This window comes from Lepidochelys kempii, chromosome 15, assembly GCF_965140285.1.
Source record: "Lepidochelys kempii isolate rLepKem1 chromosome 15, rLepKem1.hap1, whole genome shotgun sequence".
Lineage (NCBI taxonomy): Eukaryota > Metazoa > Chordata > Testudines > Cheloniidae > Lepidochelys > Lepidochelys kempii.
Genome location: NC_136394.1, coordinates 20,104,760 through 20,248,938, shown reverse-complemented (window position 1 = coordinate 20,248,938; position 144,179 = coordinate 20,104,760). Strand labels below are relative to the sequence as shown.

Genomic DNA, 144,179 nt, shown 5'->3' with positions numbered 1-144,179 from the left:
TGTGCAGGAGGGCCCGTGGCAATTAGTTGGTTGAGCAGATTTTTTCACCCGATTCATTTTCTTTCAGCTTGTTTTATGCATTTCAGCTTGAAACACAATATTTAACTAAATTAGAAGTGCCAGGTCCGCGCCACACACAGAAGCTTTCTATCCAAGCCAGTCTCCCTGGAAGAGAGCATGGCTTGGAAAGCGGAAAAGGCAGCCAGGTTATTACGTGGCTCGAAGCAGCTGTGAGCAATGTGCAGAAAATTTGGGATGCACTGAGGCTGAAGGTAATTGATATGTTCAAGTGGTGCTGGGTGCCAAGGGGAGGACACGGTGGATTAAATCGCCTTTGCCTTTATGGTAACTGACTTGTTTTCATAATTTCTCCTCCTGTTAAGGTTCTTGGCCTCTAACGAAAGGGACAATGTCAAGGCTGGTAGGCTCAGAAATTGGCTGACCTTTTTAACCTTTGCATAAAGTTCTTTGTTCATGTTTCTTCCCTCTCCCCACTCTGAGACCTCCGTGAAACCCTTTAAAGGAGAATTATTTAAGGTGGAGAGGCTCTACATTAAATACCTGACTCTGTTAATTACCTAAAAAAAAAAATTAATAAAGACACATCTGAATGTTCCGCACATTCTGAGGAACACTTCATGTTTCCCTAGCTGCGACTGGTTCTGGTGTCACTCTCAGGGAGGGCTGTCACTCGACTGTGTCTGAGTCTATCAGGTGCAGTGCTTGTTCCTACCATGAAGAATCCTGCTGGTGTCACAGACCCAAATCTTCAATAATATCTAGGTGCCTAACTCCTATTGGTTTCAATGGGGGTTAGGTACCTAAATACCTTTGAGAAGCTGGGCCACAGTGCTTACTATCAGGAGCAAACCCTCTGAGAATTGTGGTTACCATTGGCAAGTGGTTCAGGGTCGTGCTTACCACGGCACATAGTCCCGCTGGACACAATGTTTACCACTACAAACAGTCCCAGTTTGGCCTAGTGGATAGAGCACTGGCTGGAATTTGGATTACCAAGGTTCTGTTCTCAGCTCTGCAACTGGCCTGCAGGGTGACCTTGAGAAAGTCATGTCATCATATTTCATGCCTCAGTTTCACCAGCTGTAAAATGGGGAAGCTACTAAGCTGCTTTGTAAAGTGCTTTGAGATCTATTGATGAAAAGCTCTAGATAGAAGCTAGGTAGTCTTATCATTTGCTGTAAGCCCCACAACTGGTAACATTTGCAGGGTCAGTCCCTATACTAGCAGGTTAGACTTTCCGCTGGAAAGTCCTAATCAGCAAAGAAATGCAGTAGAGAGGCTTTTGCTCTTTTTAAATAATGAAAGGGATCAGTTCTGGTACAAAAACATTTTAGTGCAAAGCTTTTAAGGGGTAGTTATAGTAAAATTAAAATGCTGACAGATGGCAGACTTATGCCCATTTAGACCTAAATAAAGGCTTCATTAATTAAAATAAAAGTGCCCATCACATCAATATTCTGCAGCTGGATACCTTTGTCCTGGGATTGGATTTTTCATCATGGAATCCTAGACCATCCCTGACGGTGTTTGTCCAACCTGTTCTTAAAATCTTCCAGTAGGGGGATTCCACAACCTCCCTTGGAAGTCTATTCAAATGCTTAACTATTCTTACAGTTTGATAGATTTTCCTAATATCTAACCCTAATCCCCCTGGCTGCAGATTTAGCCCATTATTTCTTGTTGTACCTTCATGGACATGGAGAACAATTGAGATTTGGTTTGTTTTTGTAACCTTTTCTCATAGGTCAGGTTTTCTAAACCATTTGTCATTTTTGTTGCTCTCCTCTGGACTCCAGTTTATCCACATCTACCCCAGAGTGTGGCACCCAGGACTGGACACAGCGCTCCAGCTGAGGCCTCACCAGTGCGAAGCAGAGCGTGACATTTACCTCCTGTGCCTCACGTCCAACACTCCATCTCCAGACTATTTGCCTATTTTGCAACTGCATCAAATTTTTGACTCATTCAAGCGATCACCCACTCTATAACCCCAGATCCTTTTCGGCAGTGCTACCAGCTCACCATTTTGTAGCCATGCGTTTGTTTTTTCCTTCCCAAAGGTCATACTTTGCATGTGTCTTTACTGAATTGTATTAATCAAGACACCTGCAAAGTACCCCAGAGAAAGATATTGACAAAGAGCTGTACTCTGATCTACTCTGAAGCTGCTTTACAGGAGTGACACTACACGGCTGTGCAGTAAATCTCTGGGCAAAAAGCTGGCTTTATGGAGCTCCCAAATCTCAGAGTGACCTCAAGCACCACTTTAAAATTGCTTTAAACATCGCCACAACTGCAACAGTGACCACATCAAGTAGCTCAATTAGCCTTCTATTTCTGTTCATGGAAGGCTCTGCTCTTAAATCTGATCTGGTCCCAGCACAGTCATTTCCAGCAGCCGTAGCTCAGACTGCAGCACTTAACACCCTATTAAACTGCACACACCTGCCGTCTTGCTTCCCTCTCATCACTGCTGCCACTCTGGTGAGCTGATCTTTGCTGTCATGCTCCAGGATGCGGCTAGTACTCTCGGTGGAATTATATGCCCTCTCAGTCACACACAAAATGTCAAACGGAGAGGATACATGGCCTTCTAGTCTAAAAAACAGATGGCCGGGCAGTATAAAAACCAAACAACTCACGGCTCCGATGTCAGGAACTGCTTGGTGTGTGCCTGGCCATGATGATCCAGGGTGAATTATAAAGCTACCCTGTGCTTGAAGGAGAAGAGAAGCCATTTAATTGGTGCCGTTATTGGTAATATTATAATCCCAGCTGAGCGTAGGGATCAGTTACGTGGTTCGCTATACAGACACATAAGAGACCATCCCAGCCCCAAATAACTTACAAGATGGACTTAGGGTATGAAGTAAAAATTTATTATTGCTAGCGGGTGAACTGAGACCCAGAGAGATTAAGTGATTTGCCCAAGGTCACACGAGGAGGTTGTAACAGAGGGGAGAATTGAACCCAGATCCCCTAACAGCTGGTGCTGTAAGTCTCAGTGGAACAGCCTTAGAGCTTTCCAGTGGCGTCCACCTTGCTTCACACGCTGTCATTTAGAAAGTGTAAATCAGAAATGTTCTGCACCTCCCAGTATATGGCGTCGAGCCATTTCCTGTGCTGAGTGGCAAGCTGGTCACTGTAAGAGGAGAAAGGGCATTTACCTGCTGTCCTGTTTATCTGGTACAGTGACTGCTTGTCAAAAATCACGCTTATGTCCTTCCTTCCCACCCACACAGGGTCCTTGAGGATTAGGGGTAGACTTTTGAAAAGTAACTAGTGAGCTAGGGTGCTTCAAATTTGGGGGGCCTCAGTTTGTGCACCTTCAAGGGGCCTAATTTTCAGCAAGTGATGGGCATCCAACCAAAAATGGATGCACCCCAAATCACTGGCCACTTTTGAAAATCTTGGGCAAACTACCTGTGTGCAAAATATAAACGTCCAGTATACACAGTCTGGGTCTCATGTGATATTTGTATAGCCTGCAGGCTTAATAAGTAAATAACTGGACTCCAAATGCCGTACAAATTCAGATCTTTTTAGTTTGAAGTTTTTATCTGTGACTCAAAGCCTGTAACTGAGTTAAAATGTAGATTTCTAGCCAGTAGGATGTGGATGCTTTAATGGAAGTGTGGATGGGAGGGTGACAGTGAGAGAAGTAACTCAGAGAAATAAAATATATAGTCCATTAATGGTTTTACCCATGGGATAAATATATTTTCCCTTAGTTCTTTCAATGAGATCCTGTTTATCTTGATTGCCTGGTGCAGATTTCTTACCAGGTTGGCTGCATCACTGGAGTGTATCACTGTAGTGGTAATGAAGTGAAAGTAACAAGCCCAGGGGAAGCCAAGCAACTCAAGCTGCCGCCTTCAATGTGATCCAAGATCACTTTTGTGCTCATTGATAGCCTTGGATGGTGGCTGGAGTAGGGACTGGGAAGAGATTTAAAATAAAGACAAGTTGTGGTATGATTTGCTGTGTCATGTTCTGGAGTGCAGGAGGAATAATAATAGAGTTGTGGTCCTTTAAAATTCTTTCTGCCTTGCAGGGTGAGTTCCTGTAAAGGAAAGACCATCCCTACCTGCAGGACAGGAGCAGTTTTAATGTGTCATGATTCTACTTATCGTGACAGAGTGCAGAGGGATCAGATCCCAAAACATGACAAAATTCTCCACTTCAATCCCTGAAGTGCCTCTCTATCGCACACATCACAACTGTCCTACACAGAGAACGTCTGCTACTATACGGGAGAATGGTGTCTGAGAAATGGCCCCCAAAGAGTCATCAGAGATCCGCAGTGAACAGTCCCCCCTTGTGGCAGATGGGGTTTTAGGGGAGGTCTACATTTGAAATACTGCATCGGCACAGCTGCACAGATGCAGTGGTGTTGCCGTAGCTCTTGAATGAAGACGCTCTATGCTGATGGGAGAGAGCTCTCTGAGTGGCATAGTTAATCCACCTCCCCGAGAGGCAGTAGCTCTGTCGATGGGGGAAGCTTTCCCTCCAAAATCGCGCTGTCTACACCAGGGATAAGGTCGGTATAACTACATCGCTCAGGGGGGTGGATTTTTCACACTCTTGAGCAATGTAGTTATCCCGATGTAAGTCAGTAGTGTAAACCAGGCTGCAGGGACACATGGGGGTTTCATTCCTGACTATCCTGGCTATTAGCCATCGATGGATCTATTATCCATGGACTTATCTAATTCATTTTTTTAATGCAATTATACTTTCGGCCTCCACAACATCCCCTGGCACTGAGTTCCATAGGTTGACTGTGTGTCATGTGAAGAGTGTAGCTTCCCTTTAAATGTTTAGCCAGTCTTTATTTAACAGAAATAAGGTTGGCAAAATTATGTCAAGTCGTTAGAAGTTGGTACACTCATATAGCCTGATACCTCCGACCCTACTCTGGTTACTAATGAATGACTTAGGAAGGGCAAAGAAGAAATGACTGTGAATTGGAACACAGGTTGGGCAAACTGCTGGATTTTACAATATGACTGTTACACAGGCATCTAAACAGGACAGTGCTCAAACTGGCTTTTACTTGCATGAGTGCCTGCCCTCCTCTATGCCTAAACCACACGTAACATGGAGCTCTGCTCCTTTCGATGAGCACTGTTGTTGGGCTATTACTGTATCATTTCTCTTGTATAGATAGTACTTTATATGAAATGTTCCTCTAAAGCATAATCCGATTTCAGCAACCCTTCTGTTTGTTGTTTTAGTGAATAATTTAAATGGTCTCTCTTCTGAGTTAGCTGCAGTCAGTCACTTTGGTTTATGGGCTACTCAAGCATCTGAATAGAGATTTCCTATCTGGTCTGATTTTCAATCTCCGCTCTAATGGTGCTTTCAACAACACTCCTACCACGGCCCGGTTGCAATTGCTGTTGAGAAAATTTTTGTTCCTTCTGACCATTAGCCTAAACTGTTCCTTTAACTGTTTAAACTTGTCCTGGCCGCCCTCCCAGAAGCCAGCATGAAAAAAAGTGATGTACCGTTTAAGATTATTTAAAGGTAGCGGTAAAAATAAACTAACAAAGCTTTTCCTCAGCCCCTTCTGTTCTCCTGCATCCCAGATAACATGTTTTGTCTTTCAAATTCCCCGTTGGACACAATACTGAACACCGCCTCCTCTGAAAAAAGAAAAGGAGTACTTGTGGCACCTTAGAGACTAACAAATGTATTTGAGCATAAGCTTTCGTGAGCTACAGCTCACTTCATCTGCTGAATTGGAATTAATTTGCAAACTGGATACAATTAACTTCGGCTTGAATAGAGACTGGGAGTGGATGGGTTATTACACAAAGTAAAATTATTTCCCCATGTTTATTCCCCTTCTTCCACCCCTCTCCCCCCCCCCCCCCCGCCCGCTGTTCCTCAGACGTTCTTGTCAACTGCTGGAAATGGCCCACCTTGATTATCACTACAAAAGGTTTTTCCCCCCCCCCCCCGCTCTCCTGCTAGTGATAGCTCATCTTACCTGATCACTCTCATTACAGTCTGTATGGTAACACCCATTGTTTTATGTTCTCTGTGTATATAAATCTCCCCACTGTATTTTCCACTGAATGCATCCGATGAAGTGAGCTGTACCTCATGAAAGCTTATGCTCAAATAAATTTGTTAGTCTCTCAGGTGCCACAAGTCCTTTTCTTTTTGCGGATACAGACTAACACGGCTGCTACTCTGAAACCGCCTCCTCTGAGGGGTTACTGATTCTGCAGGCAGGCAACCCGGGTGGTCTTTTCTACCTTTAAAGTCACCGGCAGCAGCTTCTGTGATGCTCTTGTCTTGAATCAAATATCAGAGCGAAACAGATGCATGCAACGCGGCCAAGCTTGAAACTGCTTTCATATATTCTGAAGTATCTATCCTATTAGAAAGCTTAAAAGAGGGCCATCTTTGGGGCAGAAGGTATGATAATGTGATGAATTTCAAATCAGACCTCCCCAGGGCTCTATTATTTTCCAAACTGATTTTCATTTGAAGAAGTACAGTGGGGGAAAAAGTATAAAGTTTATATAGAAGATTTGACAGCAACAAGTACTCCAACTTGTTACTACCTGTAGAGCAGACCCCCAGGGGCAATGTGGCTAAATATCCAGAGGAGACAGGTTTAGCTCACTTAGAATTGCAGCTGTCCTGCAGAACATAAGTGGTTTGATACTTCAAGGTGTGTATTTAAGGATCAGTGGAATAACATATGGCCTAGTGCATCCTCACAGCTGGGTTTCATGCAGGGTTAAAACAGAGCAGCCTGTACATTTTTAACTAGTCATGGGAAACCCTGCAGAAGCATCCAAAGGTTCAAAAGCATCCAAATCTCTTGGGTCCAAAAATTTCATGAGAACAGGCTCTCTCCTAAGATTTCCATCAATCTCTCATGAGATTTCAATGGGAACCAGCAGAAAAGTGTCTCTCTTGGTATTTCAGTATTTCCTCCACGAAACACCAAGATACGGGCACGGGATTGGTGGGAGATAACCAGAAAAGAAAGAGTTCATGAAGTGCTCTTGATTCTCAAGGAAAGTTTGGTTTGGTCTGGGATGAAAGTTTGAGGGTTTCTTGTTTATCTGGGCGGGTGCAGCCATCCCTTTTATTAACCATCTTCCCCCCAAATATGGACTAGACTTGAACTGCTGGAGCTTTCTGACCCAGCCTGGCAAACACTCACCGCAGCCAGGGTTCTTCCCTCCCCTCTCCCAAAATGTGGCTGTGAGTCGCATGTAACACCCCCATTGTTGTCACTCTGCTGCTGGTTGCAGTGGACGTCGCGGAAGTCATGCTCAGTGAGGAGTGGGGTGTGTGCCAGGGACCATGTCTTCCCATATGCACCTATTGCAGTGACAGAATTCTGCTGTTCTGAGCCTAGGGTGACCAGATAGCAAGTGTGGAAAATCAGGATGGAGGTGGGGTGTAATAAGTGCCTATATAAGAAAAAGCCCTGAATATCGGGACTGTCCCTATAAAATTGGGACATCTGGTCACCCTATCTGAGCCCCATCTTCCCACGCCTGACTGGAGTTTTGAAGATTCCTGTGTTATAAATGTGAAACAGCACCAGTCACAGACACCTGCCCCATCCAGGGCTATACCCTTTATTATTGGGTGTATTCAGCGCCCTATTGACCGAGGCTCTGCACAAACCCAGAGTCAGAGAAAGCCTCTGCCATGAAGAGCTTACAGGCCAACTAGATACGAAAGAAAGGCCCAGAGAGGGAAATGACTTGCCCAGGGTGACTCAACAAGCCAGTGGCACAGCTGGGAATAGAACCCAGGTGTCCTGGTCCAATGCCCCAACCAGTGGATTGTGCTCCTGGGAAAGGAATGTGGCAAAAGCCCCTGCTAGAAGGGTGGGTGCGAGAGGGGCTGAGTGCAGAGTAGAACCAGTGATAAATCCCCTCACTCCCCCATTGTGTTCTAAGGTTATTAGCCACGTCTGTACCACCCAGGTCTGTTCTTCTCATTTGGATTTATAAATTCTGCTTCCTAATAGCACAGAGATGCTCTCCAGGCAGAGCACTTCAAGGTGATTATTGCTTGGCACTCAGGCGGCTAGAATCACTTGGTGTTTGATCTCTCTTCTTACCTGAGGCATGCTATAATCTCCTGAATCACGCCTGCTGCATCTGATTGCTTCGGCACCTCCGATGTGACTGGGCAGAGCCCTCATCAAATTCTGCCGCTCCCTTCAGCTGTGTTTTGCTCCTTGCTCCCTCTGCTGCCTTTGGCGACGTGTTCCCTAATTGCAGCCACCCTTTATGCAAAGTACATGGGGCGAGAGGGCGATTTGCTCTGTACATTTCTTTTAAAGCTCAGCCTTTCCTCTGCGCGGGGCGAGCTAAGGAAACGTTTGTGTGGGGTGAATAAACCAATACGCTCTACTGTGCATCCCAGTTAAACCACCTTCCCAGGCCGGCTCCTGGCAGCGCGTCGCCCGTCTTCCCTTGCCCTGCTTGATTAGGGCGAGCCAGAGCCGTATGGCCCCCATTGTTTGAGAAGTTCTAAATGGCCACTAGTTGAAGGAGCAGAAGCCAACAGTCTCACACGTTAAATTGCCAGTAAGAATAAACCCCACTGCACCAGACAGCTTATCACTTTCCTACCTGGAGCCAACCAAATCACGAGGGGCCAGGAGGATGGATGGCAATGCAAATTCCCCTCTGATTTGGGTGCTATTATCCCCTCTTTACAGATGGGGAACCGAGGCACAGAGAGAGTGAGTGATTTGCCCAAAGACACACAGGAGTGGCAGAGCAGGGAGTTGAACCCAGGTCTCCAGTTAGTCCCTTGACCACTTGACCATCCTTCCTTTCCGGCTTGCTCCTCAGGCAGCACAGCTATGCTCTGGAAGGTGCCAAGCCAGCCATTAACAATGAGAGATGGGGCAACCCAGGAGCCTCCTCTCCAACAGCACCTGTCCCCTGGATTTTGTTAGATTGGATGTGACGGAATCCCGATCTAAAATGCCCTTGGTTTAGATTTTATAAACCCCAAATCCAATTGCCTGAGGTTTGGCAGGAGCCAGGACCAGAGTCCTATATCCCATATCAAGTGGAATTAGTGGCAGAAAGTTGGAAGTTTAAAACCATGTTCCTCAAGTAAAGCTAACTCTAAAAAAGTGTTCAGTTGTACTCTGATTATACACAGAGAGGTGTTCGATCTAAAACACCCCTTTGGACATCTTTCTGTTGTAATCCCCAGAAAAAAAGATTGGTTTATGTAACAGACTAGACACGAATTAAAAAAATACGAATAGATTTTATTTCTGTAGCATGCCAACAGATCTGAGCCATCCCATGATTGCCATGGAGTGTGATAGGCTGTCACTCCGAGGACACACGAGTAAACAGGGAACTTTTTCCATTAAGCAAGGATAGTTTACAATAGCTCTCTTAATGGAGCAATGTTATTTTGCTGTGTATACCTGGGCATCATTACAAACAGCAAGATTTACTAGTGGCTGAAAGCCAGGAGGTTCATGGGCAATTTGTTTCCATAGTGCTATTGCATATGTTTGTTCTTGGGAAATGAAAAACATTCAGGATGCTTTTTTTGCAGTCTGACCTGATACCATTATGTCTCTGTTGCTGCTCCCACTTCTAACACAGTCCTGCTGGTTAACATCAAAGGAGATGGGAAGCATCATTAACACTGAATCTCAAGAAGTAATTAAGTATCCATAGTTGCACCACAAATTACGCCACCATTTATTTTTGGTACATCTGATGTGCAATGGCATTGTCCTTTGAACATTTATATGTTTTTGTTTTCCCTTTTAGTGAATCAAGGTAAATATGGACTAAGAGAAAAATTCTACTCTCAGGACTGTGCACTGGCTGTTTCCAGCACCAATATCTTCCTTTTCCAACAGAAGCAAGAGCTGCTTGACTTCAATGGGAGTTCTGAGTATGTAGGGGAGAGCAATTCACACCATCAAAATCTGTGTGTCGCTCTGAGAAAGGAATTTTGCCCTTCAACAATAGATTTCATGGTAAACACTTGCATTATTAAATACCACTCTCTCTCACCACAGGTATCAAGTAGAAAGAATTGATCGAGTGGCTTGAATGTACCTTGTTTTGTTAAGAATGTACAGAGAAGGATACAAAGAAGGAGACACTGGTAAATACAGGTTGCCTGTTTCTGACACAGTGATGTTGCTTTTCTAGAGATAACTCTGGTTCTAATGTTAATGGACTAAAGGAGGAAACTGACAATCTCAACAAGCTGTCCTCACTTAGAGATTCACCCATCACTAGCACCCTGTTCCATTGAGACATGTAATATTATTGTGGCATTGTTTGTTAAATACTGTCAAGCCATGGCTTCTCATAGCACAGTGGATCTAAAATAGGCAAGGGATGGACTGTTCATTTATAATTTAGACAGTGAGTGACCTTTTGGCAAATCAGAAAGGGGAATGCTGTGGACAAGAAAGCAAAGACTTCAAATCTGAAGAATCCTTCCACTGTACTTCATTGAACTGAAGGATCACCCACTGGACCCACTCTTTGAATTGTGGTTGTGACTGCTGCAGTAGGACATCAGGGTGAGGTCTGTTTGTTAGTCATCCTTGATGAATGGGATGCGTTTCATCATGGTAAGTTTTACTGACCTCACAAAGTAGAATCCCAGAAGTGTTTGAGCCCTGTCTTTGGAGAAGTTGCCAGTCAAGATGTCATATGTTGAAAGAAAGAACTGATCCCTAATTTTTCTGGCAGACTGTGCTAAGATACCATCAGCAAAGGAATAGGGAGCCTTTCTCTTTGGAGTCATCAGTTTGAATCCAGACAAGTCCACAGTGAGTGGCTCTCCTGTGTGGAATGTGGTGGAAGGTCTCAGTCTAGTTCCCACATCACTGGTGTCCTCCCCACAGACACCACCCATTTCTATTTTTTTAATGTCTTTTCTTTTTCCTTGACCCTGGTCATCAGTCTCTGCAGCGACCTAGGGTTGGCTGGGCAAGGGGAATGAATGGTCCTCATAGAATCATAGAATATCAGGGTTGGAAGGGACCTCAGGAGGTCATCTAGTCCAACCCCCTGCTCAAAAGCAGGACCCATACCCAATTAAATCATCCCAGCCAGGGCTTTGTCAAGCCTGACCTTAAAAACTTCTAAGGAAGGAGATTCCACCACCTCCCTAGGCAACACATTCCAGTGTTTCACCACCCTCCTAGTGAAAAAGTTTTTCCTAATATCCAACCTAAATCTCCCCCACTGCAGCTTGAGACCATTACTCCTTGTCCTGTCCTCTTCCACCACTGAGAATAGTCTAGAACCATCCTCTCTGGAACTACCTCTCAGGTAGTTGAAAGCAGCTATCAAATCCCCCCTCATTCTTCTCTTCTGCAGACTAAACAATCCCAGTTCCCTCAGCCTCTCCTCATAACTTATGTGTTCCAGACCCCTAATCATTCTTGTTGCCCTTCGCTGGACTCTCTCCAATTTATCCACATCCTTCTTGTAGTGTGGGGCCCAAAACTGGACACAGTACTCCAGATGAGACCTCACCAATGTTGAATAGAGGGGGACGATCACGTCCCTCAATCTGCTCGCTATGCCCCTACTTATACATCCCAAAATGCCATTGGCCTTCTTGGCAACAAGGACACACTGCTGACTCATATCCAGCTTCTCGTCCACTGTCACCCCTAGGTCCTTTTCCGCAGAACTGCTGCCTAGCCATTCGGTCCCTAGTCTGTAGCTGTGCATTGGGTTCTTCCGTCCTAAGTGCAGGACTCTGCACTTATCCTTATTGAACCTCATCAGATTTCTTTTGGGCCAATCCTCCAATTTGTCTAGGTCCCTCTGTATCCTATCCCTGCCCTCCAGCGTATCTACCACTCCTCCCAGTTTAGTATCATCCGCAAATTTGCTGAGAGTGCAATCCACACCATCCTCCAGATCATTTATGAAGATATTGAACAAAACCGGCCCCAGGACCGACCCTTGGGGCACTCCACTTGACACCGGCTGCCAACTAGACATGGAGCCATTGATCACTACCTGTTGAGCCCGACAATCTAGCCAACTTTCTACCCACCTTATAGTGCATTCATCCAGCCCATACTTCCTTAACTTGCTGACAAGGATACTGTGGGAGACCGTGTCAAAAGCTTTGCTAAAGTCAAGATACAATACATCCACTGCTTTCCCTTCATCCACAGAACCAGTAATCTCATCATAGAAGGCAATTAGATTAGTCAGGCATGACCTTCCCTTGGTGAATCCATGCTGACTGTTCCTGATCACTTTCATCTCATGTAAGTGCTTCAGGATTGATTCTTTGAGGACCTGCTCCATGATTTTTCCGGGGACTGAAGTGAGGCTGACTGGCCTGTAGTTCCCAGGATTCTCCTTCTTCCCTTTTTTAAAGATTGGCACGACATTAGCCTTTTTCCAGGCATCCGGGACTTCCCCCGTTCGCCACGAGTTTTCAAAGATAATGGCCAATGGCTCTGCAATCACAGCCGCCAGTTCCTTTAGCACTCTTGGATGCAACTCATCCGGCCCCATGGACTTGTGCACGTCCAGTTTTTCTAAATAGTCCCTAACCACCTCTTTCTCCACAGAGGGCTGGCCATCTATTCCCTATGTTGTGATGCCCAGCACAGCAGTCTGGGAGCTGACCTTGTTCGTGAAGACAGAGGCAAAAAAAGCATTGAGTACATTAGCTTTTTCCACATCCTCCGTCACTAGGTTGCCTCCCTCATTCATTAAGGGGCCCACACTTTCCTTGGCTTTCTTCTTGTTGCCAACATACCTGAAGAAACCCTTCTTGTTACTCTTAACATCTCTCGCTAGCTGCAGCTCCAGGTGCGATTTGGCCCTCCTAATTTCTTTCCTACATGCCCGAGCAATATTTTTATACTCTTCCCTGGTCATATGTCCAACCTTCCACTTCTTGTAAGCTTCTTTTTTATGCTTAAGATCTGCTAGGATTTCACCGTTAAGCCAAGCTGGTTGCCTGCCATACTTACTATTCTTTCGACACATCGGGATGGTCTGTCCCTGTAACCTCAACAGGGATTCCTTGAAATACAGCCAGCTCTCCTGGACTCCTTTCCCCTTCAAGTTAGTCCCCCAGGGGATCCTACCCATCCATTCCCTGAGGGAGTCGAAGTCTGCTTTCCTGAAGTCCAGGGTCCGTATCCTGCTGCTTACCTTTCTTCCCTGTGTCAGGATCCTGAACTCAACCAACTCATGGTCACTGCCTCCCAGATTCCCATCCACTTTTGCTTCCCCTACTAATTCTTCCCGGTTTGTGAGCAGCAGGTCAAGAAAAGCTCCCCCCCTTGGCTCCTCTAGCACTTGCACCAGGAAATTGTCCCCTATGCTTTCCAAAAACTTCCTGGATTGTCTATGCACCGCTGTACTGCTCTCCCAGCAGATATCAGGAAAATTAAAGTCACCCATGAGAACCAGGGCATGCGATCTAGTAGCTTCCGCGAGCTGCTGGAAGAAAGCCTCATCCACCTCATCCCCCTGGTCCAGTGGTCTATAGCAGACTCCCACCACTACATCACTCTTGTTGCTCACACTTCTAAACTTAATCCAGAGACACTCAGGTTTTTCTGCAGTATCGTACCGGAGCTCTGAGCAGTCATACTGCTCCCTTACATACAGTGCTACTCCCCCACCTTTTCTGCCCTGTCCTGTCCTCTTACTCAGTGGTGTTCCTCTAGGCCATGGATGAAGCCTACAATGTCACCACTGGATCTGTAAAGAAGATTTAAGTCTTCAAGGCTTTCAATCCAATATCTTTCACAAAGAGCACAAAGAGTGAGGTGGAGGCCAGGTGACCAGCTTGCCTGGGAGTGAGACAAAGGATGGAGGAAGGGCAACTGGGCATGACTGAGAGTGGGCTGCTGGAAGCTGGTCAGTCTCCTGGTTTGGGACTCCAGGGGAGAGCTCTGGGCTCTGGGTCTCCCCAAGATGGAGTTTTCTATAACTTCCTACTTTCCGTGCTAACAAGAACTATTCTATGCTGTGTTCCAGATTATGCTGGCTGGGAATCACTGCTGAGTGAGGAAACTGGGGGTGCATGGCCCCTTTGGGATGTGTGTGTGAGGCTTCTCTAGGTGTCCCATCCAGGTGGACTCACAGTGGGGAGCTCATGGTGCGAACAGGGTATTGAACACTCCGAGATCAGACCCGGGAGGTGCTGAAGCCAAGGAGGGTTGTCCCTGTGAGAATGTGCCCTGAGGGGTGTCACACTGCCAGAGGGTCCTGTCTGAACTTCATTCAGAGCAGTTCCAGAGCCTCAAGCCTGTTATGTGACATGGGGGACATTACATAGGTGATGTCATCAAACCATGCTCTTCAGTTCACTAGTGGGCCGTAGTCTGCTGATGGACACACATTACTAAAATGATTGTCAGCATCACAATGTAGCACAGCACAGTGCCGATAGTTACTTTGGCTGCTGTCTTTCTAGGCACGGCACGTCATAAGAACATAAGAACAGCCATACTGGATCAGACCAAAGGTCCATCTAGACCAGTATCCTGTCTTCCGATGGTGGCCAATGCCAGGTACCCACAGAACAGGTAATCATCTAGTGATTCATTCCGTCGCCCATTCCCAGCTTCTGACAAACAGAAGCTAGAGACACAATCCCTGACCATTCTGGCTAATATCCATTGATGGACCTATCCTCCATGAACTTATCTAGTTATTTTTTGAACCCTGTTATAGTCTTGGCCTTCATAACATCATCTGGCAAGGAGTTCCACAGGTTGACTGTGCATTGTGTGAAAAAATACTTCCTTTTGTTTGTTTTAAATCTGCTGTCTATTAATTTCATTTGGTGACCCCTAGTTCTTGTGTTATGAGAAGGAGTAAATAACACTTCCTTATTTACTTTCTCCACACCGGTCATGATTTTATAAACCTCTATCATATCCCCCCTTAGTCGTCTCTTTTCCAAGTTGAAAAGTCCCAGTCTTATTAATCAATCTTCATTTGTTGTCCTCTTGACTGACAGAAAAACAAACACTTATTAAAGTACTCTAATAGCAGGTCTACAGTTATGTGATATCCCCAAGCTAAGGAAGACCAAATTATACATAAATGGTTTTCAAACCAATTTCTTCTGCTCAGAAGAATCCACCAAATGTTAGAGGGTTGTTTTATTTTTTAAAGTAAATGAGTATGTTCTACCTCTGTTTAATTAACCTCTGGGCTCCTTTTTGTTGCTTACACAAGGTAGGCTTGCAGCTGGCACATGAAGTGATGTTGATGCTGTATAAAGCAAAGGGATTGAGGAGGGACGATTGTGGTGGAGAAGAGATGATTGTGCTGTGGAAATATTTACTTTAATATGTCATTATGGTCAGTTCTCCTGCCCAGCTGCTGATTGTGAGATGCTGATGGAGGATATATGTAGTGTGCATGCAGCAGAGAGAATCTTGAAAAAACACACCTCTTCTCTTCCGCTTTTCTTTGCCATCCTTTATACCCTGAGCCCTGTTTTAGAAGCAGTGAGTGATGTAGCAAGCAGGCAGAGATCTTTATTGAGCATGTGCAGAGGCCAGTGTTACATCCTGAGAGGGCTGGGTGCATCTGGCAGCAACTTCCCCAGCCTGCACTCCTCAGTCGCAACAGACTAGATCACTTCTGGCACCCAAGCCTCTTTCTCCAGCCCGACCTACCCTCTAGCTAGTTGGTTTTATTTTACTTGCTCTGTTGTCTCCTTGTCTATTAGCTGGTGGGGGCACTTTAAGAGGAGTAAGGGCAGAACATTGGGGTTTGCAACAAACTGCATCTTTTAGTGATGCTCTTTATTAGTCACTCTATAGCAGGAAATTGGAATTGCAATCCGACTGTATAGCAAGATACGGTTTTTCTGTTTGTTCATCTCATGTTAATTCAATGCAGTGGGGCTTTGGGGGCATCCTTGAAGCTGAATGAAAAGACTGAGCAAATTCAGTATGCAAATTGCTGAAAGATTGCATTGGGCTGCCTTTCTACCCATTGATAGCACTGTGCCTAAGCCAAGCTGTGGGAACTTCTCTAATTACCAGTAAAGTTTTGATTTGCTTCTCCTTCCCAGACAGGTTCTAAACCTGTCATTATGTCACTGGTTCTGCATTATCACGTGGCTGAGAAACATTTTCCTCAGTGGAAATGTGGAAAGAAAACACATTTATTGGCAAGAGTTAAGATCACAGATAACTGAAGCTCATCTTCCCAGCTACACCAGAACTTACTTAAAAAAGGCACCTGATCCATGCAGACAGCTGCCTGCTTCTCATCTTGGGTGCTTTGAATGCTGAATTTCTATTTCTTTAGTACCAATAGTTCTAGCCACTCCGAAGGCCGAGGTTGATCAATCTTAAAAAGTCAAATGGCAAAAGTGGAACACCACAAATTAGGTCATGAGGTTCTGTATCTTCCACTGAAGCACTTGGCTTTGTCCACTCTTGGAGACAGGACACCAGATGGGACTGGACCATTGGTCTGTTCAGGTATCATAAATTTCCATGTTCCTGAGTGAGAAGGTAGAAAATGGATATTTCTTGACCTGTCAGCATGCCAGAATCCTCGGGGGTGTAACAAGGCAGAAGAAGTCGTAGAGCATCTATTGGCAAGAAATACTCTCTTTTAAAAGCAAAGAGTATTTTCCATATAGCAGAGTAATTGTGAAATTAAATTGTCTGAATGTTGTTGTACATACTAAATATGCTGAATACACTGAGAGGAAAATCTGCATATGGCATATATAGTTGGAAGATAAGGAGAACATTTCAAATTTATATTCAGAAACTTGAGTGCACAAAGATGCAAATATTTTAGGTATGTGTTTTTTGAATTTGAATGCACATATAAAGAAAACAAATATGTTGCCAGTTTCCAACTGCTTACAGTGTCAGCCAGTTCAGGCATGTACTAACTTGTAAGTCAGTTTTACTAGTGCTTGTTGCTTTGCATACAAGTTTTGTGCTAAATGAGATTCTGTTTCACTGGCACCATAATGAAGAGCTATTTGCCGTACCTGTCATATCCCCTATTTCATACTTACAGTTGATTGTGGTTATCTTTATTTTTTTGTTGTTGTGAAAAGCAAATGTTTCAGATAAATGTCTGAAAATGCTGTTTTAATTGAGCCATTCGTTTGCAACAAGTGAAGAATAAAGAATACATATTGCATAAGACACTTTAAAAGCTGACATCTGTCTGTCTGAAAGGAATTGTATAAAAAAGAAAAGGTATGAATGGCAGGAAAATCATTCCTAGCAGTGAACTGCTCATATGAGAAGAATATGAAGCCTAGATATTTTGTTTACTGAAAAGTAAATGTTGGAAGAAAACCCACAATTTTGCTTGTTCTAACTGTGATCTTCATGTTTTTCAACACTACTTACTGCTGTTCTCTGAAAGTGACAGATCCATGCAATCTGCCTTGTCCCATTGTGCATAGCTTCCAAACACCTCTGGAATTGAGCAACACCTCCATAACTTATCACTGATGTCTGTGGGGCTGCTCATGTGTTGAGCTGCTCGAATCACTGATTCTTTAGATTGGGAGCAATCAAAAAAAAAATCTGTTCTTCTTTCCAAAGCTAAGCTGACTTTTCCCCCATTTTTTTTCTCCCAAGACAAAACAAAACAAAACAAAATAATTTTGGATCAAAAAACAACTGAAATTAAATGAAAAAAACAAACCCAAACAATTTTTTGCCTGGATTTCATTGTGGTGTAGGTTTTGATCCCAAATGATTGATGAGGTATTTATTTATTTATTGGTTTTAATTTTTCAGGGGTTTCCCCTTTTAAAAAATAAAAATAAATGAAACATTTTAAAACAAAAAGATTCCTTTCAAAATGGTTGAAATGCTCTCTTTTAACTTTTTTTGAGAGAAAAATCCATTTTTTTTTTTGGCTGAAACTATTTGGCAAATTTGACCTGAATTTGCAAACAGTTTTCATGCCCCCCAAAATGCAAATTTACTATTTGCCATGAAAATTGTGTGCAGCTTTATGTATATGCTCAAAGTTAAGCATGTGCTTTGTAAGCGTTCGCAGAATTGGGGATAGTTAGTTTCCCTCACAGTGGTTTCTGCCTTGCTGATCAAAGAGCATTGTACTCAGACTATGTCCAATATCACAGTAAAATTAACCGGTTCAGAAAATCCCTCCAAGCTTTTTGTCCATGCTGGTATCAGTCTTTTGATTAATGTTGCGTAAAAAATCTGCCACCCATTGGTGAACGTTCTCTTTTCTTTTCGCTAAATGTGTTGACAACTTAGTTGGGATTTATTCTGAGCTGCTGAAGGGAGTAGACTATGTACCTACTTGTACAATGTAACAAATTACTTAGATTGTAAATTCTTAATGTCCAGAGCCATCTTTGTGTATTGTGTTTGTACAGCGCCTAGCGCAATGAGATCCTGGTCCAAGACTGGGACTCCTACATGTTATTATTCGCAAAGCACATAATAAATTAATAATAATAATAATTAATAATATCTGGGGGTAATGGCGAAGTGTAACAATCATCCAAGAATGCAAAAGTCATAGGTTGGGATTTTCCGTGGCGTTTGGCCACCTCACTCCCTTAGGGATTCCCAGGCAGAGCTCTTATGATGATTGTGAATGGATTTGGCTTGGCTTCAGCTCCCTCCTCAATGGAGCTTACAGATCCTGATATGGGGCTTGATCCTGAAACAATGACACTGGGGGGATTTCAGTGGCACTGCATGTGTGTTTGAAGTGCAGCAGGTGTTTAAGTGCTTCACTGAATCAGGTCCTGGGGTTTGGCTTTGCTGGTGACTCAAAAATAGAGCTGGTCAAAAACAGGGTGGAAATGTTTGCAAAAAAAATTGTTCCCTTTTTTTGTCTCTCCTCAAGCAACTTCACTCAACGCCAACCTCGGCCTGAGCTTCTTCCCAAGCATGGTGGTTCATAGGATTTCCCCCAGGACTTCAAATGTCCAAATTCTCTCTGGACCCACCTGCCAAGTTGCCTCAGCTGTAATCACCCCGAAAAATGGATATACAATTTTAGCACCTGAAGCGAGAGTGCTGCAGCAGATGAATCCAATAGGGTTCTTCGCATCTGAATACCTGTGACAATGAGGTTTAAAGAGAAAAATACTCTTGAGAAGCAGACAGTCTGTTATTACTACTAATAAAAGACCTACAATTTCGGGTGAAGAAGGTGCAGTGTATAGATGCATAGCCCCCGGTGCAGGGCAGGGAGCAGATTATGACCCTAGGGGTATGTCTGCTCATGAGCAGGAAAGTAAAATTTTCAGCTGTTAGACATACTCACGCTAGCTCTGATCAACTAGCATGTGGTGCAAGTACGTCTTCTCAGGCTGGAATTTACACCTTCTTCCAGCTCTAGTATAGACCTACCCTGAAAATCACAGTCTGGTTCCTGCTTCCCATTCTGTGCCGGCTTTGTCTGCCAAGGCCTCCACCTATTTCCAATTCCTGCCTGCCAAGTCCTATCCCAGAGGCGGAGTAGAAGCCCAGTAACAGCTGCCTCCTTCTATGCAGACTTCAGTGCTGCAGGTTGTCTAGTGCTGGGGCATAAGGGATGTACTGCCCTGTACATGTGTAACCCACACACCTCCTTGGGTGTGGTGTTCTGTCCCATCTAGTGGCAACAAGACCACTTAAAGAGAGAGAGTTAAATGAGTCTGCTTTACAGCCTTAGCTAAGAGCCCGTTACAGAGCGTGAAGATGAGTTTGGAGAATCATTTGAAATCTGCAAGGTCATTTATCAGCCTTCTTCTGCCTCCCACCCTGTTCATTAGCTATGCCCACCCAGAAACCACTGGCTTGTATGCTCTCAGATGTCAAGGGCGCCCCTCAGCATGGAGTGTGGATGAAACCAAACTCCAGTGTTGTCTTTTAAGGGACAAATTGGGGGACATTTGCTCATGGTGTTGAGCAAGCACTCGCCCAGCTGACTTCAGTGGGCCTACTCAGTAACTAGGGCTTCACATTCTGTCTCTATTTAAACAAACTAATTTGAAATGAGTCTTGTCTAGTCCAAGCCTCTTGTCCCCAGCTGTGATCAATAACTGATGCTTCAGAAGAAGAAGGGACAGGAGATTCCTCTGTGAAGGTAATCAGCTTGGGCCTGGAATCGTGAGGTCTAAGTCTCCTTATAACACTGCATCAAAAATCATCCCTGGAGTAACTCTCTTGACTTCAGGGGTGCTATCACACGAAAGAAACTTGGACCATCATAGCTTCTGAGGGCCATCAAATGAGTCATTCCTTTTTAAAAATCATCCATTCTATGGGCCAAATGAATCTCTGGTGCAGCCTACTGCAGCTGCATAAGCAATGTAAAGAAAGAGGGGTTTGGAAGTCATTGGCTTAGAATCCAGCAGCCGGCATCCACTTGAAAGGAGGCTGGCTGCTTTTACTGATATACAGCTGTGATTTCATCTTTGCTATATTGAAACTTTCCATATAAATATGAAAGTATGTGATTACAGTATTTGTATAACACAAGCATACAAAAAATGGCTGTGGGGATAGTATTGTAGTGCCATAGGCAGGTTTAATATATTTTAGATTTGTTACAAATTGGTACGTTACATATAATATCAGAAGGAAGAGCCTAAGGCAATTAGAATACATCTGAGGCAGGGACCCCGCTGCCAACCCATATAAAGCACCACCGGCTCTGACAGACGTTATCAAGGTTTAATCCTGAGGGTGCTGCTGGAAGGGCTGGTGGAGGAGGACATGCTTGCAGTTAAAGCACAGAGCTAGGAGACAGGAGAAACCCTAGCCCCATTGAAGTCCATTGCAAAACTCCCATAGTCTTCAATGGAGTCACTATTTCCCTCCTTGGGAAAAATACCACATTCTGTGCTGTTGGACCCATTGCGTCCCCCTCCCTCTTTGTGCCTCAGTTTCCTCAGGGACAAAATGAGGGAAACGACACCTATCCCATTAACGTTCATGAGCTCCTCACATGGGGGAAAGTGGTGTAGAAATGCAGCGTATCTAGCTGCTCAATTGCACAGAGGAAGTGCTTATACTGCCCCCATCACCACAGGGATGTATTATTACCCGCACTTTACAGGGGAACTGAGATACAGAGAGACCTCAGCTCTGTTTTTCCAGGGTGGGTGCTGAGCACCTGCAGCTCCCCTGGACTTCAGCTGGAGCTCTGGGTACTCAGCACCTCTGAAAATCAGGCCTTTCAGGTATGTCCACACTGTGATAAAAGACCAGCACATCCGTTCACTGGGACTTGAGCTGTAGGACTATAAAAACGCAGTGCAGAGCTCAGGGTCAGGTTGGTACCCGGGCTCTGAGACCCCCGCAAAGGGGGAGGGTCCCTGAGCCCAAATGTCTGCACTTCAGTGTTACCGTCTGAGCCGAGTCAGCTGACGTGGGTCAGCCACAGGTATGTTATTGCAGTGTAGACATTCCCTGCGTGACTTGTCCAGGGTTACACAGGAAACCTGGGGCAGAGCCCAGGATCATCCTCCTTCTACAGCATCCAAGTGCTACAGGCTGGATTTTGCAAGCCTGATGTATGTTAGCAAGCACTTATGCTGCGAGTAGGCTTCCTGATGTCTATGGGACTGCTCATATCCTCAAGGTAAGGAGGACAGAATCTGACAGTGTGTTACCATCGCTGGAAGCGCTAGCGTGGTGTGTCATTACTGTACACTTCTCCAGTGTTGTCTTTTTGCATTTTGTCCCTTCAAAGGATCATTTGGATCTGCCCAGAGTCATGTCAACTGCCAAGTGAAGTGACTCCTAATAAGAAGAGATTCTGAAGCTACTTAGCAGGAAATTACTGTACATGAGGTTGCTAAGCAATGTCAATGTCCGTGAACACTCGAGATAATGCTTCTGCAATTTGGAAACAGGGGAGGGGCTGAAAGGGGGTTCTTTGGTGGCTTTTTAATTTTGCATGGAGTTGTGACTTCTGGATCCAAGCAAACAATATGCTTTCTATAATCATGTCTATTGCTAAAATTATTGGCTTTGAGAAGCATAGCTATCCCCAGAGATCAACAGAAAGGAAGAGCTGAGACAGGAGAAGGGCAGCAGGAGGCAAGAAGGAAGGAAAGGATATGGAGTAAAAGGAAGGAGGAGGAGGAAAGAATGATTCAAAGAGAATAACACAAGGAAGAGACATATGGTACCAGATAAAAATGAAAAGGCGCCGAAAGAGAGACAGTGGGGAAAGGAGAACCATAATGTAGTAAAAAAGATTTAGGCAAGTTTCCAAAATAATAATTAGAGGAATGTGAAATGGAGACATTAGAATACAGAACAGGCTAGAACCTAATGCACCATAGATTTGTCTTTATTTAGAAATCTATTGAAGCTAATGGCATAAAGACTGAGGGTTGGGACTTTGTTTTAGCAAGGAAAGCCCTTGAAACTCCTAGACTCCTGGCAACCATGGGTCTGAATCCTAACAGGGTCAACTGAGCCCTGCACCCTTCTGAGGTAGATATAGTGGGCTAGATCCTCAGCTGGTGTAAATCAGCATAGCTCCATTGACTTCGATGAGCAGGCCCAGTGAGTTCGGTGTAGTTCACTAGTGGGGAGGGATGCTAGCACTCCAGAGATTCAGTATATTGACATGGAAATTAAATACCCCATGGCATTTTTTTTTACCCTCTTGATCAAGATTCCCTCTCTCCATCTCCACAGCACTGCGCTGGTCCCAGCTGCTAGCTGCTGCCCTTCTCCCCCAGAAGTGGCTGCATTTCAGTGATCCCTCTATGCATCAAAGGTATCATATTGATATACACCATTGTTTTGTCCCTGCAGCATTCCATCCTGAACCGGCAGAATCTGGAGATCTCAGGGTGAACAGTACCATCTATCCCTTTAAGAGTAAGGCAGGCTCCCAGGGAAAATGCATTGCAGAAGCTGTAAAATCCTGCCACTGTTTACTGGGACAATCCATTTGTCACAATGAAACCAAAGCCAATCTGAGATGGACTGCACACACAGACTCTGCTACTCTCTGGGGGTGATGCAGAGTTGAGAGGTTGGACCGAGGTGCGGTGCATGTTGAAACAACAGCAAAGTGCAGCGCTCCAGTTCAGACTTAGTAAACTGTAGACTCTCTGTGTTCAGACCTAGTAACTTGTCTCTGGGTCAGAAATTAAAAACTGACTTCATTGGTTTAGAGGCTTTGAAAGACTGGGAGCTTTGCTAGCATGATCCAGTCGGTGTATGTGATAAAGCATCTTTCATGGTATTTGATTATTATTATTATTGATGTATTCTAAATATTCCCATGGGAATCTGCTTTCTGCTAAGTTAGAGAGCTGGAGTTTGTGGGCCTGACGTCCATGAAAAAGCTTCCAGTGACTTCAATAGGAAGAGGAGCAGACACTTTGTTGGCCTATTATTTAGTGCCCTTTTTTCGTCATGTCAGGTGAAATTTCACCCCCCTGGGCAGACAGTCTGCCGAACGCTTATGCAGACTTTAAGTAGGAGAGCAGGGGTATAGACCTTGGCCCACAGTTGGGTTGAACAAACTGCAGTAAAGAGAACCACATGGGCCTAGAAGGTAGAGAATATGGGGGCTGTGACACCCGCAAGCTCATCCACTAACCAAGAACTGAAATCTCACCAGTGTCCCCTTCAGCCAGAAATGGGGCCTGCAGCCCTGTAGAAATGCTGAGCTATTTAACAGGGAGAGGAACCAAAGCATAAGGAGATGCTACCTACTTAACAGTGCTTGGGCCATAACCCTGGTGCTGCCTCCATGGTCTATGTCCTTGGATGAGAAATGAAAATGGATGGAAAAGTACAGGGAGGCCGCTCCAGCGAGCAGGAAACTTTCCATTTACATCGGCGGGCTTTGGCTCAGGCTGTATATTTTGGATGCCTGATGGTTTTGTAACTGTTCCTCTCGCTAAAGAAGGGAAGTCCTGAACAGGGAGGGATGTGTGCAGCCGTTCGCAGCACTGCAGCAGTTCAGAGCATTGTCTGTGGGTTGTCAGCGCTCAGGGCCCTGATACTGAAGAGTGGAAAAGAAAGCAGATCCGAGGCCGAGAGTGATGCTGAAAAGACTCTTTAAGAGTTTAGCCTGGAGCAAGTATCTCCTGCCCTGCAAGAATTTAAATTATTAAAATTAATTTGTACATGTGCATCAGAAATATGGATGGTTCATTTTGTCTAGAGAGAGAAAACAGAAGCTGTTAAATCTAAGTGAGAGGCCATCCCATGTTCTGATTTAAGTTACTCTCCCTCTGGGAGAGTCAAATCCTGTTCTTCTTTCCTCACCTCTGCACCCCAGACAGGCATACCCGCTGTAAACAGCTGGCTTTGGAAATGAACCACTGGGATGTTTGAAAGGTACTGAACGGATCTTCCTTTTCTAGCAGGCTCTTTCCTTTGTATATTAATCTTTTCAGCTGTAGATCCCAAAGGAAGGTCAGTACCATTCTCCTCCTTTTTACAGATGGGAAACTGAGGCACAGCAGGAAAGTGACTTGCCCAAGGTAACCCACCAGGCCAGTAGCAGAGCCAGGGCTGGAATGTGGGTGGCCTGACTGTCAGCATGATACCCTCACTGCTGGACTATGCCATCTCCCAAGAAATTATATGATCGCTTTTATCTGATAGGTAACAAGGCAACTCATTATTTACTAATAAGTACAAACTCCATGATCAGGGCTGTAGATGACATAAAAATGAGACCTTGCATATCCAGCATTGAACATTTTTCTATCTTGGTCTCTCACTGTCTCTGGGCAGAAACAGGGATAAATACAGGTTTTATATGGTGCTTCTCTAATCCACCCCCTTTCCTCCATGGAATCTTTTCTCTGCACAATACCCAGTGGGACAAATGCCCCAAACAGATTTAATAATTTTATTAAGATGATGTTGAAGTAAAAAGAAAATGGTACAGAGTTTAAGCATAGAAGTTTCTGGTTATCAGGGAATAAGGTACAGATTATCAAGGGGTGCGAACTTCGGTTTAGGAATGGGTGGCGCAAGGAATACATCATCTGCAATCTCCCCGTTTGGGGGTAAAAGTTTAACGGGTCAAAGTACAGACATTGAGATATGGGGATATGTTGTCCATATAATGGCTATGTTCAGGTGTGGAGTATAATGAGTGGGTATGATGATGAGGATGGATTTACCCTCATTTCGTGGGATTTAATGTTCGGTGAGTTTATGGTTCCAGTTCATATGGTCCAATGGAAAAAGTCTCTCAGTCCCTTTCCCATAGTGGATGCACGAGGTCGTACCGGCTCACACCTCCTGGTACTGTCAGTGGCCGGTGATGTGTTCGATGTAGATGTCCCTGGACCATCGGATGGCGTCCGAGACCATGAGGCGCCGCATGAGCCATGCGTAGCGTTGACCCATCCCACAGGTCCGCAGCACATGCTCGTTGCAGGGGTCCCAAGCGCCCAGGGCTCCGACGATCAGGGCATCCATCTGCACCTCGTAGCCCTTCGCTCTCAGGATGTCGGTCAGAGGGGTGTATTTTCCCAGCTTACGAGCTCAGGCTTTGCGGAAGGCCGGGGTCCTGTTCTCAAAGGAGACCGTGATGTCGACAAGGATGATCTTTTTCTGGGCCTCATCGGTGACTACCACGTCAGGTTGCAACTGGCTGTCAGTACCAGGAATGGCGCAGTTCACAGTGACCTCCCCAGGCGCAATGCGATGGCTTTCACCAGGCGGTTCTGGACGGCGTTGTGGCGCAGCTGCCAGGCTCTGGAGTGGGGCTTGCAGCTGCACAGGACGTGGGACAGGGTCTCGTTGGAGTAGCCGCACTTCTTGCAACGCTTGTCTCGGTTCCCGCGGCAGACGGCTCCGTTGAGCGGCACACAGTTGAGCTGGGCACGGTGGATGACCCGCCAGTTGGCAAAACGGGTGAAGCCGCCCCCGGCGAGGAAGTGGTTGCTGGTGTCCCACTTGCTGGTCAGTTCGAAGGCTTTACCCTGGTCCGGTTTACGCTTCAGGGTTTCCATGTACAGTGAGTGGATGGCTGCCTTCAGGGTCCTCTCCAGCAGGCCCCTGGCACTCGGGGTGACGATGGTGTTGTCGTTGGTCCTGATCTGCGGCACTAGGACTCCCAGCTCCTGGCACTCCTCGCTCCGCTCCCAGCGGCAGCCAATGCGCTTCCCCAGGCTTATCATTATTACTACTGTAAGCAGAGTCAGAATGAGCTCTACCCTGACATCTAGTGGTCAGCTGTGGGAAAGGACTTCAGGGGCTGATCTCGTTTACATGGGCACACCCACCCTGCCTAGCATGATGGACGGCTTACCCAGATGGTCACTTTGGCTGCTGTGGGATCTCCAGTTTCTTTGTTATTGGGGCAAGAGTAATAAAGGCTTGTTATCCTTGTTATGTGAATCAAGGACAGTAGAACTGTACTTGGCATTTTATGATGGAGGGACTCGCCCTCAACTAAGTAGCCTTTGCTAGGCAAGGGACATGGGTTCCAAAACCCAGTAAATTGAGAGAAGTTAGCAATGGGTATGTGTACTTTGCAGTGTTGGTCCCTTCTGAAGGCCTGAAATGTTACCTTGATCTCTTCACTCTGTAATAACGGAGCTAATTTTGGTTCTATTAGGAGTCTTGTTGCATGCGGCAGAGCTGAAATCACTGATACCTGGGTTTAAGCAGCAGGTCTGCTTTGGGCTAATGGTGCACCAGCACCGAGGCTCCCCTACTAGCAGCTTGCGATCACTGAAGAGCTGAGATCACTGAGAGCTGAGATCACTGAGAGCTGTGTTAAGTTGGGGGGGGCTGAAGACAAGTTGGTGAGTAGACAGCAGGGTGGCTAGCACAGAGAGTGACTCCGAGTGGATAGGCAGGTGGCTGGTGGAGGGGACAGCTAGCGGAGAGGCGCAGAGCGGATAGCAGGGCAGCTGGGGGGGAAGACTGCAGCAGAAGCCCCTTGAGAGCTGTGGCACTCAGCCGTCGACCCGAGCAGCAGAGCATGTAAGATGCCCCCGCCACCTCCCTCCACTTCCACCCAGGCTGGGAGGTAAACTCTGCAGATGAACTTCTGAACTCTGGGCTGCTGCACTGACCAAGGACAGAGGGGGAGGGGGACTATTGGGTTGCTGAACTTAAGACCCTGAGGGGAAAAGGACACTGCCAAACTTACTGGGGGGGTGGGTCTTTTGCTCATGGTTGGTGCTATGAATCCTGTTTGTGGTGTTTCCCCAGCATAATGCTGCATTGTTTCCCTCCTTTATTAAAAGGCTTTTGCTACTCTCAGACTCTGTGCTTGCAAGAGGGGAAGTATTGCCTCCTAGAGGCGCCTGGGGGGGGAGGGGGGGTATGTAATTGTCACTGGGTGGGGGCTTGAGCCGGTTTTGCATTGTGTTATTGAAAGGGAACCCCTAGATACTGAACCTGGCCCTTGTTGCCGCCACCTCTGAGGGGCAGAAGGGTTACACTACACCAGAACATCGTGGGGCCCCACTTGCGCTAGGTGCTGCCCAAACCCCCAGGAAGACTCAGCTCCTGCTCCAAAGATCTCTCCCTCTGTAGAGACAAGACAGGCCAAGGAAGGGGTGTTAGTCTCAGTCCACAAAGGGTGCATGGAGGCATGCGGAGATGAAAACCCCGGGGGCCCAGTCCCCTGAAGCCAAGGGCAAGACCACTGCAGCGGGCCCTGGATCCCACGACGGGCCCAAGGTCACGCAGGAAGCGGGTGGGCACCAGGACCTGAGCTGGGATCTCCTCAGCCCCTAACCCCCAGCCAAGCGCAGCTTGATCCCCCCCCCCCCCCCGGAGTGCAGGGAAGTTGCTGGGGGAGTTTCTCTTCGGAGCCCGGCTGCCGGCTCAAGGGCCTGCGGGTAGCACCTTCGGGGGCAGGCGGGTTGCCTTGGTCGCCGGCAGAATCCGCCGCCTCCTTGCTCAGGTGCGCTGCAGTTATCTGGTGGGCGCAGCGTGTGCCAGTCGGCGAGACTTGGGGGTACGGAGGACAGACGTGACCCCGCCAAGGGGCTACTTCCAAGGGTAGCAGAGTGGGTCCCCCCACCCCCCTCCGCTCCGTCGGACTTTGCTCCCCGGGCCGGGGTTGCCCTCCGCGGTTTGTGTCCTCACCCCGGCCCGGCCCGGGGGGCCCTCGAGTGCCGCTGCGGGCCTGTCCCGCGCCGCCCCGCGGGCGGAGCCCCCCGCCCCCCCCGCCCCTCCCGCAATGCCCCGGCGCCCCGCCCCTTCCCCGGGAGCGGCTCCGCCCCCCGCTCCCTGCGAGGCTGGCGGGCTGGGGCCGCGGCCAGAGGCGGCCGGGCTGCGGGGCGGAGCGGCGGCGGCGGCGGCGGGCGTGTGGCCGCGGCGCTGCCCCGGGGAGGGAGGCGCGGAGCCGAGCCGAGCCGGCGTTGAACCGCGGGTCCGGCTGCAGCGCGGGGGAAGCGCCCGCCCGCCCGGGCTGGAGGGCGGCGGCGGGAGCCCGGAAAGTTGGAGCCCGGGGAGGAGGAGGCGGCGGCGGCGGCGGCGGCTGCTGCGCGCTCGGATGCCGCCCGCCGCCTCGCTGCCCCCGCCGATCGCCGGAGCCCGGCGTCGCCTCCTGCCCGGGGAGCGGCGGGCGGCGCGGGACCAGGAGGGATGCGGCTGTGGCCCGCGGCCGCCAGGCAGAGCGCGGCTCCCCGGGAAATGCTGCTGACCATCGCCGTCTGGCTGGCTTGGCAGGAAGCCTCCGCGGCGCCCACCCCGACGGCCGATGACCTGAACCTGGGCGTTGTGAGTGGCGTCCACACGGGGTCCCCCTTCCCGTTGCCCCCGTCGCGCAGCGTGGGCATCCCTCCCTCCTCTCCCAAAGCCCGGCTCCTTCTCAAAGGCTGCAAGGGGGAAGAGGAGGGATTGTCCTGCCGGGGGGCTGGGGTGGTCCAGTGCGGGGTTAAAAAGCCTCTTGGGGAATAGGCTGCTTGTTTCTTGGAGCACCCATTGTACCGTGGAGCGTAGACTCGCCTCTTTCCCGGGAGGAAGGAGCCTGGTGCTGGGGAGGGACCCTGGTTAGCTTGGGGCCGGAGGAGCAGCGTTTCTTTGTGTCCGTCCCCCGTCCCCCCCCGAAGGGCTCACCATGGCTGTTGGAGGTTGGGGATCATGGTGCAGCTTGCCAACCGAGCTCCTTTGCTGCCTCTCCCCTCAGAAGCTGCAAAGGAAGCTGGATTCCTTCCCCCACCCCCTGCAAGTTTTAGGTCTGGAAGCTGAAATCAATCACTTGTTTCCAGTTTCTGCGCCCCACCGATATATTGGTCCATTAATATTAGTAGCCTGCACGGAATTTTGAAAGCAAGGTATGACTAAGATTGACATTGGACTCTCCGGCTCTGCAAGGAGAGACTGTTCTGGTTTGGGATTAAAATACGTAAATAAACTCCAGCCACCAAATAATAATCCTGAAAATATGTATTCCGACTAGGAAAATCCCCGAGTAAGCTGAATCTCTGTAGAGACTGGTCATGCTTCTCAGTGGGTCCTACTACACGTCAGATCCAAATAGTTGAAATGCTCTATCAAAATACATGCTGGTTTTTGCAGCCATGCTTCCTGTGCTATGATCTATCCCAGGGACTTGCTCTGTTTCAGCGATAAAGCTATGAACCGAAAGCTCTTTCGTGGCAGGCTGGGAACTGTCCCTGCTAGATCACTGTGCTGGCACTTCTGTGGCAACTTAACATGTTAACCTCTGAGAGCGAAATTTTTCTCTTGCAGAAATAAAAGTTTATTGTGCAAGATGCTAGCTTTGGCTCTGTAAAAGAAAGCACATCTCAAAGAACGAAAAAAGCCACGTGGCTGGATTCGTTCCAGGTTGGTGTTAGCAAAGTTAGGACTTAGGTCAGGATTCAGTGATAGATCCTGGAATTGGATCGTACCCTCCAGCTTTAGGAAATTCAGTGACTGTCTTGTCGAGATGCTGCCTCACCCTTGCGGCCAGGAGGGAGCCAGGGGAACCTTTCAGCAAAACATTATTTCACAAGGGTGGTTTAAACAAAATTGTATACCAGGAACTTCATGATCATTGTTATTTGCTGTAAAGCCAGGTGTTGTGATGGAATCACAATCCAGGCATTACTGGTGACTGCTTCTGAGCACCTGAGCTCGGACAAGAGCCACCCGGAAAGCATGTGTGAATAATAAGTGCTCCTGCACAATCATTGTGTATTAACTCTCACCTCTACCCAAGTGCTAAAGCTGAACTGAATATTTCATGTAAATGGCAGATGGGTGGGCGCACTGCGTCCAAAGAAAGCGTCCCATGTTCTGTAGACTAGTCAACCTGATTTCCCCCCCCCCCCGCTACCGTATGTGCCACATGGAGCTCTTATGAGTTAAACATTGTGAGAGAGAGCTGCTACACTTAATATGGCTTAATATTTATTATGGCTGCATTTAAACCTCTGAGATGTACTTGTTTGCAGCTGATCTTGGATTGAAAGCCAGCTGCAAAGTGCGTTGTGTGTAACTAGAAATTCACTCTCCTTGAATCAGAGCATCTCTGACCCATTAGGATTCATGTAGTGATGCTGCAGTCCAGTGCCTGTGACATTCAGACTGCTTCGTGGCAGTGAATTGTGGGATCCCCACAGACTCAGGGTGTATAGATGTGATGGATGACAGCCCCCTCATAGGGGACAAATTATTGGGGGAAAACAATCCTCCGTTAAGCAGGGGAACATCCACTAGATGATCTAAAATGGGTCTCTTTTTGACTTCTCCCCTCCAATGTGTGTGCAGCTCCCATGGCCAGTTGTGCATGTGTGGCGGATCAGTCTCCTTGGTTTTGCATCACTGGTGGAATTAAGCACAAGTCTGAGTATAAAGACTGCTTTTGTTTATTCCCAGTAATCAGCAACGAGGCGAAGGCAGTTCTGCAGGGGGTTGTCAGGAAAATCCCCCTGTTTGAAGTGGACACTTTAAGAAGATTTATTTGACATCTACTCTATGCAGCAAATTAAGGGTCTGTGAGGCATTTCGACCAAATATTTGAAAATGAGGAAGCATGAAATAATGGCAATAGAAAGCACCACTAACCTTTGACAAATCCTATCCCCCCCAGCAACTCTCTGCAGTAAATACAGCACTGTGTCAACAGAGGTGTTCTGTTTGAATTGATTTCTCCCTCCTCTGCAAATTGTAGCTAAAAAGGCTTTTCCAGGCAGAGAAAGACACAGAGCCAAATTGTGAAGCTGAGTGGGATGCTCCAATTTAGCACTGCTATACAAAACAGGGGCCAGATTAAACTTCGGCAAAACCAGAGAGGGCTATAATTCAAAGGCAGAGCTTGCTAGAGTACTGCCCACAGCAGTATGATATCGAATGATGTTTACCACTGGAATATCCTGCCCTACGCATGAATCTAGCTTGGTTGCTACGTATTTTTATTATTATTATTCTCTGTTAGCTAACCTCACAAAGAGAGGGAGGAATGAATGAGGAATTGAAATTGTACTTCAATATGAAGAGATTGTTTCTGAAGTTTGACACTGATCATTTTGACCTGCCCCACCTTTTTAAATATATAAAAAAGAAGACCGTATCGGATGCAGTGTCTAAAGCACAGTGTTTATATATATATATATTACTCGCAGCTCTGTGGTCATTTGACTTGAGATCCTCTGGCATCACACATGCAAAAACATTACATATGTCAGATGTAAAGCGGGGTACCAAGATTTTCTTTTACTTCAGGGGGCTTTGAATCAGGCACTAAGAGAGATCTCTGCAGCCTTGATTCCCATAAAGGCCAGTTTGGTAAACCTGTATGCTAAGGGGGTAGACCTGGAGACATATTGGAGATCCTGTTGTTTTAACAATTTGGCGCTTGCTGTTAAAAGCCAACTCCTGGCAGCTGGGCCATGTTATCTTGTGCTGTGGATGCTGGAAAATCCTCACAGAAGCTGTCTGCTGGGACAATCTGTGTATCAAGTTAGGGCAAAAGATGAGTGCCTTTGAATTGGATTTATGTCCAAACAGAGCACGGTTTTCAATATCCAAACTGGCAGTGAGGGCTGCTGCAGCGACCGTGATGTCCCTAGGGCGTGTATCAGGGACCAGCTACAGGGCGACACGTTAAATGGGAGTTCCGGCAATGCTGTTAAGTTTGCACATGTTCCCTTCTCCCAGAATCTACAGTCGTGTCCCAAGGGGGCCATCTGTTACGTCAGATGCTCCACTTTGCAACTGTCTCATGTGCTGGCTGCTCTACCTTGACAATGGAAAGAGTTTTCTCTCTTTGCTTTACATTCAATGCCATCCTCTGTTGTTTCCAGAGGAAAAGTAGGCATTTGCATTCATTAACTGAGGCCATGGACTAACAGTCGTCCTCCTCCTCTCCTCTCCCTACCCCAAGTGTTCCTTTGTTCCCATGGAGTCAGGACTCCTGTTGCCTTTGTTCCTGCTTTCCAGCTGAATGACGCTTATGGGCATAGAGCTCTTCCAGCCAGCAGGGCTCTTATGGAAACACAGGTTTCTGTGTGGAGGAGCTGAAGAATGGGTAGGGGGAAGGAGAGGGAGTTCCTATGGGGACGGGGTGAACTAGCATTCTGTGCAGTGCATTCCTCCGGCACTGCTTTCAAAGCAAAATCTGCATCAGCGTGCCTGGGAAGAAAGGGGCTAGCTCCTTGTCTCGGAAAGGACCCGTCTGACTTCAGGGCTGCTCAGGCAGATCACACAGCAGCAGCAAGTCTGTGGCTGTCGCCGTCAGACATCCGTCCTTCCCACCTTTTGCCAAGCGTCTCTCTCCCTGCGGCCTCCCACGGTAGATGCAGGCTTTGCCAGGCTACCGCAGGGTTAGCCGTGGCAGTGTCTCCACGGCAGGTTTATTTTATGGCCCAAACCTCGAGGTGGTTAGTTATTAACCAAAAAATAAAACCCACCCCCCGGACCGAAAGAAGCTATAGTTCATATTAGAAGACAGCAACATCCTCCTGATCTGCTGACGCTGCTAATGGGAAAGTACGTGCCAGTTAGGGCTCCATCCTGAACTGGCAAATCTTCCGGGACAAAACCTCTGGGAGAGCCAAAACAATAATGCGATCAGTCTAACAGCATGTTGGGAAGGAGCTTTGCTTGGCCTCCCCTACCATTGTAATCCCCGCTTCTCTTTGACCAGTCTTCAGGTGAGACTCTGACAGTTTGACTAGCTGTGATGATTTAGTATAATAGCAGAGGAATTCCTGAGATCAGGATAAACCCTGTATGCAGCGAAGCATTCTTTTGGGAAATCTGGAGACGATCTGCTGATCAGGACAAGACCTGTCCAAATAACATTGAGGGGGTGGCAATGTCATAGAATCAGAGACTATCAGGGTGGGAAGGGACCTCAGGAGGCCATCTAGTCCAACCCCCTGCTCAAAGCAGGACCAGTCCCCAATTAAATCATCCCAGCCAGGGCTTTGTCAAGCCTGACCTTAAAAACTTCTAAGGAAGGAGATTCCACCACCTCCCTAGGTGTATTTATTTATTTTATATTATTATTTTGAGAGACTGCGTTGCTGCTTGTTGACTGCCAGTGACAGGGTTGAGTTCTTCGTATCAGCTGCCATGTTATTTCATTCCAGGTTCCAAGTATTTCTTCCAAGAATGTTAGGTTTCCATGTAAGAATACAGACACTGGCTACATTTTAAGGTTCCTCTTGAAGCCAAGGTACAATGCAGGCTACATTAGCTTGACAAAGGGTTGGCTGGGGAGCTTTCCAGCAGGCCGGCTCCTGTGAAAGGATTTAATCTGGTATTAACACTCTGGCTGGTTATAACGGCTACTTCCTTTTTAAATTTGAGACCATCCACCCTCAGATTCTGTAATGCAGTTTAGCCCCGTGCTCAGTCGCTGTTGTGGGCCCGGCAGTTTGAATTACTGGCGGTAGTTAAGCTACATTACTCAATATAATTAGATTCTGCTTTTAGTGATGGTTCCAAGCCAGTGCGTGGAGCCTTGGCGATGGCAGCTTTCCAGCAGCTCTGGTGAAGGGATCTTGATGGGTGTTAATTAGACTCATCCCCCCACTCGCCCCGACTGTGTCTCTCTCTCTCTCTCTCTCTCCTTTATTTTTGGTCTCGAGCATTGAATGTGAAACACCAAGGGCCAAATCTGGAGGCCGTGTGTGAAGTGGTGTAACTTCTGCCAGGGCCAGCCGCACCTAAGGGAGTCTGGGTAGTGTAACTGGCGCATGGAAGGGTCCAGACAGTTTTTCCCCAGTGGAGATAAATGGAATTGCATTCTGGGGGGGGGGTGCGCAAGCAGTGTGTGCAGAGAAGGCTTTTGGATAAGCCCTGACCAGCCAATGTCCTGCTTGCGTTGTGTGGTGTGGATAATCCCCTGTCCCTTTTAATAAGAGGTGGGCTTTGCACTGGCTTCCCTGGCTAACATTTCCTTTTCTTTCACTGCCCTGCATTACCTGGTGGCTGCACGTTGGCAGGGTTGTCCATACAGGTGTGTTCACTTTTCCTAACGTCTTTGGGAAACGGCTAGATTCATGTCAGTTGTTATTTTAATTAGAAAGCTCTCTGACTCCTACAGCTCTTTGTCATTCTCCCTCATTAAATTGTAATTTAATGTGGAAAGTGAGTGTGTAAGATACAGCACCTTCTGACTCAGCGGATCTCCATCCCCTATAGTCAGAGGCAGAGCCAACGCAGCTCATAGAGAATGCGATAACACCTTGCACATCATCTACGGTACTGATAACTCAGCTCCAGTTAATTACACCTCTGCCAGCTCATTGAAGGCACAAGTGTGACTAAGGATGAAACTGTAAAAATGGGATTGCATGGCTGTAACTGAAGTCCTGGTTTGGCCTGCAGGTGCATTATTACATCAACAAGATGCCTTCTTTATTTCCAGTGTCATACATTTACAGCAGGGCCTGGGGTTGTACAGCTTTCGTGGAAAGCGTAATTTGGCCTGCAAAGCCTTTATTTCTGGTGATGCTGCAGGAAATGAAAAGTACCCAGATTGACTCTCAGATTGCTGATTGACTTCACAGGGCTGGCATTAGGGGGAAAAAAAAATTTGTAAAGTAAGCACATCTGGTGCTCAAATCACTGAGAGATGGGAAACATGGGGCACCACACTGCCCTCTGGTTTAAAAAGTCACCTTTTAGAGCAGAGCTGCACTTAAAAGTGAAGGATTTGGAAGATCAGAAAACAACCCGAGGTCTGGCAGTAACAGTTTTCCTGCAAATGCTTTCTTTAATCAAAATCACTTTAAATGGGTAGATTTGGGAGTTTCAGAAGCTCTTCCTGTGCATCTGTATGTGTGGTGTTTGTCCCAGTTTTTCATGAGGATTGTCTCTGATTTCTGGGTCAGAGAATTAAGAGATTTGATGTTTATATATATATATATATATATAAATGCGTATGTATGTATGTAAAAGAAAAACACACAAAGTTAACCCCAGTGAGAAAGAAATGGTTTAGCACAGAAGTGTTGCGGGTCAGGAGAAGAAACCAATGAAGTCAAGCATGATTGGAGAGTTTTAAATGAACGTAGCGTGAAATTGAATTTGGTGACATTTCTGTTCAGGAAAGAGACCTGGGATGGAAAATAAGGAGTAAATACTGAAGTTCACCAAGGAACGCAGTCTTCAGGTGAGACTCTGACAGTTTGACTAGCTGTGATGATTTAGTATAATAGAAGAGGAATTTCTGAGACCAGGATAAACCCTGTATGCAGGGAATCATTCTTTTGGGGAAGTCTGGAGATGATCTACTGATCAGGACAAGACCCGTTCAAATAACATGATTGAGGGGTGGCAGTGTATTTATTTATTTTATATTTTGAGAGAGCGTTGCTGCTTGTTGACTGCCAGTGACAAGGTTGAGTTCTTCGTATCAGCTGACATGTTATTTCATCCTGACAACATTGATCTTTTGGGTACATGAAAGCAATCTTGTCAGTGTCATAAGCCTTTGCTCGAAGGTGATGGACATGTCTGAGTTGTATCAGCTTGTCATGTAACGAGCCCAGAATGACATCTCCTTTCAATGTAACTCACAGCCATGAAGAAGATCTGACAACCCAGGCTTTCCATGACGCCACATGCTCAATTTATTCTGCGCTCAGGCATGTTTTACAAGACCACCTACAACTGGGACCTGAACAGAGCGGTTGCCACAGGAGATGAATTGTTAGTTTGATTAAATGCGGCTGGCTGGCGCTAGTAGATTTCCCCACATGAGGCAATTCTGCAGCTTCTGTTGAAGAAGCAAAGGGGTAGCTGCAGGAGCTTGGGCGTTATAGTCAGCAAATGCACTTGGTATCAAACGCCCCTGGTGCATAGGGCCCAATGCAGATCATTCTAACTTCTCTAACACGGAAGCATGACAGGCCATTTGGTGCAGAAAAGGATTCGGCCTGCTTGCGTGGGGTTTAAACACCCTTTCTTGGTCTTTATTGTAAAACAGAAAGGTAAATGTCCCGCTTCTTCAAGGCCCAAATACCAAGGGCTGCCCTCAGCCAAAGTGCAATGCAAAGACAGGAGGCCTGGCTTGCTTCAGCTGAAGGCATGAGAAAGCACTTGAACTCCACCTGGAGTTCGGGGAGCTGCAAGTCCTTGGGCCCTCTCAGGATTTTCCCTCCGGTGTGTTGGAGGGAGGATTTAATTTCCCTACAGCTGTCAAAGACAGCCCTACATGCAGATCAGACCAGACAACTGTGGCTTAATCTCTAGACAGAAGAAGAGGGGTGTCAAGGTTCCTTCCCCACTCTGAACTCTAAGGTACAGATGTGGGAACCTGCATGAAAGACCCCCTAAGATTATTCTTACCAGCTTAGGTTAAAAACTTCCCCAAGGTACAAACTTTGCCTTGTCCTTGAACTCTATGCTGCCACCACCAAGTGTGTTAAACAAAGAAGAGGGAAAGTGCCCACTTGGAGATGTCTGCCCCCCAAATATCCCCCCAAGCCATACACCCCCTTTCCTGGGGAAGGCTTGATAAAAATCCTCACCAGTTTGCACAGGTGAACACAGACCCAAACCCTTGGATCTTAAGAACAATGAAAAAGCTATCAGGTTCTTAAAAGAAGAATTTTAATTAAGGAAAAAGTAAAAGAATCACCTCTGTAAAATCAGGATGGTAAATACCTTACAGGGTAATCCGATTCAAAACGTACAGAATCCCTCTAGGCAAAACCTTAAGTTACAAAAAGACACAAAAACAGGAATATACATTCCATTCAGCACAGCTTATTTTATCAGCCATGAAACAAAAGGAAATCTAACGCATTTCTAGCTAGATAACTTACTAAGTAACAGAAGTTCTGAGACTGTGTTCCTGATCTGTTCCTGGCAAAAGCATCGCACAGACAGATGGACCCTTTGTTCCCCAACCCCCTCCAGCTTTGAAAGTATCTTGTCTCCTCATTGGTCATTTTGGGTCAGGTACCAGCGAGGTTATCTTAGCTTCTTAGCCCTTTACAGGTGAAAGGGTTTTGCCTCTAGCCAGGAGGGATTTTATAGCACTGTGGACAGAAAGGTGGTTACCTTTCCCTTTATTTTTATGACAAGGGGTTAACCCCCTTGTGTGGCCAGTTGCTTTCAGGGTTCTGTATATCCCCTCATTGGAGGATTCATTGTTTCTTACAGGGGATACTTCACCCGTTGGCAGTAGATCAGAAGTGAAGTTCAGAAGCTACTGCCACCTCTGGTTTGCTTAATGCACTACGCTTCCCAGACATTCCCAGTGGAGAGCTGAGATAACACTTGGTCCAGAGCGATCAAGTGAACTCACTACTTGCAATGCACTAGGCTGGGGTCTGAATGGGGTAAAGGAAGGGTGGAATAAGATGGGGAGGGGAGAGGAGAGACGCATGCAAATCTCTTTGAAAGGAAGGTGCTGGGCAGCCTGGTCTGAAAAGTTATGCTCCTTAACAGGCAGCTCCAACTCGCTCCAAAATACATGCACTATAATGAATCTAGCTCTCCAGCTTTCATTGTGTAGCTACCAGTGGATCCCTCTGAAACGTCTCGCGCTCAGTCAGCTGCAGTGATTCAAGTGAGATGTAAAATGGAGGGCCTAACTACATACATTCAGGAGTTCAGTCCCTACCATGGCAGTTGTTGAACAGCGCCCATCGGGACCACACAACCGTGTAGGACAAGGACAGCACGGCTACCTTGGACTGGAGGGGGAATGCAGAATGGAATTTAGCCAGGACACTGACGCTAATATTTCCACTCATGCATTAAAGTGACGTGATCGGTGAAGAGTGCTGTGGCAGGTACTACATTCCTGAATGCGTATGGTTACTAAAATACTTTGGGATCTCTCAGGGTGAAAGTTGCTATAGAAGTGTATGTTCTGATCAGGATTATGGATCCCAGTCAAGCCCCCAGACCCAAATACCTTTGAAACATGGGGACTTGGGAGTGGGATTTGGAGTCTAACTTCCTGGCTTGGTTCCTTCTCTTGGCTATTTCTGAACATGAGTAAAACAAACTGTATCCCTGCCTGCGTAATACAATCAGGCTAGCCCCCTTCCCACCAAATTTTCTGTGTGGACCAAATCAGCTTGTTGAACATTTTCCAGAGCTCATGGCAGCTGAATACATTCTGCTCTTTAGCCCATGAGTGGCTCGGAACTGGCCATTTTTCTGGGAGAATTCCCATTATTCCTGAAGATAACTACGATATGCTCTCCAAAAGTTGTGCATTTTGCAGCGAGGCTGGGACAGGGAATGGCTAACCACTGCTGTAGAGTGCTAGAATGGTTACCACATTGTTACATTTGCTTTGGAGAGGGCGGGGGGCAGGATTTTAGTTTCCCTTCAGCGCATTTGGTTACAGAATGACAGTGGGTGAGGCAACTCGAGAAGCGTGTTTGCTTCTTTGATAAATTCTCTGCATTAAACTGGCTTTTATTTTTTGTTTGTTGTGTTTTGCTGCTGATTTGTAAATTCCCCACGCCATACGGTCTGTACCATTCCACCCTTCATGTCACCGATGGACTTTTTTGTTCCAAAGCCAAACAAAGTAAATTGGGTTTGCATCTGGGAGTCTACAGCATATTTTGTGTAAAAACACAGCTAGAGAGGCTGGTGGGGTTTGTATTTTAGATAGCGTTTTATTAACGCTGCAGCAATTTACACTTCAGACTTCCCCCAGGAGATTTCTGAGATAGACGACAGCCGGGTATTGCCATAATCGGCAATGAAATGCAAATCATTCGACTTCTTCCCCTTGGTGTGGATACATGTCACACTTCAACCGAAAACTGATTAACGTGGCTGGTAATTACTCTGTTTAGGCATTTCTGGTGCACCCATCGCTATAGTATCAAGGATCCATCAGTGTCCCACATAGTCTAGATAATTGAAAAGAGGGGGAAAAATGCTCTACCTGTTGAGAGTCCCCCACAACATCCAAGAGGGACGGGCTCTTGCATTAAAGGCCTCCAAACTTTAGGGGTAGCCGTGTCAGTCTGAATCCACAAAAAGAGCCGTGTTAGTCTGTTAGTCTTCGAGGTGCCACCGGACTCCTCGTTGTTTTGGTGCAGGAAGTTTCAGGATTGCGAGGGGTAGGAGCCTTTACACCTCTACCCACCCATAGTCTCTTCACCCCTGTGCCCAGGCCTCTGGGGTCAAAGGTCGATGGATCCATGTAGCAGCAGATCTGCTTTTCCTACCCTGCCCCAAACCCAGGTATATACATAGGGACCCCGATGCAACAGAGCTGGGCTTCCTGGCACACAGGTGATATGGGCTCCCTACCCCCACCCCACCGCTTGTGCAGTAGGGGCAGAGATGTGCGGGGAGGGGAATAGTCTTACAGTAAGTTTACAGACATGTTTGTTTAACCGTGTGGTAAAGTGATGTCCTTATTGGAGCACGGTTGTGGGAACCTATGTGCTGATGTCTGGATGGCATTAAGTATATAGCAAGATTAAACCAGCTGCGTTTACCTTTTGCACACGTAAGGGTCAGTGGATTAAACACACACAAGTCTTGTGTAAATCTATGCCAACCACTGCCGTCTAGATGCTGTGTAAACTCCATCTATTATGCTGAGCCATCCCTTTTATGCTGCACTCCTCTGGTTGTCTGTTATGTGTGGGTGTTGTCTGATCAGGCCCATAGCTCTTCCCAGTTTAAATGTCTCCATGAGTCAATGTTATGTTAGTCTTCTCTCTCTGTGCTCTCTCAGTGGCTGAGGATGCAGTAAATAAACAAAGGTTGCAGGACCGCTTGACTTCCACAGCTCCATCTGTCTGCCTCATCATAATTCTCTGCCAGGGGGCACAGGGATTCTCCCTGGGGCCATCAATCCCCATGTCCGCAGATAATCGGCTCCCTCTGCCTCTCTTTACCTCACACTGATGCTTTCAAATGACAGCCTCAGGAACCTGAACAAGTTTGTGTTTCGTAGGTTGACCGTATGCTGGAACAGGCTGTATCTTGGTGGCAGCTATTTGAAGAGGCAATCCCGTTGTAGTCGTCTGCCTCTAACATAGTAGTACCCAGAGACCCAATAAAGCATTGGGGCTCCATTGTGCTAGGCACTCTAAAAACAGATCACAAAATGACTGTTCCTCCCCGAAGAGCTTACACCCCTTAGGTCTTGTCTACACAGTTGATCAGCATAACTGTTCTAATTAGCTATTCTGGAATAGTGTCCACACAGGGAGCTATTCTGGAATAGCTATGTCGGTCAGTTTCCCTGTGTAGACTAGGCCTTAGGTTTAGGTCCCTCTCCTAACCATTCTTATGCAGCCACCTCTCAAACATATCTACCTTCTAATCTGACTGTTATACTCCTGACTCCAGAGCATTCCCTTCACCCACAGGAGGACCCACCATACCAGCGTAACTCTGTTCCCTGACCATGCTGTGGTCTGTGTTTTACTTTCATATTCATGTTGTCTCAGTGCAGCTGTGGATGTCAGAATTTTCTTGGGAAATGTAATTGTGTTAAATAAGCAAAGGGTCCCTTTACCAGAGGATCAGTTGAAACGCTCGGGTGCATTTTTACTTCTGTGTTTAGTGCACCTTTAAATTCCTGTGCACTCTCCTGGCATGAAAAGTCTAGTGGTGGGGGACCAGTTCAATTCCTTGGTCTGCCACAGACTTCCTGTGTGACCTTAGTCAAGTCACATGTCCTCTCTGTGCCTCAGTTCCCCATCTGTATAATGGGGATAATAGCACTGTTCTACCTCACAGAGGTGTAGTGAGAATAACTACATTTAAAAGATTGTGAGGTGCTCAGATTTAATGGTCATGGGGCCATTATCTAGGGTAGGTAGAGTTCAGCAGTCCTGTTGTTCTGAGAGCTCAGTGCCAGGAGACTTATTCTGTGCTTTCTCTCGGAGATTTAGTTCTTGTTTTGTTCCTCTATGAATGTAAGTCAGACTGGGAGGTATCTCTTTGTGCCTGGTGAAACATAACACAATGTGCATGTTAGTGGGAGATAATCACATTGCAATACAATGATTTGCTTTAAAAATAAGCAATGCACTAACCCTTGAAATAGAAATATACATTTGAATATCAAGGTAACTTTGACTCATTTAGCAGCCAGTGTGGAGCAGAGAAGTGCAAAATGTACAACAGGCTGCAGAGCAGGACACCTTAAATTAACATGGCAACACGTGTGCCCTTTCTGACAGCTACAAATAGGATCACAGGCTGGTAGAGACCTGCCGGCTGAACTGGACTTGCTGTGCCATTTGTCCAGGCTTTACTGCCAATGAAGTCCATTGCCCTGGCTCTGTTTTGTGACATTCATCCCAGCTGTGCAGCCATAATGTGCATCAAGGGGTCGATCACGTGGATTGGACTGGGTTGCCCTGGAAATGCAACGCTGTCAGTAGCGCTCAGACAGTTATTCCCATTGTAGGCTCTTTATTCAGAATGAATGAAGGTGTGAATTGAAGCTTCCCACAGTAGGTAGGGCTTGGCGGAGGGAGAGAACAGCTACTACCGCAATGAAGGGTCTTCAAACCAATGCCCGATTGATCTTTGTCTCTTGCAACTTTTCTCCTCGCAAAATGTAGTGTAACTCCTGTGCCATCCCCCTCTGTATACCATAGAGAGGCAGCTTAGTTATTTTCAATGGGCTGTGTTCTGTGGCTCCTCACCTTTGTCCCCCAACTGGTTAACTAAAGACTAAACATTTTCAGGACATAATCTGCTTTTTGCACACCTTTACTTGAATCCACATAGTTAAATCCTTGGTTTGCTCGCTGACCTGTCCCAGCCATATTCTGAATTGGCACTTTGGGGTTCTGCCAGGCCAAAGGGCTTTGAATCCATCTCAAGGAAATCTTTGCTGGCTTTGCATCTGTGTCAAAGGGGGCAAAGCAACTTTCTCCACATCTTTCAAGTTTCAGAGGAACAGCCGTGCTAGTCTGTATTCGCAAAAAGAAAAGGAGGACTTGTGGCACCTTAGAGACTAACCAATTTATTTGAGCATCTTTCAAGTGACCTATGGAACAAATCTCTATTGGTGTTATGACAGGTTTCAGAGTAGCAGCCGTGTTAGTCTGTATTCGCAAAAAGAAAAGGAGTACTTGTGGCACCTTAGAGACTAACCAATTTATTTGAGCATAAGCTTTCGTGAGCTACAGCTCACTTCATCGGAACAGATCCGATGAAGTGAGCTGTAGCTCACGAAAGCTTATGCTCAAATAAATGTGTTCATCTGTTGGTGTTATGTTGGTGCCCTCTTGTGGAAACTACAAGGACATCAGGCTAATTCCTCTTGTGCAGCTTCATTCATGGTCTAAAATCACTGCCTCCCTGCCAGGAAGTTTGGGATTGTGATGCATAAAAGAACCTGTCACTCAAACTCAGATCGGTAAGCGAGATCTGCTCTTGGTGGAATGAGAATGCAGTCTTTGTTTATCGAGTCTCAAACTGTTTCCCCCTCCTGTCATTGTGCAGCCGTGTCAGCCGGGGAAAGTGCATCCCTTCCACCCCGTCCTGGTATGAATCCAGATCGCCTATCATGCAACAGCTCCAAACCTAGCAGCACAATGTGGGAGGGCCTTTGGGAAGAACTGTCGGCGATGGTAATGAGGCCTCCGCGGAGTACAGGAATGTTGTACTGTCTCTGTCAAGGCTAATTTTATCTTCTGCCTTGGAGATTTTTTACCCCATTTGGTTTATGTAGGGTGAGAGAAATGGTCTGAGTGCAGATCTGCAGCCAGGGATCCCTGGGTTCAGATCCCACCTCTGACATAGGCTCCCTCTGTGATCCCGGACAAGTCGCTAAGTCTCTCTTAAGTGGGGGTAGTAATACTTGCCTCCTGGGAGTTGTGAGGGTTAATCCGTTCATGTTTGTAAAGTGCTGTATAGGGGCTCAGGATTGTTGTTTATCCTAATCACAGTAATCACAGAGCCAGCCAAACTCCCTCACTCTACTCCTTAGCAAATTGCTTCAGTAGCAGGGCAGCCCCTTGGAGGTGTGTGCTGTGCCTGATGCACACAGGTGTTTTCCCATTGCTAGTACTACACAGTCAGGGCTATCTTTTCCACACATACCCACCCAGCCTTCTCTCCTCTGCAGTAAGGAATCTCTCTGCCTGACACAGTGTGAAGTGTCAAGCCAAACGTCTGGCCTGCTCTTGAAAATGCCAATTAATTCAACGCACTCCCCTCGGAGACACCGAGTTGGAGCCGACGGTAATGGGGCTCGAGTTCACTCATTCCTGCATCCTCGGACCATAATAAATAGCATGCGCTTCTGTCCTTCCAGTTAGTCAGCAGCTGGCCTTTTTGTCACGCTCTGTGCAAGCTGCCAGGGGAGTATTTCAAGTGTAAAGAACTATAATTAATAGCTGGCACAGTAATCAGCCTTCTGGTGACTGGATATCTTCTGACCCTGCAAACCAACTGGCTTTCAGCCTCAGTCATGTCTGGCTGGCAGACAAAACTCTATACCTCAGGGGAAGTGATTCCCTGATTGCCAACTGCCATCACGAACCTCCTCTGTCAACCTCCTTATTCCTGTTTTCGTGCTCTCGGATGTCTGGGAGAAACTTTCAGCCCTCACCTTTTATCTGATCGCTTGTCTCCTGCCTCTCCCTCAGTAACAGCGGGCTCTCAGCTCCAGAAGTGTGTCTAGCTTTGCTCTCGGCATCAACTCCTGTCCCCACAACGCTCCAGAATTAAAGGGCTAATGTTTTCTTTCTAGTTTCCCCTTCACAGCTCCCATTTAATGCATTAATCTCCTCTTCCTGGGGGGGAAGGGGTAGGAGCTACACCTTTTGGTCTGTTACAGAGTTTTCGTTTCTGACTGAGCCCCCAGCTCTTCCTACATAGCATAGGGGTTCTCCAGGTTGTCTTCATTCTGTCTGGTCTCTTCTGGAGAGATGGGTTCTCAAACCCATGTAAATAGAGGCCAGAGGACCCTGCACCACTGGTGCCAACCCAGGGCGCAGCAAGCACTGCCATCTCCCAGAGAGTAGAAGGGTAATTCACTGGGACTCAGGAGATCTGGTGTCAAATCCTGGCTTTGTGTGATGTTTGCTGAGACACTTAATCTCTCCGTGCCTCTGTAAAATTAGGGCTAATCCTACAGTATTTCCTTTGTCTATTTAGACAGCAAGCTCTTCAGGGCAGGGATTGCCTCTTATTATGGGTGTATGCAGTGCCTAGCCTGTCGGTTTTATGGCCCTCGCTATAGTACTTGAGCACCTCATGCGAGATAGGGCAGTTCACAGATAGGGAACTGAAGCACAGAAATATTAAATGACTTGCCCAAAGTCACTCAAGAAGCCTATGCCAGAGTAGAGAAAGGAACCCTATTTTCTTCAGTCCTACACTATTTCCCTATTCACTGGGCCACCCATCCTCATGTGCAAAGGGGTCCTGACTTGGGCTGGGACCTGCCATAATGAAAATAACAGAGTGCAGGGAGTTACCAGGTGAACATGCATTCTGATCACCCTGACACCTGTTTGTTCCCTCAGAAAACACCCATTCGTTCCCCCAGAGAAAGCTAATTGGAGTAATTAAAGGTAATTAGCTAATCAGGCCAGTGGGCTGATGAGCCAGTTAGCCCATCAGGGCAAGAGTGATAGAGGCACAGGAATGAAGTGCTGGGAAGAGGAGAAGAGAGAGCAAAAGCAGGCAAGCAAATAAGACGTATTAGCTGAGCCCGGTCTCTCAGAGGCCTCAGGGAAGGAAAACCTCTGCTCCTCAGGTCCCGAGGAGAGGGCCAAAAGCCCAGGAGCTATTGTAAATAGTACTGTTGCATGGGACTGTGAAGGTATTGGTGGAAGGAACTCAAATAAATGGCCCAGTGGATACACAGCCAGTGGAGTTTAAGCTGGTTTCTGTGGGGCTAGAAGGCAGGATGGACTGTGCCCTGCTGCACTGTCATAAGACCTTGTACGAGGATTTGTGGTGAAATTGCTCTTTTAGCAGGGAGCATGTCTGGGTGCATGGCACTCCGCTGGGAGAGCGACAGGAAATGGCTCTCTACCCAGCCTGCTGCTAGGACGGAAGAAGGAAAGATACATCGTACTCTCTCCACTCTCTCTCCACTCTCTCTCAATGGAAACTTAAAACCTAATAGGAAGCTAATTTGCAGCCAGCTCCTAGCAAATCACCTGGGGAAGTTACAAGGCACTCGAAGCTATTCAGGCAGCAACGGGGGGAAGGAATCCTATACTGTGGCCTGCTGCAAGTGCGAAGCATAACCTCCAGGCCAGGGGAAAGAAGCCCTTCATCATCTGTGGGTGACAGAGCAGTCCCTGGGGAGGTACCTGAGCCAAAGTGCAGGGAGAGAGCAGCGCAGAGGGGATCTGCTACATTTGCAAAAATCAGACAGCGGCCATTTATTATAAAGCAGAGTGACTATCCGCCGGAGTGACCATAAGACTGAAATCATCATCATAATTCATAAACAGAAAGGAAGAGGGAGAAAAATAGTCTAGCAGCAGCATCTGGTCCTCCGCAGGGCAGACAGGCGAAATGAAAGGGGGAGGATGGTAGCCTTTTATTGGGCGAATGTCACAGTTACAGTACCTGAGCATTTCAGGTGCCCGCAGGTCACCTCCCTGTGTCATCATGAAGTAGGGACTTAGTTCTCTGTAGGGCAGATGCGCTTCAAGAGCAAAATTGCTTTCTCCGTGACGTGCTGGAAGGACGTGCTCAAGCCATCCAGGGATGATGATAAAAAATGACCCCTTTTTTGGAGTGGAGCAAAACCAAGATCTGAGATTTATTGCATGCTGCCATCACTAAAATGCCTCCTTAGTTTCCTGTAGACCAAAATACTAGGGCAGGAATTTCCATCTCGCTATTGGCCCCATATTTCACTAGCTGTTTTTCTAAGTCCAGTCTTAACGGGACTGCCGTGGGGCTGCCTCTTGCTCCTTGGCTTCGGGGGTTGTTTCCCTTTTAAACTGGGTTCAGAGGAGGGATGTGGGGAACCACATTCCAATCTCAGCTTCCTGAAGCGTTGGCCAAAGGAAGACCATAACAATCGCCAGGGAGAGTCTTTCAGCCCCCTTCAAATGGGGCCTCAACAAGACAGTTCTTATTGTAGTTCTGGGGCCTGGTTCTGTGCTGCATCTCTCAGCCTCAAGGCATTTGCTGTAAAGGTGGCTATTATTTGTATAATAGGAACTACTAGAGCTCCCAGTGAGATGTCTCCTGTGCTAGCTGCTGTACAAACACATCGTGAAAAACAGCCCCAGAGAGCTAACACTTCAAACAAACAAGGCAAGGAGAGGGTAAAAGGAGAAACAGAGCCAGGGACAGGAGACCTTTCAGCCTCCTGGATTCTGCCAGGTGTGGAGGTGAAGAGCAGCCCAGGTACCACTCTTCAGGCAACCTCTGCACTGCAGCCTCCTGCTCCGAAGAGTCAAGGCGGCTCAAAGAAAGTGAGCTGGATTCTGTGCAATATTGGGCATCATCAACAGGACTGTGTACTCAGTTGCAACAAGATCCACCTCGGCTAGCCCATTGGAGGAATGGATTTCACTGTAAGACAAAAGGGGTTGCAGAAGTCTAATTTAGTGAGGGCCTAACTTGGCCTGCAGAACCTTTACTAATGTTGCATGAGCTGCGGATACATGGTGCAGGAGATGTAGTGTGTCATCCACAGGTTTGTTCATTCTGTTCCTCCTGTGCAGGATTGTTCCACTTGTGCAGAGCCATTAAAATTGGACAGAGGCGAGAGCAGAATCTGACCTGCAGAATCTTTATTCCAGGGGATAATGATGCACGAGAAGGAGAGAACCCAACTTGATTCTCAGAGGCCAGGACAAGTGTGCCCAGCTAACAGTCAGGAAAATAATATACAGTTTTTCTTGTAAACTGAGCACCATCAATTCAGAATCTCCCGGAGAGACAATAAATGTGGGATGCTAACAAGCAATGTCCGAGTTGGCCTGAATGATGGGCTTGCTCCAAAGCCCACTGGAATCAATAGGAAGAGTCTTGTTGACTTCAGTGGGCTTAGGTAGAAGTGTACTCATCAGTCCTCAAACAAAGCTGCAGTGGAATTGCAGGCTAGATGCAGCTTTGCTGAGCTCTGAGGTGCGAGAATAAGAATATCCTCAACAAGGATAAGGGAATTTCTACTCTCAGTGAGTCTACAATGTCTAAAAGGCAAAACCAAGCACCATCCGCTTGAATCTTCTTGGGCCTGAGAACTGCTAGAGTGACATGGGGGGACATGGCAGGAGCAAGAACTAATCTTTGAAAGAACAGAGACTGAAGCAGCTGCAGTCTAAAGCTCTAAGAGCTCTCCTGACATAAATAAATACAGCAACTAAACGACATGCTAGGTACTCTGCCCTCATCTGATGGGACACTAGATACACTGACATAATGGTTTAATACTCTAAAAGAGCTTCAAAGCCCCATAAAGCTAATGCATGCAGGGGGGAGAGGAAGCAGTTGGCTGTTACACTACAAAACAAGATTATAGAAGACTTACAGGGAAGTAAACAATGGAGTGGGAAAGTGCTCGAGAATCGAATTACAGTTCATAATATTTTCAATCTGGAAGCTCCAGAGGGAAGGGGAGGTCATTGTCTATTGTACAATGGAGGTTGGATGTACAGGAAGGCAGTGTTGTTTAGTGGCTACAGCAAGGGACTTGGAGTCATGACCCCAGGCTCTGTTCCTGGCTCTGCCACTCACTCACTCTGTGACCTTGGGCAAGTCACTTAACCTCTCCATTCGTTAGTTTACTCATACACTAGTAGTACAGAAAAAATAATACTTATCTCCACTAGGGTTCTTTGAGGGTTAGGGTTAGGACAGGCAAAGTACTAAATGACACACATTTCACACTCCAACAATTCCAGGTGCAAAAGTAAGAGGACAGCGTGGGGGGAAAGCTATTTTCTCGTCTGTATTGTACTCAAGTTCTCCAGTAAGCCCTAGTGCCTGCTGGATGCAGGTGGGTGAAATGAAAATAAGATTTCATGATAAGCTGGTTACTTGTTCTAGGAAAATGGGTGAGAAATGCGTGTGGATGTGGCAGACCTCTGTCCAAATGTGTATCTTAGGAAGAAGCTCTGTTTGTACCAAAGAACTCTTTCCCCACGCAAGAAAGATGAATCAAGGCCAAATTATATTATCAGCTTGCGTTTTACCTGCACCAGTCGTGTTCTCCGCCACACGTGTGCAATGATCTTCACTCGTGTACAAATGTTGTGGCCTTTGCTGTGTTCGTGAAATTAGAAAGCTTTTATTTTTCAAAGCCATATTTTTTTTTGTCAAATCTTAGGAGCTAATTCATAAGTGCATGGAGCTTGTTTATATTTTAGAAACTTCCTTGAGAGGCTGTAGGTTATGCCTCCCATCCATCCTACCCTAGAGCCATTACAGCCCAGAAACCACTTTTCATGCTGGCAGAAATGGAATCTGGCATTTGCTGAGACGAAACAGCATTTCTGCCTGGAAAAAAAAGGTGGGGGGAGGGGGGGTTAAAAAATCCCAATAGCTCACTGTGCTGGCGAGTACAAAGGGGAAAAGCTTCAGGTTAACATGCTGCATTCTCCACTTTCAGTGGGGCTCAGTGAATCCTGGCAGCCAGGAGACTTCCCTTCTGTTGTTGGTTTTGCCACTGACAGTCTGCGTGACCTTTGGCAAATCAGTCAGTGTCACTGCCTCCATTTTCCCATCTGTACAAAGGGATAACATTACTTCCTTTCTGCTGTAAAGTCCTCGGAGATGTACTGACATGTTGTTTATATTACAAGCTTCTAAAAAGCCCCAGTCAGGACTGGGTGCTCATTATGCTAGCTGCTGTCTGGAACATGGGAAGACATGGTCCTTGCCCAGCAGCCTGGTCAGCAGACATGTCAATCTGTCTTTCTGACTGGTGCCCGCTGAGAAGTCTTTTCACAGCTCACGCTCTACAGGAGCCTCTTTCATAGATCTCCTGATCTCCTTGCATATTAAAGGTATTCTTGGGTACTTTGTTCATGCCTCCTATGGAATCTTCTGGCTGCCTTAAGTTGGTTGGTTTGTTCTCCTCCCTCAATCCCTCACTGCAGACACACACTCAACCTTCTGGCTGAGGAGATCTGGAGGGGGGCTTATTTTGGAGGCATAGTTCCACAGTTGGAGAGAGAACTGGTTGGGTGACTCCCTTCTGCAGCAATCCCTGCCTGGGGCTTGGAGCTGGGTCCAGCAATCAGAATCAGCTCTGGCATGTGGTAGCAGAGAGTGCCGTGTCTTGCCAGCTCAGCCCACTCTTTGGCTATGTCTGTGCTACAGACTTCTGCTGTCATAGCTACGTTGGCCAGGGGAGAGGGAGATGGAGTGATGCCTGATCAACATAGCTGTGTCGGCAGAAGCCCTTAGTGTAGACTGCAAAACTGCACTTTTACCAGCATCGCTTGCTTTGCCCATGGAGGGTGGTTTTACTCATAGACTTTAAGGTCAGAAGGGACCATCATGATCCTCTAGTCTGACCTCTGGCACATTTCAGGCCACAGAACCTTGCCCCCACACTCCTGTATTAGGCCATTAATTTCAGTGACTGAGTCACTGCAGTCTTTAAATTATGATTTGAGGACGTCAAGTTACAGAGAATCCATCATTTACTCTTGTTTAAACCTTCAAGAGACCTGCAACCCGCGCTGCATCAGGACAAAGCGCAGTTTAGCCATTCTAGCTGCGTCCCGACTTGGAACACTTTGCTGATGATGTATTGGTATTCCTAGAGTGCAGTGGCTCTCAAACTTTTGTACTGGTGAACCCTTTCACATAGCAAGCCTCTGAGTGTGACCCCCCCCTTATAAATTAAAAACACTTTTTATATATTTAACACCATTATAAATGCTGGCGGCAAAGCAGGGCTTGGGGTGGAGGTTGACAGCTCGTGACCCCCCATGTAATAACCTTGTGACCTTCTGAGGGGTCCTGACACCCAGTTTGAGAACCCCTGCTATAGTGGTACTGCACCCCTAATGCAGACATAGCAGTAATCTTTCCTCCTCTCCCCCCACCCCTGCCCACCAGCGCACCTAAACAGGCTGTTTGTATTCCCTCATATAAAAGGTTTGTAACACACACACCATATGCATCACTGTACCAATTCAGTGTATCCTCTGTTCCCTGCCACAAATGGAACAAAGCCGAGGTCGGTGATAAGACGATGTTTCCAGGTCCCTGCGAGTACATTGTTTTTAACACACCGAAATAGCCGTGTTGAAAGAATCGAAGGCACAGAAAGAACAACTGATGAGATGAAGGGTTGGGGAATGCACGAAATGTTCGTCTTTCATTAAGTTATACTGAGTCTGTTGTATAAAATAACTAAAAATATCCCTTCCCCACCGTGCTGTCTGTCCTCTGTATCGTGTGATCTGCTGCAGAGTATCTGAGGAGGGAATATCCCCAGCAGCATATCTCCCCATTTATTATGGTATGGTACCGCTATGTCTTCCTTGTACTTTCAACTTAGAGCTTGTTATGCATCTAGACTTTCATATCCGGGAGATGCAGGGAAATTGCTGTATGCTCATCAACATAATGCCCTGTGCTTTGTGGCAGCTACTATCCCAAAGGAGCCCAGTGCAATTTACAAGCATTAAGGAACGATTTTCACCCACCACTGAAATGCAACTCCCTCTAGGGTGGCGTTTGGCAGCTGTTACACGGTAGGCGTTTAGGACAGGGAGTGAACAAATGCTGGAGGAGTTTAAGGTGGACAGGTGGAATAGCATTTCCCACATGGGAATTTAGCCCTGCTTTCCTGGCCATTACCCACCCTCTTGCCAGGAGTGCCATGGGGCCTTTATAAATGAAGAATTAAGGACTCAACTCTAGGACTTGCCTGACAAACAGCCCCGCCAATAGCGCAGTGACCCCGCGGGGCACCAGGCTGAGATATGGATTTAACACTGCCTTAGAAACAAGAGTGTCACTTCTGAGTTTCCAGCACCACTACCAGAAATAGTTTCATGATCAATCAAACTAACTGTTGTTAAACAGCGACTTTTAACGTTCAGCTGCATTTGATGGAGAAAATGGCTTTGCTCTCTGGAAGAAGAGCTTTCCATTAAATCAACTCAATCAAGCTAGATGATGGAACTCGCTGTTTCAAGGATTTCAGTGGCCTTTGCTCAGTTATGCATCCCATCCCCATGGCCCTTTTCGTGTCTCCACCGAAGCTCCTCTTGTAGGAGATTCATGTGCAGAGGCAAAGATGCAGATGCTTCTACAGCGCCTCCATTGATCTGTACCTAGTTTCGATGTCTTGACTGGAGGTGGAGGCTCAGAATAGACCAAAAGAAATCTCATGTGAGTCATAGAACTAGAAGGGACCTCGAGAGGTCATCTAGTCCAGTCCCCTGCACTCAACGCAGGACTAAGTATTCTCTAGACCATCCCTGACAGGTGTCATCATGTAATGTAACATCCCTGACAGGAGTTAATGTAAGTGCACTTCTCTACTCTTCTGCTGCGGGTAACATTATGAAAGGAGAAGAGGCCTCTTTAATGAGGAGGCAGGTGTGTTTCTGTAGCATCAAAGATCTGCTCACCCTTCCTTACTGGAGGAAAGTGGTGCCATTGACAGAGTAGGGACTGTGGGGTTGTCTCCCAGTTCTTTGTGCTGTTGCCGTGGATTCTGAACAGAGAGATGCTCGGTGTTTGTTTCTAGGAGGGCACCCATGAGCCTATGTATGACAGCTCTGTGTCACCTGAACCCCTCCGGAGGATAGGTGGGCCAGTTGTTGAAGGGTCGGGGGGGGATGGTGCCTGGAATGGGTGAAGAATTCATGAGCTCCCCACCAACCATGTGTCCCTCTGTGGGTCCTTTCCCCACTGAGCAGCCCTGGGGGTTCTGAGTGGGAGGCACTGGGAGACTACAGTGATAAGGAGCCATTTAGGAGTCTGGCTCTAGGACCGGGATGGGTGTCTGGCTTAAGCCCAGCTCCAGCAGGAGACGGCTGTGCCAGTTATTTATTTCAGTTTGAAGAGCAGAATGGTATCTTCCTTCTCCTGTTGGAACATCTGGATCCTCTGAGCTGCTACCTTTCCCTCCCACAATGCTTCGGGTCCCTTCTGGGGAGCTGCGGGTGAAATCACATTTTACTGCAGGATTATGGGTGTGCTTAATTTTAATTTCTTGCCCCTGCTGTTCTGAGCCTGCTGCGGGGCAAAGGTGTCTCTCTCATTATGGCTCCGGGCCACAGTGTGGCCTAGACTCTGGCATGCAGCTGTGCCGCTCTCCCTGCAGATCTGACTGCTTTTTCAGGAGCCTGCCAGAGCTCTGAGGACTGCCTCCCCATGGCAGTTCTCAGAAATAATTGTCAGGCTATTTACTGCTGAAACTACTAATGATCTGTCCTTCCTAATGCAAGCGTATTCAGTCGATGCTCTGTAATCTGCACTGGTTGCCTATGGGCCCCAGGGGAACTTTTAGGGGTTGTTTCTGGCTTATAAAGCCCTAAATGGCTCCAACCCATCTACCTGAGAGACCAGCACTCTCCTCAGGCTGTCTGAGAGCAGCTGAAATCAGCAGAGACGCTTGAGCTGGAGTCCCAGTGGTATAAATGAGAGGGGGACTTCTGGCAGGGCCTTTTCTATGCGGGATTTGGAATTCGTTCCCCATCTTGGTCTGAAGCAGCCTGAATCTGATGTCCCCCAGGGCATGCTGCAAAGCTAATTTGAAAAAAGTGGGAGGGGGGAACTGATATATATGGGGAGATTTGGATTTTTGACTTGCCTGGCTCACTGCGGGTGGGTTATATTGCATTGTCATTCTGCCCTTGAGCTGTGCTGTTTGCTATGTAGTCTGTGTTGAGAGCACCTAGAATGCATGGCTGGGTGCCCTTTTTGAAATGTTTGTATACATCTCTACTAGCACCTGAGCTGTTGTCTCTTAAGGATCTGTCATGCTGCTCCATTCCCGTGAGCACACTTCCTGCGTTTCCAGGTTTTGGGTGCATTACGCCAAAGACAACCCACGGATCAAACCAGCGCTGGGATAAACTGGCCTGTACATGTCTGAGATGTGAGGCAGCAAGGTCTGGTTTCCAGAGCGGGAGATTTTTCTGCTGTGGGATAAAAAAAACACGAATGACAATTTACCAGCCCACATACAAAATCTGTTTGTCATCCCTTCGCTGTGATGGTTGGTAATTGAGATTTTACTCACCCAGCACAAAATATGATTCATTGTGGGTGGGAGAGGTGAGGAGAATTTTCACAAGGCTATTTACATTCCATTCCTGACTTAGCCACTGACTCACTGCTGATCTAATGCTCCTTGAAATCATGTGGAGTGGTTCCCTGTGTGGCCTTCAGGACAGTCTCCTTATTGTTCTGCTTTTGTTTCCCCCTCATTACAGTGGGGATGAGTTGTTCCCAAATGTGTATTGAAGCACTTTCAGCTCCTCAGATGAAAGAGTCCATGTAAGGGGGAAGAATTCCTGGTTTTCCAGTGCCTTCGAGTGGATGCTGGGTCTGTCAGCGTGCAGTGATCTAGCACTTCAGTGAATGTGGGAGTAAATAGGATGTCAGAGCTGCTGACTCTGTACTGCTGACTCTGTACAGCACCTAACGGAGCATTCTCCTTTGGCTGAAGCAGGAGCAGTCTGTGTTTTTGGAGCAGAAGTCTGTGACTTCCCCTCCCCGTGTGGTTAGCTGGTGGCGGTGGTGGCTGACTTAGTGTTGTTTTGCACTGCATGAGAGCTTCTCCAGCGAAAAGCGATATTTCTCCTTTGCTAACACATAACCTTGGCACTGACATATTATGGATATGGGCATCCTAGATGTATTTAAGATAGGGTCAGATTCGCTGTAGATGTAAATGGGTGAAACTCCATTGAGTGCCACCAGCAAAGAGCATGGCTGTTAATTTTAGTCAGTCTTGCTTACTCTGAGTCTCCAGTGCTGTGCACTAGCATTTCTAGGTAGTATTTCATTCTTAAGGCACAACGATTGGCTATGTGAGCTGAGACGGCAAACAATGATCTGTGGCTTTGATGTGGAAAACTGGAGAGGATTCAGAATAGTGCAGGGAATGAACTGCAAGATGGGAGGACAATTGGAAAGGGGAAGCCAGAGCGTTTCCTAGGTGTTCACGTTTTTTGTTTTGTTCGAGCGGCTCTGTAAGTCATGACGGGGGATAAAGCAGCAACTACTGAGATTCCTCTTAGCTCCTTGGTGCTGGCAGGAATGGCACTTCCCTGGGCTGGCAATCTGGCATGTGCTGAGAAAAATCCAACTGCTGCCATCAAAGGTTCAGGGAGTGCTGCTATGAATAAGTATTTTCAAAGCTCTGTCACTTATCGGCAGCGCCTTCTAGTCAGGCACTAGAAGATTCTTTTTGAGCTGTGGATTCCTAGAGGGGAGCCTAGGCAGAGAGAGAAAAGCGAATTGATGTGAATTGTGTGTCTTGGGCGAAGCCCTAGGGAAGTGAGCACTGTCCAAGAGATGATGCACAGAAGGTATTCTCTCACTGGCACGCTATTCATTCCTCCTAAAGTGCAGTCTGGAATTCCTCTTTTTCTGTCTTCTCTTTTCTGTGCCCAGTTTGTGCCTCATATGGGGTACGTCTACATGAAAGCTGGAAGCTCCGCTTAACCTAGTGCACAAAAATAGCGGCACGGATAGTGTCACCTGAGTGTGTACCGGGGGGTTGGAAGGGCTTGTATTCAGGCAGCTAGCCCGTGCTGCCCCCGTATTGCAAAGTCCATGCTGCCGTTTGTAGGGCCCTAGCTCAAGCAGAGCTAACACGTCTGTCTGCCCAGGCTGGGAGGTACACTCCCAGCTGCAGTGTTTGCATGCTCTTGGAAACTACTTGCACTGCAGAGAACTCTCTCCTGGCACTTTACGTACCCAGTTGAATTTCAGCTCTGTAATGACAGGAGTTGCAGCAGTGACGTATTGTTCCTTTCAAGCTTCAAGACCTGATTTCATCCACAGAGACACCTTGCCTATGTTAGCAATGGCAGGATCAGATATAGGTTACGTCGGCATCACTTAGAATGGTATGTTCTTGATCAGGAGTTTTGCAGCTCACCTTTAATTATTGCCATTTGTTGCGGCTTGACACATAAAGCCGCCTCAGGGTCATGTTATTTTTCTCTCTCACGCTCACACACACACACCGCACAACTTCTTTTATCTTGCTTTTTGTGTTTACATTCAAAATAAATTGTCTTGGCCTCTCTGGTTTTGCTGGAAGACTTGAAAGATGGTGGGATTGTGACATTGCACTAGACTGAAGCTTCTCCCAGATTCCAGCTGTAAAGGGAATATTGAGTCAGACTCTCTGAAAGCTCTCGCTTCCTCTTGTTTAAAAACTTGTTTTAAGGGGCCACTGTGATCAGCTAGTCTGACCTCCTGTATAAACTAGTCCACAGAACTTTCCTGAATTAATTCCTCTCTGAAGTACAGTAGATCTTTCAGAAAAACATCCAATCTTGATTTATAAATTGCTCCAATACTTAATTACCCTCACTGCTAAAAATGTGCATGTTATTTCCAGTCTGAATTTGTCTAGCTTCAACTTCCATTGGATCATGTTAAACCTTTCTCTGCTAGTTTGAAGAGCCCATGATCAAATATTTGTTCCCCATGTAGGTATTTATAAACTGTGATCAAGTTGCCGCTTAATCTGCTCTTTATTAAACTATTCAGATTGAGCTCCTTGAGCCTGTCACTATAAGGTATATAGAGAAGGCACTATATGTAAGCACTGGGAATTATTCCACAATCCACACCTCTACAGCTGATGACTGGGAAAATACAACTCAAGTTTCAGCCTGTTGTGGGTCTTTACCCCTTATAGTCCTTGGGGGCCCTCAAAAAACAAACGTACACACAGGGGCCTGAAATTCCTGTTATTTGTAGGATACAAAAACAGGCAAGGGAGGGAAAAAAAATTATGGGAATATCCTTGAGATTATCATCATAAAGGAGTAAATCCTTTCCCCCTTTGAAATTTACATTGATACGTGGGCACCAGAATAGCACTAAACCGACTGTGGGCTCTTACCAACAGGCCAGTCCTGATTCACTCTTCTCTCGGTGCATAGTTCATACCCACCCAGTCCGCCCTCTGCAAGCACGCCTCACTTCTGCTTAGACCTTTAGTGGCTTTGCACCAGCCGCAGGAAATGTTTTGTGCCAGCAAACGCGACATTTCCAGTTCTGTGGCTCAAACAGACTTCAGCTGTCAGTCTAGTACCTTCCCCAGGCACTTACATGATTATTGTTTAAACTCCTTGCTCTGCCTTGTTGTAATTTGTGTGTTCTGATTGCCACCTTCGCTTTCCTTGCTTGCATCAATCATTGCGGGGCTGAATAATCTACAAAATAGCCGCCTGTTGTCTTGTAGCTCCTGACATACACACAGCTGTGCGTACATGCTTGGACAGGAAGGAGGGTGCATGGGCTCAGATTAATTTACATGCTGGGCCTACAGGAAATTGAACAGCCAGGAAGATTGGTTACAGCACCCCATTGCACAGAGTTGGCAAGTTATTTGGCTCCTCCTGCTGCCTGGGGCAGGAGATATGTGGAGGATGGGGCTGGAAGGACAGAATGGCAGAAGTCACTGTTGGCGTGAAAGAAAGAGGAGATCCAGAATCTGCCGTGGAGCTCAAACGCAGCCTGTACCTCAGGCTCTGATGCCATATTGCTGGTGTTAGAGACGAGGGGCCAGATCTTCAGCTGGTTTAAGTTGGTGCTGCGCCATTAAAGTCAATGTTCATTTACGCCAGCCGAGGATCGGGTCCGAGATCAGTACCTGTCATGGCCATCCTTGATAGGGTAGCGAAACGTCAGTAATAACATCTGTGCTATCCTTGGTATTCTGGGAGTTGTTCAATGGCTTAGCCCACCCCACAGCACTCAGCTACACCCAGTTTAGTACAGCGGCCATCCAAAGGACTGGCCAAGATCAATTCCCCAAACATGGCTTGAACTGAAGGTGAAACAAAATTGACCTGGGTACGATCACTGCAGGTGGGTGGGAGGAGTAGCCTAGAGGTGTAGTTCTCTGTACAGGTTTCGGTGCATTTCTTCATCTGTTTGATTCTTTTTTCCTGGACTGTGTTTGTTTGAGCTCCTTCTATAATTCAGCTGCATGTGCCCCTGCACCGTGGCCTGTCTGCTATAGAGCTGTCTGCCCAGAAGAGCAGGGAAGACTGAGAATGAACGGGGGAGTAGCCTGTGTTCCCAAAACAAAGAGATTTCATGCTGTTCTCTTTCACCTGCACTGTGTGTGTCTGTCCCAGACTGATGTGGAACGAAGTATGTTCCTGTGACTTGATTAAAGCAGCTTGCCCCGTTGCATGCTGACGTTTAAACAGAAAATTAGCTTTCCAAGCACTCCTGTTGAGAATAGTCTGTCACGACGTATTTGCTGATAGCTTGAACATGATTAACTGTGACAGAGGAGCAGTCTGCATAAACTGTAAATCCAGATCCAGAGAACATCCTTTTCCAAAGGCAACACAACCGAATTTTGTTTACGCAGCTGATCGCTCCCTCCCCAAGATGGCGTTCCCACCAGAGCCAGCGTTGGTGGAAGAGCACGACATACAGCAAACTCCCTGGAAAAGGCATTTGCTCTGCAGATGTGTGTGTAGGTCTCAGGAAATAGCACTGCACGTAGTATTGGAACGACATTTGGCAATAGATCGAAACCACTGCGAACTCCAGCCAGGTTTTCTGAGATTCAGGCTTGACACAATATAAACTTTAAGTAAAGCTAAATCTTCAACATTAAAAAAACAGCTAAAATGAAATAGCCCGGCATTTTAATGCAGAATGAAACACTTCAACCTTCTCTGACCTTATCCCTGAACACCTCTTTCTCAACTTGATTTCCCAGTAGGGAAGACCAACTATTTCCAGTGTCCGCTTGACTCGTTGGGCAAATGCTTGTGTTTTCCACCTCAAAGAGGATGTCCAGTTTTCATTTGGGAAGTTAGTGGGGAGAGAGGGAAGGGAGCCAACTGGAGGGACTCAAAGAAGCAGAGGAGGAATTCAGGAAGGCATGTGAGATGTTGGGGGAAGGTATCAGGGAAACAGCAGAGGGAAGTCGCTAGGGAAGGTAGGAAATAGCTGCAGGGTCTGGAATGGAGTCAGGGAAATGGCAAAGGGGAGGTGGGATGGCATTTGGAAATGTAATAGGAGGCCACAGTGGTATCTGGAAGGGCCTGGGAAACAGCAGAGGGGTGTCTAACGTAGTAGTAATTTAAATCTAATGTCACTGCACTTAGCACAAGAGACAGCACGGATTGTAAGCCGTGGTCTTGACCTCTAGGGGTTTGTCAAATGTTCGGTGTGCAGATTCCTAAATATCTCAGAATTATTTTTCTGGGCCGCACTGCCTAGAATACAGGGAATGATGGTGCCAGGAGCCCTATGGGAAAGGGAGGGTGAAAAATGAGTTTCTGTAAACATCCAGCCAAGCCAATGTTCAGGAGACGGCATAAGACTTTCAGAAAGCTGGCTTAGGTTTGGAAACTCTTCTTTTCCTGTGTTGTCCGGTTCTCTTCCAGACAGCTCCAAGTGGTGCTGGCAGTCTGCATTACACATTTTGTAAGCTGCATTACAGATGGATCAACAGTGCCCTTGATAATTCAGCTGAATTTTATAACCTCATGAAACTGGCCAATCAGCCTGATAGTTACTCTGATAATCAGCCTGATAGTTACTCTGATAGTAATGGCTGTTACTCTGAAACCTATAGTTAAAGTTGATTGTAGCTGGCTCCTACCATGGATTTTGAAAATATCCACTTGGCAGCTTCTTTAAATGTTAAAGATCGGGGATACTGTATAGTGCCAAAAAGAAGGCACACGCAAGAGATGATTTGTCCTGTGTGTGAACTCGAATGCAGAAATAGGTGGTGTGGAGGGACAGGGACAAGAATGGTGAAACAAGCATATTTCTTTTTCATTCATGTGTGTGGCGAGAAGAGAGTTCCATTTTTTTCTCTTGCAAGTTTTCATGATGGAAGATCATAAGTGTTGATTAATTGCTGCAGAAGATACACGGAGTCACAGTTTAAATCTGAACAGTGGGCATCTTTCATACAGAGGGAAGCTTAAATGTCTTGGCTTTGACATCTCAGCAACCTCTCATTGGGATGATTAGAAATGTGGAGATTGGCGCACTGAGAAGCTGGCATTAAAGAAGCCTGGAACAGCTCTTTATTCATCCTTATAAAGGCTCGTCTGGGCACCCAAGTGTCTCATTCATCCATTCTCCTTTTGTTCAGGTGCAACTGATAATTGGCTTTTCCACATCAGAGTGGGGAGCGCTTTAGAACCAGATTTCTTTCTTTTGATTAATTTTTAATTGTTTTATGGGCTTTAAGAAAAGGCCCGGCAGAGAACAAGCTGAGGACGAGCGGGAGAGGGAGGGCAGAAGAAAGGAACCGGGAGAGAGAATGGTCCTGTAGCGATAGAGTAACATGTTGATAATACCGTCTCTGTGTAATATGCTGTATGTTTGTCACTGACCTGCAATAGTGTACAATCGGCGGCTGTTGCTACGTGGATTTGCACAGGCTGGGATGTGGTGAAGGTACAGGGAACGGGGACAACTGTCACGGGCAGATAGACTTGCAGGCAGCATACCTTGTACCCTTTCAAATGACAGCAGAGCCCCTCTTCAGCACGCACAGCCCCAGTGGCATTCCCGTTCGTCTCCCACGGCCACGTGGCCCTGCCTCATCCTCCCACACAGTAGGCCATGTAAAAAGTAACCTCTGTATCCATTCTCCTGGACGATGCTCTTCCTAGAGTTCTCGTTTCACTGGTCTAATCGAGAACAGGGGGGAAATTCCCACTTAATTACAGCTGCTTTGGTGTCGCCAGCCTGCCTTTCCCTTGTTGCTCTCTGATCTTTTAAATTCCTGCAGCCAAAGAGAAGTTCCCTCCTATAACTGCTGTTCGTCCCAGGAGAACAAAACCACTCCCACTCCTCCCAGCCGAGGGTCTCCTCATTCATCCTGCAGGAGAGGAAGGCAGTCAAGGGGCTAATACCCATCACTTCAATAATACCTTTCATCTGAAGGTCACAAAGGGCTTTGCAAACATTAATTAATTTAGCCTGCCAACACCACTGAGAATAGTAATAATATTGCTTCTTAATGCTGGGTAAACTGCGTCACCAAAAATGAGTGACTGCCAAAGTCCCCACAGCGAGACTTTCTCAGAACCTGGAATGTGCAGACTCTCTGATACCATGGTGTGGGCATGGTATAGAAACCTAGATGCATAGGCACCCAGGAGTCTTGCTTCCTGTCCAGCCACTAGGCAATGCTTCCTCAAACTGCCCCCGATGCCTCTCAGAAAAACTTACTCCAAACACAATCCTCGCTGTTACTTCTCGATTCTGTCCTTTTAGGGCTGCTCTTACCTGTAGGCTCCCATGTCACTCACGTATCTTATACTTACTTTCCAAAGAGAGGGTGCCCTTGCTCCAAGACAATGCGTCTAAGACAATGACTGCACCCAGTGCATTATTGGGCACTTGTTTAAGAAATGACTTTGTGCTGATTTTTTTTTTATATCTACGTCCAAACGCTTTTAAAAATTCAAGCCCAACCAGAGCCTTTGATTCAGATGGCGCTGCTTTGTAAAATCTCTCCGAGCAGCGCCGCCTCAGTCATTACTCGCATCATCACAGCTATGCCACAGCAGGTCTGCTTTGCCTTTGTTTTCTGACCACCTCTTTCCCCCCGGTTAGACACAGGGCTGCTGTCATGAAGGAAAAACACTTTTGCTCTTTAAATCTTTTATAGAGTCGAGGTTTGTAAAAAATGGAACACAAGCCTTTAGGGAGCAATCAGTCTGCAAACTGTCCAGCAACCCAGAAGCTTGGGCGCGTTTGGTTCAGGCAGAGACAGATGTCGTTGGACGGATGGCGCTGGCTTTTTCAGCCAGTCTCCTCCCACCGCTTGGACAGCTTTGCACCTCTCTGGTTCTAGAGAGACGTGGCTCCTTGCGGCTCACTTCTGGCTGGTGTTCATCCTGGAGTAGCCTTGGACAGGTGATCTGCAGGCCTAATTGTCCCTAGCAGATTTTTAATTCATTTCAGAGCCGTTTTTTAAGAGTAAAGTTTTTATTTTACAGAGTCTGTAAGTTGGGGTCTTGAAGTCAGTGGGAGCTGAGGGCTCTCAGTACCCTTCAGGAGCAAAAACTGGTACCCTCTGTCTTTTAAAAAGCCCCATCTGCTCTGTGTTCAGCCTCCAGGGGCTGACAATGGATCTACATTCAGATCCAGGGAATCATTGCACTGCTGGGCTCAATTCTTTATTTAGGAAATCTCATAACCCTGAAGATGGAAGCCCTCTATTTAAGAGGTTTGTCAGCAGCACAAGCTTTCTCATGCTGCCTCATTCGCACCTATCCTCCTTCCACCGGGAAAGGATAGAGGCCTCAGTCCTGCATCAGCTCCATGTGTATAGATCTCTGTGCCCAGACAGAGCTCCATTGATATCCAGGGCTCCTTGTAGGCACATTTGGGGGAGTGCGGCCCGAGAGGTTACGTCTCTATGCTTCTGTACGGAAGCTGCCAACCAAGATGAAAGCTGTCCTGGGGATTTCTGGGTCCCTGGATCCATCTCCAGGACCTTGCTCTACACTGGAATGTGCCTCTCCATGCTCTTAAACCCATGGTTTTGTGACTATTCTTTGGCTTGGGAAGGAAAAGTTGTTTTTTAAGACATGAGAAGTCAAACTGATGAGCCAGAAGACTTGCTAGCCACCCCCTCTGTGTCTAGCTGAGGTGTCAGAACAAGAGGCTTATTTCAGCGTGTAGGGAAAGCTGGCTTTTGCTGAGGTGGTGCAAGCTTGTCTTGCTTATTGCTTTGGCGCTCCTGTTAGAAGAGAGCAGGGACTCCGTTTAGAGAAGATTTCCTTCCCCCTGTTAGAAATTTCATTTTGGAGTGGTAGAAAAAAGGTCCCTTGAAGGGGAAACAGAGATTGGTGTGGACATTTCTTCTTCCCAGAGCACCAACCTATTAGAAATATAAACTGCCTGGAAAAAAAAATAATTGGGATGACACACTGGATTTTAATTTATCACCGAGTAAGCCACCTCAGGCAGAGCTAGGCGATCCAGGGTCTGCTGTATTTGCAGCCAGCAAGCAAAATGCACTCATTTGGGGAGAGAGCTCGTCATTTGGCTGATTATATAAATTACTTGACCGGTATTAAGTCCCACCTGAACTTGGTCTTGAAGCGGTCAAATGCAAATAGATGCTTAGCCAGTGTGTCATTGATCACCTTCAGCGCTTGAAACTACTGCATGTTTAATGCCAGCTGTGGATTTTAATATATCGGTGTAACAGTTTTGCTGCTTACAAAAACAGAATTTGCCTCAGTGCCTGTCATTATTTCAGACCCTACACTAGGCACGATACAGATTGTACAGGAATTGCCATGGCCTGTAGTACAGTATTATCTGTTACACAGACGAAGATGGGGATTGACACCACTGTGACGCTGGCTGACCAGGTCATATCAGAGAGTATTCAGGTCAATTCACTTGTGTATTAGTATAGATCAAAGTGATTAGTGTTTCGGGTGTTTAAACTTCATAAAACTAATGGGATGTTGCATGCATTGTTTTCGCTTCTCTGTTTCTGTTGCAATGTAATAGCAAACATTTACATTGTGTGTACCCCTGTAACGAAAGAACTCTCCAGACATCAAAAAAGCCATGGGGAATGCCAACAAAGGACTTTGGAATTACTGGTTTCAGAGTAACAGCCGCGTTAGTCTGTATTTGCAAAAAGAAAAGGAGTACTTGTGGCACCTTAGAGACTAACCAATTTATTTGAGCATGATGCATCCGATGAAGTGAGCTGTAGCTCACGAAAGCTTATGCTCAAATAAATTGGTTAGTCTCTAAGGTGCCACAAGTACTCCTTTTCTTTTTGGAATTACTGTAGCACCTTTTCTGATAAAGTAAATGGCTGTTGTGTTGATGACCTGAGGTGAGGTGCATTCCTCACGCAGTGTCATCAAAGGAAAAGCCCCCATGGGTAGAGACACTGTCAGCTTGTTTTCTGTGCAAAGATACTATAAACATGAATTCAAAGAAAGATCCTCTTTCTCTAGGCTGTTTGGATTCTAACAAGGCAGAATAACTGAACGAGAAGACAGAGATCCCCAGAATTACTTTGGGTAGCCCTGAGAGTCTTTTGTGAAACAGATTACTACATCTCTGCTACCATTTGGAATTACAGACTGACTCGCCTGTACATATATTTTACCTGCTTTATCCTCTCAGTAACTTTCATTCTTTTTTCTTGGCTGCTAGCATTGTCTGTGGCATAAGATCTGGAGTGCCAGTTGAGCTGGGGTAAGTGACCGGTCTCTTGGGACTGAGGGAAGCCTGATGTGGTGTGATTTTTGGTTTTAATAACCTTTTTATCACAAAGTTCAGTTTGTCTGGGAGGTCAGATAGAGTCAGGAGAGGCTAAGGGGACTGTCTGTGACTCTATGGTAAGACTGGTATAGTGATCCAGGAATTCACATTTGTTACTGACTTGGTGAAATCTAATTATAGACCACATCACCAGTTTGGGGGGTGTCTGCCCTCGTTTTCTGATGGTCTGTCCTGAGATAGGCACTCACAGTTATGAGCCACTCGAGACAGTATGACAGTCGCTAAAGCGTTGTTTCATAGGGTGAGGATGCTGTTTCCAACTCTGGATTACTGAACATATCCCTTACCCTAAGCCCCCTCTTCTCCGTGTGTATTTGTACATTTTGCATGTACAGTTCTCTTGACCTTCCAAAGGTTTCAATAACGGCCAGTGTCCTGTGGAGAAGCATACTGGTAACTGCATGTTGCTTTGCCTTCAGGGACCCTAGTACACTGGACTAAATTTGTATATAATAAAAAGTCTTCCAGGTTGGTATTTGTGTGTGTTCTGCTCTTGAATTGCCCGGGTCTTGCTGCTTTCAAGACCCCATGCAAGATTCATTTGTTTAAGCAGGGCTTTCGTGAATAACTCAGAAGCACAAGGGTGAGGATCCAAAGATATTTTTCTTAGAAGATAGCCACCATGTTTGATCGCATTCAACAGCTCGCCTTAGAGGCCCCAATTCAGCAAAGCACTGAAGTGTGTGCTTAACTTTAAGTCTGCAAACGGAGCCTTCCCTGTTCAGCAAGCACCTGTTCACAAGTTCACATTCCATTGACCTCAGTGGGTATGTCTATGATGCAAAAAAAAACCACGGCACCAAGTCTCCGAGTCCAGGTCAATTGAGTCAAGCTTACAGGGCTAAAAATTGCAGTATAGCTGTTCAAGCTCGTGCTGGAGGCTAGGCTCTGAGGCCCAAACCCTTCCTGGGATTTCAGAGCCCAGGCTCCAGCCTGAATATCTACAGTGCATTTTTTAGCCCCACAGCATGAGTCCAGCGAGCCTGAGTCAGCTGAGCCAGGCCAGCCACAGTGCTGCCCTGAATCTTTTATTGCAGTGGGTCTCAAGCGCACATTTAAGTGCTTTGCTGTGTCAGGAACAAAATGAGATCTCTTCCACTGGACATATATCATTCTGGTCTATAATTTTGTTAATATGGCCCCTAAATGCCATGGGAATAGACACAATAGAAAAACATATAGGGTAGACTCCTAGCTGCATTGAAATCAGTGGCAGAACTCCCATTAACTTCATTAGAGCCAGGATTTCATTCGCAGGTTTGTGTTTAAACTCTTACAATCAATACAATTTTCTTGGAGAGAAGAGGTGTGCGGGTGCATGACAATTGCAGACGCAGTGCTGCATGCATTCAGTGTAATTAGGAAAGCTGACAAACATAGTTAGAAACACTGCTAATTAATTAAGCCTAAACTGCTCACAGACTCGGAGAACTAACAAAATCCACTTCTCATATGGGAGTAATGGGGACCTCACTTCAGAATATTTCGCAATGGGTTCGTCTACCTGCAGTGGGCAGTTGTGCTCAGCAGATGATGTCAGCAGTCAAGGCCCTCCCTAAATGCCTCTTTTCTCCTACTTGATCCAGATTGACACACTGAAATGACTGGGGGGCGTGGGAGGGGCTTTGGGGACTGAATTTAATGTCCCAAGTGGCAAGAGAAGTTGATCTGGGATGGTTCTTGGTCAGACCAAATCTGTATATGTGGCACAGAAATCCAGATGGTAGAGGGGAACCATAATGCTGAATGTATATTTCCTCTCACACTTCCACCCTTCGTGCACTGGCCAGACGATAGCCTTATTAAACAACCAGAAAGTACAGCAGTCTTTTGCAACAATGGTCTGAAATACGACACCCTACAAGGATACTCCTGTAGTGTTTGGGGCTGTTTCTGGGGAGCGCTGTAAAATAAGGGTAGAATGCTTATTCTGTCAGCCGCAAGTGGGGTGATAATGGCTGATGGATGTAGAAGGAGCAGGCAAGAGGGGGTGACTAAGGGCTAGTCTACTCTACGAATGCTTTGCTGGTATAACTATACTGGCAGAGTTCCTTAGTGCAAATGCAGCATATGCTGGCAGAAAATCCTTCCATTAGCATAATAATACACCTCCCCAAAGAACATTAGCTACACCAACAGAAGCACTCTTCTACTGGCCTATTTTTATCTACACTGGGAGGGGGGTTTGCCGACATCGGCTAGAGGGTGTGGTTTTTCACACCTCTGACCGACAGCATTTTTTAGTGTAAACCTAGCCTCAGTTGGTCAGCTGGTGCTCTTCCAGAGAAGTTGATCATCTGATGCTGTTCCCAGTGAGAGCAAACTGGCCATGTTAACTACTGCTGCCCACGTCATTGTTAATTAACAAGGAAAAAGCTGGAACTCTCATGCAAGCAAGCTTTCTTGGCCGTCTCCTGGACACTCCAGAACAGAAGAACTCAGCTTGGCTAATGCGATTCTTATTCCTAACTTAATTATTGACTGCCCAGAAGTGTTTCCCCTTTCTGCGTCTGGTCCCAGCTGGAATCCAGAAGCGTAGAGGTGAGTGGGGAAAATGAAAAGAAGTTTAATGTGCAAACTTTTGTTTTTCCTTTAATCCGAGAGCCCCTAGTGAAGCTGTAGTTTGCAAAAAGAGCCTCCAGTTTCATCTTCCATCACCTCTCAGGACTGGGAGAATAAATTAAGCTTCTTTAACCTTCTCTCCTAAGGACCAGTAACAAGAGGAATCTTGCTGGAAAGTCCATTTATCACATAACTTTAAAATATGCCTGTGCACGCAGCGGTCTAGGCAGTTGCTAATCAAAAGCCTCCAGGGACCCTTGCATCAGATTCCCTCTGCTGCTGCCCCGCTGCCTCCCTAGCCAGCCATCAATCACTTTTTATTATCCCATTGTGTAGCTCCCTCCTTTTGCCCTTCCATGCAGTGCTCCACAGTGACCTTGGGTCATTAGAGTAGGATGTGACCAATCACATGGCAGCTCGGGGAACAGTGGAAACAACATGGTAGGAGAGTTTTTTCTGCTGTTCAACTCAATTGGGTCTCATCTCTAGCACATTGAAAAGGCTTTGCACGCTCTGTTTGCCTACAGCTCCACTAAAACTCCCCTCCCCAAGTCTCTTTTTTATTTTTATTTTTTCCTTACAAGAAGAGTGACCGGGTTCTGCAAGAGGGATACAGGGGTCAGTGGAAGAAGTCAGATTGTTGGAAGCACTTCGGTGTCAAATTGATCCAGGTGACAAAAACATTTCATCCACTCCTATTGGCTGCATCCAGGGAGAGCATGCCTGCCCCAAGGCATGTTTGGGGTCAGGGTGGAGCCATTGAGGGTGAAACACTCCAGGGCCAGATTAGATGTTACTCTAAGCATTTTACTCTCCAAGAAACAGTAGGTTTATTTTCTTGGGTGACATCAGTATCTTCCCATACGTCATGTTCCACAGCTGCTCAATTCTCATTCCCATCAGCAATGTAACCATCACAGCTGCCCCCCACCCCCTGTTTTGGGTGCCTACCTCATTTTCCAGTCCAGGTGAGTGCAGGAAATGGCCTTCAGAGGGAGCTTAGAACTTGTTCATCAAAAGCTTTGGGAGCTTTCTGAGCAAGCCAGGAGCGAGGACTTGAGTGATCCTCCTACTTTCCCACGAGATCTGGTGGAGGCGTTGGTCATTCTTCGGCCGAAGCTGCATCCAACTCTGCGCTTCTGTCTTTGCTTCTCCTACAGCCGTAATAATAATGCTTGGCATTTGCACAGTGTTCTTCATCCAGAGCTCACAGAAGGTGATAAGGCTGGATTCACTGTGGTCTTGCATCTTGTGTCACCAGCTGCCCTGGGACAAAGCGCTTGGGAAATGCTACCATTCTGACTTGTTACAGGTAACGTGGTGCAAAGGAATGGAGTATCTGGCCTATAGTGTCTGTGCTGCATCCAAGGGCCTATTGTCCCACATGGGGCCAAACTCTCAGCTGGTGTAATTCCTTTGGTGTCAGTGCAGCTTTGTCAACACTGAATTTGGTCTCATGTGGGTCAAGAGATTCTTTCCTTCTTGGCCTGCTAGCTTGGACCAGTTTTAGGCCGATTCTCATGGAATATGGGGCAGGTTCTGAAAAATTCAGCACCAACAATTGGCAATAGCCTTTCCAAAGAGCTCAGAACTGAACTTACCAAGCCATTCTGAGTACAGAGCCGGAGAGGTCACAGGGGGAGCTGCTGGGCACTGAATTCTTCTGAAAAAATGGCCCTTACCGTCTTTCCTTGAAGGTCAGTTCATTCATGGTTTCCCTTTTAACCTGCACTTGCTTTAGAGATCCCTGTAACCCAACTCTCCATTTTCAATTTCCTGTTTACATGTATCTTCCTTAGTCTCTCTTCCACCTACTGCTTCTGTTCTCTGCTGACACTTGGCCTTTCTTATCAAGCTGCCTGTGATGTTCCTTTTCAGTGTATGTGATGCTTTCTTTCCCCCCTCGCTCTTCCTGTTAATCATCTTTTTGGTGTGCAGCTTCTTGGCATAAATTGTCTCTTTAAAAGGTTACCTTATGGAACCTGCCCTCAGGAGTTCACCCAGTTGGACCAGTCCTGTGGGGAGCTTCGCTGTCACACCAAACTCTCAAAGCTTCAAAACAACTTAAACGCTTCTCTATACTCAACTGCAACTGCCTGCAATAAAGTAATTTATGACATGAAGTGCACAAAAGTCCATTAAAATAAACCCTGCTGAGCTAGGTGGGCTGGTGTTAGTGTGCTTTCAGCTGGTGTCTCTTTATAGTCATTGCTTTTAGTCAGATTGTTCCGGTGCAGTTTAATCTGAATACATTTTGTTCTGTTCCTCCCACTACGCCCATCCATCAGGAGAGGATGAGCTGTTCTGTGGCGTGCTCATGCTCCTGGCGAGTGCAGGAGGTGGCGGTGATTCACTCTTGGCTTTGCTGTGGGTGCTGATGTGGAATTGTAGAAACTGCTCACCAGCAGAAGCCAAACACATGCCTCCTTGGTCCCCTTTCGGTGGGTGCAAGTCCCCGATTGGAAATAGTAGCCCTGAACATTCAGTTTCGGGGGGAGATCCTAGCCCCACTGAGGTCCATGGGATGTTTGCTGTTGACTTCAGTGGGGACTTCACTCCTGGGGTCTGTTCTGTATGCAGCTATTTTCACTCCCATTTCCCGTGGATTCTGAAATACCAAGTATTGCAAACCACCTAGATTTCAGCATGACAGCATATAATTCCTGTGTGGCCTAGTGCCTATCAATTTAATTACCCTGCTACCATCAGTTCATTCAGTATCAGTTGCTGCATGGCTGATCCCAGTACATTTGCTGTTCATGCCACTGTCACATGTACTTCCTTCATGTTCCATTAGTGCAGCAGTAGCTAATGGACTCAGTGATACCTGTAAAATCACAAAAGTCCCTGAGAGTTCATAGTTCCATCTCAAAGCTTACCATCTGCTTGTTAACCTTGAGACAAGAATGCCAGCCTTTCAGACATCAGTCATGTGTTTCCAACAAAGCAGTTTGGCTTCCCCTCTTCCCCCCCCCCCTTGCTGGTCAATAAAAAGCACAAAGTAGTAAGGAAAAAGGCTCCCCAGCAAAGATAAAAGCTTTGAGTAGGCCCACAGCCTTGCCTCAGGCTGCAACCATATGTCACATCTCATAAGACTGGCACGGGAGAGCCAAGATAGATCCAGGTGCTATAGAAAGTGGTTTTGGTAGTTCACTAGTTGGCACTCTTCCCTTAAGGTCTGTATCAAATCAGTAGCCTGCCTGTCACTGTGCTGCTTGGGGATGCTGTCTTTCAACAGAGAGCGTGCCCTTTTCTGCCATTAAAAATCCCATGGCATACTGTACAAGTGTATGGGTGCTAAGTTTGATGCTCTAGCTAAATTTTACTTTAGGTAATTACCTGGGCTTGTTAGAAAATGGGAGAAGAAGGGGCTGATGGGAGGGGAATTGTGGGGGAAAAAATCATTTCTAGTTTTCACAGCCAGTTGGGCTTTGTCAACATTTTCTGACCAGTTCTAGTAATTACATTCCAAGGTCAAAATTCCCTTCTGGTTTCAACTGGATGATTCGTTCCCTTTCCAGTCCTGTCCTAGACAGTTTGTAAGCATTGTTGTGTGCCACTGAATGGATGTCATATGCCATCCATTAGTTCTCCCTAAAAACTGCTGTCATGATTATGAATGAGAGGCAATGGAAGGGAGTACGCAAATAAGAACTTGCTTTAGAATGCCTCATTGGAAGGGTCAGTATAGTGAGAAGATAAAGAAATAACAGGGATTCTAACAAGTGGTAATGGGGGATCTGGGTGTAAGCTGGATCCCACTACACAATAGGAAAAAAACAAGTCCTTGGTCTGTAGCTCTGGCTGCACTGCTTCTTTAACGCCAAGTTACAAGCGTCATTACATCAGTTTGAGCAGAGTGGGATTATTATCTAGCATGAGTGGAACATGATTGTCATGGAGAATTGCCCTCCATTACTTAAAGCACCCCAGTGAAATGGAAACTAGCAAGTTAAGAATTCCTGATTGAGTCTGGTGTAACTTGGTCTGTGCAAAGGTGGAGTGGGAAATGGAGAGATGGAGAACTGGGAGGAATCGAAGCAACGGTGGCCAGGATCTTGTTGTCTGGAAGAAGAGACGTAGGCTCCCTCACAATACACAGATTTGTCTATTGCAGAGTCCTCTGGTCCTTTTCAGAGGAGGAGGATACTAAAGAATTGCTGCTCACTCTCTCTTGCAAGATTGGAACTTTCCATTCCTCATCAGTTTGGTAAATCGGCTGTAGAGTTAAGAGGTTTATATGTGAAATTGTCATGTATCCAGAAAGCAGCCAAGCTCCTGACTCAGTGAATGACTTCACCAGAACTCACAGCTTACCCTCCAGCTACGCTCTCTGACTGTGTTATTGTTGGGAAAGACTTATTGACAATCCCTTTATCTCAACACACTCAATGCAGGCAAACAGGAGACCGTGTGAAGCTGGCCTCCATTCAACTCCATCACTTCCCATTTACCTAAGATTGATTATCTGGAGCTGAATTTGTGTACTCTCCTTTTTCAGTATCCCATTCATCAGAGCTGGCAGGCAGGCCTTGCTTCAGGTGCAGATTTCACTTGGCTCCAGCTATACCAATTCCCTACAAGGTATTCATACCCAGAAGGGCTTCACTATGCCACTTGGTTATCTTGGGTAGGGGGCGGGGAAAATCCTGGTTCCATTGACTTAAATAAAGGCAGGAGTTTACCCCTGGAGTTTCATATTAACAGAAGAATGAACCATTTACCAGAAGCTCCTGATTTGCTCTTCCCTACCCAGTGTTGTAAAATAGAGCAACACCACGAGATTATCTAGTAACAGGAAATATTTTATTGTCTAGCTCTCAGAGCCATGGTAAGCAAGTGCCATTATCCCCATTCTACAGATGGGAAAACAGAAGCATGGAGATGTCAGTTGACTTCCCCAGCATCACACAACAGGCCAATGAAAAGCAGGACTCTTACTCGCCAGTTTGGTGTATTTCCCAATACTTAAGAGGCAAAGGCACCTCCGAGGGGATACACCATAGAAATAAAATAATCTCGGTGTCTGAGCAAGAGCTGGGGAGAGACTGTAAAACTGTTTCACAGAAGGGTCTGAATTTGGAAAGCTGGGTTGGTTCTCATTTGGAATGAAAACCAATCACTTCAAAATTTTCTGCAAAACAAAAATAATTTAAAAAGTGGTTTCGGAAATGGTTTGACCTTTTGGAAACATTTCTGAGGTTCCCCGTGCAGCCTGGAGCCCTGCCTAGTGGGGGAACCCAGGTGCAAGGCAGCTCTGGGAGTTCAGTATAAGAGTTTATACTGTCCCCGAGGCAGCTGCTTGTCAAATAGGCTGGATGGCAGGGGGTGAAGATCGGGGGATGTCAAACATCCCTTTGTTCAGAGTCAGCTTTTTCCTGTGTATCACTCTCAGCTCCCCACTGGTGCTGTACCAAACACTGCTCTTTCAGATGGAAGCAGGGCTGCCAGCTTGCAGAGAAGTGGTGTGTAGATAGGTGGTTCTCCTGGGCCTATTTGCTTCTTCCTTCCTATCACTAATCTCTTTTCAGACTCCCCCTGTTTGCTTGGCATTTTCTCTGTGCCCTTTCCCCACAACTCTGCCTATGGACCAGAACCTTGGTGCTGAATGGCCTAAAACCCTTAAGCCCCTTTCAGGTGCACTGATGTTATTTTCCCTTGCTTTCCTAAGGCGTGGCTGTCCTGAGTCCAGCAGTGGGAGTTGTTTTGAGGGACAAACCATGAAGGGTTATTCTTCAGTTTGGCTCCTAATTAGTAGGGAAAAATTGGTTTGGACTAAATATTTGAAACATTTTGTTTTGAATATGTCAAAAGGAAACGTTTTGATTTTTTTAGAATTGGTTGGTTGGTTTTTTGGATGAAACTGATACAAATTTGCAAAATGTTTCATTGTTGCCAAATCTGCATTTTTGGCTGAAAAGAAAATTTTCATCTGAAAACTTTCTCCCAGCTCTAAGTACGAGTCTTGGATGAGGTGGAGTCAGGAGTTCCGTTAGTCCTTCCCAGTAACAATCTCAGTTATAATCTCACCTAATAAAACTGCTCATTCATATTCCTGGAGTATCAGGGTTTTTCTGAGTTAGCAGGAAGTATCCTGAAGTGAGAAACTCTGGTTACGAGAGCATTGGAAGTAGATTTGATGGCAAATCATTTGTTATTCCAGTCCAGCTGGCTGTGCCTTTAGTTGTCGTTTTAGAGTAACTCTGAATCCAATTCTCCAAATGATTCTCTTGGTATTTAGAGCAAGAGACAGCAGGATTGGACAGTTGGCTTCTGGATTGTTAACAAATGGAACACGATAGAGAGAGCCAAAGAGGACAGCAATCCGTTCAGGTTGTTTTGGTGCATGTCTGATCCTGATAAAGAACCTTCCTAATTCTTCAAAGAAAGTGACAGTGCATCTTGATGCAACACAGATAGTTATTTTGATATTTGCAGTCAAGTCTGTTGAATAGAGCCTGTATCTTGAAGCTGGAGGAGTAAAAATACATGGACATTTCTTTCAAAAAACAAACATGGTATGAATTAAATGTATCCAATTTACCAGATGGATTTGCTGCTCCTTGGTGCTTTTCCATGCATTCCTCTGCATTTCAAATTCTTTTTATGTAGGAATGCAAAGTGCTGCTCTGTTTACTGCGTTTGATTTGTATCATCTGATCAAAAGTTAGCCTGCATCTTTGCTGAGCATAATGAACAGCAGGAAAGGGACTGCGGGGTATATTCCTGTATACACCTGAAACAGCAAAACAGCCTTCTTCAGTGGGCACACAGCACCAGCTATCAGGAATGGGAGTCATTGGCCTTATTCTCCCACTGCCATTAAAATTCTTAATTCTGGTGGAAAGGAAGGATATGGTTTTAGCAAACCATCAGCCCAAATGAAGATGTGCCTAGCTTTTATGCTCACACCGTAAGGGTTGCAGATATAAAAAACCAGTGTGAAAGGAATTTGAGGCTGAGGATTAAAGGAATGTTTGCTAGCTTGAAAGTGTAGATTAGTTCTTTTGCAGTACACTGTACTTGTCTGGGAAACTGAAACCCCTTAATCCCGATATCTGCCAGTCTCTAGATATATATTTACATGTAATAGGTATAATAAAGTCTGTGTGGAAAGGTGAAGGATGTCCCTAGCTGTGTCTGACTGTGTCAGCACCATCTAGATATCAGGGAGGATTCAGGGCTCTTTTCTTCAGCAGAGCATTTCAAATATATAGGTTTTGTAGTCTCTTTATGTCATCATTTGGTACCCACTGGGAGAGTGGTGATTGTTTTGCATGGCTGCTCCTCTTCTCAGTCATATGTGTATAGAAACAGGAGGTGGATGTGAGGGTAGGGGAATGTGCTCATTTCTTCACCAGTGTTAGCTGGAGCATCCTTCACTGTGTAAAATCACACTCAAAGGACCTAATTCCAAGGGCATTTAACATCATTGACAATCTGGATTGCCTGGTGTAAAGAAGATCAGAGTTGGGTCCATGCGCTTCTGTGTACCTTGCAACTATATGGATTGCAGGCCTGTTGGGGCAGAGCCTTTCTTTCTGTTACAAACGTGTGCTGTGCCTACCGTAATAGGAGCCCGATTTCTGATTGGGGCATCCAGGTGCTACAGGAATACACATAACAATGAAGATTTAGGTGTCTTCTAAGCAGGAGGGTTCCTGTAGATGTGGAATTTGATGCCTGTTTCTATTCAGGCACTGAGGGCACAGTGGGGAGAGGAGGCCCCTTAAAGAACTCTTGACCCAAGAAGTGTGAATCTGATCCATGCCATTCATGGCTTGTGAAAGAGGGTCATGGACAGCTGGTGTCGCTTCTAACCAAAATAGCCAACGCTTCGTTCCGAGACGGAATCTTCCCTTCCTCCTTCAAACACGCAGTTGTCCGGCCAACACTGAAGAAACAGATATTTCAGTACTGGCCAATTGTCGCCAAGTGTCAAACCTCCCATTCCTGAGCAAGCTCAGAGAAAAGTAGCAAAAGGCCACCTGCAAGCTCATGTAACTCAAGCTCATGTTCTAGAACAATCTGGATTTAGGGCAGGGCACTGAAGCTGCTTTAGTGGCACAGATGGATGATCTCCTCCAGTCAATGGATAGAGGACAGACAACCATACTCATCCTGCTGGACTCTCAGCAGCATTTGATGCTGTTGGCCATGAGATACTGCTGTCTCACCTGAGAGAGGCAGCAGGAGTCCCGGGTAATGGGCTAAAATGGGTTGAGTCCTTCCCAGAAGGATGGTGCCATAATGAGTGATGATGAGAAACTGCAACTCCACTACTAGACCCCTCACTTCTGCTCCTTTTTAACATTTACTAGATGAACTGGTCAACATGGACTCAGGTGCCAGCAATATACAAATGACACACGGTTCTACCTATCCTTCACCACATGCGACCACACCACTATCACCCAGATGGCCAGTACTTGGATGAGAGCAGCTCATGGATAAAAAACAGCTGGCTGAAGCTAAGCAAAACAGAGGATGCTGATGAGCAGAGGAAAGTATTTTGAGATGTTTGCAGACAAGGTGCAGCCTCCTTTGGCAGGAGGATCACATCCACAGTTAGTCAATTCAGTCTGTAGTCGAGGAGTATTTTCGGTTTCCTCGCTGATGTTGAGCTATCACATAGCAACAGCCACAAATCATGTTTTCTCTCATCTAGGAGACTCCATCCCATCCCAGCAGTCTGCAGATGAAGATCTGGACTCAGTTTTTCATGGCTTCATTACCTCTCTGCTGGATTACAGCCATGTGATACATCTGGACATGAAACCTTCCACAATTAGGAAACTCCAGCTAGTACAAAATACTGCAGCACATCTCATCAGGAACACAGGCTACTGCGAGCACATCACACCTGGTCTCTACACTGGCTTCCCAAACAATTTTGAATCAAGTCCAAAATCTCAGTCCATATCTTCAAAGCCCTCCATGGCCTGGGCTCAAATACCTAAAAGACCATCTAAAGCACTGGGATGAAGGCCATGGTTGACAACTTCTCTCCTCTGGTACAGTGGAACTCTCAACAATACGAGTAAAGCTTGTCTGTGCAAGACAAAACTTTCTCCAGAGGTTGTATGAGACTGTGGAATGAACTCCCCTACAAACTAAGGAAGCATCGCAAACCTCACCACTTTCTGCTCCAAGTGCAAGGTATATTTCTTTGACCTTGCCTTTTCTAATATGAACATATAGCAACAAAACCCTACTCCCACTGCACACTCATCTTCCTCTGGAGAGAGGATGAGAAAACAAACAATGTGTGATAGATGTGTAGTCACAGAGCTTATCGCACCACAAGAAGGCGCTCAGATACTGCAGGATGAGTGCTGCATAAAAACCAACATAAGAGTAGAATAGGTTTCAGAGTAGCAGCCGTGTTCGTTTGTATTCGCAAAAACAAAAGGAGTACGTTCTCTATGTATATAAATCTCCCCACTGTATTTTCCACTGAATGCATCCGATGAAGTGAGCTGTAGCTCACGAAAGCTTATGCTCAAATAAATTGGTTAGTCTCTAGGTGCCACAAGTCCTCCTTTTCTTTTTAAGGCTAGAATAGAGGCTCAGCAGGTTTGACACCACTATTTGCAGACGTACGTGACGCTGGATGATAGGGTACCTGGAAAGTATGTTATGGCACTGGTAACCATAACCAGTAATGGATTGTTAGTCATGAGCATGTGGATCAGCTGATCCATCCCTCACTAGGCACCAAACGTGCCTTCCCTTTCCTTTGAAGGGACCCCAAAAACTCAACACTGTGTGTGGGGCAATACAGAAAGGAAAGGGAATCCCACCAGGAAATACACATACTACCTCAGCTATGGGAATGCTGAACCAAATCCCACTCACCCCCCACCAGACTCCCTAGAAAACCATGACTGAGCTCACGACTTTATTTTTACAGCCCAATCAAGGCCTGTTTAGCCTGATCCTGGCCTTAACTGTAACTTCCTTGGTGCTCTAAAATCCACCACCTTCTGAGACAAAAGAAGCCCAGAGGTGCCTGGCAATACCGTTTGTGGGTATGTAAGGCTGGCTAGCAATTCAGCTGGAGACGGACTCTGTTTTTGACAATGAAAGTTTAGCTTCTGGAGAATAAGGCACCACAAGAGAGGTGCTGGCATGTCATACTAGTGCATACCAGCTGAATCTAATCCCTGAATGTGGGTAGCTTTAGAACTGAAATGGGAAAAGGCCCTTGAAATGAGGGTCAGTTCAAAAGTGTTGTGGGATTGGGGACTAAGCCTTTAAGGGCTGAGCTTCCCAGACAGAGTCTGGGCAGGGTGCTGGGAAGCAGCACCTTAAGCACTGAGTGATCACTGACCACCACAGGTAGGTTGTTTTGTTTTTTGTTTAAACTGTCTTCAGTCTAGGGGATTTGGGGACTGATTTTCCTCTTGCTTACCTGGTGTAAATCAGGAGTAACTCCTCTGAAGTCAATGGGATCACATTAGCGAAGTCTGGGGTGAGTTGTGGAGAAGGGAGGGAAACGGGTAGTGGAGAGTAAAATGAGAAGGGGCAATAGGCTCTTTGGGACAGGGACCATCTTTTTGTTGTGTGTTTGTACAGCACCTAGCACTGTGGGGCTCTGGACCCAGGACTGCGGCTGCTAGCCACTACCACAGCACAAATCATAATAATGAATAACAAATGGGGGGGGGGGGGAAATCTGGGACAAGGAAGGAGTTGAAAGTGTTGTTAAAAAAAACAATTTCCAACTGTTTATCAGCCCATCTTGTCTCTCTCTCTCTCTCCCCACCTGCATTTTAAATGTGAATGTTTAATTTAGAACATCAGGGTAACAACACTAATGCTCTGAGGGTGCGCTTTGTTAACTGGGTAAGGAACACATCCCGGGCTGAATAAACTGAAGTCAGCGGTGGCGGTGCCTACAGGAAATGAAGGCTTCCTGGACCGGTGTTAAAGGAAACGAAGGCGTATCTCTTTCAAACATGAGTTATTCCTCTGCTGCGTCCCACTCACTGCAGCTGTCTGTGGCTAGAGAGCGAGGGGCAGGTCAGCCTTTGGGAGCTGACTGACAGCTTATTAAATTGATACTGAGCATTTCCCTGCTGGAGATGCACGCTTAGCAAAGAGGGAAATAAAGGTTATTCTCGCCTCTAGGAAAGAGAGAAGAAAGGGCTGAGTTACATGCAGCAGCCTGTTTCCCACCGATAGCAGGGAAAAAAACAGTCCTTCCAATATCCTTTCTGCTGCTTGGTGGCAGGCAAGGAGCGTGTTAATTGAACTGTACAGGGACTAATAAAGGCCGAAAGAGGGAGGCATCCCTTTGTTCAGCAGTGCAATAAAGTCAGACCTGCCTCTGCGAGCACTTGGGATTCCTGGGATGCTTTCTGCTAATAACACAAATAGAGCTGACTGGGCAGGCGTGAAATACCCACAAGCCTTGTCTGTAGTTGGGGTGGAGGTGACACCCACTGGTGCCCAGCCTAGCACCATTACCAACCCCTAGTGTAGACAGACAAAGCCACTAAAAGCCAGGGTTTGCACTGGAGCAAAAACCAAGTAAGTCGTACCGGTGCAAATCATAGCTGATAGACCCTGTTTGCACTGGCAGGACTAGTGGCTGAAATTGTGACAAACCCCCATAGCAGACAAGGCCCTGTGCATTCCAAATCCACAACTTTGAATCCTAATTCAGGGACCTTTCATTCTTCTGAGGCTGAGATACACATGGGTTGTTTGAATGAGACGTTAAAAGGCTGTGCACCTGGTTCTGTGTGGACAGTAAAGTTTCACGGACATGTCTGATAAAAGGAAAGGGTTTGTCTCACTGCCCTTGGCTAACACTCTCTCTTTTCTCCTCCCCTCTCCCCCTCCCCACCCCCCGCCGCCTTTGCCCTTGTACTGTTGCTTTGTGCTGGCTGGGTGCTGCGCTGCAGTGTACCACAATGAACTTGTACATATTTCAGTGATGTTGTGTAACTTTATCTAGTTTGTAAAGCCCTTAGAAGTGACAGTGTCTATAAAAATGTACATTTATTATTATTTAAATTTGCAATTGGGGAAAAACAAATTAAGTGCTGGTAAAAGCAGATTTTGCATTGTACTGTTCTGATGGTTTGCAGAAATCAGATACTGTGTCATTTTAATCACTCGGGGAAAATGCAGTCTAGATTTTTTTTTTTTCTGTGTTCTGGCTGCTTTCTAAAACATTGTTTTGGGCCACAGGTCACTCTCAGTACCTGATCTCATCAAGTAGTAGAGTCTTCCTTAAAACATCAGAGAGATGTCATAGTACTAGGTGAAAAGAAAAGGAGTACTTGTGGCACCTTAGAGACTAACCAATTTATTTGAGCATGAGCTTTCGTGAGCTTCCGATGAAGTGCATCCGATGAAGTGAGCTGTAGCTCACGAAAGCTTATGCTCACATAAATTTCTTAGTCTCTAAGGTGCCTTTTCTTTTTGCGAATACAGACTAACACGGCTGTTCCTCTGAAACCTGTCATAGTACTAGGTGCTGATTAGTCATTGCAAATCATTTATTTGGCTAATATCGCCTCCCTTTTTCCCCCTGTTGGCAAATTATCCACCAACAGGTCATGATTCAAATGAATGTATTTGCAGTTGTTCTATGGATAGTTTGTGTGAACTAACAGCCTATGGATTATTCACAAACTGATTTAAAAAGTGCTTGTTGCTTATTACTTGCACTGTATGATTGCTCAGCTGAGTCATTCGGTGGTGGTGGTTTCCCAGTTGAATGACCTAAGACTTACAAACAGAATTCTCCCTTTCCCTTCACCAGTTACCTACAGCATCAATAATCATTCCAAACTCCTGTGCCAAATATAGACAGAGCTTTTCCAAAGCACCACGCGAGTCCCATGTCCAGGGTGGCTATTTCTTTGCCCTAACATTTGTGATGCTGTGGCTTTCAGCAGATGGTCTTGTGAACAAAAACTCGCTCATTGTGGTGTTTGTTGTTAAAAGAGGTTGTGAATGCCAGTGAGGCCAATGAGCGGGGTTTTATTAACAGGAGTGTTTGCAAATGTTTTTGCTATAGTCATGTAGGTCTGGGGCCAACAAACTGGGCCTGATCCTTCACCTAAGGGCCTGATCCTACATTTCATGCCCAGGAAAACTTCTGGTTCATTTACTTGTGTTTTGGATCCTCAGGGTTACCACTTCAATACTTAAAGCGAAATGGGATGGTGCAGCTCAGAAGCACTACGGCCTGATCCAAAAGCTGTTGAAGTTAATGGAAAGACTTCCATTGCCTTTGATGGGCTTTGGATCAGGTCCTAGTAGAGAACACAATACTAAGAGCTTTGAATTCATGGGTTGTACAGGATTGCCGTGTTCTGCTGTAGGCATAAAGGGACTCCTGAAAGAGAAACTCTGAGCCGTCTGTGCCATATCATGCATATGCTTAAATAGCTAGGCCACATACGGGATCGTCATCAAAGCCTCTTCTGCTTAGCTAGAATGCTACTGAGTGGGGAGGCTGCTGGCATGAGGAGAAGGAAAGAACCCTGGTTTAGTTGCTGAATAGGGTAGGAGAGTGGTTCCCAGCCTTTCTGAGAATTGAACCAGCCTACTACAGTGGCACTGTGAATGGGAGCACAGTGAACTCAGTGCCAGAGGTAAAAACATAAGCCGCATAGACCAGGGGTTGAGAACCACTGACAAAGGATACGGAGGGGCCTGAGAGAGCTTTCCCAGCCCAGATTCTGCATCAAAGAGGCACCTAGTATAAAAGCCTGACTTCCTCCTGGAGGAAGAGGCATCCACCCAGTAAAAGTTCAAGTAAATAAAAGTTAATGAGTGATTTGCTGTGGTACATCATAGACAGTTCAGCTAATTCCTAAAACTGGTTTAGTAACTGATGGACCTGGAACTTGGCTCAGTGAGGGTGGGATGGAATAAAGATCAATATGTTTGTTCTCCTTTTGCATCTCCTTCCTTCCCCATTTACTGCAGACAGATCAGCTTTTCAGGTCCAAATTACGGATGGGCAAACTTGTTCAGAGAAAACAAACTCCCCAAACCTCACCCAAAGCGTGAACTGTTGTTTATTCCCAACTTGGCAAGGGCTAATTAGCACTTATTTATTTTAAGATATTGATCATCTGCATGTACTGGAACTGTTCTTGTTCTCGTGCCCAATTTTGAATACTTCAGAGGTTTGGTATATTTCAGTTTGGCCTAGACGAACCAACCTATGTTTGCCTAGACAAACCATGCCTTGGGAGAGTCACTCCTGTTGGGCGTTGCTGAGTAGTCCAGTACTTGAATTCTTGAACTCTCCACATCTGGGGTCATGAGCTCTGCCTTCCTGGGCTCCTGGCTGCAATAAAGGCCTGGAAAGCATCTGTAATTCCCTAGCCAGAGATTTTCCTGATGGGGGAAATCCTCTGTGGGGGTAGAGTTAACACAACTGGCTTCTCTTTCTCTCTCAAACACCTCCCTCCCCATCCATCCATAGTGGAGATGGGGAGGCAAGGGGCGTGGCTGGAGTATGCTGTGTTCCCACTATGCTTATTTGGGAAAGGTTTCTTGGAGAGTTGTTTCCTTCTGGCACAGTTTACAGCAGCCCTTGGGCTGCTTTAAACTATACCAGGGCTGGTGCCAAATTGGCCAGAGGATCAGGAAGCCACAACCAGTCCCTCCCCCACCCCCTCCGGGCTGTGCCCAGCAGAACTTGGGCAGAGCAATGACCCTTGGCCTTGGTTTCCAATATGGCCAATGGAAAGTGGTGTTTGAAAACCTAGCCAGCACTCCTATGTGGATTCAGTGGGCAAAGCCCTGCCCCCGCTTACAGGCACACAGCTCCTGTTGGCATAGCTGAATTCAGTGGGTGCATGGTTTCTCTTCTGAAGCATGTAGTTCTGGCCACTGTCAACAACAGCATAGTGGCCTAGGTGGGCTGTGGGTCTGATTCTATGTTCTTACATGTAGCTGTTACAGGAGAGGGAGCTCTTGGTGCACCAGACAAGGGGTGCAGGGGACAAGTCCTCTCCTTTTTACAGAGGCTCTTTCTCCTTGACTGTAATGCTTGCACACACAGATCTAGAATTTACTGGTGAGTTCAGGGCCTGACCCAATAAATCTACCATTGTGCTCGAGGGGTGTGTGTGGGAAGGAAAGTTAAACTACAAGATAAGTACAAACTTGTTGACTGACTTTCAAAATGGCAGATAGGATGTTGGGCCAGCCCTGAACTCCCTATTCTCAGGAAAGGAGCCTAGGCAGCAGAGAAGGCATGTGAGCCAAGGACACATCAGCAGTTCTGAGATCACCCGAAAAAAGAGACAAGTGTTGATGATGTCTCGTCATTTTCAGTCATTTTATGGGTAGGAGAGGAGTCGCTCTCTCCCACTCTTTCATTGCTGCTGCTGGAGCACCCCCTTGTCCCTGACTGCCCTAGGCACCTCCTCCCACATGGAGCACGTGGAAGAAGATTGCGCAATGGCTTGTTGATATAAATGAGGTTTGAATGAGCCAGTCAATTAACCTGAAAATTACAATGTTCAGTTACACCCCAGCCTGGCTCAGCCCTGGTGCCAGGTACAGGTGCTGAGAGGTATTCCTGAGCCTGGAGCCAAACTCTTCTGCCAGCAGTTACGTACCATATGTTGCTATAGTAATTGCTTATTTTTTTATTGAATGTAACAATAAAGTGTTGTCTAAACCCCAGCCAATGGCATGAGTGCAATCTGGGCTGCCAGAAGGCTACACTGATGTATGTGCAGCTTCATTCTTGATGAGAGCATTAAACCCTCTATTTCGTAACAAACAGCTGCCTTTGCATGCATGAACCAGGAAAGACAAAACTCGCTCCATGTTTTTCACAGCGATAACTTCTAGGGTATACACGGTGACCTTTTAAAGTCATGGGCCCAGATTCTCTGTAGCATCCAGGGCAACTGTCGGGGAGCAGATCGCAACTCCCAAATTCCACCTTGGAACCTAGAGCAGCCCCTAGGCTGCTGTAACTCACAGCAGCTGTCAATGGTCCCCAAAAGACTGTTCACCATCCTAGGGACAGCTGGAGCACAGATTGCTGTGGCCACTTCTCCTTCCCATCCTTGACATTGCCCCTTCCCTGAAGGCTGCAGGAAAGGTGGCATAGGAACTGGCTCTGTGTCTGCTGGGGGCTCTTCCACACAGGGAACGGATATCTCCAACTGGAGAATTATGAGCAGTGTCTACTCCCTTTCCACGGACAAAGCTAGAGAAGCTGGCCCATAGAGCCTGTCACCCAGACAAGCCTGCGCGTGAGAAAGGCTGCTGGATGAATTGTTGCAAACACGGCTGCAGGTAAGTGCAGTGCAGTGGGAGCAGGGTTTTCTAAAACAGTTAGCTCTGTATGATTGCATGGTTTTATACACTTGTGATGGAAGATCAAGCATGTTTATCTGACTGTTTACATAACATCCCATGACCATTTCAGTAGAATGTGTGCTGGGACTTTTTTTTTTTTTTTAATAAACTAAAATGCTGGTCTAAGAAATTACTACTATGACAGCCAGCATTAGGCGCACCGAGGGCTGATCAGACATTATCCATTGAAACTGCTTTTTGATGGGAAATTGGGTTTTTAACTCTTTCATCGGAAGTGTCTGCTTTCTGTGGAAAATATACTTTTCGGGGGGGAGGGTCAAAATACCCAATGGCCTGAAAATCAAAATACTTAGGTTTTTGGCTGAAATTTTTCAGTATTTTGAATTTCTGCCAAAATTTAGACATTTTCTGGCTTTTGCCAAAATTTTCCACAGGGAGGAAAGAAACATTCAATCAGTTCTAGGTAATCCCCTTCACCCCTCTAAGTAGTACCCCCCCCTCGTAATAATAATGCCACCACCCTGAGTTAGCACTTCTTATCAGTAGATCTCAAAGTGCTTTACATTATCCCCACTTTACAGATGGAGAAAGTAAGGCTCAGAGAAGCCCAGGGTCAGTAACTCAGTAGCAGAGCCAGGAATGGAAACCAGATCTTCCCAGTCCAGTGCACTGTCCCCTAGGCCACACTGCCTGCCCTTTTTGTGGCTGGACATTGCCTATAATTTTTAGTTCAAAGGCACTAAAACTCTTCCTTTCTTTGACTCATTCAGAGAAAAAACTTCCTTCCCCCTTGTAGACCAATCCTCAGCTGACTGGGTGTGTTATGCAGGGTTTTTACCATCTGCCTGAACATCAGGGACTGATTCTCTGTTCCCTGCCCCTTGTGTAATCATTGACTGCAGTGCAAAGTGGATATAGAATGTTCCCAATTTGCAACAGTCCTGCTCTGTGCCCATTTTGCACTGCTGTAAATCCCTCTTCAAGGTGCAGGGCAATGTAGAGTCAGGCTGCAGGTATTGGTCCTGCCCTCAGCAGGATGCAAGAGCTGATGGATGCAGCCCAATCCGATCCTGTATGGCAAATGTGTTCCAGTCCCGGCTGCCCACAGCTGCCAGCTAAGAAATGAGCAATGCTTCCGTCACTGTATTCTCCCTGCCAGTTCTTCACTGATGGGGATGTACCATGTGCAACAGCATCAAAGGATGCTATGTTATGCCACGAATGCTGGCACAGGAGCTGCTGTCTCTCAGAATTGTAGGTTGTGCCCTTCTGCATCACCGCTGTTGTTAACCTAATTGAATGTTTAAAAGGGAAAAAAGAAATCATTAGCAGTTGCATTAATGTCTACACAGAATTCTGTGTGCTGTGTTAGCTTGGATTAAACGGCTGTTTGGATTCAAGTGAACTCCTCCAGTATAAACTAATGGAATTGCTACTTCAGTTCAGCAGCAGATGCAACCAAATTCCTGGTCCTAACTCAAACTGCAGTTTTTCCTCCTAATGAATTAATAAACTGATTATGTGCATATGATATCACATTAGAGAGGTGTGTATCAACCTTTGGATGAAAATTATTGGTGCTTGTGTGGCCTGAAAAAACATTGGAGAACATGTCCCTTGGAGAAACATAGCATCATATCCATCGCTGTAATTAATCGGCATTGTTCCTAGGGTCATTTGGTCTCACAAAAACCATTGCAAAAACTTAAGAAAAATCCAAATAACTGAAAGCAATTTCCCTATAATTAAGGGCTTGAGGTTTGTTTGGTTTTTAGCTTCCACTGTCTTTAACTGTAGCATTGGGGATAAAGTAAATCCTGATTTGGGCATTTGTACTGGACGTTTAGGTGGTTGTAGGGTTTTTTTACTCCTGTTGGCCATTAATCTTTTGAAAGCAAGTATCGGCATTTTCTTCTTCTGTGTTTGAAATGATAAGGCACTGGAAGCTTTCAGTGCCTTTTAAGGCACTTGTTTTTCATTGTCTTGTTTGCAAGCAGTATCTTACTGAAATGTTGCTTGGGGGGAGAGAGAGCTGTATGAATAAATTATTTTTTAGTTCTCTGGCTGCTCTGAAAAGTAAATATATATATATATATATATTCATTTCAGCTCATCCCAAAACAGATTTTTTTTCAAAATTTTCAGTGAACCAAAAAGTGAAAATAGAATTAATTTAGGCTTGTTTTCTTCTCAAACTGTTTTTTTTTTAAGTAAAATTGAAGTAAAATTTGAAACAAAATGTCTTTTTGGATCAATAAATCAAAGCATTTGGTTTTGGAAATGTTGAAATGAAACTTGCATTTTTTCAGATTTTTTTTTCTAAGTTTTTTCCAGCTGGGACAATTTGAATTTGAGACAAATCAGTGTTTTGGCTGACTTGAATCTGCATTTTTGTCTGAAAAATTTCATCCAGCTCTAGAATGAGGGGGCAGAATTAAGGAGATTGGAGAGTCCTAACGGGCTACCTGTTGTTTGTTTCTTTTCCTATTGCCCTTCCCATCTGGAATCATTTGGAGGAAGGCAGAAAGGGAAGGTTATGTTTCAAAGCTTTGTTGAATGACACACATGTTATCTACACATACAAAGAGCACCATAACTGCAGTGCATCAAAGGAGAGTTTTATTAACTGCTTAACTGTTGCAGAGAAGAGCAAATACATAAGCAGACACAAACTGCTGTGCTGCCAGATGTTCTTCACATCCTGATGTTCTTTTGATTTTAGTAGTATCCATTTAATGCTTTGGTGTTTACAGATGCTCGAATAAGCTACCTGTTCAAGGTATCAGCACTGGCAGGTTTTAAGAAGCTTTGGATATCTGGCTTTCGGAAGCATTGTCAAGGCAAATAAATAAATGAATAAATAACTCTGCTAGTCAGGACTGAGTCTTGTTTGTGTTGCACTGGGGCAGGCTGCTGGGTTGTACTTTAAGGATACTGGTGTGGATTGTATGATTATTTCCTGTTTTGAAAGTGAATTCTGTTTCTCATTCTATCCCAGTAAGCACAAATTCCTTATGTATAAAATGGAGGTATGGGAGCACCTGGGTGTTCCAGTCACGAAGTTATTTTTAACAAGTTCTGTACTCCTTGGTGACCTTACAAAAGCAAAGCCTCTTTGATCACGTGCATGTGGTATGAGTGAAAGGCAGTGGAATACTTATATATTTCATGTTCCTTCCTACATACGCATACAAGGAACTGAGTCAGCACGCCCAGCAGCAGTCTGTACACACCAGTGAGCCAAAGCTCAATTTGGGGATTTGTTCTAACAGCCTTGATGGTATCCCTTTTAAATGAGTCAAAACAACAGGTAGCTTGGTTAATGTTTCAGTGAGTCATGCAATAATTTATTAGAGGTGCTGTTTGGTAGAGCTTTTCATAAAATATTAACAAAATGAAGCATTGAGCCGTAAAACATGTCTCGTCTCAAAGCAGGATGAGTGAAAATGTATGTTTCCCCAAAGAGTAATTTATCACGCAAGATTGTAAAGGTAAGTATAAATACAGAGGCATATTATCTATGGGTACCTCTACAGACACTGCATGCCCAGCTAGCCTGGGTATAAATAGCAGTGTAGACATGGCTTAGGTGAATAGTGTCTCCGACAGGCCTGAACCCCCAGGGTGTAAACCTGACCCAGCTTTCTAGCTGCCCAAGAAAGGGTCTGCAAGGCTAGAACCTGGTATCATGGGTTGCTGGTGCTTTCACATCACCATTGGAAGACTCTGTAAAGCTAGGTTCAGCAGGAAGTACTGCCCGCCAGGGCCTGAGTGGCGACTCACAGCCCACTGATTGGCTGATACTAGTATTTGAACTGGGAGCCAGCATGGGGTGGTGTCTGAGTAGCAACATGGACTGCCTGCCCGCTCCTGCTCTAGACCCTGCTTGCTGCAGACCTTCGACGCTGGCTTCCGCCCCTGGTTTGTCTTTGACTTTGCTATTCAATTGCTGTCTATCACCTGGTGCCCATCCCTGACTTCCTGGCACTCTGACCTTTGACGCCCCCACCTCTACTTGGCTATTTCTAGCAGGGTAGAGTCCTGCCGCTTCCCCGCTGCTGTGAAAGGCTGGCTGTTTCAGAGCCTTTCTCCACTGCCTTCCCACCTGGCTGGGCTTTTCACTGCAGCGTGTAGCCACAGGGGTCGTGTCTGTACTCTGTACTGCTGCGAGTGTGTAATGAGTATTGTTCAGAGGGTTTCCCCGAGTGCTTTGCAGGCAGCATATGTACAAGCATCGTTTCACACGCGCCTTCTTCATCTTGAAAAGAACCCACGTCTGGGGCGGAAGTTGGCAACTGTTTAGCAACTGCACGGTAGTCACATGTGAAAGCTTAGGACAGGAAGTGAAAAAACAATCCCGTGTCCAACTCAAGCTGCAGATAATCTCTGCCAAGAGCTTTTAATCACAATGTGACCAGGGATAGGAGCATTATTTGGTCCTTAATGTGGAAGGGCTTAAGTTCAAAGGAGTGTCCTCTTCTTCCCTTCCCACCTCCAAGCTGTGCTCAGGGGAAGAGCTATACATGGTAGAGGGCAAGGATCTAGTGCTTAAGACACTGGAGTAGTACTCGGGCAATCTGGATTCAGTCCTTTCTTCTGTTGCAAATCTCCTGTCTGATGTCGGCTAATTTCTTAACTTACTTTCTCCCTGATTTAATTCCCTACCTATCAAATGAGGATAATAATACTTCTCTTGTCAGTTTACGTGAACTGTAAGCTCTTCAGGTCAGAGGTTGGCTTTTACTGTGTGTATCTAGAGCACCAAGCACAATGGGACCCTGACTTTGGTCGAGTCCTCTTGGTGTTATTGCAATCATAATACAAGAGGCTGCTTAGAGACAGAATGGAGAGAAGATCAGATTCATGATGCAGAGGAACCTTGGAGTGGGGGAAGGAGATTTTTCTGTTTACTTTTCTGGTTACGCTGGATTGGTTTATTCTCATGTAAGTGCCACCCTCTGACCCTCAAGGATCAATCACAAAACTGAGCAAAACTTTTTGGGGGGCTGTCAGATGATCCCATCAGGGAAACCACAGCGTTGAGAAATCATCCATAAAACAATAATCATTACATCTGTTTTAAAATGAACCATCTAATTGTGCTGCAGAGCAAAAGAGCGTAGGTAAAAATAAAACTAAAGTATATAAGAAATGGAAGTGCAGTTCTAATCTGAAAATTGACTCTACCAAGGGCATTGGGAAGTTTCATCTTTATTGGGATTGTCTTTTTTGTTCTCTGGTTGCACGTGCCCTGGCACAATGGGGCCTGCTCCAAGACTGGGGCTCCTATGCAATACATGAAATAATATTGTCTGTCACTTTCTTCCAGATCAAATCAGTTTACAATTAAAGGATCTGAGAGTCAAGCAGGGTCTTTTCCTGACTTGTAAATTGAAGAAACAAAAAATGTTGTGCAATTGGAGCTTTGTTGATCAGCATAAACCAGGCTCTGCTCCGTCTGACTCTCCCATGTCTGTGCTAACAGAAATAAAAAGTAATGAAAGCTTATTTTTAGTTAGTAAATGAGCGGTTCAGACTCTGGGAGCATCCTGGATGCACCCAGCAATCTGTGGAGTAACCAGATGCCACAGTCACGTGGTTAGTATAGTCAGTCACCTTTCAAAAAGAAACTGCCTTTTAAACTGCAGTTGCTTTAAAACATCTTTCGGTAATGTATTGGTCACCAACCACAGCAGGGTATGTAGGGGAAGAATACATTAAATCAAGCCACTTAAAAATTATAGCATTTTTCTCCACACTCCCACCGTCAAAAAACATACTGAACCTATTGCCGTAGAAGTGCTGTATTAAACTGTATCCCAGCAGGAACTGGTATAAAAGATGACACTTCTAAACCAAAAACGAAATCCTGATTTTAATGAAGTTCTGTGCTCTGTGGAGGATGGGAAAACATTCACCTATAAATAAGCAAAGGCTGAAAAACAAGGAGGAGGAATTAAAATAAGGGTTCTGCCTTAATCCCATCTTAACTAAAGGTCTGCTGTCAAATAAATTTTTAAATATAACGTAGCCTCTCTCACCCCTGCTCCTCATTGTTTATAATGCACCCTTTCAGCTCTTTCCCAGTTCATTCCAGATTACCCAATTTAATGTAAGCCTATTTTGTCCTTGCTCCTGGAGACAGTAATAACCGAGCAGAGGGAGGGTGATGGCATTGTGGCAGTGACAACTGCTTGGGGAGCTGGGATCAATCGCAAACCAGGTTGGGACTGTTTAGATTTTGCAACTCTCTCTGTGTCTGTACAGCACCTTGTACAACAGGCCTTCAGTCTTAGGGTATGCCTATGCTGCGATGATTGCAGCTCAGGGAAGCATCCCTGTGCTAGCTTTAATGAGTGGGCTTGGGTACTAGCAGCAGGGAAGGCGTGATGGTAGCACTTTCTTCAGCACAGACAGCAGCAAGGCCGCCTCGAGCAGTGGGTGGTCACTCAGGCAGCTAGCCAGGGCTGAAAGCTAGCTTGATGATGTCTGTACTAGCTACAAACACACACCCCTCCGAACACACAAGGCAGTACAGACATACCCTCAGTCGGGAGCCCTGAGCTCTACTCTAAAAAAACCAAATAATTCCCATTGATCTCCACCATTTCTTTTTCTATTGGTTAATATAAGAACCTTCCTCTCTCCTGCCAGGAATCTGAATCCCCTGTCTCAAGGACTTTAAATGTATCCTGCCTCCCTGCCTTAGACCCAGCCTCGCTCCAGCTGGGTGGAATGTGATTCCCAGCTCCGTCCTGGGGATGGCTAGGGAGCCAGTACAGTGTTTCATCAATAAACATGATGCCTCCATTTTGAAGGGAAGTCTCCATGCCAGTCGTCTGCTCAGCGCTGCACAACCAGGAGGATCCTGCCCACAGCTGTGTTTATCAACCACAATAGAAGGCAGGGTTCAGCTGAATGAAAATGTCTTTCGACATTACACAGGGCCACACAGGCACTTTTTACTTTTCTTTTCTTTTCTTTTCTTTTCTTTTTCTTTTCCAAGCATGAAAACAATGGCAGGGTCTTTAAATCTTTTATCAGCAATGAAGCTGGATCATCTGGATTCTTCTCCATTTGTTCCCGCACATGTCTTTTTGTCTGTCTTTTTAAACTCGTGGAACCAGGGGAAAAGATTCTCCCTGGGTAGTGACAGCTTTGAAAGTTAATGGTGTGCACTGTTAATTATTGGCATTATAGTGCCTGGGGCTCTTATGCTACGTTCTGTACTGACACACAGTAAGAGACCGTCTCTTCTCAGAAGAGTTAGGGTATGTCTACACTACGAAATTAGGTCGAATTTATAGAAGTCGGTTTTTTTGAAATCGGTTTTATATATTCGAGTGTGTGTGTCCCCACAGAAAATGCTCTAAGTGCATTAAGTGCATTAACTCGGCGGAGCGCTTCCACAGTACCGAGGCAAGCGTCGACTTCTGGAGCGTTGCACTGTGGGTAGCTATCCCACAGTTCCCGCAGTCTCCGCTGCCCATTGGAATTCTGGGTTGATATCCCAATGCCTGATGGGGCTAAAACATTGTCGCGGGTGGTTCTGGGTACATATCGTCAGGACCCCGTTCCCACCCTCCCACCCCCCGTGAAAGCAAGGGCAGACAATCATTTCGCGCCTTTTTTGTCTGCTGCCAGCCAAAGATGTAAAGGATCGATGGAGTGGGTCAGAACAAGACATAGACCAGATTTGTTTTGGACTCATTTTCCTCCTCCCCTGTCTAGATCACACTGCAGTCAGTCACAGAGAAGGCGCAGCGAGGTTAATCTAGCCATGTATCAATCAGAGGCCAGGCTAACCTCCTTGTTCCAATAACAACGATAACTTTGGTGCACCATTTCTTATTGGAACCCTCCGTGCAGTCCTGCCTGAAATACTCCTTGATGTACAGGCACACCCTTTGTTGATTTTAGCTCCCTGAAGCCAACCCTGTAAGCCGTGTCGTCAGTCGCCCCTCCCTCCGTCAGAGCAACGGCAGACAATCGTTCCGCGCCTTCTTTCTGTGCGGACGCCATACCAAGGCAAGCATGGAGGCCGCTGAGCTCATTTTGGCAATTAGGAGCACATCAACCACCACACGCATTATCCAGCAGTATATGCAGCACCAGAACATGGCAACGCGATACTGGGCGAGGAGGCGACGTCAGCGCGGTCCCGTGAGTGATCAGGACATGGACACAGATTTCTCTGAAAGCATGGGCCCTGCCAATGCATGCATCATGGTGCTAATGGGGCAGGTTCATGCTGTGGAACGCCGATTCTGGGCTCGGGAAACAAGCACAGACTGGTGGGACCGCATAGTGTTGCAGGTCTGGGACGATTCCCAGTGGCTGCGAAACTTTCGCATGCGTAGGGGCACTTTCATGGAACTTTGTGACTTGCTTTCCCCTGCCCTGAAGCGCATGAATACCAGGATGAGAGCAGCCCTCACAGTTGAGAAGCGAGTGGCGATAGCCCTGTGGAAGCTTGCAACGCCAGACAGCTACCGGTCAGTTGGGAATCAATTTGGAGTGGGCAAATCTACTGTGGGGGCTGCTGTGATGCAAGTAGCTCATGCAATCAAAGATCTGCTGATATCAAGGGTAGTGACCCTGGGAAATGTGCAGGTCATAGTGGATGGCTTTGCTGCAATGGGATTCCCTAACTGTGGTGGGGCTATAGACGGAACCCATATCCCTATCTTGGCACCAGAGCACCAAGCCGGCGAGTACATAAACCACAAGGGGTACTTTTCGATAGTGCTGCAAGCTCTGGTGGATCACAAGGGACGTTTCACCAACATCAACGTGGGATGGCCGGGAAAGGTGCATGACGCTCGCATCTTCAGGAACTCTGGTCTGTTTCAAAAGCTGCAGGAAGGGACTTTCTTCCCAGACCAGAAAATAACTGTTGGGGATGTTGAAATGCCTATATGTATCCTTGGGGACCCAGCCTACCCCTTAATGCCATGGCTCATGAAGCCGTACACAGGCAGCCTGGACAGTAGTCAGGAGCTGTTCAACTACAGGCTGAGCAAGTGCAGAATGGTGGTAGAATGTGCATTTGGATGTTTAAAGGCGCGCTGGCGCAGTTTACTGACTCACTTAGACCTCAGCGAAACCAATATTCCCACTGTTATTACTGCTTGCTGTGTGCTCCACAATATCTGTGAGAGTAAGGGGGAGACGTTTATGGCGGGGTGGGAGATTGAGGCAAATCGCCTGGCTGCTGGTTACGCGCAGCCAGACACCAGGGCAGTTAGAAGAGCTCAGGAGGGCGCGGTACGCATCAGAGACGCTTTGAAAACCAGTTTCATGACTGGCCAGGCTACAGTGTGAAAGTTCTGTTTGTTTCTCCTTGATGAAACCCCCCGCCCCTTGGTTCACTCTACTTCCCTGTAAGCTAACCACTCTCCCCTCCTCCCTTTAATCACCGCTTGCAGAGGCAATAAAGTCATTGCTGCTTCACAGTCATGCATTCGTTATTCATTCATCACACAAATAGGGGGATGACTACCAAGGTATCCCAGGAGGGGTGGTGGAGGAGGGAAGGAAAATGCCACACAGCACTTTAAGCACAGCACTTTAAAAGTTTACAACTTTAAAATTTATTGAATGACAGCCTTCTTTTTTTTGGGCAATCCTCTGTTGTGGAGTCGCTGGTTGGCCGGAGGCTCCCCCACCGCGTTCTTGGGCGTCTGGGTGTGGAGGCTATGGAACTTGGGGAGGAGGGCGGTTGGTTACAGAGGGGCAGCAGTGGCAGTCTGTGCTCCAGCTGCCTTTGCTGCAGCTCAACCATACACTGGAGCATTCTGGTTTGGTCCTGCAGCAGCCTCAGCATTGAATCCTGCCTCCTCTCATCACGCTGCCGCCACATTTGAGCTTCAGCCCTGTCTTCTGCCCGCCACTTACTCTCTTCAGCCCTCCACCTCTCCTCCCGGTCATTTTGTGCTTTCCTGCACTCTGACATTATTTGCCTCCACGCATTCGTCTGTGCTCTGTCAGTGTGGGAGGACAGCATTAGCTCGGAGAACATTTCATCTCGAGTGCGTTTTTTTTTCTTTCTAAGCTTCACTAGCCTCTGGGAAGGAGAAGATCCTGTGATCATTGAAACACATCCAGCTGGTGGAGAAAAAAAAAGGGACAGCGGTATTTAAAAAGACACATTTTATAAAACAGTCTCTACACTCTTTCAGGGTAAACCTTGCTGTTAACATTACATACATAGCACATGTGCTTTCGTTACAAGGTCGCATTTTGCCTCCTCCCACCGCGTGACTACCCCCTCAACCCTCCCCCCTCCCCGTGGCTAACAGCGGGGAACATTTCTGTTCAGCCACAGGCAAACAGCACAGCAGGAATGTGTCCCTGAAGAAAAGCACCCTGTTTCAACCAGGTGACCATGAATTATATCTCACTCTCCTGAGGATAACACAGAGAGAGAGAGAGAACGGATTTTGGTTGAATGCCAGCAAACATACACTGCAATGCTTTGTTCTACAGTGATTCCCGAGTATGTGTTACTGGCCTGGAGTGATAAAAGTGTCCTACCATGAAGGACAAAATAAGGCTGCCCTCCCCAGAAACCTTTTGCAAAGGCTTTAGGACTACATCTAGGAGAACCGCAAATGCCAGGGCAAAGTAATCCTTTCACATGCTTGCTTTTAAACCATGTATAGCATTTTAAAAGGTACACTCACCAGAGGTCCCTTCTCCGCCTGCTGGGTCCAGGAGGCAGCCTTGGGTGGGTTCGGGGGGTACTGGCTCCAGGTCTAGGGTGAGAAACAGTTCCTGGCTGTCGGGAAAACCGGTTTCTCCGCTTGCTTGCTGTGAGCTATCTACAACCTCCTCCTCATCATCATCATCTTCGTCCCCAAAACCTGCTTCCGTATTGCCTCCATCTCCATTGAAGGAGTCAAACAACACGGCTGGGGTAGTGGTGGCTGAACCCCCTAAAATGGCATGCAGCTCATCATAGAAGCGGCATGTTTGGGGCTCTGACCCAGAGCGGCTGTTCGCCTCTCTGGTTTTCTGGTAGGCTTGCCTCAGCTCCTTCAGTTTCACGCGGCACTGCTTCGGGTCCCTGTTATGGCCTCTGTCCTTCATGCCCTGGGAGATTTTCACAAAGGTTTTGGCATTTCGAAAACTGGAACGGAGTTCTGATAGCACGGATTCCTCTCCCCAAACAGCGATCAGATCCCGTACCTCCCGTTCGGTCCATGCTGGAGCTCTTTTGCGATTCTGGGACTCCATCATGGTCACCTGTGCTGATGAGCTCTGCATGGTCACCTGCAGCTTGCCACGCTGGCCAAACAGGAAATGAGATTCAAAAGTTCGCAGTTCTTTTCCTGTCTACCTGGCCAGTGCATCTGAGTTGAGAGTGCTGTCCAGAGCGGTCAGAATGGAGCACTCTGGGATAGCTCCCGGAGGCCAATAACATCGAATTGTGTCCACAGTACCCCAAATTCGAGCTGGGAACGTCGATTTAAGCGCTAATCCACTTGTCAGGGGTGGAGTAAGGAAATCGATTTTAAGAGCCCTTTAAGTCGAAATAAAGGGCTTCACTGTGTGGACGGGTGCAGGTTTAAATCGATTTAACGCTGCTAAATTCGACCTAAAGTCCTAGTGTAGACCAGGGCTCAGAGTCTAACTAGACAGGACAGACAAAAGGCGGAAGAAAAGGAATTGCTATTATGCCCTTTTTACTTATAAGGAAATGAGACAGACGAACAGACAGCATAAAGGATTTGCTCACACTCGCACAGAAAAGTTTTGCTAGAGTTTGGAACTGAACCCAAATCTGAGTCCTAGTCTAAGATCTTTATATAACAAAGCCACTTCCTCTCTGAGCAGGTGAAGTGTTAGCTATGCTCTTCCAGGTCATCTTGGAGCAGATGGTGGGGTCAGTTGCAGAGCTGGTTGGGAATTTTTCAAGAAAATATCTTTTCATCAAAAAATGTCAATGAGTTGAAACTGAAACTTTTAGTGGGAAAGAGTTGGTTTCAGTGAAGTTCTCAACTTGAAAATGTTTTTGAATAAAAACTTCGGGTTTTCAGAACATGCTGTTTTGGCATTTTCAACATGAAAAATTCCAATTTTCCACTGAGACAACTTTTTGTTTTTAAATTAAAGCTAAGGAAATTAAAATAAAACATTGCAAAAATACTGAAATGAAGTGTTTTGACCCAATCTTATTCTTTTGGGGTTTTGTTTTCTTTTTTGGTTAGAAAACATTTTTGAGCTTTTGAATTTTTGTCCCACTTCAGGACAAATTTTCAATAAATTTTTCAGGAGGGGAAAACAGTTTCCAATCCACTACTATTCAATTGTCGTTTTCCCCAAATCCAGTTTCTCTTCCCCTAGTGTAGACAAATTAAGAACAGCGAGGGAGGGAGAAGTTGCATCTTCTGTTTGACACTGAAGAGATGGTTTCAGAGTAGCAGCCGTGTTAGTCTGTATTCGCAAAAAGAAAAGCTGAATTAGTTAGGCCTGCAGTGTACAAAAGGTTCTGCTACAACTAGAGGATAAATAACACTGTCTCCGTGGCTGTGGAGGAAACCAAATTGAACCCCACGGTCCCTGGCAGTCGATGAGCTGACGTAGGGCTCTATGTCACAGGCGATTTCTCAGGAGCAATTTGTGTAGCTAATGGCTGTCACCAATGTTTTTCCTATGCAAAGGGACAAATAAAGCAGCAGGAGCAAACATTGATGACAACATTCACCCCGGCTTTCAGACCACGCTTACAAGCAGATGGGATAGGAATTAAAAGTCTGTCTCACTGTGGTCTTTGGTAGCTAATGTGTTCCTAGCAGTGGGTTACTGAATCTTGGAGCTACATTTAAACAATGTGCAAAAGTGCACTTATCCCAGTGCATCAACAGGGGCTTGAGAACTCTCTGTCCTTGAAGGGTGTTGGGAAACTGGGCAGTCAAGCATCAGTGGTAAGCAGATATTGACTCACAGCATTAAACTTACCAAAATAAGCTAATGGTGTATTGACCAAGGAAAAGCCTAAATCAATATCAGTCCTTAGTGGCTTGGTAGATCAATATGTCTTTTGATACTGATAAAGAACACAGGAGTCACGTATTTGCAGTAATATAAAGTTTTTCTCTGCTGCTCCTTCTGCATTGACCAGAGACAAGAATGGGAGTAAATGGAAGGTTTCCTTGGAGATGATCAGGCACTGGGCAGAGAGGTGGTGGTTAGGTTTATTATGGGCCATACTGCTCTAGATTATAAAAAAAATATATATGTGCTTGACTCTAAATACACACACTGAGGTCACTGGCAGACAGAAGGCTAAACATGGGCGGCGGGAAGTGGGCATAAACCCATCCACCCTTCCTCTTAAATAAATGAAAATCATGGGCAACTCTGAATGGTTTCGTTCACCTCCACTGAACAAAGATTCACTTTTTCTTGTTCAGCAAGAGCCAGCGTAGCTGCCACTCATTTATACAATGCTCAGTCTGTGCCCAGTTATTACCAGCCATTTTCATAGCAAGAATGCAGCACAGCTTAGAGAATCGAGTTTTTACGTACAAGCTTGGGGTAGAGGGCTCATTCATTGCTTCTTGGCCTGTGGCACTAAACGGGTGGCTCTTGGTTTGGTTTTAGTTATTTCTTGGCAATGAGATGGAAGATATTTGTTTTTTTTTAAAAAGCATTTCGGAACAGTCCATGCAGCCACCCTGCCAATGCGCTAAAGGTAGTGGCTGAGAGGGGACAGGCAATTTTCATGGACCATTCAGTTCTTGGTCTCTCTACTGATCTTGCCAATAACAGGGGAATTATAGCTGTAATGGAAAGCTCTTCATTAAGAGCCTGATGCAAAGCCCATTGGAGTCAATGGGGGACTTTCCATTGACTTTGGCTCAGGCTCTTGGGAATGTACGAAGACTCCCAAATTCATTTTGCATAGGTGACCAAAGAACCAACCACTTCTGATCAGGGGAAGAGCTGAACAAGTAGCCTAGACTTGAAAGGCTTCCTGTGCCATTATCAATGAGATATTATATTTTTAAAAGTCTTTTTTTTAGGTTTGTGTGTGTGTGTGTGTGTGTGTGTGTGTGTATGGATACACACACACACACACACACACGCCATTAATCTCCTGGAAATGGCCATTTTTATGTCAAATTATTTTTGGCCTAAATCTGTTGAGCAGTTTCCCATTCTGTGGCTCTTGATGCCTCAGAAGAAAACTAAACCCTCCGTTTCTGTTTATAAACTGTGCTGCTCATATCTCACTTTGGGGGCATTCTTGTTCATGTTGCCTGTCAGCTGATTAGGAAAGTTAAACTGAAGTTCTTTCAGTGTATGTGACAGGATGGTTTCCCTGGAAGCTCGTTGTAATTTCGTATCTCCCTGAGTTTCCTCTATTTAAATTTAGGGCTCATCGTCTGGGGTGATTGCAGCTACTCTGAGAGCTGCCTGGAAATTTAGCTAATTGGTAATTATTTCATAAATTGCAGCCTGGTTCCTATTAAGGAACCTGATCCAACTCCTACTGAAGCCAGAAAGACTCCTATTGACTTTAATGAGAATTGGGTTGGGCCCTAACTCAGATGATGAGAGAGAAAACCACGTGAGCCTCTAATCTCCTCTTTTCAGTGGAACCCACCAGCTTTGGTTTGCTTGAGTCTCAGTGAACCTCAGTGGCTGGTTTGCTTCTCATGGTTTTAATAATTTGAGGTTCCAAAACTCATCACGAAACTCGGAACAAAACAATACAAACCCAAGTGAAGTGCATCGAATCCAAAAACACTGGGCTGTCTCCACCTGACCTGTGGCTCCCTAGCACCTCCCCACCTCCAGACGCTTTGAGGGAGCCGATGAAGGCCCCTCTGCCCATCTTCAATCACTGGAGCCACGCCTTCTCCCCATCTGCAGTGTTTGGGGCACTAGCCTGCCACTCCCCAAACCCCAAAGATATCTTCCTTGGATGAACTGTCTGTTCCAGGTCCCAATGTTGCCTCTCCACTCTCCTAGGCTTGAGATGTTCCCGGAGTTTCCTGGCTATCAGGCTGTGTTTTCTGGGATGTCTCAGGCCCAAGAATAGAATAAGTCAGTAACAAGAAGGCAGTAGCAAGTCTCAGTGGAGTAACTGAGGCCCTGTTGCTGAAGGCAGGGTGGGTAGGCAGGCAGAAGTTTTACCCTGAGCATATGTAGAAGAATGGGTCTACCTTGCCAATTCCAACACCACCCAAACACTGTAGAGGGGAGGGTGGGACCCCAGGGAACCTAACTCCTGCCCCAAAGTCAAGACTATGTAGGGATGAAAAGCGGGTGAGTTCTATTCAGCTCCCTTAATTCTCAGCCAGTCTCCCCACAAACCGGTCTCTGCTAACAACCAACAGTCCAAAGGGAGACTAAAAGATAGCTACATAGGCCCATGTCTTTTAGCTGCTGTTGCCATGATAATCAAAGATCGCTTGCAGCCGGATGGGAAAATTAAATGTCAGCATTGGAATGCATGAAGGTCACTGGATTCCATTACTTAAGTAACGTATACAGATCCATTCTGACACATTCATTTGTTAACACGGACCACAAAGCTCAATGAGGAGCTCAGGTGTAGACATGTAAATGGGAAAGATGTCTCCATGCGGAACCGATGGGACCTTCAGACCCTGTCATTCTATCTTCTTTTATTTCCCCCTTCTCCTTGCTTTACAGGACTGGCTGACTAAATTTGGCTACCTGCCTCCTCCAGGCCCTGTCACAGGACAACTGCAGACCCAGGAAGAGCTTGCAAAAGCCATCACAGCCATGCAACAGTTCGGAGGCCTGGAAGCAACAGGGATACTAGGTCAGTGGGAAACGAGCACTTTCTTCTTCTCTTTCATTTTGATGATCAGCTGCAGAGATGTCTCTTAATAGGATTGGGGAGGGGGTGCGTTCTCCTATACCACTGAGCTGCAGAAGGATGACTGTGCTGGTCCCAGGAAGATCTAATGTGTGCGCAACAGCGTACGGCCCAGTTTGCAGTTATAAGGAGTAATTACATGGCTCAGGTGCTGTGTTGCCTTGCATTTTCAACAACCTGAGGCGGGCAGTTATTTCACTAGGCCAACATGCCCATGGGGTTCTTACTGTGCTCAGAATAGCTCTTGATGCGTTTAAGAAAGGAGAGAGAGCATCAGAACTGCTGGGTTGGTTGGGTTTTTTTAATCATCGATTACATCATCCAACTGAGGGAAAAATAGCTAATTAATTGCCGAGATCCGTATGTTGAACTATTCTATTGTTATCCTTCTTTTTGACAAAGAGGGGTGGTGGAGAGATTGTTTATAAAAGATCGACTCACGGCTGTTCTTTTTGTCTTTTTCTCCGGCTCATTATACTTGTTTGCATTGAATTATTTTTGAAGACAGCTAGGTTTTTTGGCTTTTTGTCTCTGCTAAGCAAGCCAGAGCTATTGTCAGGCTGTCAGCCACAGCAGTTTTCAGCTGCAGAAGGATGGGGTTATGGCTGAACCACAGGGTTTAAGGGTTTGGGATTCTATTCCTGGCAACTCTCTGCATGACTGGAGGCAAGTCCTTAACCTCTTTGCGCCTTGGTTTCCCTTTCTGTGACATTGGATTCATTAATGTTTGTGAGGTGAGAGCCTCAGAAGGAAGGAATTACAGAATTATGAAAGATTTACTGTTGCTTAGAAACTATGACACTGAGCACTCCTGTGTTATCCTAGCGTTCTTCCACCTCTTCAAAAAAGGTAGTTGCTCTAGTTAAAAACATAACAAGTCAATTATTTTCTTACCTAATTTATTCCCACCCAAAGCAGTTCAGAGTCTTACCGTAAGGTTCACCACACCTGAGCCCTCAGACAGACTTCTCCCTGAGCTCCAGGGATGGGATCTAAGAAGCTGATCCAGCTGCTGTTGAAGTCCATGAAATGAGTCCCTTTGAGTTCAGTGGGAGTTGGGTCAGACCCCCGAAGTGCAGGTCTCTTCTTGGCCGGTTGTCCTCATGCACTGCTGTGGAGTTGTCCAACCCTTTGCAAGTCCAAGTTGGCTGAACCCCACTCTTGCAATGCTGGGACTGGGTCAAGTGCATTCCCATCCAGATGATTCAATGAGCCCCACAAGGAATTAGCAGTAGGTGAGCATCAAATGATTCCATGGTGAAGTTTGGTTGACATAAGAACACAAGACCAGGGCTGGGATTTTTAAACTCGGTTCTGCTTTTCCGCTGAATCCATTTGCTTGGCCCTAACAAATTGTCTAAGTTGTTTTCATTTTAAAAAGGAGGGGGAGAAAGTATCATCGTAACCCTCCTAAAGTTTCTTTGTCTCTCCCGGCCTGCCCACAGTTCTTACGCCCAGAAGCTACCTACTGTGGTGAGGTCAGTTTGCTTTCACTGCCATTTATTTAGGAGAGAGTTAGTGAGAACCTGCTAATTAGCAGGCTCTCCTTTGCCAAGTCCAGGCTGTGCCTTGGCAGCTCTTGGCAAGTCCCTTCTCTGAGCAGCTGCTTCCCATGTCACTTAAACAGCTCTCTGTCCACTTTCTTATCAGCTCATCACTGAGATGCTTGCTTTCCATTTTTAATTAAATACATGTAATTATCTTTCTTTCACATCTTATCAGAAACACCAAGAGGCCCAGGAGCAAGGTGGGTTTCTTGGTTTGGGTTTTTTTTGTATGTGAAATTATAAGCATAGTTTAAAATGGACTTCACAGTCTTTTCCTTGTGAATTGGGGGTCTGTGTTTTGGGATTTTTGTTTTAAATAAAAATATATAATTTCCCCTTTTTTAGAATAAAAGTGTAAGGCCAGATCTGTAAATTGGTGCATCCAGAGTCCTGCTGGTTGTGGAGCCGGCCCTTTACAATTTTATTCCATTCCTAATAAAGAAACGTACTAGTGAAGAAAAGAATATTAGCATCTTGCAAATCAGTTTCCAGTCTAATGCAACTATGGTATATTTGCATGCAAAGACTACCCTGCTTTGCCAGGGGAATGGTGGGAAATCCAGATTAAAGAAGAGACCAAGGGCATGTCTACACAAAGCCGCAGCGTGCTCCACGGTGGTGTGATTTCTAAAATGCACTGAAGTGTCGCACACTAACTGGTCCACATAGACCGTGCAGGTGTCAACTAAAAGTTCTCTGGTGTACTTTAATGTAGAATACTGGGAAGAAATGTGCCGTCCTCATTCTACCCTGGTGCCATTTGCCAAAGGGCATGCATTGTGAACAGGGCACTAGGGACAACTAGGCTCTTGTCAGTTTCCTATTTCCCATCTTTTAAAATAGTACAAAGCCAGTGTCAGGGCCAGGCCTAACCCATGCATTCCAAGAGGCCTCCGATTCCCGATACTTCCTTGTACCTTGCTTGCTAACTGCCTTGCTAACAACCTGGCTCCCCCTGTAGGTGATTCTTGGGAGAGAGAAACCGGCCCTGCAACAGCATTTTTGTTGCAGTTGTGTCATTTTGGAAAATGAGACTTTGTCCTTATTTTGGAACTTAATGATTACTGCTATCCTAATGATTAAGGTGGGGTGGTTGGTTTTTTGGGGGGAGGAGGTTAATATCCATAGCATTACAGCAATGTAATCTGCTCCATGACCGGGAACATTCAATGTCAGCACACACAACTATTCCAGCGCGCGCGTGTGTGTGTAGGTGGAACGTGGCCTCAGCTGCATAGCTGACCCTAATCAACTATGAAGAACCTTGTTAATATCAGCAATCCTCCTGCGAGACACATCCCCTCGTCTCTGCTGCCAGGCCGCGTACAGCACTGGATCGGTTGGTTGTGGGGTAGAAAATGGCACCCAGGGTTCCATAGAAGATGATTCATCAGTGCTATTTTCCACATATCGTTTCTTTAGGCAAGGGAGATATTTCCCAATCCCTAACCCAGCCCTGGTTGCTGGACATTCCCAAGCGTGTTAAAAGTTACAGTCCGGATCAATACAGTTTTAAAAGCCTACAGCTCTGTCAACAGCCCTGTGGTGAGCAGAGAGTGAATGCAAGTACCCGTGAGATGGAAGAACATTCCCTTCTAGGTCAGGGAGAGATTGAAATGGCTACAGGTGTGTTTTAAGGGGAGTGTTATCTCTGCTGCATTGCCACCATTTGCCTAATAAGCCCACTGCATTGCACGAAACCAAGGCGTCCATAATACTCATTCCCTCAGTGTCAGAAGGAAAGGAAATTAATATTTTTAACACCCAGTTTCACCTTCTGAAAGCGGAAACATTAGACCAATTTTCATCACAGTATTTCAAGGCCTTTTTTGTTTTGTTTTGTTCTTGGAAATCTAGATGAAGCTACGCTGCAATTAATGAAGACACCTCGTTGCTCTCTCCCTGATCTTGCTGAGTCAGAGACCAGGAAGAAGCGGCACGCTCAGGCCGTGACAAAGTGGAATAAGAGGAACTTATCTTGGAGGTAGGAATTCATCTTTCTCTATTTCTGTGTCACAATGAGGAATCGATCGTAGATCAAATAAGACTTGCAATGAGGTGGAACATGGCTGTGTTAAAATGTCTCCTTTCACGATCCCAGACCCCATCAAGCCAGGGTTTTAAATTATTCTTCGCACCTGCCCTAGTTGCAGTCTCGATTCCCAGCCCTACAGCAAACTGCAATAGCAAACCCACATCTGATAGCTCTGACCCACTGAAGTAGCTGGGTTTCTTTAGCCAAGTTGCAGCAGTTGAAGCTTATTTGTTTTGCATGCTATGGGTTCCCAGCTTCCCTTTGTCAGACTCCAGCAGGTTCAGACCCATGTGGATTCTCCTCCTGGTTGAGAGAGGAGGATGTATGAGCCTTTTTTGGACCCACAGATGATCTTTTCCCCCACCCCTTTCTCTCCCTTCCTTAAAAACTGTGTGTAACCCACACCTACTCAGTGTGACATTGTGTCTCCCTCAAGAGGTTGAGGAGCCTGCTATGGCCTTTGTTAATGGAGCCTTTTAGCTGAGGCAGTGTTTAGATCCAGAAGTCCCATGTTCGAGCTTTGCTGTTGATCACTCACCAAGGGGGCTTGATATTACACGTATGGGATGCTCCTTACCTGTCTCCCCCGGTAGAGATTGGAAGCCTTGTGAGCTTTTTGGGACCCATGGATGATTTCTTTCTCTTTCCTCCCCCACCCACCTCCTCTTCTCTCCCTCCCTCAAAGACTATGGATCATGCTGACTGTTCTTCAAACCATGACTAAAGAAAGCTGGATGCTATTTTCCCTGCTCACTGACTTGGCTATAAGGGGTTGCTGCAAAGTCAAACTGGCTGATCCTGCTATCCCAGAAACTCAAGCTCGCGGCTTGTAGGGAACTCCCTATTAATGAGCTCCAAGCTGAAAGGCCCCAAACCGGACGTAAACTTGGAGTTCACATGTATCAGTGAAACCACTAGCTCTCTGGAGGAAACCCATTCAGTAATAATGCACCTTGACCCAGCTACTGCAGTTGGCAGGTGTTGAAATGGTGACCTTAGGTGGAAAACTGCTTTATTTTTTTCAGCATTATCCAATGGGGATCTTATTTTGAGGGGTGATCTAAATAACTAGCATTCAGCTGTTAATTGCAGTATGAAAAACTCCTGGAGAGGCAGTGGACCTAAGTCAACCATTCCGTTGACTTGACCTGTCTGGCACGTGTCCATTTCAAATTCATTATGAGGTTTTGTGATGCGTCCGCAAAGGAGGCCATGAAAAAGGGGTCATTGGGTTTGTATCTTGAAATGGTCTAACGGTGGTGGTATAAAACTCCCATCTCCTGACAACTGGGTTAGACTTTTTCTCCTTCTTCCGCTCCTTTCCAGTGTTCTGGCTTATGTTCAATGGGGTTGTGTTTTATATTTGGAGGTTACCTAAGCATGTGAGAAGCTATGGCCATGCAGAAATGATTATACAGTATTTATGTCCAACACTCAAGCCTTACAAATTTACAAACTGGCATTCAAATTTACCAGCCCAAGGACAAAATTCACTTACTTGCCTTTACCATGATGACTGAGTATAATGAAGAAATGCTCACGAAAGAAGAAATGGTGAGGCAGGATAAACAGGCCTGTAGAGTTGTGCGAGGCTGCCCCACGGCGGGGCCTTTGGACCCCCCAGAAGGGGGCATCTGATATAGTTTGTGATGATGGAAAAGCAAAGACATCAATTATAAAATGTGGAAACAAGATTTGAAGGTGATGCAGGTAAATCATGTCTCAATGTAATTTATTCTCTGGTTCTCTGTGCAGCCAAACCCAAGCAGTTAGAGGTCTCAGAATAATGGGATTGGTGCTGCATACAATTGTAGGTCCACACATATGTATCCTTCCAAGATATAGCCCACACGGTAAATTTCCAGCAGAATAAGACACACAACTCACCTTATACTCAACAAGCTTTCAGCTGGAAATGTAACCTCGCATAGTTACCAAGACACTCAAAAAGTGTAATGGGATCAAGCTGGGAATGAAATAAGTTTGGGATTTATTTCTGATTCTGTCTGTTGAAATGACTTAAAAAACAATATTACCTGGAGCCCTGCTTCCCACGGGATAGTTTGTGCTAATCGGGCAGGGGAACTGCAATGGCAGGGGAACTGCAATGCACAATCTTTCTTAAGACTTCTGGGGGTTGGTCTGTGGGATAACAGTGCCCTCTGTTGGTGCTAGCCAAAGTTAATTTAAATGTCAATATGGCACAAGAGAGGATAATAAGGGTTCATCATAACTGATAGAAATTAGAGAAAGAAACAGTGTGTGTTGTCTGCTGCCAGTTTCCTGAAGGATCTTCCCCCCCTGATTTTTGGCCTAAATGTTCCTGTGTTTAATATCATTTTATTACTTCCGGTATTACCTTATTGAATGACAACTCATATAGGGAGTTTCCATAAGGAACTGCTATTGTTGCACTCTTCCCATAATGCGTTACATTTCTATTGCACTTTGCGAGTTAGTTGTCAGTGATGAAAGGACTTGTACTAACTTAGAGGGACTATTTGGGCCCAAAGAGTTAAAGGTGTTAACACGACTCTGTTACTGTCTAGCATTAAGAAGGGTGAAACAAGGTTTGAGGCCTGGTATACACAGACCTTAGCCTGCTTAGTACCATGGCAAACACAGTGCTAAAGTTTGGAGATGTGTGGATTTGGATACATGAAAGAAAAGGAGTTAAAGCAAGTTTTAAAGCCCTTTAAAACTGAACTGGAATGATTATAGAAAACAAACTTAACCAGAACCTATCAACGTTCTTTTTAAAAAAGTTAGTCTTTTATTGGACAACCTTTCTTGGGGGGTGGGAGAAAGGGGCTAGTTTTGATACTTAGCTCTGAGATGTGAAGGATGATGTCATGACCCATGGGTCTCAAACCCAGGCCCATAAGGCTGCTGAGAGCAGCCCCACTCCAACATGCCACCAAGCTGGCTGCTGAGACTAGCATACCTCAGATACATGAAACCTAGCCCCAGTGGAAGGCTCTGCCCCGAGGTTTGATTGGCAGAGTCCCAGAGTGGCTGATTAGCCCACCGGTCCTACTTAATCCAGCAGCAGGCACGGGAAACCGAACTGGGCTCCACCATCCTGTGAACTGTGTGTGTCCTTGACCTGATGTCCTGGCCTCGACCCGTGGTTCCCAGCCTCCAGTTTGTCACCTGCCTCTGGTTCCCCTGTGGTGGTTCTGATCTCCAGTTTGTCTGCTGCTTCTGACCTTCTGGTATCCTGACCCAGATGTCTCTTGACTCCTGTCTTGCAGCCTCTGGGTCTGGCTACCCACCATCCAGCCATGACAGATGGTCACTTTCTCTGCTTTTGACCAACAGAAAAGTGTGAGGGGAGAAGAGACAGGATAGTAAAGATGGGGAAATATGGTTTTTGTTGATATTCTTGAGGTTTTGGGTTGGCAGCTCAGCTGTGACAGCAGTTGCTCTGGGTTCTGGCTCATCTCCCGGTCTGGGACATCATCTGGCTGGGCTGGTCTCTCTGAGGCTGCGCAGAGCTGCATGGGCTGTCTCGTCTCATTGCACTGGTGCTGTGTGGTAAGCCAAAACAAAGAGAGAGAGAGAGAGAGAGACACACACAGGACAGAAGGAAAAATAGTGGGGCAGAAAGGAACACACAAGGGAAGGGGAGACACAGAGCAGGATCTCTTGTGTCTGTGGCTGGAGTCTTTGCTGGTCCAGTGGTCATGGCCAAATGTCCCTGCTGAGGTCTGAGCTTCATGATAATGCAATGATTTCCGGGGTCCAAGGGCAAAATGCAAAGTCCCTGAAGTGGTGGGGAGGGGAGTTAGTCTGTGTGCCCCCTACTGAAAGAGAGGTGATGGGTGGAATAGTCCATCCTTTCCTTATTTGGCCTACCTAGGAGGTCTAATTTTCAATGCACCAGTTTTGGTTCATTGATTTCCAACCCCACGCTTCTCTTCATAGATTCCAAGGCTAGAGGAGATCATTGTGATCATCCGCTCTAAGCAGAATGTTCTTTCTATTGTTTCCTAGGCATGATTTTCACACAGTCCTTCTGTTATATCTGCAGGCCTTTTTGTTTGGACTCATTCTGTTTTTCTGTCTCCCTTTTGCACCTTCTTCCTTCAACATTTATCGTGATGTGTTACTGGGAACATTTTGTAAACTTTTATTCACTTTTCCACAGTTGAGCTCACAATTAGGGTAAATTTGTATGCCTAGTTCTTTCAAGAGGACTCTGAAATCCCCAACACGGGTATAATGCTGTGCACTTTGACAGCATCTTGTATTTGAGGAACTCATGACACTTCAGAAGTATCCATTAATTAATCCTCAAACACTCCTGTGAGGTAGGCATTATTATCCCTATTAAACAGATGGGGAGACTGAGTCCTGAACAGGGAATTGACTTGACCAAAGTGGCACAGCTGGGAATGAAATCCAGGCGTGCTGCCTCCTGGTCTCCCTGCTCAGCGCTGACCTTGCCTCCCTCTGGCTGTCAGTGATGACAAAACCATGGTGTTAAAACTTACTAAATGATGTGTGGCCCTGATTTTTATCCTCCTCTAAATACATAATCTCCACCTCCTATTAGCAGACAGCTATCCCAGGCGGTGCAGTTCTGAGGGAATGTTGCACTTTTGGACTAATTAAAAGTTATTTTTTAAATCAAATTTTAAATATATTAAAATAGTTCTCCATGTCCACTGAAGGTAGGACTTGCTTCATCTGCAGCAAGGGAGATTTAGGTTACATATTAGGAAAAACTTTCTAACTACAAGGGTAGTTAAGATCTGGAATAGGGTTGTGGAATCCACATCACTGGAGGTTTTTAAGAACAGGTCGGACAAACACCAGTCAGGGATGGTCAAGTTTGCTTGGTCCTGCCTCAGCGCAGGGGGCTGGACTTGATGGCCTCTTGAGGTCCCTTCCAGCGCTGCATTTCTATGATTCTGCTCAGCTTTGGCTTCCTGTTCCAGGAGGACACCCAAGGAGAGCAGTAATCACCCAGAAACACACTATCTGTTGCTTCTTCCTCTTTAAATATAGGGCACCTGACAGCAAAGAAAAGCTGCCAAAGCCCAGATCTATAAATTTACCAGGCTTTATCCCACAGTAGCTGAAATGTCACCCCTGTGCTGAACTTATCCGATCTTTATGTAAGGAGAAGTCCCAGGCTCTGCATCATCAAAGCCTTGCAATCAAGATGCCTCTGAGCCAGAGCTATGACATCAATAGGAAAGCAGGGGACACGTCACAGTGAGAAAAACGCAAAGAGCCCCCCTGGGTAACCAGAGTTTGTGCCGAATCATAGAATATTAGGGTAGGAAGAGACCTCCGGAGGTCATCTAGTCCAATCCTCTGCTCAAAGCAGGACCAACACCAACTAAATAAACATCTTAGGAAGGGCTGGGTTAGGCTTTGATCACTTTCTGATCAAGCAGGAGTGGAAAGAAGTGGCGCTTGTGGGCTTCTTTTTCTGAGAGATGATTAAACTGGTGGAAATGATCAAAGCCCCAAGTCTTCACGCTGCTCCGTGGTGCTCTGCACAGGGGCAAGGGCTAAGCCATGGGGAGCAGCCAGTCTAATCCGTGCTAAATGTATGAAAAGAGACAGTTTTGCCAGGATTTGGGAGCATGTTATTTAGGGGGGAGAGCTGGGGGAATGGGATGTTCACTCTTAAAATTCAAAATGAAATAGGATTCTCGTCTTCAGAATATCGCCCTGACCTTTCACCTCTAACGGTATCTGCCCCAGTTGCTGCTAGCAAATGGTAGTCTGGGACTTTTGGAGCCCCATAGTTCAGAATTCTTTGCATGCAATTGAGTGCACACACCAGGGTGCATAGCCTGCATAGGCTCACCCGGTTGCATGTGCAGATGGCCATTTAGGCATGTAACTGGTGACTTGCATGCACCGAGCAGAGACGAGGGGTGGAAAGCCAGCTGCGAGAAATGACTTTCTGGGAGAGGTGTGAAAGGAGGAGAGGGAGGCAGCTCACTGCATGAAGAGGCTGTGCCAGGAACAGGGGGCAACCTAAAACATCATAGACTTGCCCAGGAAGCAGGACATAATGGGGCAGGAGATGGGGAGGAGGGAAGCGATGCCATCCAATGGGAAATAGAACAAGTGTGAGAGAGACTGGAACCTGGAGCAGGGCTGGTCCGGCAGGGTCTGTATCAGTTTGGTGCAGCAGTAAAAGAAAGAAAAGCAGGCACTGGAAGTAAACAAGGCTTGGCTTGTGATGTTCTGCCCAAAGGAGGAGTCTGCCAGGTAAAAGCCCCACCCCCACTGTCTCTCTCACACACCTGCCCCTCCTGCCCCCAGCTCATGTCTCCATCAATAGCAGCTGTTGCTTCTCTTCTTTTCTCTCTAACTGTGCTGGTTTCCTTTAATGCACTTAATTCAAAATCTCCTCTCTCTGCTGGGCCAGAGGCACAATCGAAGGAAACCGCTACAAGCCCAGCAGCACAGTCCATTAACGTGCTACTTGCTCTCCTGAGTCTTCCTTGTTTTCTCATCCTGGCGTCGCTGGCTGAGGTTTGAGCAAGCGCTGAACAGCTGCTGATTTTGCTGCAGCCGCAGTGAGGCACTTTCCAAGGGACGTGCAGATGCATAAGCCAGCTGCTCTGAAGTACCAAAGAGAAAGGTGAGGCAGATGCCCGCAAGCTGGAGTGAGTGCTCAGAGGCTGCAGTGCATTCTAGACATCGCACACCACGGGCAGCCCCTACGCAGCCTATCACTGCACGGTCTGAACCCCGCAGAGCAGAGAGTAAGCGCCTCCCATGGATGGGACTTCTGCTGCAGGTGCTGTAACTTACAAGGAGAAAGATCAGCTCCTGTGGCATGCTTGTTTGGTCTGTGGGATGGCAGTGAGCGAATGCTGGGACAGGGTTTTCAAAGAGCTGTAGTTCAAGTACAAACCCAAATCTCTCTTGGTTTCATCCAGCACAGCTCCTCCTTTCTCAGGATGAATACAGGATGGCTTGCCTGGGAAAGAGGCTGTGATGTTTTATTTTACCAGCATCTTTTCCCTAGAATCAGTTCTCTCCCATGCTGCTGCTCGTCCTGGAGCCGGAGGGTGCTTTCTGGTCATCTGTTTGTATTAAAAAGAAAATAACAAAAGTGACCCAGGGATGATGCAAGGCTGAAATCACTAACCTTTGTGAAGGGCTGTGAGATCCTGGGTTGAAAAGCGCTATGGAAGCGCAAAATATTGATAGCAGTAGTTTGCTGCACCGTTGTGAAATACATTGTGTTTACCTCTCTGAACGCCGATCGCCCAGCCAACGACCAGGTAGACCACAGTGGAACGAATGTGGCTTGTCGTGCTGCTCTTGCTAAGATCCAGAACTCCTGGGGCATTGTACGCTCTACTGAGCATGACCTCTGGGCAGCTGGGAAAGAGTCATTTTCTAGTCTCAGGCTATGAGCATATACATTCTCAATTTACAAAAAAAAAACCAACCCACCCAGAATCAATGCTTGTTTATCAGGCAATCCATAGTCTGTTATGTTTGGTGGTTATGAACATTTAATTTATTTCTCTCTAGCTTCGGAGTTGCCCAACATGAAGGAGTGTTTCATTAAACAGGAATTGATTTTTCATACCACACTAATACTTTTTCCCTTTTGCCTTCATATGAAAAAAAGAACCCAGACACAAAATAATTATTAGAATTGACACCTTCTGAGCTCAGGCAGAAATGTCAGTCACATTTGGATCTGTTTATTGACTGACTTAGAAATGGAATGACTAAGGGATGGGCTAGCTGTGGCGATTTGTAATGGGCTGTGGCGCTCTTCAGCTGTAGGTCGCTGGTTCGATTCTGGCCCATGCTAGTAGCTCTTAGCAGTCTTTAGACTGAGAGGACTGTCTGCTGATCCTTGTGAAATGAGTTTGTTGTGTCAGGCTGGCTCTGAGTGGACGTGTCTGCAGCACACTGGCTGTCACCACAGCAACTTGGTGTGAGCTGGCAGTATCATCAGAGAGGTGAGAAACACAGCATAGCCAAGGCCTATAAAAGTGACTAGTGATTTGGGGTATCCAACTTGAAACACCCTAAAGAAGCCTGATTGTGCCACAGTGCTGAGTACCCAACCTCTGAAAATCAGGCCCTTTCGTTTGTCTCAAGTGAGGCATCCCTGAACGCCTGGTCGCTTCCGAAAATCTTGGTGAGTGGGCATTGAACCTGTGCCCGTCGGTGGACATAACCTTGTCATCCTGGAGGCATGTGGGCTGCAGATGGAAGCGGCTACAGCCCCTCTGCGTGACTTCCCCAATCTAGCCTCCTCATCTTATATTGTCCTTGGATCATTGTCTCTAATCTCTCCCCACCCCGAGTACCCATTTCTAAGGAGGGTTGGAGATAGGTCAGAGCCCCTTCAGGGTTATTCAGTTGAATCGACAACGTACTAGTGAATAAATGCAGATGACCGTGCCTACAAGAGCTTGTCTACACTGCGTAGCCTTGGCTGGTATAGCTGTGCCAGCAGGGCTCCCTAGTGGAGATCCTGCATACGCTGGCAGAGAGAACTCCTCTGCCAGCATGGCTGTACCGTCTCCCCGAATGACTTTCCCTATGCCAACGGAAGCACTCTTCTATTAGCATAGTGTCTACAGGGGTTTGGGGTTTTTTTTGCTGATACAGATATGTCAGCTAGGGGTTGTAATTCTTCAGTGGAGGTCCTGGCAGTTTCCATGATGTATCCCCCATATGAATAGGTATGACAGGAGTTGCCTGACATGCACATTAGGATGCTACATAGTTGTAAGGCAGGAGGCGAACTCCGATCTTGTGCTGATTGTGACAGTGGAAGAAAGCCTGGCAAATGGATAATGAGAGGGAAAGCAAGCCATCAGCTGAATGAAGGGATGAATATTTACCACAGAGCCCATTCAAAATTAAGTCATGGCAAATGAATTTTTAAATTGGATTCTTAGAGTTGAGTACAAATGGATAATCTCCTAGTTCCAGAGCCTGTGGATCCAGAAGCTAAGGGATTGACCTGCATTGCCCAAAGTGAAATAGTGTAAGAGTTTGCAATGACCTAGCCCTGGCTATACTGTATAAGCTCTAGGCTCATAGTGTTGGAATGATATTTGTCCCAGCTGTTGTTCCATTTGGTTACAATTTTAGTTTGCTTCTCTTGTCCCCAGGTGTAGTATCCCATTTGTATTTAGCATCGCTTGTCTCCTGTCCTGTACGCTTACTTTACTGTCACACATCACAAGGCATTTCTGTGTGGTAGCTTTCGGCTTGAAGGACTGTCAAGAGGCTGTTACTGGCAAGAATCTTAATAAAATACAGCATGTTTAGAGGAGGCAAACCTATTCCCTGACTGGTTTGTTTTAAATTGGTGTGTAATGGCACATGTCTGTAAGGTCCCTTTTCATTCCTCTGACCCCCATGAGAATATACAATATTTTTTCTGTATGACAGCAGTAGCAAAGGAAACCAGAAGATTGCCCTGCTGTAAAAGTAGCAGTGGATAATAAAACGGTCATTCCGCAAGGAATCCCCACCAGTTCATGAAGAAAATCACATTGTTAATGAATCACTAACCCTAATAATTAGAGGGGCCATGTGGTTAGTGAAGAGGGGCACTGGACTGGGAATCAGGAGACCGGGGTTCTAGTTCTGCTGCTAGCCTGCTGTGGGACCATGAGCAAGTCACTTCACTGCGCTCTGCTTCAGTTTCTCCTCCTACTGTTTGTCAGGCAAATTTTTCAAAAGAGCCTAAGTGACTTAGGTGCTTTTGAAAATGATACGTAGGCTCCTAAGGCATATAGGCATTTATGAAAATGTTACCCATCTCATCTTTTAGATGTTAAGTTCTTCAGGAACTGTCATTGACGTTCCCACTGACTTACATGGAGCAGCTTGCAGAACTGGGATATGTGTAAGGTTCTTGGGTCAGTATGTGTACGTGTAACAGGGCGGTCTGCCCCTTTAAGGGCCAAGGGGTCTGGGACCCACTGGCTCTGTTTGATTATTAAAACCCAACTGGGACGGGTCAGGTGATGCCTATAAATTGAGGAGCGAGCTCAGCCAGAGGGGGAATGGCAGGAGGGAAGTTATCCGCTGAATCATGCTTGGGAAGTGTTTTCTTTTCACTGGCGCTTGATCAGATAGTACTGTGGAACATCACATTGATATTTGACAAAAGTCTCCGTCTAATCACATTCAGACAATTAGCACAACTTCTGCAATCAGATTGTGCACTGAATTGAAAACCTGACACACAACCCCATGGGAAATAAAGGTGGCTATGAATAAAGGATCTAGGATGGTTCACATATGCCTGCTGCATGCTAAAAAGATACGGGTCAGATCAAAGGGTGCTTGTTTGGGTGCTGTTAACTTAGGGGGTGGAATAACTAAGAGTAAACCTAGCTCTTAGACTGGGCTTTTCATCCATAGTTCTCAAAGTGCTTTACAAAGGAGTCCGTATTGTTATCTGTATTTTACAGATGGGGAAACTGAGGTACAGGGAGGGGAAATGACTTGCCCAAGGAGGCTAGTGGCAGAGCCAGGAAGGGAGTCCAGTACTCCTGAGTCCCAATCTAATGCCCTATCCACTAGATTACACTACCTCCATCACTATGGCATTTTAATCTCTAATAACATGTGTGTCTGTGCATAGTTATTTATTCAACTCCCATTGAAAGTGAGAGGGGACTAACTAGGCCAATGGTCTGCTGCAGAAAAGAAAACCCCCGTGTCCTTTCCTAACTGGATGAAGGAATAGTTGGAATTCACACAATCTCGCCAGTTTTACATGGTTCCACCAACGTACTGTAAATTGGTGAGTGATCAATTGTTCACTGCCCCAGCCCCTAGGGTTTGGAACCTGCTCTCCCTAGGTAGCTGTCCCTGTCAGCCTCTTCCCACTATTAGCAACAGTCTGAAAACACATCATCTCTTCTATTCATAAGTTATACCATGCCCATCACGGCAGGATCTTTGTTAGAGGTGAATTTTAATCTTACCTGTGTTTTAATAGTGGATGCAAATCTTTGAGCTGTCTTTATACAAGAGCTCAGGCTAGAGGATCATGATGATCCCTTCTGGCTTGAAAAATCTATGATTCTATGAATATTAAATGTTTGGGCAGCTCCCTGGGTGCCTTGGTTGGTGTGCTGGTACCCTAGAGATAAAATCACCATTATTATTGAAGGGCAGAACTTGTCAAAACATTTCAAGCAGAATGATTTTCCCTTGGACGATGCTGGTTCAATGAAACTTTTGCGCAAAGTATCAATGTAAATTAAATTTGACCCCAGAAAATAGAGACATCTTGTTTCAATAAGATCAAAGCGTTTCGTTTCAACTTCATCATTTCAGCTTTTATATTTTGTTAAATTCATTGTATTCTAATTATTTTTTATTTTGGTTTTGCAGGAAATTTCAGAATTTCCACTTTTGTTCTGATTTGGGATGAAAGGAAATTTTGAAATGTTCTGCACAACCGAAATGTTGAGTTTGACCAGCTCTACCGAGACCGCTCTGTGAAACACTGCCCCTTGCAGAGTAGTATTCATTCTTGTATTTTCCATAGGATGTATCTACTGGGGGGGTGGGGAGTGGTGGGGGGACACAAATTCACACAAAGTTTCCCGGGTCTGACGTTCCACCTAGTGGAGGGCAGAGGTGGGAGAACCAATAATAGAGTACTGTGTATGTCAGTGGTTGCCAAGCTATGCCCCATGGACCACCAGTCATCTACCGGGCCCTTTCTGGTGCTTTGCAGAATAGACCAAGGATTTGGGAACTGAGAGGAGGATGAGTCCTGGAGAGGCTCATGAAGTGATCGGCAGAATGAAAGAGCTGGACCGCCACTGATACTGATTATTTTCATGTCCTTGGTTTCTCTTTTCTATCCCAGAGTCCGCACCTTCCCCAAAGAATCCCACCTGGGCCATGACACGGTCCGCGCCCTCATGTACTATGCCCTGAAGGTCTGGAGTGACATCACCCCGTTGAATTTCCACGAAGTGGCGGGTAACAACGCTGACATACAGATAGACTTCTCCAAAGCAGACCACAATGATGGGTATCCCTTTGATGGGCCTGGCGGCACGGTAGCACATGCTTTCTTCCCTGGAGACCATCATACCGCAGGAGACACTCATTTCGATGACGACGAATATTGGACTTTCCGATCATCAGGTACGTCAGAGTCCGAGAGTTGGAGCAGAACTCATGAACTCCCAGCCTCTCCCTTTGTAAATGTCTAAGTCTCTGTTATGGCCACCCTTTGGGTTTTGGGGTCCTGTGCACATCTCTTGGGGCCCCAGAGACCTCTGTTTGCTCCTTTATGTCCCCAAAGGCCAGTAACATTTTTGTCCAAGTCAGGGAGGAAACTGTGGTAACGTTTTCCCGTTTCTCCCCATAATCCCTCACTTGCCACACCTACATAACCCAGAGCTCCCATCTGCCACTCCCACAATCCCTGTGTGGCCCCACCCTGCTGCTCCCTGCCCTGGAGTCTCTGAACTAGTAAGTGATGAAGTTGGTTGAGCTGCCTTTGAGTTCACAGGGCTCCTCAACCCTGCTCTGTGGAGGCTTCGGTGGCAGAACTGAGAGTCCTATGGCACCAGTGCTGGCATGCAGAGACCAGCTAAGGGGAAAGCCAGAGCACACGTGTTCTTCCTCCACAGCTGCAACTCAAGCCCTGCTTCCAGCCAGTGAGATCTGTAGCGATCTGCTTGCAAAGCCCATCAGCAACACTCCTACACTGCGGAAGGATGAAGAATATATAGGAGCCCACTGAAAAATAGCTGTTGCCCACTCACTTCGCCGCTCTACCTTCCAGTCCTGCTCTCCCAGACAGACTTTGCCTTCAGGTTCACTCCTGCTCTTCCCCTCCTAGCTCCACTAGGCACCTGAATCTCCTCTACCTACTGTCATCAATGTGCACTTGTGCAAAATGGGCATAAAATGCTACCAGGTCAGAAGGTTGCTTTCCTGCCTACTTTTCACAGGTGTCAATGAAGGCACGAGATGCATGGCAGTGGGAAATGGTCCTTTACTGACTCTGCTGCTTTGCCACACCTCAGATAGAAGAGTTCAGGTCCCAAGGATTCTGCCCCAATCACCCTGACTATAGGGCAATCAGCTCCCCACAGCCCCCCCACTAGTTGGTGCAGAGCCAGGTTAGGCTGAAGTCTGCTGTTCTCAATGTCCAATAACCAGCTGTCCTGCTCCCAATAAGAGAAGACAGGGCAACGCCAGCTGTGGCTTAGAAACAAATAATACTCTCTGCCCTTAGGAAGCCAGGGAAAAGGACCACCAGCACCACCACATTAAGGCATTTACCTTAAGGCAATAAGAAGTTCCACTTAACATGCAGTTTCAGCCTTTCAAGCCAGCAGCCCAGTTTCAGGAGCTAGAGAACTTTGAAAAGCAAAGCTGTGCAGGCCGGCGTGGCAGGCCGGAGATCTCACAAGCTCCATCTTGGTTGGATTTTGACAGAATGTGACTGCTCCAGTCATCAGCTGCTAATTTTCTCGTCACAACACCTCTCCTGCCGACGTCCAAGTGGTGTCTGCTGCCTGGGTTTAATAATTTCATTTAGACCTAATCTTCCTTCTTGAAATTGACTAATATTTTCTCTCTCTCTCTCTCTCTGTCTCTTTTTTTGTTTTTGGGGGGTTTTTTTTGTTTGGTTAATCTGATTTCTCTCTCATCCTGTACCTCTCTGTCCCCACCTTCAAAAATCAGGACCCCCAGGAGAAAGGACCTGGCTACAAAGAATGTCAAAGCTGACCATATTCCCCTTTCAATGCTGCATCTCCCGTGGCGAATGTTACCATGGCAACCTGATTTTCAAACCTCCCCACCAAAGCTGCCTTACAGCAGGCTCCCCTCTCCTCTTCCCCTTGCACACTTTTTTGCACCCAGCCCTTTACTCCAAACAATTGGTTGTTCACCGGCCTCTTTCTCTTGCCCAGCCCATACTCAGACTGGGTCATGAAGGCAGCCCTGTGGACACACGCACTGACAGCCTCCCGATCCACTGGGCCAAGCCACTTGAGACCCCAGACAGCTGTGCTGCAAGCTGTGGTGGTGTGGGCAGCTCCTGCGGGACCCTTTATGCTTTTCCGTAAGGGGAACTGGGCAAACAGCTGAGATTTCAAGACTGCTAGTCAGGCAGGACCACCTGCTGCCCCCGTCAGCCACAGGGTGCAGAAGCTGCTCCAGAACAGCCATGTCCTGTCTGACTCTGCTGCGATACAGCTGCTAATAAAGGCAACCCGTGTGGAGCCTGCGACTCTGTGTCTCGGGACAATGAACCTGAGGCCCTCCGGTGTCCCTGTCCCAGTATTGAACAACGTCCTTACATTGGCCTTGTCTATCCAGGGGCCCCAGAGCTTCAGGGCAGTGCCGCGCTAGGTACAGCGGGGGGGAGGGGATATCCAGCTGGCAGTGACGCTGGCTCTGCCAGATAGGGCAGTGCTGGCAGTGTGGTATCCGTCAGCTGGTGGATATCCCCAGCCGCTCACTGTTGGAATTAAACGAAGGTACTTTGGCCCAACGCTGTAGCAAAAGCACTTCCTGTCTGTAAATGTGTGGACCACTGCGGGCCGTCTGATCAGAGACTGCCTCTCCCAGGGAGCTGCCCGCTGATCGTCTCCTGTAGCTCCCAGGGAGCTGCCCGTCTCCTGTAGACGCTTAGTCTCCTGCTCCAACCATTCGACCTCACTCCCTCACACTGACACACATGGGCATGTTGAAGTAGACGCCTGAATGCCCACCACCGCCGAGGGCGTGATGAGCATGCAGTGTTATGTTGATGTTGATGATGACTTTATTTTCAGATGCCCATGGGATGGACCTGTTTGCCGTGGCAGTCCATGAGTTTGGCCACGCCATCGGCTTGACCCACATCTCTGCCTTAGAGTCTATCATGAGACCCTATTACCAGGGACCGGTGGGGGATCCCCTGAAGTATGACCTGCCTTACGAAGACAAAGTCAGAATCTGGCAGCTATATGGTTAGTTCATGAGTGGGTTTACGCTTCACTTCATCAGCAGTGGCTCGCAGAGACAGCTCTTCTAGAGGATGCACTGTCTGGCTGGTGGGGGTGGTATGCCCTCTAATGCTTTCTTGTCTTTATTCCTAGGAGTCAGGGATTCTGTGTCCCCAACAGACAAGCCTGAAGTAACCAAAACTGACGACCACCCCCTTCTGCCAGAGCTGCCAGAGAATCGCTCCACTGTGCAGTAAGCAGAACTGCCACCAATGTCCTTGTGAAGAGTCACCTGAAGCATGGGTGTCTTCTCAGACCAAGGGGTGGATACTTCCCCTCAGCTGTGGTTTCAGCAGGGAATTAAAGCCAGAAGAAGTGGGCAGAGGGGTGACTCCAATACATGTCCCCTCCCCTCCCAAATCATGGCTAGTTACCAACCATGGGGATGGGGATTTTCAGATTGCGAAGGGGGGGAACCAAAGGAGTGATCCCTACATACAGGGCTCACTCTCATGGGGACCCACTAGGTTTTTGAGTGTAGATTCTGAGTCCAGCTCCAGAACAGGCTTGTTTGCTTGCTCAGGGTAGATGTGTGAAGTGCAGAGGCTCCTAGCAAGAACCTTTGAAGACTCATGTGCGGTGCTTTCCCCAAGAGGTGCTAATTCTTCCAGCCTGGGAACCGCTGAGAAATTCTGAGCTACTTATTAAGGAAAAAGGACAAGATGAATGTCATTCTTCTGTGTTAGACATAGTATCCAAACCCTCCCTATGCTTGCATGTGTGTGGTATTTTTATTAAAGAGCTGTCTAACTGGCAAAGGCCCAGATCCACAAAGCTATTTTGACCCCTAACATCCATGTACGTTTGATGTAACGTAAGTTACCCTTTTGGATTTGGGCCAAAGCTTATATTTCATTTTGGATTTTCAGAAAGTGCTGAGCACCCACCATCTGAGAACTGGAGCCCTTTACGTTTTCTCAAGTTGGGTACCCAAAATTGCTAGTCACTCGTGAAAATCTAGGCTTTATTGTATGTATTTCAAACAAGAGGCACTACAAGAGAAATAAGGGAATTTTCTTTCTTTCTTTTTCTTTCTTTCTTTTTCACAAATCCCAATGAACCACATTCTGTCTTGGTGTAACTGCCTAGACTTCAGATGACTTACTTCTACCAGGAATGAATTTGGCCTACTATGTGTCGAAATCTCTTCATGATGTTTTTAATTAAATGAAACCGTTTATTTTATGTATGAAGCATTTCTCTTCAATGTTGGCAGCAACACTGGGAGAATCAGATCATGAAACTCACTGGAAAGAGTATGAAATTGACAAGTCTAGTTTCACACTCTTAAGTTGGGGGAAGAGCAGAGCCGTAATCGAAATAGCATCAGGGTGAAAAGTCAATTACACTTTTAAAATTCTTTAATTTTAACGATTGAAGATGTTGCTAGTAACTCAGGTAGAGGTTGTTTTTAAAATATATGGGGCCAGATGCTCAACTGGCATAAATTAGCATAAATCCATTGACTTCCATGGGTATACGCTGATTTTATACCAGCGGAGGATCTAACACAGGATTTTAATTTTGACAAGTGTCTCTTGAATAATGAATAGGCAGAGGAGTAGATAAATCTATGAGCAAGACAGCTCTGGGCAGCATATCAGGGGCACGGAAGCCTTCTCTCTGCTGGTAAAATCCACTCAGAGTTCATGAATTACGATTATGCAGCTGATGCAACCCAGCATGGCCTCAGGGGCTTCGTTATATTTGGAGGGTCCCTTGGATAATTGAAGTGCTGTCTTTAGGATTCTGCTTTGTTCCTTAGAAGCAGGGAGATCATTGGAAGCACGCAAGGATATTACTTTTTTTTTTTCTCTGTGAGGATGAGCAAGAGGCTGTCCTGGGTAGGGCCTTTCTGTGGAGAGTTTCTTGAATGCTGGTAGGGCTGTCAGATTAGGGGAATGTGGGCAAAATGTGTTACTTAGGATGTGCCCTGCAATGGGATAATTCCATCAATTTCCGGGTCAGAATCGTGCAGTGGGCTCTTCCTGATAAAGCCCCCAGAAGGTAGGGTTAAAAGTCTGAAAGCACAAGGAGGTTCATACTGGGAGATTTCATCCTCCTCACAGTGTGGGTGGGCCGTATGCTGTATTGTTCGTGTTTAGTTAGATACCCTCTGCAAAGCTGTCGTCATAATGGGCTCGTAGATTCCTTCCCTCTCGGCATTTAAAGCAAATCCCTTGCAATGTTTTGTGTGTGTGCGAGCCATCCTCTAGTGACTGAACCACAGAGAGGATAAGGGATCTACTACTATTAGCAAAGGGAATTTTCGTTCAGGTCAAGTGGTAGAGGTCTATGTTTTTGGAGCTGAAGGACAAGGGTTCTAATCCCAATTCCTCTGGGGCAGGTGTGTTGTCAGAAACACAAAGATTTGTTAAGTTTCTCATGGCACAATTGTATCAGTTGTGTTTGTTGCCGTGATGCTTTGAAAGAAGGGAGCTGGCTCTTCCCCTTGGCCACACAGCACTGTATTGCTAACGTGAAATCTGTTTTATGGAGTCGAAGGGTGCTCAGATACCATGGTGAAGTCTTGATTGGGCTTAGACATGTGGCTGGCATATTACGTAGGGAGAAGTTGAGAAGGATGGTGCCGGCAGTCTGATATGGAGTTCTTCTAAAGGCAAATTAGATTCATGCTTCCCTGTCACGGAGAGCAGCTGATCTGTATATGGTTCACAAATCCTTTCCTTGCTCTCTAGCAATCATTGTACAAGGGCTTCGTTATTCTTTCAATTCTTCATACTCCCTGTGGTCCCACCATACACCTTGTTAAAACAGGATCTCAGCCAGGCTAGTCACTATCTGGGCATTCACCATCTGGCCCCTCATCCCCTTTGTTTGGTTTCTGTTACTGCCTCAGGGTGCAGCTGTGACCCCCAGCCACTCAGAGTCTACGTCCAGAGTTCCTGTGTGCTGAAGTCACTCATGTCAGCCTGAGTGCGTTTTGTTCAGCAAGTATCTTGCTGTTCCCATGCAGGGGGCCCAGATGGGCTCTCAGACACACCACGGTGACACTGGAGTAATAGCTTCGTCTGCCCTGGAGTTCCTCTGGCTTTCCAGAGTGCTACGGAGAGCAGAATCTAGCTCCCCATCTCCTTGGCTCTTGGTAACAGTCTCACATAGAAAATGGGAGAGGGGGCAGGTGTCTGCCGTGGATTCGTTTTGTAGAGAACACTGTCTTAAAGCGGCCGTTTGTCCAGAAAAGCTTTGCAAAGCCTGTGCCTTGGAAAACCCCTGTGCACAAGGCTGGGTTCACAACAGGACTGATTTGGGGGTGGGAGCAGGGACCCGCCAAACTTTAGGCCTCTGTGACCTTCTGCATCATTCCTAGCTACATCCATGTCCCATTGAACCCCTCCATCTCAATGGCCCGGGGCTGCAGATCCCAGTTCTGCGTGCACTGGGGAATTGGTTTCAGCCAGACGAGCCAGTGCAGTGAGTGGTAGGAGAATTGCTGCTTGCCTGGGGGAGCAGTGCTCGGTCCAGGGGAGCTGGAGAGCCCTGCTCCTGGCTGCGAGGGTAGGACTGCCGCTCACATGGGTGTTGTCTTTCTGCAGGCTCAGAAGAGATATCCCCAACAGGTGCAACACTCACTTTGATGCCGTGGCTCAGATCAGAGGCGAGGCTTTCTTCTTCAAAGGTAAGCAACTGCTCTCCGCGTAACGGCTGGGTGACCTTTGCCAAGCCAAAGCTGCACCTAGCTCTGCATTACGCGGCTGGGCTCCGTTCATGCAAACATTTCAGTCTACTCTTCTCTTTAAACCTGGTCTCCAGAAGAGGGATGGCTTTGCCAAGACGTCCGGGGCATGGAGTCAGGGTATTGGTTGCAGCACTAGGTTCACATCCAGTAATATTGGGTTTGCTCCAGAGCTGCCTGCCAGGGCTTGATTCTCATTCACGCTGAGGCCACTTTACACCATTGGGGCAGCGTAAAGGGCCCTTAGAACTTTAAGGCACTCTGTCTACACCCACCTTCAGACCCTACTGGAGCAGTGTCAGGAGGCCTCTGTGTAAATGAGAATCAGGCCACTGGCGCAGAGTGGACCTGTTAGGATCGCACCTGGCTCGAAACTAGTAGGATAGACATGATTTTCGAAAGGATGAAGAAGAGACCTCGAGACGGGCATCAGTGATGATGCAAACATGTAGAGACTTCCAGATGAGTGACTAAGGCTTTGTCTACGCTGCCAATTAAATGACAAAACTTTTGTCATTCACAGGTGCTTAAAAAAAGCCCCCCTCACCCCCGAAAGACAACAGTTTTGCCATGGCAAGTGGCCGTGTAAATGGCTTGTTGTTGGCAGGAGCGCTCTCCTGTCGACAATGCAAATCCTGCTCGTAGGGGGCAGGAGTATTTTGTCGGCAAAAGCACCAACAAACAGCGTTTACACTGCCTGACTTTTAGCGACTCGGCCATATCGCTAAAAGCTGTGTAGTGTAGACAAAGTCTAAATGAGGCCTGCTTGTTTCAGAAAGAAGGTGAATGAGGGTCGTGGTAGAGGTATACACAATACTGAATGGTAAATCAGGCACTTCTGCTTACCCAAGAATGCAGGGGAAATCCAGTGAAATTAAGAGACAATAAATTTAAACTGACACATAATTAAACTATGGAATTCACTGCTGCTAGAAGCTAAAGAGGCAAAAAATTGAATAGGATTCTAATGAATGATTAGGATTATATGTAAACTGTAAGAACATCTGCAATTACACTAATTGGATGGTAAGGCCCTCAGGACACCAGCCAATCACTGACTGCGTGGAGCTCGGAAAAAACTTCCATTTTCTCCTCACTTCATCCTGCCCCCAGTCATGGTTTTGCATAACTGCCCATTATGGGGTTTTTACACTTTGCTCTGAACCAGCTCTCAGTGGCCACGGTTAGAGACAGGATATCATCAATGTCTGCTATGCCACTATTTGAGCTCTTCAACCAGACTCTCCAGGATTTCAAAGTGACGAACTGAAATTGATATTTGCAGTATCAGAGTACAAATCTGGGTCCATCTAAGGACTGAGAGAACAGCCGCAGATCACTTTGACTTTTGTCCTGAATGCCTTCAACTTCCCTTTCCTCCCATGCTTCACGTTCCTGGTTCCACGTGCTGTGCATGCACCATCATCCAAAGACAACAGCATACGCACAGAGTTACAGCACCATCTGGCTCCATGCTTACTGAACAGTGTATCTCCAGGGGTGACAGGCTGTCTAAGAGAATCCTGCCAGTGCCTCCTCAGCTGTACAGAGTCCTTCTCTGCCTGGCCTGCTTGAGGTTTCTTTGCATTCGAGGTGGAAAGGTCCCCGACTGAGGCCACGGTGATGCATGGCTTCCTCGGCAATCGTTTGTCCAGAACTGACCCAACTGATTTCCTAGGGGAGAAAAAAGGCATCTCCTCTCTGAGGTGATAAACAGAAACCAGGAGAGTTTATGGCATCTCCATTGAAACGTCACTACCAGATAGAAGGAGGGAGAGCGTCCAAAGAGGGAACGAACAAAAGCATTTGAAGATGTCTGTGCCGCTGAGGCAGCACAAGGCAGAAGATGATGTTCGCCTCGCGAGGCCCTCTCTGCAGCCGTCTTTTTCTTTCTCACTCCTGCATACAGCTGCTGGCTCCAAAGAGCCTGCAAGGAAGAAAGGGGGTTAGGAGAGGAGAACTAGAACGAAAAACCAAGAGAGAAATCCTCCTCATGGTTTGTTTCTGGCATATATTTGCACATGTGTGTGTTTCTTCTGGAGAAGCAAGGGCAGAGTTAAAGGGCCAGATCCTTGGCTTGTAGAAATCTGTATTGACCTGGCAAACTGATGCCAATGGAGCCTCAGCTGGTGTAAATCTCCATAGCTTCAGTGATGTCAACAGGCAGATCTGGGGTAAACTGGCATAACTCCATTGACTTCAATTTACCTTAGCTAAGGATTTGGCTCAAAAGCTCTAGATTGGACTGAGGTAATTAATTATCACCTCTTGTGTGGCAGTTCCCAGCATGCTGAGGCAATAACTTGTCAGAACCGCATACAGAATGCCACCAAATGGTAATGTGAAACCTGAAGGAACACGACACAGAGGGCAGCTTTCTATGCAGACCCTCCAACTGGTGCAGTTCACATACAGACTGTACCGTCAGTTACCCAGAGCTCCTGTGGACTTTGGTGGAATTGCAGAGTTTCAGAACTTCTGAAAATCGGGCCACTTTGATTTAGGAACCTCACTTTAGGCAACCCAAGTTTTAAACTTTCTTCCATTTATATAGCGTGTACAGAAATGTTGCCAGAGGTATCCCGCATGCTGAGAGCATTTCCCAGCTGGAATCAAAACCACCAAACATCAGAAAAAACAAAATGCCTCTGCCCACGTGAACGGGGACTTCCCATGATCTCTGTGAATTAGGGGAGGCCAGGAAGGCCCATCTTAACCTTGGTTTTCATCCTTACATTTCAACCTGCCAGGCTTGGGCTGGTCTTCTATCAGGCTCACTCACCATAAATGAAATCATTTCACTCTGTACACTAATTACAGTTCTTGTCCAGGATGGCCTGGAGATAGTCAGGGTAAATATGGCGCTTTGGCAGGCAGACCTGGCCACGGTGAGGCGATAGCATGAGCTTCGTGGGCAAATGGGAGCTATTGCATTCAGAATTCACTGCTACCAAAATTGCTATGTTTCTGCTGCTCCCGACAGCCTCTTGGAAATCAGCTTATTCCCGACTTTGAATTCGGACTGAAAACTGGCTTCTTGTAACTGCACACCTGCTGGGTGCATCAACAGTGAAAGAGTGCTGCTAAGTGCTGGTGGGGTTTCTCCAGTTATGTCAAATTAGCACCGAGCGCTTTTAACTTTAGATACGTTCCTATTAGCAAAGCAATTATGCCAAGCAGTATTTCTTCTGAAAACGGTGAAAATCTGGCATTTTCCAGTGCAAGCCTAATTAGAGATGCAAAGAACATCTTCATTTAATTACGTGTTTCCATAAATCTACAATAGCCACACAGTTTGAATACTAGATTTGTAATGATCTTAAAAGAATTTGTAATTACTGCCATTCCTAACAGTAGAATATATTATTCAGACATAGATTTTAGTCATATAAAGCAAATAGGCAAAATGCAGCAGAAGAATAAGTATGTGATATAAATCCTTATAATTGTAATAAAAAAATCCCCTCTCTGCAGATGTTTAAGTGTTGGAGTTTTGCCTCCTGCATTATTAGGCTAAGATCCAATTTCCATAAAATTTTGAAAGTTGGTGTGTCAGTCTGCCAACTCTGTAGAAGTGTAGCTGAATGTCTTGAATACAAATCAGAAGAAACATCTTGGGCCTGTTGCTCATTTCCCAGGGGGATCCCTGCTATGCTGAAAGGGATATGCATAACCTCACAACAATAGCTTCTTGGGAATGGGGGTACTAGAGAGGAGACTGAGGGGAGATAGGGAAGGTACTCAGCCTGCTTCCTCCAGCTCAGAACTCATGCTATAGAGATCCCAGGGGAATATGTATTCATGGAATGTGCTGCAAAACCACAGAAATTCAGGTGGAAAGTTCCAAAGTGCCTAAGGGAATTAGGTACCCAACTCCCATTGAATGGGATTTGGTAACCTAACTGCCTGGTACACCTTTGAATATCCCAGCCTTAAACTTGTACCCCACAGCAAACATTGATCTTCCCCTCCCATCACAACCAATGTGATTTCTTGCTGAGCCCCAATTCCTACGGCTGACATAGATGGCTGCAGCTGAGGTTGCTGGCGCTGTGCTCCTTTACATCAGCAGAGAATTTGTCTCGTTGTAACATTTCGGGTGAAAAGGAGGCCACTTTCTCAAAACACCTTGGAATGGTGCACAATATACGTCAGCTCTTCCTTTCTTCCTCTATTTTTTCTTTTTTCCTTTCACTCCTCCATTCCTACCCCTTTATAAAAGCTGCTGGATTTCAGATCACCTTTTCCTAGTACACAACAGGGAGGGGATTGTTGCAGAGGGATGTGCAAAATATTCAAACACTTGGAGGTCAGAGCCATAGCAGAGCAGTATACAGTGGTAGTCACTGTTTGCTAAAGCAACTGGGGGAGTGGGGAGAGGGAAAAGCTCCAGATACTTCTGTCTCTTCAGAGGCTATCACTTGTTGGGCTAGTCTGTGGTCTGATCTAGCCTGGTTTTAGCTGCCTTAGTACTCTTTGGTCTCAGGTGCTCAGTTGCTGGGTGATAGTGATGCTGGTATTACTGCTGAGGCAGCATATTCAGCCCTGGAGGGAAGGTGGGGAAATATCTCCTGTCTCCCTGCAGAATGTTCTCTGGAGCAGCACGGATGCTCTTACCCGTAAAAGATTCATTTATCAGACAGAAGGATGGTGACTGCAATGCAGAGTCTGGAAGGGAAACGGGAGTGGATTTCTCCTTATGGCTCAGGGTCAGCAATATGGGAGCCATGCAAGGGATGGGGAAAAAAAGAAAGCAAGTAGTTTCATAGTTCCCACCTTATGTACTTTGTTTTCTACTATCCCCTGACTCCACCCACAGCTTTTTCCTCCTAGCAAAGGGGTGTTATGGCCTGGTTCATTAATGTCCAATCTGTATTCATCTAGGCAAGTACTTCTGGAGACTGACTCGCAATAAACACTTGGTCTCCCTCCAGCCAGCTCAGATCCACCGTTTCTGGAGGGGTCTACCTCTCAATATGGACAGTGTGGACGCAGTGTATGAGAGAACCAATGACCACAAGATCGTGTTCTTCAAAGGTAAGAGCAAAAACATCATTAAAGGGATCTCTTGCTGGTATCTGTATCAGTAGCTTTAAACTTCCACTAGTCTTGCAGGCAAGGAGGAACTCGGTGTCATTCAGTGGAATTTGCCATGCTGGACAAGTAAGCCTCAGTGTGGCAGGTGACATTTCAGAGCCCCAGGTGCATATGCTGAGGTGGTCCACTGAGCTCCTGGGTTGGGTCATAAGCTGCCATGAACCCATCGTTGCAAGGCTAATACATATTAAGCTGCTAATCCACCCACTCCAAAAGCAACAATTATGTTTGGTAAAAAAAAATTCACTTTCTCAAACAGGGCCAGCTGGAGTAGCAAACTACTTTTTCTCTTAAACGTGCTACAATTCCTAAGAATTCGCATCTTCTTTTTCTTTCCCTTTATACTTCATTGAGTGAAGATGGATTTTTAATTCTTCTGTACTCACAGGGCCTACCCTGCGCATCTTGCATCTGAAACAATGTACACTAAGAGCATTCAGTGTTGCTGGAGGCACTTGGAGGAATTTGCTGGCTGTGTGCATCAGTGCCTGAGTGAGGTTGTAGTAGCCAAGCTGTAGAAGGGCCCTACTAGTAGTATTAGCTAAGGGGAGAGTTCCTTTAGCTCAAATAGTTTGGGCGCTGAAGAGCCAGGGTTCTAGCCCTGGTCCCCAGTTGCGTGTGATTTAGCTGAGAACTGTTTTTGTCTGCAGTGCACTGATTCATCACAAAAAGAAAAGGAGGACTTGTGGCACCTTAGAGACTAACAGATTTATTTGAGCGTAAGCATTCGTGAGCTACAGCTCACTTCATTACAGTATTACAGAAATTCAGTAAACTATGTTCCACCTTAGTGACTAGACATTAGGTTCGGTTCATACCTCTGAAGTGTCCCACCCGGCAGAACTAAATGTACCTCAGGCCTGTTCATTCCTGGTATTATGCCTGCTGCCAGTAGTTGCTCTGTTCGTTTGAATTTAACTAATTAGCAGTTTCCCACACTCCAAACTGTGGCTGTGTCTCCACTGTGTAATTACTGCAGCCAGCACTCAAACTGCGTCTGTGGTGCTTTGTAGGGAGCTGGTCTACTGGATAACTCCAAAAGGAGCAGCTGTGCTAAGCTTCTCTCAGTTGGAAATTGCTTTTTGCCTCTCTAATGTCCCACTTTGAGTGTGGTAAATTATTGATTTTGGAAGTGCTGAATCGTAGAGGTGAGGCTGCAGAAATGGATTATCCTCAGTAATGGATCCCACACGTGTGTCTGCACCCATTAAAGCTTTTAAGGCCTCCCACATGCTGCCGAAGCATTATTTCCTCAAATGGAGGAAATCCAAAATGGCTGCCATGATGTGTTGGATTCCACAAGGACCCTGCCAAACCACACAGCTACTGAAAGAACAATATCAGAGAGGCACACAATCCATAGGTCCAATTATGGATCCTGGGCCGGATTCACAGCTTTCAGCACAGGGCTTGCAGTTTGTACCCTCTGTGCACAGAGGAGCAGCTGCGCTAGAGCATGGACTGTATGGATTCCCCTCCAGGAGAGCAGCCAAATGCTATGGTAATGGAGGCCATATAAGTACCCAAGACAGACAGATCGCTCGAGACCCCATGTGCCCTTCCTACCACATGTGCAGGTCTTTCAAATCCAGCTGAATGAATGCACAGAAACGTGGGGGAGTCTCCTACAAAGGTGGTGCGTACATGCATGTGTAAAAGTTGAATTACAGACAGAACTTCTCCATTGGCCCTCGAAAGCTGTGTGTGATTTTTTTATTTCTATTAAACAGTTATTGTGTGGAAATCAAAGGGGAAGAGGGTGGGAATTAAATGGCATAACCAGAGATGACTAGCCTCAGACTACGCAGCATAATCAACATGTCTATGTCCTGGGACCTAATGCCTCCAGCAGCAAAATAGCAAAGGCTGGCTGTATCCAAGTGGGAGTTTGACACACACAGCATTTTCCACAAGAAGCAGATTCTTTGGCAGGTGGTTGTTTTGTAGTTCTCTTTCTGGAGTGCTGTGAATTTGAATCTAGGGATTGTCACAGCAGCAGATCATGGAGTGTAACCTGAAGCAGAATTGATATTTCTACATGTCTATTTCCTCTCCGCAGGAGACAGATACTGGGTGTTCAAAGACAACAACGTGGAGGAAGGATACCCTCGGCCAATTTTGGATTTTGGCTTGCCACCGGGAGGCATCGACGCTGCCTTCTCCTGGGCCCACAATGACAAGACTTATTTCTTTAAGGACCGTCTCTACTGGCGCTATGACAACCATGAGCGGAGGATGGATCCCGGCTATCCTTCAGAGACCACTTTGTGGAAGGGCATTCCAAGCACGTTAGATGACGCAATGAGATGGTCAGATGGTGAGTCGGTGCTCGCTTAGCAGAGTTTTTTGGTTTTGTTTTTTTGTTTTTTTTTTAAACCTAAGGCCTTGTCTGCACTTAAAAATGTTGTGGCTTTAACTAGGCCAGCACAGTTAAATTGGAGGCGAAACAAAGCCTTAGTGCAGGCCCAGTTAGTTATACCAGTATAAAAGCGCTTATAGCCATGTAGCGTATTCTGTCTCAGTAAAGCAAAATAAGCGATACCAATATTAAGTGTCTTATCCCAGTATAGCTCCATCTACAATAGGGCATTCACCAGTATAACTATTCTGGCAAACAAAAATCAGATCCCTTACCAACATAATTATGTCAGTAAAACTTTTTAAGTGTAGACTGGACCTAACGTGCTATTCCAGCAGTGAGGAACCATTATCACTGGAGTTCTCATGAGACTTTGCGAGTACAGCTATGAAATCTCACCATGATTCCTTAGAAGTTTTTAAGGTCAGGCTTGACAAAGCCCTGGCTGGGATGATTTAGTTGGGATTGGTCCTGCTCTGGGCAGGGGGTTGGACTAGATGGCCTCCAGAGGTCCCTTCCAACTCTGTTATTCTATGATTCTATGATGCAGTTTTACTCAAGGGAGACAGAGATGTCATCACAAGAATCTTGTGATCAGTCTTGCAAGATGTTGCTCAGTAACTGGACATGTGTCACTGCTTGATATGTAAAGCATGTCTAATAAGTAGCAAATGCCAGGATGTAGGCAAGTCCGGGTTCTGTATTGCACCGGCCAGGGGCTGCAATATGTCTGACGGCAAACATGCCACCTTGGGTTGTGACTGGATGAAATAAGCAGAGTTGGGCAAGCTCGTTTCTTGGGTGGGAGACGTCAGAGGTAAACCCCAGGAAGATATGTTGAGGACACTCTTCTCTCTGTCAAAACCGTGCTATACACATACATTAATATCAATACCAACCAATGCTCCACATCATATTAAGGGACATGCAGCTTTGGACATAACAATAAATTCCTGATCACTCTGGGCATCTCGGGGCATTTTTGCAAAAGTGGAGCATGTGTTCCAGCATCCTAGACAAATTCCAGTGAAGGTAACTCTGTTCTGCTACCCCATTCCCCTGGTGCTTTGATAGGATAGGAGATTCTTTGCATTTTTTGTCTTTAAAGTGTTGCAGCACTGCCAATCTGGGGTACGTCTACACTCCACAATGAGGGTGTGACGCTCAGCTCCAGGAGACGTACCCACGCTAGCTCTCATCCAGCTAATGTGTTAAAAATAGAATGTAGGATGGCAGTGTGAGCTGTAGGGCAGGCTAGCTGCACCAAGTACATGCCCGTCTGAGGCCCTAAGGGAGAGGAATTGTTTAGCATAGGACAACAAATTATAACTAGGAGTACCAGGATGAATTTAATTCTACGAATAATGAGATTAAATTCCCAAGGCAAGCAGTATACACATCCTCCACTGCACTCTATTTTTTTCAGTATGGCAGCCATCCACCTCTGAAGACAATGAACACCAAGGCAGATCAGTTACTGTGTGTCAGGCTGCATATATATGATAGAAGTGGCATTGATACTTGTCTAATACCAAATAGGTTTTATTGATCTATTATTTGCTGTGAACATTATTCTTTTCCTTGAAGTCTTCAAAATTATTTCCCATCCTACATGTGCTCTGCAAAGATACCATGTTCTGGATTTCTGCCTTTGTTATTCATTATCGTTTTACATTCCTATTGCAGCCGTTTGTACTAGGCACTGTACAAGCATGTAGTGAGAGACAGTTCCTGCCCTAAGAAACAGACAACCAAAGGCCCTAGTCCTGCCAGTTGCCCTACAGAAATCAGTGGGGTTCCTACAGACAAAAGGGTCATTTAGAGTAGCTTGTAGGACTGGGGCCTCCTACGGTGGTTGATTAGGGCATTGGCAATAGTCTGTCCTGTTTTGGCAGTAGTCTGGCTTGAGCCGTATCATGTGGTGGGTTGGATATGGATATGGATTTTGTCTTGTGCCATATTTGTTGAAATTTGAGTTGGAAAAAAATAAGTCAATAAGATATAAAGAGTTTTGGTTTTTTAAGTAAATGTTTGGCAGGGGATCAGGAAGCTCCTTCTAGGGAATGAGATTTATTGGTGTGGGGCCTGATCTCCCTGGGGAAGGGGCGGGAAGTTCCGTTAGTGGAGACATGTAAAACCATCCATTCCCTCCAGCACAAACACTACTTACAAGAAAGTGGCACTTCCCGGTTTGATTTAGATGTCAAACTAACAACGTAATAGCGACCTGGGAAGAGGGACATCTCCAGGGGCTTATCGGGCTGAACTTTGGAAGCTTTTGAGCGTACCCCATCACTCCCGTTGGCAGGTATCCTTAACAAGGATGGAGCAAGTTCAGGGAATTTAAAATGTACCTGTTCGTGGGTGAAATTTACCCTGGACAAGAGGTCTGTGTGCAATCCACACACCTCCTGGGTGTGGTGTTCTGTCCCATCTAGAGGCACCAAGACCACCTAGAGAGAGATTAATGAGTCTGCTCTACAGCCTTAGCTAGGGGCCATATGGCTTTTAGCTCATGCAGTAGAGGCTCATGCATTTAGCTCCAGAGATCCCAGGTTCGATCCTGCCCACTGACGACCGGGGTCTGTCCATGTTACATGTACAAGGCCCTATGAACCACTTAACCCTTTAACATGGGACTTAAATGATGCATAAGACATTGTGGGAGGCCTCAATGCTGAGGTGTTTTGGAAACGTCTGGCTAGCAGAAGCACAGTATATTGTAGGAGTTTCTCTTCCCAGGCCCCTTGTGGGTTAAAGACCTTGAGGTTATCTCTTTAAGAATACGCCAGAGGCATCCCAAAACCCCCAGTATATTTTCTCTGGGCACATCAACATATAGGCCCTTCTGTCAAGTTAGACATATGAGGCCTTGCCCATCTTCCTCCTCCACCATCACTGGGCCTTTGGCACCATGGCTGGTGCGTCGTGTGTATGGCAGACCCCCCCTGACTTGTCCACTGTAGTAGCATAGGCCTAAAGCTACCCCCGGGAACAAACAGGTGGCACCATGTGCCTGCCTACTGTGCTGGCATGAACAGGTGCAAGTGGACAAAAACTCCATTACTCCTGGTGGACTTGCACCTGCTCCCATCAGCTCAGGGTGTTTCCATTACTGGGATGTCCAGCTGGGTGGGAGCACCCCTTTGCTGCCATGGCGACACCTGCACGCAAGAGACTAGTGATAGAGAGCCCGCCCAGCGCTCATGCAGGCTAACCCTGCATGTCTTTTTTTTTTTTTCCAGGTGCGACCTATTTCTTCAGGGGCAAGGAGTACTGGAAAGTGTCGGACAATGACCTGGAAGCAGAACCCGGTTACCCTCAGTCCATCGCCAGAGACTGGCTGGTGTGCGGTGACATGCAGTCTGATTCTCCAGACTCGGCAGGGCGCAGCAGGACTGGGGCGCGCTCCAAGCAAGGGCAGCACGACGAGAGCCGTTCGGAAAACGGCTACGAGGTCTGCTCATGCACCTCCTCCTCAGATTCCCTCTCGGCCCGCCCGGCACTCAGACTCTCCGCAAGCCTTGTCCTAGCGAGCCTGTGGATGGCCGCAGTGGCTTGCGCAGCACTATGACATCCAGTAACATGGACAAGAAGATGTTACGGCGCTTCAGCGACTGGTGGTGGGAAAAAATCACACCATGCTACGCTGTTACCGCCGAAACAAACATTCCTAGGAACATGGCAACGAAGGTTTCAAGTTCTCCATGGGAAGTGAACTGGGTTTATTTTTATTTTTTAGTTAAAGGTCTAATAATGGACTGTGGGTTCTGCACCTTCTTCTTCCCCCAACCAGCTAAAGAATAAAGACATTGCTGAATATTAGTTACAAAGGTTTTGTAGAGATGTAACACTCGGGGTGTGTAAGAACTGCCAAGTAGAGAAGGCATGGATACATTGAAAGGCCACTCTGGTTTCTTGAAAACAGACCAGATAGTGGTGAAACCCAGTTGTTATTCCAGGAACAAAAGCAGCCTCGGTGTAAGGCAATGGGAAAGATGCAACAGCTGTGCTGACATTCAGTAATGTAATATATGCATCCAAGTGGATGTATGAGATAGAATGGCATCTTGATGGCACTGGGCTTGATTGCAAAGTGGTACATTTCACAAACAAATCTATGCTGCCAACTGATGTCAAGCTAACCCACGCCAGTTTCTATAGATCAGAAACATATTTGCCTTTATGAAGGACGTGAAGGTCACCTTTGATTCCAGATGTTTAAATTTAAGGGCTTCTCTGTTAAACCTTGGCCACACAAACATAGATACCATGGTCAACAGCAGGTATCGATTCCCCCTGTCTTCAGCAAACGCCTTGACTGCTTGAGCTAGAGTAGCTCTTTGATCTCGGAGCAAGTAGCGGGCTGTTACAAGCACTGAGTGCAGTCGTTCAGCTGAGATGCAGTGACGCACATGAAGCCAGTGTAATCCACATGCATCTAACTTTTCTGCGCCCCCTAAATTCTATTCTAGATGTATTTTGTGATTGATCGCTGCATACAAAAATCACATTCGTTTAAGGCTTCCTTTCAAGGATTTGTGAGGGACTAAACTTTGAATTGTGGATGCACGCGCCAGTTTTAGACGTATTTTCAAATAACAGGTTCTGCTTTTTGGCTGGCTTCTTATATCAGCCAGATGCCATTATGATACCATCAGTTGTGAATCAGTTATTCTGTATGCCACTGTCACTGTTTAATTTGGCACCAATACACTAAAGGAGAACGAAGGGGATTAATTGTTTTAAAGTGGGGATCTTGCTCCATAAAAATGACGTCACAAAATTCCATGTTTGTCTCTCCTTCGCTTACAGATCCAGTTTGCTCAGTTCACAAGTAAAAGGATGGTTTTCTAACTGTCCCCATATTCTACATGGGTCCAGAGAGTCAAGCTGGGTTCTGTCTGGCTCCTGGACCAACACCTGCCCCTCCTGACTCAGCGGAGGTGAACTACAGCTGTACATATGTGTAGCTTCTGTGGTTGGTTGAAATGTTTTAAATTTCACACTTTCCGTCAAAAATGTTTGAATTTTGAGCAAAAAAAGAGAGGGAAAGATGTTCAGTGAAATTTTCACAAAACTTCTCTCCCCGCTTCCCCCCACTCCCATATTGTAAACAATTACTGTACAGGTAAATAACCCCTTCTTCCTGGTGGTGATAGGTGAGCAAGAAGGAGCCAGCTTAACTCTCAGATCCAAGGAGAACTTGAAGGGCAACTGGATTTTTAAAAAATCCTTTAAACTGTAAACTGAGCAAGTTTGGTGTGGAATTGCACTGCTTGGAAACCCCGCAAAATTGTGATCAACTATTTCACTGGGGGGACGTGGGGGTTGGGATCAAAATTTAATTTTCAAGCAAAAACAATGTGTTAAAAATTAGAAATTTTCCACTGGCCCTAAGTCTGGAGCCAGTGAAAGACAGTCAACATGGAACCCTGCAATGTTGATTTTCAGAGTAGAACACTTTTAAGGGAGCCATTTTCAAAAGTGCTGAGCCCTGGCCTAACTCTGTTCCCACTGACGTCCACATTGAAAATTGCTCTTGAAAATCCACCTAGGAGTCTTTTTAAAGATATTTCTTGGAAGAGACTCGTTTAAAAAAAAAAAAAAAAAGAGCAGCTCTAGTTTCTTCTAACTTCCAGATGGATTTAAATGATGAGAGAAACATCTCTTCCAACGTCTTTTAATCATTGGCCTTTCTCTCTCCCACTTCCCATGTGGATCACGCTGACAAGTAACTTCTCTTCATACTGGGCACTATGGTGGTGAACAGGCTGGTGTCTTTCGGTGGCCTAACGGGAAGCTGGATAAGGAATCTAAATGGTGACTCGCACACACTTGGTGCCATTTTGGGGTGAGTGGGTGGGTGTGGTGTTAAATGGGTTATATTAACTCTTTCAGTGCTTCAGGGAATGGTGTGGCTTGCAGGGAGCAGTGTCCACATGGCTGCACCAGATCGTTTAGTTTTTGGTGGTTTTACTGGGGTAAGTCCCTCACCAAAGGCTCTTCAGCAGAGTAGGCAGTCACAGGATAAGAGGAAAGATCCTCTCACGGATCAGTAACTGGTTAAAAGATAGGAAACAGAAGGTAGGAATAAATGGTCGGTTTTCACAGAGGAGAGAGGTAAATAATGGGGTCTCCCCAAGGATCTGTACTGGGACCTGTTGCTGTTCAACATATTCATAAATGATCTGGAAAAAGGGGGTAAACAATGAGGCGGCAAAGTCTGCAGATGATACAAAGGTTTCAGAGTAACAGCCGTGTTAGTCTGTATTCGCAAAAAGAAAAGGAGGACTTGTGGCACCTTAGAGACTAACCAGTTTATTTGAACATAAGCTTTCATGAGCTACAGCTCACTTCATCGGCTCACGAAAGCTTATGTTCAAATAAATTGGTTAGTCTCTAAGGTGCCACAAGTACTCCTTTTCTTTTAGACGATACAAAGTTATTCAAGGTAGTTCAGTCCAAACCCAACTGTGAAGAGCTGCAACGGGATCTCACAAAACCGAGTGAGTGGGCAACCAACTTGCAGATGAAATTCAATATTGATAAGTGCAAAGTAATGCACAATGGAAAACACATTCCCAACTGTCCATACAAAATGATAGGGAGCTAAATGAACTGTTACCATTCAAGACAGATCTTGGAGTCATTGTGGATAGTTCTCTGAAAACATCCACTTGATCTTCAGGAGTAGTCAAAAAAGCTTGGAAAAGGGATAGATAATAAAATAGAAACGATTATAATGCTGCTGTATAAATCCATGGTACACCCACACCTTGAATACTGTGTGCAGTTCTGGTCACCCCATCGCAAAAGAGAGATATTCAAATCGGAAAAGGTGTTGAGATGGGCAACAGAAATTATTAGAGGGGTGGAACAACTTCCATGCAAGATTGGGACTCTTCAGCTTAGAAAAGAGGTGACTCTGGGGAATGATAGAGGCCTATAAAGTCATCACTGATATGCAGAAAGCGAATAAGGAGGTGCTATTTGCCCCTTCAGGTAACACAAGAACTAAGGATGACACGATTAAATTAACAGGCTGCAGGTTTAAAACAACAACTTCTTCACACAACGCACAGTCAACCTGTGGAACTCATTGCCAGGGTATGTTGTGAAGGCCAGAAGTATAACGGAGTTCAAAAAAGAATTAGAAAACTTCATGGAGGATAGGTCCATCAATGGCTATTAGCCAAGTTGGTCAGGGATGCAAACCCCTGTTCTGGGTGTCTCTAAGCCTCCGACTGTCAGAAGCATCTGCAACTGGCCATCAGAGACAGGATCCTGGGCTACATGGGCCATGGGTCTGACCCAGTATGACCATTCTTATGTTATTAAGTCCATTTCCCTGGGTGTTCACTAAGCACCTGAGAGCATCTAAAGGGACTGAATTAGATCCAGAGCCGGTAAACCATTCCACACTCAAGGAGCTGTCAAAAGGGCGGCGCTACTGTTCATGGACCCTAAAGGTCTGGGTTTGCCAGTAGCTGCTGGTACATTTGTTCTGTTTCTCTGCCACAAAAATCACCCTCTCCATTCTCCCCAAATGCCAGGCCTCCGTTAATAGCATGACACAGGGACTCGGAAGCAGGCTGCAGCATCCGTTTGGACTCCTATTGTAACACTTTATCTTTGCAACGTTGCTGCTGCTCTGGTCCTATTCCAGTCTGGGGCTGCTGCAGAAGGAGAACAAAAAAAAAAAAAAATCCTTGATCAGAACAGACGAGCAGGTAATATGGGCTGGAAATCGTAATCAACAAGCTTGGGAGGCTCTGGGAGGGCTGCTTCTGCTGGAGACCCACAATAAAAGAGGAAGCCGTACTTGACAAGGCCCATTTCCTTCGCAGCAGGAGGCTCCTTTGGTTCACTTGAGCCACAGCCCCGAAGCCACTTGTTTTTTTATCTTGCTGGGCACTGACGGGCCATTGATTTCTAAATTACCAACCACATTTGTTTGGAAAGTGCCGGCCCCATTAGTCTGCACCTCCTGTGATTAGCTGGTGGCTAGTGCTACAGCAAGGCTCATGTAGAGCCTAACTGTATAGAACTGCTGGTGGGTCACCATCACAAAGATCTTATCTTTGCTGGGAGGAGACCTGCTGGTTTGCAGACTTCCTTCAGCTAGCATTGCTATTCCCCCTCAACCCTCCACCCCCCCGCCCTTGGGGCTGGATGCAAGTACCACTGGAAGATCGATGGGAGTCTTGGATCAGACTCCCATGGAGCGATGTTGAGTGCCTTTTTCTAAAGTGGGAATAGGAATTGCATCCTGACAAAGAAAAGCAAAGCCAATGGTCACCTTGTGTTTGCCCGTCTACCCTTTGCATTTTTAAGTATTCACAGTGATTTGCAAACTGGACTGTTTTTTGGACATTATAATGCAGTGTGATTTTACGGGACATTGAATGTGAACACGTTTCATGGAAACCTGTTAAACCATTAAATGTCCTTTTTAAAAATGTGTGTGTGGGGTCCCTCTGTCAGGTAAGGTCATCTCTGAAATGTCATTCCTTAGGAAGGAACTCTCCCCTCAGATGGATTCTGCACCATCTCTCTCTGTGGGACTGTGCTAAAGCCCACAGGTTCTCATAGATTCTTCTTCAAGTGACGGGTTGCCCCCCACTCTAGGGTGCCACCTGGTGATTTGGGGTACCACTGAGCCCGCCTGTTCCACCAGCCTGGGCTTCCTTACCCTGTCCTGCTGAGCCAGGCCCTCAAGCCTCCCCCAGCACACATGCAGGTAGCAACCTGGAGGGGGGGGGAACCCATCACAGTGGCGTAGTTGGCAGGACAGTGTAAGGGAGCCCAGGCTGGTGGAACAGGCAGGAGGACTGGCTGAGCATTCATCCTCAGAGAGGCTGCCGTAGGATTTCAAATGAAGTGGTGGTCATATTCCGGGGTGACTGTAGGTACATCTACACAGCAAATTAAGGTGTCATGATAGCCAGGTGGGCATACCAATGCTAGCTTTAACCTAGCTAGCAGAGATAACAATGGTAGCATAGATATGGTAGTACAGATTTCAGTGCAAGCCAGCAACCACAATACTAGGGTCTCCAGTGGGCTTACGTTGGGATGGCTAGCCTGTGCTGAAGCCTATATTACCATGTCTTTGCTGTATTGTTACCCAGATGAAAGGTAGTCTACCCACACTACAGTTGCATCTTAATTTGCATTGGTATCTTTTAAGATCCTGTCCCACCCATTTGGCATCACGTGCTTAATGAATGTCAGCCAGTAACATGTAACATGTCACCAGATCCAGGAAGTTGGAATCCTTGCCCAACCCTAATGGAAGATGTGAATAATGTGGCATCATGGGGGACTCTTTAGTACGGTCCCAGTGAAGAGAGGTTTAGTCCTGTAGCACCATGCCCTTGTAAAGAGTATGCAGGGGAAGCTGAATTTTGTACATCCTGCTTTTCCAGTGTCTGGGGGTTTATTTCACTTAGGAGCAAGGGGGAAGCTGTAAATTTAACTCCACTTTTAATTGTGTTATTTAGGTACGTTTTTTTTAAAACTCTCAAGTGCTCCAGACAAAACAGATTTAAACAGTTTTATCTAGTGCAGGGTACAGGGCGGGAAAGCAGGGGTTATGTTTTGAAATAATGAGACACCATATGGATCAATTGTCCAAAGAAGAATATTGGGGGGAGGATGGGACATGGAGGGAAGTGGGAATCTTGGCCAGCAATGCCAAATTATGAAAGTAATAAAGTAGGCTGAGATTTGTAAAGCTGCCTAGAGGACTTAGATACCCAATTAAAAGTATTAAAATGAATGAGAATGGGGCACCCAATGCTCTTAGGCAAATTTGACAATCACACCCATAGGGCTTAGAAAAGTTGGCTAGCTGCCCTTTAAAGCCAAGGCTAATACAACGCTACCACTTGAAATTTTCTGTGATTTTGCTGCCATCTTGGCTGCAAATCTGTTCCACGTAGAGGGGCTAGAATTGCCCCTTATGACCCTGTCTCTCCCAGTGTTGCTGTATTTTACGGCTACAGTCTCAGCCACATTTCTACCCATCACGAAGCTCCACTCTCATTCACGTGATCTTCAGACGTGACCACAGGATTATTGAAGGTTACTGGGGACTGGTAATGGGATACTTCTTGGTCACTGGTTCAAATTCAGACAGGGTCAGTGGGGACTGGAAACGGTTACCAGCTGACAGCTGTTCAGTAGCTGATGTGAAAGGAGCTAGGCCAGTTCTTCGTGAGCAGATGGCCACAGCACAAAAGTACCATAATTAGCACCCTTATTGGCCAGCGGAGGAAAAGCCAAAATTTCACCCCGAGTGAGCAGGGATACGCACTGAGTGGGGAGCCCTTATGGAGCAGAGCTGGGGCATAGCGATGGGAAATCCGTACTGCCACTTTTCCTGTTACATGCATAAATCGAGAACGTCAGGGCCAGATTCGGGTCCCGCACGCATCCCCTGTATATCACGATAGCGGCCATAAGGAGGGGCTGCAACAGTCCATGGAATTACTCCCCCCGTGCAGGTAATGCTGTCCTGTGCTGCTTTCCCTCACTGTCCTGAGTGTACGGCCATGCTGGGAGGATGGTCGTTCTGGGCTGTAGAACGCAGAGCAGAAAGCTCTTAGGTAGAGGAGCTCTGAGGCTGCCCTATTTATGCCAGGGGCATCCGATGAAGTAAGCTGTAGCTCATGAAAGCTTATGCTCAAATAAATTGGTTGGTCTCTAAGGTGCCACAAGTCCTCCTTTTCCTTTTGCAAATACAGACTAACACGGCTGCTACTCTGAAACCCCTTGACAGACCCAAGACGCCTTTAAGGGATGATGATTCAGCGGGCCAACGCTGCCCTTTGAAGCTGGACCATTATTATTTGTGTGCAAAATTGAAGGAATTGCTGGCACGTAAATAGTGCAATGCCACAATGGTGGGGGAAGGATAGCTTAGTGGTTTGAGCATTGGCCTGCTAAGCCCAGGATTGTGAGTTCAATCCTTGAGGGGGCCATTTAGGGATCTGGGGCAAAAATTGGGGATTGGCCCTGCTTTGAGTAGGGAGGGTGGACTAGATGACCTTCTGAGGTCCCTTCCAACTCTGATATTCTATGATTCCTATCTAGGACTTTCTATCTATAGATATCAGTGTATTTCACAAAAGGGGGGGGGGCAAGTATTAATAACTTCATCCTAGAGACAGGGAAACTGAGGCACTGTTGACTTGCCCTAAGTCACCCAGCAGGCCAGTTTCAGAGTTGGGAATAGAGCCTAGGTCTCCTGAGTCCCAGCCGCGTGCCCTGACCACTGAACGACACCATCACCCATCCATAAGTTCTCACATTTAACGGTGTCATTTTCAAATGGCAAATACTTCACTTGATTTAAAATGCATGTTAAAAAAAACTCATGCCATTCACAAAAGTGCATGGGAGCCTTAATGAACCATCTGCCACCAGCTGAGAATGGGATAATTACATGCTGCAGTTTTGAGAATATTTGCACATTTTCAGTTTGATGCCCAGGAATTCTGATCATTTCCTGTAGTGCCACGTGGGGGCAGCAGAGACAGAGTGATGCAGTTAATGGCTGTTAAATTACTCTGTAGTGGGGGGGAATCTTTTAACAATACAGAAGTAATGAGCTTAAGGAGTGAGGCACCTAAATAACTTTAAGGCTCTGGGCCTGAATGCAGTGAACCAAAGAAATGTGTGTGTTTGCAAGAGGGAGTTAGGATTTCATAAGGCTTTTTAGCAAGAATTTAACACCGGAAGATGGAGAAAGTATTCATAAATTCTAATTCTGCCCCACTGGATGCTCTACTGCCTGGGGCACCGGGTTGATCCCTGCAAATGAAATCTACCAGTTGGACCTGGAATAAGAATCATGGAATACATTTATATTTCTTTTTTGCTACCATGTCAAAATGTTTTTTTTACTATTAAAAAAAAAAAACAGAGAAACCTACTTATAATTTATTTGTCCCCTTAGTAGTTAGCTGGGTCACAGCCTTGAACTTTGTGATGTTGGAAATATCTAGTTTTGGGGGAGTTACATTATTTTAATAATTTAGTGTCACTGTCCTGCGTTCCCAAGTGATCTAGGAGATAGCTTTGTTCATCCAATTCCCATTCATTTTGAGTGGAAGCTGGAAGTCCCAATCCCTTAAGCAGTTTTCAAAACTCCAGCCTACCACACCCCTCCTGAATACAAGAGCTGCTCATAAGCTTTCATTTCCCATTTTCTTATTTTTCATCCCCAAACATTCTCAGTCCCTCCCCCAAACTCTCTTTACTTTTTTTTTTTTTTTTTTCATTTTTGCCATTGGAAAAGAGGGCACAGAAAAGGGCAATAAAATAAAAAACCGCCTGCACGCCAAGTCATTGTCAGCTCGAGTCGAACATTGAGGAGCCAATGGGTGGAATAAAAGTGGGACACGGAGGGCTGGGAGGAGACTTTTTTTTAATTTGCTGGTTCAAGTCACGTGACGTGGCTCAGCGGTACAAAAGGCTAATGACCCCACCCTTATGGGGCAGTAACTACTGGTCTCTGCTGCAGAGAGCTGGGGGAGGGCTAGTTATCATGGCAATGTGTTTTAAGAACTTTATTTCACTGAAAACAATTTTTTTTTTGGTCATCTAGTTTAAGAGAACATTCCCTTGCATGGTTCTGAGTCTAAATAGCGACTGCCCTGGACTTTAGCTGAAACCTGGAAGGTGAAAGTGACTAGGCATAATAGCCCTTGCTTAATGGTGGAGGCAGCCAGTCTTTGTCATTGGCTGTGCTGAATGAAATGCAACCATGTAAGCAAACAGCATCAACGCTAGAAACAAGTTAGGCAGTTAAATTACTCCTGGCTCTCTAATCAGAGGTGCCAATGCAACCCAGTGTGGGATGCTGTATACCAGAGCCAGCCGGTTTTGGTCTCAGGAGTTCAGTCACTTGGGGTTTTCTCAGATTTTGGTTGTGCTGAAAAGCTCTTGCCCAGCGTTGCAGACCACCCTGCCCTGTTGAGGTCACAGCTTGCTTGGGCCCCCACCCTGTGTTCTCACAGCTGCCCAGGACCCTCTTTAAAGTCCTCTGGAAGGGAGCAGTCCCCCAGGGGCCTGTACTCTCCCTACCCAGCACACAGGAGCATAGAACCCAGCTTCCAGGCCCAGTGCTGCTATAGGCAGCAGGAAAAGCAGGAGACCCCCTGACTGAGGGTGGCGGAAGGGTGGGAGAGGTTTTCCCCCTCCTAGAAGATTCTTTGTAAACTTGACAGGGACAGAGGGTCTCCTATGCAGCTCCCAGGCGGTGAGTGATTACCTGTGACTCCCTGAAGCTCCTAGGATGGGAAGGAGCTGGCTGTCTCTCAAGGAGGCCAGACTGAATAGAAGCGTGGGGGGATGCCAGGCCACTCAGAAGACATCAAAGGTAAGGGGGTGAGGTGTTGTATGGGGGAAGAGGAGTCACTCTTGGGAAAGGTGGGGGAGGGAGTTGAAGCTGGACAATCCTACTGGTGAACCTAGGCCGAGCTTTGGACTCTCATCAGGGTTTGCTTAGAGTAGACTACACTCTTTGGGGCAGAGCTGTCTCTTCGTTGGCAGAGTGCCTAGTATGATGTTTTTGTAGAGTGCCTAGCACCTCCAGGTGCTACTATTAATGGAGCTGAGCAAAAAATCCCTTATGTCAGCTTCTTTCTTGTTTTCAGACCCCCCAAACTCACTGACCACTTTGCCCTTCTCCATGTAAACAATGAACCCCCAGCCTAGGCAATCGGTTCATTGCAAACATTTTGCCTGGCCCTAATTCCAAACAAGAGAGGCACAGCATTTTGAATCTTGATCGTGTCTCTTTCTCAGCAACGTATGCACTCTTATCTAGTTTTATCAGGGCTCGTGCTCACCTCTGCAAAAATAAGGCTCAGACTCTTAGAAGTAACTGGTTAGTGTGGGTTCAGCAAGAGCAAAAGTGCCGCATGATGAGCCAGCTTTGTTGTAGAGAGGGGAAGAGTTTGCAAACTTTGCCCAGAGTTGCATCAGGGTTCAGGGGTACATACTGCACAACAAGTGGCAGCTTGTGAGCAGCCTTTATGTGGTGAAATGCAAACTCTGGGGAAAGTCCTCTCCACTTTGCATCTGACAAACCAAACATGGCACGATCTCCAGAAAATAGGTGTGTCCAGGGAACTCGAAAATGAAAAGGTCTCCCTCACTTTGATGCACCAAAAGCCTGAAAATCATTTATGCCCAATTCAAAACAAGTGATTTTGGAAGGAAAACAAAAGTTTTGGCAAGTTGTTTGCATGCATGATCCACGCAGAAATGAGTAAAAAGGGAAAGTTCCGTGATGAATTTCAGCTAAGGAGCAGAAATATAACAAACATGTAAATAGCTCTTACAGGTGGTGGCCACACTGTGCTTTCATTCACAGGGAGGAAGGGCCGCGTTAGCATCAAGATACAACTCAGGCAGTGACAGTGTATGTTCACCTCCGCTAACACAGCCAATATGCCCTCACCCTGATCTGGAAGAATTAAAAGGAAGTTCAGGCTTCATGATTCTCTCTCTTGGTCTTCTATCAGAAAATATTAAGCTATGCTAGTCGTAGCACTGGGTTTTTCTGATGTGGACACTTGCTCATCAGGACTTGGGCTGAGGCACCAAACTCATTTCATTCACCATAAACAGAGCTCAGCTGCACTGTGCTGAGCTTGGAAGATTTGGCAGCAGTGCTAGACAACGCAGCTGGCTTTTTCTCTTAAGACACCAGTGTTCAAGGGGACGACCTCCCACCCTTTGTACCCTCCTGTCTTATAGTGGGGGTGGTAGCCAGAGAACAAGTGTTGGCCTGTGGTTAGAGCACAGGACTGGGAGTTAGGACACCTGTGTTCCATTCCTAATTTTACCACTGACTTGCTATGTGGCCTCTCTCCTGTCACTTAACTTCTCTTTACCTCAGTGTGCTCGCCTGTAAAATGGGTTGGGTAGGACTTGCCAACCCATAGGGGGTGCTGTATGCTTTAACGTTTCTGTAGGGGATAAAAGACACTGGGGTCACAGATCCATAGGACCTGCACTATGCCCCAGCTTTTAAATTTGGAGGAACCCCTTCAGTCTGTCAGACCCACCAGAGGTCCGACTATTCCCTAAGGGTCGATCACGCCTCCAAGACTGAGCCTCTGGGCTCAGGGCTCCTGTTTCGCACCGTGAGCTCTGCCCTGCGAGTCCAGCTAAGAGAGATTCCCAGTCAGAGACGTGTATGCTCTTCAGGGACCAGTGCACTTCAGCCAGTATTGGCAGTGACCTCAAGCAGCCTTTTTCCAGACGGAGTAGGGTTTATTAGTCAACTGGCACATGCCAGTTAGCACAGAGAACTAAAGGTTAAAATACAGTCTGTTCTGGCCACACCAGAGTTCCACCCAGTGACGCTGCTGTGGGCTCCATTCCTGGCCCCCTCCCTCTGTCTCTTTGTTGGTCCAAGGTGAGAGCCCCACCTTTCTCCAAAGGGAAGTCCTTATCCCACCACCTGACTCCTCTCCCCTTTGTCCTCAGGCTGGGGCTTTGGCTTCCCTTCCCCACCAAGAGTCGGGGCAAAATTGCCTTCTTCTTGTTCGTTGGTTGCTAGGTGTGAGTGGCATGACTGTTGGGGTTCCTGTTGTTTTTTTGGACTCCCCATTGATATGGGATCGGTTTTAGTCAGTCCTTTAATGACCCATTCATTCCACCCCAAACAGCTACATAACACCCACCTCATGTCCTTGCTCTGCTCCAATAAACCATTTTGCACTGGGAAGCAAATGCAAAGCACAGGGGGAAACTGAGGCACACATAGATTTTTATAAAAATATTACTGAAAATCCCCACTTCCTCACACAACATGCAAACGCAAAGCACTGGACTTTCAAAGGAACCTAAGGGAGTTG

The 144,179-nt window shown here is 46.3% G+C and overlaps 1 protein-coding gene across 1 annotated transcript; it reads left to right on the top strand.

Moving 5' to 3' along the window:
* The first annotated feature begins 28,309 nt into the window (after positions 1-28,309).
* Positions 28,310-132,123, top strand: MMP17 (matrix metallopeptidase 17). The gene is made up of 10 exons (XM_073312878.2): positions 28,310-28,717; positions 98,372-98,504; positions 101,966-102,092; positions 113,998-114,281; positions 116,933-117,109; positions 117,239-117,338; positions 120,703-120,785; positions 125,727-125,879; positions 127,999-128,256; positions 131,544-132,123. Exons 1-10 carry the CDS (start codon positions 28,583-28,585, stop codon positions 131,870-131,872), a joined length of 1,779 nt encoding a protein of 592 aa, XP_073168979.1. The 5' UTR covers positions 28,310-28,582; the 3' UTR covers positions 131,873-132,123.
* Positions 132,124-144,179: the final 12,056 nt, after the last annotated feature.

What these genes read in the sequence shown, in the direction of transcription:
- MMP17 (XM_073312878.2), top strand. Translation starts at nt 28,583, where the DNA reads ATGCGGCTGTGGCCCGCGGCCGCCAGGCAGAGCGCGGCTCCCCGGGAA. An exon ending in GAGAATCGCTCCACTGTGCA is followed by an intron (nt 117,339 to 120,702) that starts GTAAGCAGAACT and finishes GTCTTTCTGCAG; the next exon opens with GCTCAGAAGAGATATCCCCA. An exon ending in CGAGGCTTTCTTCTTCAAAG is followed by an intron (nt 120,786 to 125,726) that starts GTAAGCAACTGC and finishes GTATTCATCTAG; the next exon opens with GCAAGTACTTCTGGAGACTG.